The sequence below is a fragment of the Heterodontus francisci genome, chromosome 20 (assembly GCF_036365525.1).
Source record: "Heterodontus francisci isolate sHetFra1 chromosome 20, sHetFra1.hap1, whole genome shotgun sequence".
In the NCBI taxonomy this organism is placed as follows: Eukaryota; Metazoa; Chordata; class Chondrichthyes; order Heterodontiformes; family Heterodontidae; genus Heterodontus; species Heterodontus francisci.
Window position 1 is genome coordinate 79,259,219 of NC_090390.1, and position 144,179 is coordinate 79,403,397.

The 144,179-nt window shown below is 43.4% G+C and overlaps 1 protein-coding gene across 2 annotated transcripts; it reads right to left on the reverse strand.

The window, feature by feature from the left end:
- Nucleotides 1-365: 365 nt before the first annotated feature.
- Nucleotides 366-95,016, reverse strand: got1 (glutamic-oxaloacetic transaminase 1, soluble). Of its 2 annotated transcripts, none has more exons than XM_068053089.1 (9): nucleotides 94,728-95,016; nucleotides 66,478-66,659; nucleotides 62,758-62,881; nucleotides 61,029-61,141; nucleotides 58,020-58,124; nucleotides 46,403-46,553; nucleotides 33,839-34,004; nucleotides 30,302-30,444; nucleotides 366-1,126 (listed from the first exon to the last, which is right to left on the reverse strand). In XM_068053089.1, exons 1-9 carry the CDS (start codon nucleotides 94,846-94,848, stop codon nucleotides 981-983), a joined length of 1,251 nt encoding a protein of 416 aa, XP_067909190.1. In that variant the 5' UTR covers nucleotides 94,849-95,016; the 3' UTR covers nucleotides 366-980. The 2 variants fall into 2 exon arrangements, with proteins under 2 accessions (XP_067909190.1, XP_067909189.1); XM_068053088.1 differs by lacking the exon at nucleotides 94,728-95,016 and adding an exon at nucleotides 82,874-83,132.
- Between the last annotated feature and the right edge of the window lie 49,163 nt (nucleotides 95,017-144,179).

Consider the following 144,179-nt stretch of genomic DNA (forward strand, 5'->3'; position numbering starts at 1 on the left):
CTCAACAGTACTGAAAATCTAGCCTATGAAGTGGTGCAGAGAAAGGACCTTCTGCTTGGACATGTGGTGGTGGGAGGTTCCTTTCAGTATATTTACCCTACATACATGTACAAGGCAAGTTAGTGTCCAGTATTAAGCAGGGGTTCTGCAGATACTTTCACAGTTCACTAGCCCAGACTGTCTTAAGAGAATAAAAGCAAAATACTGCGGATGCTGGAAATCTGAAACAAAAACAAGAAATGCTGGAATCACTCAGCAGGTCTGGCAGCATCTGTGGAAAGAGAAGCAGAGTTAACGTTTCGGGTCAGCGACCCTTCTTCGGAGTTCCGAAGAAGGGTCGCTGACCCGAAACGTTAACTCTGCTTCTCTTTCCACAGATGCTGCCAGACCTGCTGAGTGATTCCAGCATTTCTTGTTTTTGTCTTAAGAGAATATCTGACAACATGTTTCAAGATGCATCAATCCAGCCCAGGGTTTACATTTGAAGTCTCCTCTGTCTGCCTGACCTCCAAGTGCCTTGTTACAGTTACAGAAACACAGGGACTTAATATAGATGACAAACAGGAAGAAAACAGTCATGGAAACCAGCTTTTTAAGTTCAGCTTCACAAGGCTTGGGAGTGGGGGTGTATGCAGCTATCAACTGTGGCTTCTATTAAAATTCACAGGCACCATTTGACGGATATTCATAAGCATGCTCATTTTTAAAATCGATTTTGAAGTATTCTGTGTGAAGATAAAATCAAAAAAGGTGGGCGGATATTGAACCAAGGAACAAAGCTCAATTAATGAGAGTTCCTGTGGTTACTTTATTACATAGCAATTTCAGGATTTCTCTTTGCCAACTGAACTTGTTAAAGTTGCAGGGGTTGGGAGAGGGCAGGAGAATCCACAACACCAAAGAAAATAACCCACTCCCACACATAATCACATCTACAATTTGTTTGCTTCAGTGGTCACAACATCATCAAGTGAGGGAGATTACTGGCACTGGCTGTTCATCACTGCTTCGTGAATGGATTCTGCCACGTAGTCCATGTTGCCAGTGGTCAGACCGCACATGTTGATGCGGCCGCTGGCCATGAGATAGATGTGTTTCTTCTTAATCAGATAATCAACCTGAGAAGCTGCAAAACAAAACAGAAAAAATACAGAAAGGGTCAGCATCTGCTTATTAGGGAGTTTGCCATCGGCTCACTCCTTGCCGATTCTTAAATTGGACATTGCTAGCAAATAGTCTAATAGAGTTTCAGAAATTAGCCGTTAACTTGGAGATACATAACCTTCCTAATAATCTTTAAGAAAGTCAGTTAGAAAGAATCTCAAATTGACTTCAGTTTAAATTTTCACATGAAGAATTTTCAAGAATGCCAAGGGAATATTTCCCCTCCCATTCTTCACTCAGTTATATCCTTGAGTCAGGAGATTATGGGGTTATGGCCCACCCCATGACTTGAGCACAAACACATCATTGTGGCAATGCAGAAGGTGACATTTTTTGCAATAAATGTTAGACCGAGGCCGCGGGGCAATATTTGAGGGCAGTGGGGGAAGGTATGGAGTTTTCAGCACAGTACCTCTAAGTGGATAACGCTTTCCTCTGCTCCACCCACAAGTTTTAAGAGAACCTCTGAAAGGTACTCTATCACAAGTTGATTAAGTGGCTTACGGCCCAGGCTCCTCTGGAATTGGAAAAGCCCAGGAAATGTAGGTGGCTGAAGCCTGTCCTTCAAAGGAATGTCAAGGTGCAGGACAATGCCTGTAGACACGGAGACAGTTACATGGCAGAAAGCAGGTACTTCCCCAATTCAGGGGAATAACGAGGTCTTGTAGCATAGGATTGATCATTTCTACCAAGATAAAGTAGCTAGGACAGAATGCAAAAAAAAGACAGGATTGAGAGAATAAAATCTCAGTTTAGTAAAACCACTTGAGTGCCAGTTCTTCTGCTTAAAGTTACAGCTTTGGTTAAAACTGTTTCAATTGGTTGAGGGGATGTTGGGAAAGGGTTGAAGGGCAAAGATTATGAAGGTTGGGGGTGAAAGGTCAGGACCGCCAAAAATCGATTTTCGGCGGGGGGTGGGAATAAATATATTGTTTGTTCATGGGGGCACTGGAGGAGGGGCTTTGATGTTTAATTAACTGCTGTTATTGATATAAAAGGTGATGTGTCCTTTAAAATTTGAAATAATCCGTCAGGGCTTGAAGCCCTTTGAAATGGTGCCAGGCGTAGTTGCCGGGGGGGGGGGGGGGGGGAGGAAGAGCTATTCCGCCTCCTCCATTTAAATGAGCCTCCACATGAAGTAGCGCGGGGGCTCAGTGACAGTGCATCCACACCTGAAGACCACCGACAGCACAGCGTGCCACCACAAATTGCGGCATGCTCATAAAACAAAAGTGATGAGATTGTCCAAACATTAATAGATGCTGGAGATTCAATTTCATTTGGGTTTAAGACCTCTGAAAATTCCTTGGAGAATGAGATAACACACACACACACACCACTAGATGGGGGCTTACACTTCAACGACTTACCAAGACGTCTGGTGTGATTATAGAATGCTCCAGCCCAGTGTGTTGTTGCACATTTATTTTCAATACTGGTACTGGCATGTTTTTCAAATATTTATTCATTTTAAAAAGAGGCCTAGTGAACGGAGAACTTTTGCTTTGAAACTTGCATTACTGAGGGATGTAATTAAATACTGCTGCAAGTTTACAAAAAGCACTTAGTTTCAAAAGGTGAAATCTTGTTAGAAAAGGTTCTCTCAATGATGCAAAAATTCTCAGTGGGATTGTCAGTCCAGCACCCTTTTTTATTCTAGACATTTCAGAGATTCATGAGTACTTTCACTATCTATGCAAGTTTTGGTAATGAGTTCAGGATCATGAATAAAAAAAATCATCTTTAAAATTTCCTTTGGCTGTTGGATCTATCCAGTAGCTCCACATGATCTTTCTCATGCCTTCAAAAAACAGCAGAGCACATCACATCTCGCTTCAGAATATCATGGAAATTTATTGAACAGGTGAACAAGCAAATAAACAGATATTTCCCATAGATATACTAAATGAGACACTGCAAATAAAAATCATAAATGCTCACAATTTCTATGTTAAATAATTTATGTAGTTATTCTTTTTTCTTAACCATACAAATGTGGGAGCTAAATGGCCTGATCCATTTCTCAAACTTTTTCACCGGCTCATTGATTTTATAAAAGTCTTAAGTACTTAACGAGAAGCATCAGCTAAATTCTAAAGTAATCACTGACTATAGATATAACTGTAGAAATCACAGTGTTGTTTGGAATGCTTTCTCTTGTTATCCAGTCTTGGAGACAACTGAAATAAATATTTGCAAAGTCTATATCTGGTTTGGCTGGTAACATGACTTTTAAATGCAGCTGTTTTTTAAAACTCCATTGGCATTATAACTGAATTAAAGGGATCACTACAAAGCTCAAACTAGACAAACATACTTGAGATTTTGTTAGAGTATAATAAATTAGACCAAACTTGATCACTGTCCGAATACAATTTCATGTCAGCCTTTCTCAGTGGGTGCACTCTGACCTCAGAGTTAGAAGGTCAAGCTCCACTGTTGGACTGGAGCACATAATATAGGCTGACACGTCAGTGAATACTGAGAGTGCACTCCCAAACTCAGTGTGCCTGTTCAAGTGTAACTCAAAATGCTATGGGTGCTATTCAAAGAGCGGGGGAATTTCTGCCCAGTATTTATTCCTCAATCGCTTATGTCCTTGATGTTTATGGGACCATGAATTGGCCACTATATTTGCGTAAGTAATAACAGTAGCTACACTTAAAATATAATTCATTGGTTGTGGAGATTGAGATTCAAAAGGTGCTATAGTTGGTGCAAATTTTTCCTACTTCAAGATGTCTCAATAGTTTATCTTTAAAGACAATAATTAAATATTCTCTGTCGCCTAAATCAGTCAGCAAGCACATTGGGTAAAATTGCCTTCTGCCTTATTGACCAAGGAGAGCACAGGTTTCAGCCCTGGTTGGTTAACCTCAAGATCCCCAGGCACAAGAGAAATGATTAAAAGGAATCAAAGGGGTTTCTCAGTAGCCCACACTGAATTTCATACCGTAAAATATGTGTGTGTACAAGAATATAGAGTAAACTCAGGACAGTTCCACAATATTACACATTTCTGGAGTGGGAAAACTCAGAAATAAAGTAAAAACTACTACACAGAGAAGTGTAGTCGGAATATACATCTGCTTTAGAGAATCCTGGAGTCTGTTTCTCAGGTATGCGGTAAGGATGAGGTCAACTGTTTAGTACAAAAATTCCATTGAGTAAGAAGTTGCTAACAACATTATATAAAAAAAGCATTTAACAAGAATGCAAGAGAGGCAGAAAGAGAAAAGAGAGCAAGAATGTAAGGAAGTATAGGTATAGTGAATGAGAGGAAAAATGAAAGAGCGAGAAACAAATAAGATGGCGGGGAGAGAGTGTCAATGAATGAGGGCCTGAGTGAGAATGAAACAGCGAAAGTGACAAAGTGGCAACCGCAAGGCTTTCCTTTCCTGATTATACTCCAGGTGACACACACTGCATATTGCATACAAATATTTGACTGAGACAGTTAAGGGCCCAGCTTTGAAACCCTCAGTCAAAATGCCTCACCACCTAGTGTTACAGGTGACCAATGGCCACTTGCTCAATGTAATGGAGGACGGCTGCGTTGGGGAACCGCAAGGCAATAGCTAAAGGCACCGGTTGGTTACTAGAAAACAGGTGGAACATGATTCAGAAAAGGTTAGTTTAACAAAAAAATCCTGGAATTCTGACATTCCACCCGTGTGAAGCAGTAGCCCTGATCACCGCAGTATCTGCTCATCAGAGGCAAGGCCACTGGCTTTCCATCACTAAGAAAAGCAATCATATGATCAGACACCCGCACCGCACCCTGACACTCCCCCACCCCTCCCAAAAAATGGAATAAAAATGGACTGCGTCTTATTGAGGTGTCACAAAGCTGTAGCCCCAGCCATCAGTCTTGGGAAGAGGGGCAGAGCACAGGAAGAGAGGGACACAAAAACATTAAAACCTGACGTCGTCTCGAGAAGGAGAGCATGGGAAAGAGAGAAAGAGACACGCACACACACACGCACAGTCAGCCCATGGCAACCCCATAGTAAGCAATGAAACTGCTAAAAGCAGCCTCCTGGAGGCCTCAATTACAAAAAGAAGAGAGGGTCTCCCGTGTCCTGTTTGAACAGATCTAACAGGTTTATTTTCGGGTTGCCAACAGTTGTATGAATGCTGTGCGTTGGGGAACAGGCACTGGCTCATCACCCACCCAGATATTAAAACAGCTCCATTCTCAGAGGTTCTCTTCCACAAAGCAGATGAGGGTCCTTGATTGGATTCTTTAACACGACTCTCAGATATCTGGGGTCTTTTCTAAATAGAAAGAGCCACCGCCTGGCAGCTGTCAAAAGACCCTGGTGGTATGTTATGTGTACATCTAATTGACTCCTTCAGGGCACCAAAACAGACGCTCTCAACAAACTCTCAAATTGCACAAGATCCTTTGCTAAGCCAAACAGTCTGCTTCCCATTAATATAAGTATGATGCAGTTTTTTCTCTTGGTTGTTTTTTCAAATATAAAGTTCTCAAGTCCTTTGTGAATTTGCAACTATCCAAAACACAACACAGGCAGTACAGCTGGATGGCATTACTGCTTTAAGTATTGTATGGTATAAAAAGACTTGCTAGACAAAGGGATGGCGCTCAATTAGTACAGTTGTTTTGTATTAAAAGGTCTGAAAGAGCGAAACCAAACTTAACAGGGACTATAGGAAACCCAATGTAGCTATGAATGATGTGTCCTCCACTGAATCCACCAACACCTCAGACTCACGACAGCTTTCAGTGAGAACACTTGGATTATCTTCTAAGTACTTTTTATTTAAAAAAAACTAAGGCAGAAAGCTTCCTAAGACATGATATATCATGATACTATAAAGGATGATTAATGGCTGCAGGCAGGTGAGATGGTGGAGGCAATACGTAAACTTAGAAGAAAACCTATATGGTCCCCAGAACATCTTCAGGAAGTCTCAAAGCATATCAAGTGCAATAAGTTACTTCTGAACTCTAGTCACTAACACAGCCAAATGTAGTAGCCAATTCATGCACAGTGAGATTCTGCAACCAGAAAATTAGATGAATGACACAATCAGTTTTTGGTGCTGTTAATTGAGGGAGGAATGTTGGCCAAGATACCAAGGGAACTCACTGCTCTGCCATGAATAGCGTCACAAGATTTGCAACCACCTCCTGAACCAGAAGGAAAAGGCTGAGAGGGATCCAATTTAATGTCTCAACTAAAAAGAAAATTCTCTACATAGCAGTGGGACATGAACAATTAACAGTCACTTGACAAAAATGAAGACAGGAAGGTTCAACTGGGAAATGAGAGCAAACCAATCTGTATCCAAGAACAGAACGTCAATGTTTAAGATACAACTGTTCAATGGGGAATGTTTGGAAAAGCATGCCTGGTTTTCATTCAGAGTAAATTCACCAATCCGGCAATTCTAATCAGCTCAATGGGAGGATTAGTTAGGAGCGGGGGGAAAATATTATAATAATGCAATCTCCAATGAGTGCGCATCTCCCAACTGGATTGGTATACCTACTGTTACGACCAGGTGAGAAAGGGGTCTAGAGTTCCCTCTCAGCCTTCACCTGGTCTTACCGTAACAAGGTTTAATTTTAAACACACCGTTTTTTTTTTTAGCTCCCCCTCAGTGAATCCTTTTTCACTAACTTCCAATTATAAGGCAAAGAAACTAGCCAAACAGCTTTTCTTCAGTTCAAAGAAAAAAGGTTGAAATTTATTAAACTTAAACTCGAATTGGGTTAAAGCCTACGGATACGCAATGTGCCCACGCTACCATACATTTGCAATACACACATGCAGATAGAGACAGAAAAGAGCGGAAGAAATAAAGTGGAAAAGTTTGAGTCTATATCTGAAGATGGTTTTGGTTACCGTTCTTCGAGCTCGCTGTAAAGTCTTTGATTGTAGGTAAGTCCTGCTTTTTGTTGGGGCCCGGTATTCTTCTTAAACTTTGTTCAATGTAAGAGACTTTTCTCTCGAAGTTCTTGTGTCCTCAGTGGGTCCAGAGGCTTGTGAGAAAGAGATGGGAGCAGACAGGAGAGATCCAGGAGCAAAGTCTTTTTTTTGTTCAAACTCTGTGGCTAGTTCAAAAAGAACCCCAGACCAGCCAGTTAGGCATGTGACCAGCTGTTTAACCAGACCTGGCTTTCGTGGATAGTATCACCTTAGCAGTCGCTGGAATGCTCTTCCTTACACCTTCAATGTCGGTGATCAAAATCCATTGTGGACTGAATGTGTCAGGGAATGGTCCTTTTGTCTCCACAAGCAGTGTGTTAGTATGTGAATAGTTTTTCCAGCCACAGCTGATCTGTTTAACACGTCAGTTCCTCGCTCCAGCAACAGTTTAAAATCAATATTCATATGACAAAATTAATATTAATATGTTCCGAAGAAGGGTCACTGACCCGAAACGTTAACTCTGCTTCTCTTTCCACAGATGCTGCCAGAACTGCTGAGTGGTTCCAGTATTTCTTGTTTTTATTTCAGATTTCCAGCATCTGCAGTATTTCACTTTTATTTATATTAATATGCCTCACTCTTGGCAGGTGGGGGCCGGAATGACACGATCCAAGTATTCTGGGCGAGGGCTGAGCATTCAGTCTGAAAGCTTACGCATGTTTTTTAAAAAAAAGTCTGCTTATATTCTTTCCCACTGCCGCAAAGCAGAGAAACTTTTAAATGGCATCACCCGCCAGCAGTTTGCTGGAGACAAGTGGCATCAGAGCTTGTGCACAGTGCTGCTGTCAAGCCAGTAAGTGAAATTCTCGAGTGCCGATAGAAATTGCACACCAGCCCTGGATGCCAATTTTGCCGCTTTAAAGTAGAACTATAGAAGTGTTACAGCACAGAAGGAGGCCATTCAGCCCATCGGGTCTGCGCCAGCTGAAATAAATTAGCTGCCCATTCTAATCCCACCTTCCAGCACCTGGTCCACAGCCTTGCAAGTTACAGCACTTCAGGTGCAGGTGCCTTTTAAGTGAGTTGAGTGTTTCTGCCTTCACCACCGATCCGGGCAGTGAGCTCCAGACATGCACCATCCTCTGGGTGAAAAAGTTTTTCCTCATGTCCCCTCCAATCCTTCGACCAATCACCTTAATTCTGTGCCCCCTGGTAATTGACCTCTCCGCTAAGGGAAACAGGTCCTTCCTGTCTACTCTATCTAGGCCCCTCAATTAAGTCACCCCTCAGCCACCTCTGTTCTAAGGAAAACAACCCTAGTCTATCCAATCTTTCCTCATAGCTGCAACTTTCAATCCCTGGCAACATCTTGTAAATCTCCTCTGTACTCTCTCCACAGCAATTATGTCCTTCCAGTAATCTGGTAACCAGAACTGTATGCAATACTCCAGTTGTTGCCTAAACAGCGTTTTTCAGTTCCATCATTACATCCCTGCTTTTGTATTCTATACCTCAGCCAATAAAGTAAAGCATTCCATATGCCTTCTTCACCACTTTATCTCCTTGTCCTGCCACCTTCAGGGGCCTATGGACATGCACGCCAAGGTCTCTCAGTTCCTCTACCCCTCTCAATATCCTCCCGTTTATTGTGTATTCCCTTGCTTTGCTTTGTTTGCCCTCCACAAATGCATTACCTCACACTTCTCCAGATTGAACTCCATTTGTCACTTTTCCGCCCACTCAGCCAAACCATTGCTATCATTCTGGAGTCTACAGCTATCCTCTTCACTATCAACTACACGGCCAATTTTTGTGTCATCTGCAAATTTCCCAATCATGCCTCCCACATTTAGTCTAAATCACTAATATATACCATAAACTAGCAAAGGACCCAACACTGAGCCCTATGGAGCGCCATTGGAAACCACTTTCCATTCGCAAAAACATCTGCTGACCATTACCCTTTTTTTCCTGTCAGTGAGCCGATTTTGGATCCAACTTGCCACATTCCCCTGTATGCCATGGGCTTTTATTTTTCTGACCAGTCTGTCACGTGGGACCTTGTCAAAAGCCTTACTAAAATTCATGTAGACAACATCCACTGCTCGACCCTCATCAATCCTCCTTGTTACTTACTCAAAAAATTCAATTAAGTTGGTAGGCAACTATCTTCCCTTAACAAATCCACGCTGACTATCCCTGATTAATCAGTGCCTTTCTAAGTGTCAGTTTATTCTATGTCGCAGAATTGATTTAAATAATTTGATCAGACCACAGAGGCGTTCAGACTGACCAGCCTATAATTATTTGGCCTATCCCTTGCACCCTTTTTAAACAATGGTATAACGTTCACAGACCTCCAATCCTCTGGTACCTCGCCTGTATCTAGTGAAGATTTGAAAATGCTTCTCTGACCATCTGCTATTTCCTCCCTAGCTTCCTTTAACAGCCTGGGATACAATCCATCCAGCCCTGGCAATTTATTCACTTTCAAAGATGTCAGACACTCTAGTACTTGCTCTCTCATTATGCTTATCGTATCTAATATTTCACACTCCTCTAACTATAATGTCTGCATCATCCCTCTCCTTTCTGAAGGCAGAGACAACGTACTTATCAAGAACCCTGCCGACATCTTCTGCATTCACGCATGTTACCATGTAGATCTCTGACAGGCCCTATCCTTTCCTTAAGTTATCTTCTTGCTCTTAATGTATTGATAACATATCTTTGGGTTTTCCTTGATTTTACCTGCCACTATGTTTTCATGTCCTCTCTTTGCTTTCCTAATTTCCTTTTTTAATTCACCCCTGCACTTTCTATACTCCTCTAGGCTTTCTAAAGTATTAGGTTTTTTTGTGACTCTAATAAGCTTTCTTTTTCTGCTTTATCTTACCCTGCATGCTTCTAACCAGGGGGCTCTAGATTTGGCAGTCCCACCCTTCTTCTTTGTGGGGATGTCTCTACACTGTGCCTGTAGAATCTCGCTTTTGAATGCCTCACACTGGTTTGCCACTTATTTTCCTTCAAGTAGCTGTATCCAGTCCACTTTTGCCAGATTATCTCTCAGCTTCATAAAATTTGCCTTCCCCAATTTAGAACTTTTACTCATGTTCTATCTTTGTCCTTTTCCATAACAATGTTAAACCTAACTGTATTATGGTCACTCTCTCCAAAATGGTCACCCACTGCTACTTCATCCACTTGCCCAGCTTCATTTCCCAAGACTAAATATAGAATTGCGCTTCCTCCTTTTGGGCTTGTTAGGCTAAAAAAGTTCTCTTGAATTCAGTAGCGTAGTGGTAATGTCACTGGACTGGTAATCCAGAGGCCCAGGCTAGTGCTCTGGGAAGACGGGTACGAATCCCACCGTGGCAGATGGTGAAATTTGAATTCAATTAATAAATCTGGAATTAAAAAACTAGTCTAATGGTGACCATGAAACCATTGTCGGTTGTTGTAAAAATCCATCTGGTTCACTAATGTCCTTTCGAGAAGGAAATCTGCCGTCCTTACCTGGTCTGGCCTACATGTGACTCCAGACCCACAGCCATGCGGTTGACTCTTAAATGCCCTCTGAAATGGCTTCGCAAGCCACTCAGTTCAAGGGCAATTAGGGATGGGCAAGAAATGCTGGATAAGCCAGCAATGCAAACATCCCACAAACAAATAAAAAAAAGTTCAAGAATTTTGTGCCCTCTGGGACCTCCATACAGTTTGTATCCCAATTGATATTTCTTTTCTTCTTTTGGGCCTCCTTATCTCGAGAGACAATGGATACGCGCCTGGAGGTGGTCAGTGATTATGGAGTGACCTCTCCATGGCGCATGCCTGGGCAAATTTATGGAGGTTGAGAGTTGCCCAGTCGTCAAAACCCCCCTCTCGGCCTTAGTGTAATTGAAATACCCTACTATTGTTTTCGCACTCAGAATTTGCCTATGCATTTGTTCTTCTATCTCCCTCTCACTATTTGGGGGTATATAGTACACTCCTAGTAGTGTGGCTGCCCCTTTTTTTTTTTATTTCTGAGCTCAATCCATATGGCCTCATTTGATGATTTATTTAGCATATCATCCCTCCTCACAACAGCAATTGATTCTTTAACCAATAAAGCTACACCCCCTCCTTTTTTATCCCGCTCTCTATATCCTGCCTGAAAACTCTATATCCAGGGATGTTGAGCTGCCATTTTTGCCCCTCTTTAAGCCAAGTTTCCGTTATAGCAATGATATCATGCTGCCATGTGTCTATCTGCCCTTAGCTTATCGGCTTTATTTGCTATACTCCTTGCATTTGAATAAATACTTTTTAACACTGCCAAATTCCTGTGCTGTACACTTTTTAACCTTTGCTTCTTCTGTCTTTCAGAGTCACTCACTAATTTTCTGCCTTCCATTCCCTGTTCTGAATTTGTCCTATCTGAAACTGCCCTCAGGTTCCTATCCCCCTGCCAATCTAGTTTAAACCATCCCCAACAGCAACTGCAAGGATACTCATCCTGGTCCTGTTCAGGTGTTGACTGCCCGGCTTGTACAGGTGCCACCTTCTCCAGAAATCTGAAGCTCTCCTTCCTGCACCATCTCTCCAGCTACACATTCATCCGGTGTATTCTCCTATTTCTATACTCACTGGTAAGTGGCCTTGGGAGTAATCCAGAAATTACTACCTTTGAGGTCCTGCTTGCTAATCTCTTTCCTAATTCCATAAACTCAGCCTGCAGGACCTCATCCCTTTTTCTACCTATATCGTTGGTACCAATGTGGACCATGACCTGAGGCTGTGCACCTTCACCCTCCAGAATGCTCTGCCACTTGGTGATATCCACGACCCTTGCACCGGGGAGGCAACATACCATCTTGGAATCACATCTGAGACCACAGAAATGCCTGTCTGTTCCTCTATAGAATCCCTACCACTACTGCTGTCAGAATACATTTGTCTTTTCGCTTCCCTCCCTACACAGCTGAGCCACCCATGGTGCTCTGGTCATGATTCTCACTGCACTCTCCAGAGGAACTCTCTCTCCCATCGGTACTCAGAACTGAATACTGGTTAGAAAGTGGGGACTCCTGCACTACCTGCCTTGTCCTTCTTGTCTGTCTGGCAGCCACCCAATCCCTCTCTGCTTGCGCTCTCTTAAGCTGCGGGGTGACCACCTCCTGAAATGTGCTATCCACATCTCTCTCATCCTCGCGAATGCACCTCAGTGACACCAACTGCTCCTCGAGTTCCAAGGTTCGGCGCTCGTGTTTTTGCATTTGCACTTTCTGCACATGCAGTTTTCCAGGACGTGGGTAGGGTCCTGGAGTCCCCACATGGCACAGGATGTGCATTTGACGGGTGTGAGCAGCCCTGCCATGCCTCAAAATTATTTATTTACTGCACTAAAATTGGAAGTTAAATAAACACCATAAAATTATTATAAATAGAACAAATGAGTAACCACCTACCGACTACTGGTATTTTAGCTTCTACTTAGTAGATAGACATAAACATCAGAGAAAAAGAAAAAATCAGCTTTGCTAGAGCTCAGAAACCAGCTTAAGCTAGTTACCTAATTAACTAGCTGCAGCTACTCAGAGAGCTTGCACACCCCTGTTTAAAGCTGTAAGAAAGTGAATAAAGTTGGAAACCAGGATTACTTGTTCCCAAACAAGTTTAACATAAAATCATGGAGGCTTTATTTTTGCAAGGCCAATTTAAAGTCAGGCTCTTCTAACAGTTTTTCTGTTAAATACTTTCCTACCCAATGCAACACAACATCACCCATGGAAACTGTGCTGTGAATTTGAATCCACAGACTTATTAGAGGATGCCAACAGATTATGGGAACACATTCAGCACCTCTGCTACCGTGAGTCTTTGATTTAAACTCAAGAATTCCAAACATTGGGACCTCTAAAGAGCTGTCTGCAAGAGTTCATCCTCTGCACCAGTGCCACTCACAAATTCTCTGAATATGTAGGAGCCCAAACCAATGTACAGCAGTTGGACAGATATTGAATATCCACACTTGGTTCACAAGTGGCAGGAAATGACCATCTCCAACAACAAAAGCCCAGCTATCCCCCTGGCCCCTTGACCTTCAATGGCACCACCACTGGCAAGTCTCACCATGACCTGCTGGGGGTGACTTTAAATTGGCCTTTCAAAAATAAAGCCTCCATGATTTTGTGTTCCATTTAAAGGGAAACTTGGTTTCGGAACAAGTAGTCCTGGTTTCCAACTTCATTCTTGTGTTGCTTTAAAAGTTGCAAGATTGGCATCCAGAGCTGGTGTGCAATTCCCATCAAGACTCTTGCGAAGAACATCACCTTCTGACTTGACAGCACCAATATGCATAAGCTCTGATGCTGCATGTCTCCACAAACTGCTGGCGAGTGACGCCAATTAAAATTTCTCTGCTTTGCAGCAGTGGGAAAGAATATAAAGCGACTGATCATCATTGAACTGGACAAGCCATATCAAGTTTGGCTGCAAGAACAGACAAAGTTTGGAAAATCTGGGAAAGGTGGCTCACCTCATCTCTCAAAGTCTCTCCACCATCTACTAGGCTTAAGTTAGGAGTAGGATGAAGTACTAGTAAGTAGCCAGGATGAGTGCAACAGCAACAGCATTCAAGCAGCTCAACACCATTGAGTACAGAACACTTCACTTGATTGATGCCTCCATTGGGACTCTATATCCAAATCTTCCACCACTGGTGTACTATGGCTGAAGTTTTTACACTATCTACAGAATGCACTGCAGCAACTCACCAAATGTACTCTGACAGCACCTCAAACTTTACTGTCAAGATGAACAAGAGCAGCAATACTACTGGAACACTATCAACTACAAGTTCCCTTCAATGTCACTTACCATCCCGACGGGCAAATTACAATTCTTGTCACAATCCTGGAATTCCCTACCCAATACCATTGAGAAGCCGCAATCACCATAAGGACTGCAGAAGTTCAAGGGAGAGGACCACCACCACTTTTTCAAGGCAACTAAATGCAGTCTCGTCAGCCTCACCCAAATCCTGAGGACTAAAACAAAAAGTGCTCCTGAAAAAAAAATGGACTGGTGGGATGTTCAGGAATTCATCTCAAACACATGGTGTCAACCACTGGCCAATCAGCATGAAAAACTGTGCAGACTACCTGTTCAGGGAACAGGTAGAATTGCAGAACATGATCTATTATCACTGGCGTGGGACTGCTGCGTGAGTGGTGGGTAAGACAGAAAACACCAGCCACAACAGCACTTAAGCTCTGCTATCTACAGTAGTGTCCAAACCACTACACAGAACATTACATAGATATACTGGCTTTTTGAGCGAGTGGAAAGAAGAGGGAATATTCGTTCTCCATAGTACTATCTGTTGATAGCAGATGCGCAGATGTCCATACCATCTACGCTGCTTCTTCCTCCAGGTTAAATAAGAATGAATAGTAAGGCTCTTTGACAAAGTTTTTAAAAAAAAACATTCTCCACGCCCAATGCCCCAGTGCTCAATATGCCGACACACTCAACACTACACCGCGATGACAGGAGTCAGGACACTTGCTCTTCTCTCTCCCAAAGACATTATGCTGCCTTCAAAAAGTGATTAGTCCATCACATTTTAACAACTGACAAACACTAGTCACTATACTTCCTTTGGGTGGATGATGTAAGTCACAAGAAGAGGTCAAACAGCAACACAAAAATGCCTACATTTTTTGATGCAAGTGGGAGGGTAGGATATCTCTGCTGTGACTGGACTTCCACCAGCCTTGACCTCCGGAAAATTTCGAATAAACAGACCATGAAACATGATTCAGGTGGATTTCCCAGTCTCTGCTGCTGAGTCTTGCCAGAACTATGGCAGAAGTCAGAAGGCCACAGAGACCTGGTAGTGCTAGCGACTTCAGAGCTGTTGGTACAAACAAAATTTACTTTCTTTTGGGCCCATGAGTGGCAATCCTCGGAAGCCATATCACAGAGCCTTGCCGCTGGTACCATCCTTCATACCATCATTCCTCCCTCTGACAATCTTTAACTGCTGGATGCCAAGGCTTAACAGGTGGCTGTGACATTTGGTGTTGGACCAGAACAAAGGTCGTATTTCTGTAATTTCAACATTGAGGGTACCCACCATTGTGTTGTGTGGCATTACCACAGTGCTAAATGGAATAGATTTCGAACAGATCTAGCAATGCAAAGCTGGGCATCCATGAGGTGCTGTGAGCCTTCAGCAGCAGCAGAACTGTATTCAACCATAATCTGTAACCTCATGGCCCAGCACATCCCCTACTGTACCATTACCATCAAGCCAGGGGACCAATCTTGGTTCAATGAAAAGTGCAGGAGGGCATGCCAGGAGCAGCACCAGGCATACCTAAAAATGAGGTGTCTGCCTGGTGAAGCTACAACACGGGACTACTTGCATACCAGTGAAAGCAGCATGCAATAGACTGGGCTAAGCGATCCCACAACCAACAGATCAGATCTAGGTTCTGCAGTCCTGCATGGTGGAGGACAATTAAACAATGCTCAGGAGGGGGAGGCTCCACAAATATCCCCATCCTCAAAGATGGGGGAGCCCAGCACATCAGTGCAAAAGACAAGGCTGAAGCACTTGAAACAATTTTCAAAGTGCCGAGTGGATGATCCATCTCGGCCTCCCCGAGGTCCCCAGTATTACAGATGCCAGTCTTCAGCCAATCCAATTCACTCTACATGATAACAAGAAACAGCTGAAGGCCCTAGATACTGCAAAGGCTATGGGCCCTGACAGGATTCCGGCAACAGTACTGAAGACTTGTGCTCCAGAACTAGCTGCGCCCCTAGCCAAGCTGTTCCAGTACAGCTACAACACTGGGATGTGGAAACTTGCCCTGGTATGTCCTGTGCACAAAAACTAGGACAAATCCAACCTGGCCAATTACTGCCCGATCAGTACTCTCCCGATCATCAGCAAAGTGATGGAAGGTGTCGTCGACAGTGCTATCAAGCGACACTTGCTCAGCAACAGCTCACTGATGCTCAGTTTGGGTTCTGCCAGGGCCCCTCAGCTCCTGACCTCATTACAGCCTTGGTCCAAACATGGACAAAAGAGCTCAACTCCAGGAGGTGAGGGGAGAGTGACTACCCTTGACATCAAGGAAGCATTTGACCAAGTATGGCATCAAGAAGACCAAGCAAAACTGAAGCCAATGGGAATCAGGGGAAAACTCTCCATTGGCTGGAGTCATACCTAGCACAAAAGGAAGATGGTTGTGGTTGTTGGAGGTCAATCATCTCAGTTCAAGGACATCGCTGCAGGAGTTCCTCAGGGTAGTGTCCTAGGCCCAACCATATTCAGTTGCTTCATCAATGACCTTCCTTCAATCATAAGGTCAGAAGTGGAGATGTTCGCTGATGATTGCACAATGTTCAGCACCATTCGCGACTCCTCAAATACTGAAGCAGCCCATGTCCAGATGCAGCAAGATCTGGATAACAGGCTGACAAGTGGCAAGTAACATTAGTGCCAAATAATGATCATCTCAAACAAGAGAGAATCTAACCATCTCCCCTTGACATTCAATGACATTACGATCGCTGAATCCCCCACTAACATCCTGAGAGTCACCATTGCCTAGAAACTGAACTGGACCAGCCACATAAATGATGTGGCTACAAGAGCTACTCAGAGTCTGGGAATTCTGTGGTGAGTAACTCACCTTCCGTCTCCCCAAAGCCTGTCCACCATCAACAAGGCACAAGTCAGGAGTGTGATGGAATATTCTCCACTTGCCTGGATGGGTGCAGCTCCAACAACACTCAAGAAGCTTAACACCATCCAGGACAAAGCAGCCAACTTGACTGGCACTCCATCCATCCACCACCTTCAACACTCCCTTCATCACCGACGCACAGTGGCAGCAGTGTACACCATATGCAAGATATGACCATACGAATTAGGAGAAGTAGGCCATTCAGCCCGTCAAGCCTCCTCCGCTATTTAATAAAGGTCATAGCTGATCTGTTTCTGTCTCTAATTCCACAATCCCATCTACCCTGATAAACCTTTATTTCCTTGCCGAACAAGAATCTATCTACCTTCGCCTTAAAAATATTCAATGACCCCGCTTCCACCACCTTTTGAGTTGAGAATTCCAAAGTCGCACAACCCTCAGAGAAAAAAATTTCTCCTCATCTCTGTCCTAAAAGGGTGACCCCTAATTTTCAAACAGTGCCCCCTAGTTCTGGACTTACCCACAAGAGGAAACATCCCCTCCACATTCACCCTGTCAAGACCTTTCAAGATCTTATATACTTCAATCAAGTCTCCCCTCATTCTTCTAAACTCCAGTGAAAACAAGCCTAGTCTGTCCAACCTTTCCTCAGAAGACAACCCACTCATACCAGGTATCAATCTAGTAAACCTCCTCTGAACCACCTCCAATGCATTCACATCCTTTCTTAAATAAAAAACACAGTATTCGAGATGTGGTCTCACTAATGCATAACATCCTTACTTATATTTTCAATTCCTCTCGTAATAAAGGATAGCATTCCATTAGCCTTCTTTATTACTTGCTGTACTTGCATACTAACCTTTTGTGACCTATGCACTGGAACACCTAGATCCCTCTGCACCTCAGAATTCTGCAGTCATTTCCCATTTAAGAAATATTCTGCTTTTATATTCTTCCTGCCAAAGTGAACAACATCACATTCTCCCACATTATACTCCATTTGCCCACTCACTCGACCTATCTATACCGGTCTGCAACTTCCTTATGTCCTCCTCACAATATACTTTCCTACTTATCTTTGTGTCACCTGCAAATTTAGCTACCATGCCATCGCTTCCCTCATCCAAGTGAATTGTAAAAAGTTGAGGCCCCAGCACAGACCTCTGCGAGACTCCACTCATCACATCCTGCCAATCTGAAAAGGACCCAATTATGCATACTTTGTTTTCTGCCAGCCAGCCAATCTTCTATCCATGCTAATATGTTACATCCTACACCATGTGCTCTTACATTGCGCAATAACCTTTTATGTGGTACCTTGTCAAATGCCTTCTGGAAATCCAAGCACAGTACGTCAATGGGCTCCCCTTTATCCACAGCACGTTATTCCTTCAAAGAACTCCAATAAATTGGTTAAACATGATTTCCCTTTCACACAACGATGCTGACTTTAACCTTGAGCTTTTCTAAGTGCCCAGCTATAGCCTCCTTGATGATAAATTCTAACACCTTCCCCACAACAGACATCAAGCTAACTGCCCTATATTTACCGGTTTTCTGCCTCCCCCCTCTTCTTGAATAGAGGGGTTATATTTGCTACTTTCCAGTCTGATGGAATCTTTCCAGAATCTAGCGAATTTTGAAAAATTAACCACTTCTTTTAAGACACTAGGATGAAGCCCATCAGGACCTGGAGACTTGTCAGCCCGCAGCTCCATCAGATTGGCCAGTAATACTTCCTTGATGATTGTAATTTCACCAAGTTACTCTCTTCCTTCCACCTCCTGATTTAGATATGATTGGAATGATTTTGTATCCTCTCTAGTGAAGACAGAAGCAAAATATTTGTTCATTTCATCCGCCATTTCCTTATTATCTACTATGAACTCCCCATTCTCACTCTATAGAGGACCAACACTCACTTTACTTACTCTTTTCCTTTTTAAATACCTGTAGAAACTCTTGCTATCCATTTTTACATTTCTAGCTAGCTTACTCTCATATTCTAATTTTTTTCTGCTGATTAACCTTTTAGTCATTCTCTGCCGTTCTTGATATTCTGACCAATCATCTGATCTGCCACTCATCTTTGCACACTTATATGCTTTTTCCTTAATTTTGATGCTTAGTTTAACTTCTTTAGTTAACCACGGATTGTGGGTCCTCCCCTTAGAAGTTTTCTTTATAATAGGAATATATTTATTCTGAGTATTCTGAAATATCCCCTTAAATGTCTGCCACTGCTTCTTTCTTGATCTATCTCCTAGCCTAGTAACCCAGTTCACCTCAGCTAGCTCAGCTGTCATGCCCACATAGTTGCCCTTATTTAAGTTTAAAACACTAGTGCACTGCAGCAACTCACCACGGCTCCTTCGACAGCACCTTCAAAGCCTGTTACCTCTACCACCTAAAAGGACAAGGGCAGCAGATGCATGAGAATGCCACCACCTGCACGTTCACTTCCAAGGCACAAACCATCCCGACTTGGAACTATAGCACCGTTCCTTCACTGTCGCTGGGTCAAGATCCTGGAACTTCCTTCCCAACAGTGCTATTGGTGTACCTACACTCCAAAGACGACAGGTTCAAGAAGGCAGCTCACCACCACCTTCTCAAGGGCAATTGGGGATGGGCAATAAATGTTGTCCTAGCCAGCGACACCCACATCCCACGAACGAATGAAAAAAAAACATAATTTGCATCACTAGAGATGCTCAGATATCATCCAGGTCACAAGGGGATCAGGAACTTAAGACATTTTAAAAAATTCTTTCATGAAATGTAGGCATCGTTGCTAATCCCTAATTGCCCTTGAACTGAGTGGCTTGCTAGGCTATTTCAGAGGGCAGTTATGAGTCAACCACATTGCCTTTGGTCTGTAGTCCCATGTAGGCCACACCAGGCAAGGGCAGGAGATTTCCTTCCCCAAAGGACATTAGGGAACCAGAAGGGTTTTTACAACAATCAATGATAATTTCATGGCACTATTACTGTTACTAGTTTTCAATTCCAGATTTTTATTCATTAACTGAATTTAAATTCCACCAGCTGCCATGGTGGGATTTGAACCAGTGTTTCCAGGACATGAGCCTGGGCCTCTAGATTACTAGTCCAGTGACATTACCATCTCCCCTTCAAGTCCTTAGACTTGGTTATGACCTGGATGATTTCTGAGTGACGCTAGTAGCTGCAGTGAAGCCCATTGGCACAAGTTTAGACATTTCAACAAGTATCATCTCTGCTTTAGCTTCACTGATGCACTTCCTATTTACCACAAGGGAAGGGGTAGGAACATGGTGAAGTGTGTCCATGAACAAATTACCATATGTACTCACCCACAATGATCAGAGCCCGGATGATAAGTCTCAAAGAAATTTCACCTACCCCACCCCAATGTGGCAACTCCTGAAACAGAGTAAAATTGAAAATGCCCTGTAAGAGCTATTCTAGGCGATAGAAAGATTTTGTTGAGAAAAAGAGAGAGTGCAGAAAAGGTTCAGGAGAATTAAGTTCCTCATTCCTGGAACTAGTTATGTAGATAGATTGGGGAAATTGCGACTGTTTGCTTCGGAGAAAAGGTCGAGAGGAGATTTGATAAAGATTTTCAAAATTATGAGGGGTCTGGACAGGGCAGATAGGGAAAAACTGTTCCCATCGGTGGAGGGAGCGAGAATAAGAGGACACAGATTTAAGGTAATTGGCAAAAGAAACAATGGCGACATGAGGAAAAACTTTTTCAGGTAGCAAGTGGTTAGGATCTGGAATGCAGTGCCTGAGTGTGTGGTGGAGGCAGGTTCAATCAAGGCATTCAAAGAGGGAATTGGATTGTTATCTGAAAAAGAATGTGCAGGGCTACAGAAAAAAGGCTAGAGAGTGGCACTAGGTAAATTGCTCTTTGGAGAGCCAGTGCAGACATGACAGGCCAAATGGCCTCCTCCTTCTGTGCTGTAACAACTTTGAGATTGTGAAATTTTGCATGCTTTGGGCGAAATATCTAGAGAGAGCTCAGTTGCTCAGAGACTCCTGCAAGACAGATGCTTTGGCAACAACATTATGGAAGGTCTTTGTAGGAACTCTTTTGGCTGCCCAGAGCTTTCAACACAATTAGACTGACAATAAACAGAGACGACCCTGGGCACATTTTGTAATGGTTTGTGCAAACACTGCAGCTGCCGGCAATAAATGTTGCAATGAAAATCTGCAAAAATTTCCAAGCTATTTGCCAGGTGCATTAAAGAAGAATGGATTGCTCTCCATATCTGTCACATGAATTGGGAACAGCTGAAGATCGCAGAGTCTAAACTAAAGCAGGCACTTGGCACTCACTGCGATCTCAAGCACCACATACTGGACGATGCCGGTGCCGCTTCCTTTACAACCCGCCTACAGCAAACTCCCTAAGCAGACCTAGGAGCGCTGCTCCTCACTAATTCCCAGAGTTAAATTTTCAATATTTGGTACCATGAAAAGTCTAGAAGGTTTTTTTTTTTAAGGTGTCCAAAAGAAAAACCCAATTATAAAGTTGCAAATTTGAAAGTAAAAATATAGGCTGAAGTAAGCACTTTCATGAGCTCAGGATGTCCCAAAGCACTTTACAAGCAACAAAATAGTTTGGAAGTATAGCGTTACTTTACAAAAAAATAAGCAATCTTGTATGTGTTAAGGACTTTTTTGAATTATGGACACTGATTCATCTGGAATCTTGGAGATGGCTGAACTTTGTGGGGTTTTTTTTTTTATAAAAGAAGTTACCAGAAGGTCCAGGATTTGGCTAGTAAAAAAAGTCTTACTGGAAGGCACCTGTCTATGAATAATCACCCAGTAGGGGTTGTTTTTGACTTGGGGTGATGTCTACAAAGAAGTGATGAGCTAAGATTTATAGATGTCAGGGGACCAGACTTCTGGATGATTTTAGTTTCAGTTTGAACTGTTGCAACAGTTAGTTGAAGATCAGCTCAACTCTCTCCTTGAAAAGAAACAGCGTATTTCCAATGTGTCAGATTCCCATTTCCTCCAGTATTTGAAGAAATCCTTGCATATCGAATATGTGGGGACTAAGACCTTGTTGCTGCAATCCTGCTGCAAGACCTATTTGGATCCTCTGTAGCTGTATTGCTTGGAAAACTTACCCAAACTGATCTTCAATATCGCCTGTACTAGGAAATGCTAGTGACGGCGGGCTATATGCACTTGGGACGCCAAACCAAAACAAAGGACATCTTTCCATATCTTCTTTTCAGCCTAAGTGTTTTCCGCCCCCTTTTTTCACCTGTGCTTTAAACAGATATCCCTTTCATTTCCCTGGTTTTGTGTGTGTGTGTATATATATATATATATATATATATATATATATATATATAGTGTGTGTGTGAGAGAGAATGAACGAGAGTGCGAGAGCGAGCGAGACTAGGATAAATCAGGAGCTTTAATATTTCAACTTGTGTGTATGTTTTACTTCATTATTGGTTAAGACTTGATTAATAAACAATAAAATTATCAGTTTATCAAAGAAACCTGGTTGGTGCGTTTATTCTGGGATTAAAAAAAAAGTATATGATCGACTGTATCTGTAAATGGGAAACTTTAAATATATGTTGTGACCTGTGGAGAAGTGGTACTGAATTAGCAGTGCAGTCCTCCTACCTCAGTCATAACCATAGTCTCTAAAGTAATGTAGAAAACACGGCAGTCAATTTGCACACAGCAAGGTCCTACAAACAGCTGTGTGAAAAAGACCAGATCATCTGTTTTAGTGATGTTGGTTGAGGTATAAACACTGGCTAGAAGAACACTGGGGAAAACTTCAATGTTCTTCTTCAAAATAGTATCTTGGAATCTTTTATGTCCACTTGAGATAATGCCTCATCTGAAACACCTTACATCCAACAGTGCTGCTCTCCCTCACTACTACACTGGAGCATCAAGCTAGATTTTGTGCTCTTCTGAACCTTAAAAACCAGCCTCTTTCACCTCCGAATGTCTTTTTCTTTGGCTCGATGACAATTTTGTCTGATTACACTCCTTGGGACATTTTGCTATATTAAAGGTGTTATATAAAGCCAAGTTGTTGTTCTGGGACTTGAATTCACAACCTCTAACTCAGAAGCGAGAGTGCTACCTGTTATATGTTGGTTCTGTATGCTGCCACTGTTTAAGTATAGCCAGAGATTCTTGGTATGTAGTAATTAAACATTAATCTTTATTGCATAATAACTATGTACATTCCACTCTAGCCTGCGAGACTCCTTTAACAGCCACATTGTATCTGTTTGAGTCTCTCCCACATGATATCTTACATCACCATGGTAGGATGTATTCTTTACATTCCCTCATGATTAATCCTTTCAGATCCTTGTGGAGAAGTGGTACTGAATTAGCAGTGCAGTCCTCCTACCTCAGTCATAACCATAGTCTCTAAAGTAATGTAGACATCTCCCAAAGTCTTTATCCAAATATATATTTACATACACTTTTAAAAATGTACATACTACCCCATCTCCCCCCACGTTTCCGACTTCACAGATTCAATTGGTCAGGAGGCTTCACAAATCTCCCTGATCTTATCAGATGTGGAAGATTGGTAGTCTTTCTCTGATCGCTTATGTCCTGACTTGGACAGCCTTCACAGCAGCCTGTAGTATTCAGTGCTTTCTGAATTTCCAGTTCAACACCTGATTCATTTTATTGCATGACCGATTGATGTCTTTGCTGTAAAGAAATAAGATTCCTTCTATTTCTTCTTACAGTACCTTGAATTCTTAGTCAGTAAGATCACTGTTAATTCCCCCCGTCGTGGAGAATTACTTCTTCTGTACTTTGGTCTCGTACCCATACCTTTTGCCCTTCTGACAACTTTGGTTGGTTTCTGGTATGGTATCTCCTGTTATAATTAATTATAGGCTTGTTTCTTTCTATAAGACTTTTCTTTATCTTGTACTCTCTGGTAATCCTTGCTTTGTAACCCTGGAAGTAATTTCTTGGAAGTTGCGTTCGGAGTTTTCCTCCCATTAAGAGTGCGGATGGTGTTAATCCGCATAATGTTTAATACGTCAGAAATGCTAATTGGAAATCTTGATTTTTCTTCAACATAGCTTTAATAGTTCTGACTGTTCACTCAGTTTCTTCATTAGATTGTGGATACCTAGAAGAATTTGTCAGATAAATAAATCCACTTTTTTTCGCAAAATGCATGAAGTCATCGTTTGCAAACTGTGGTCCATTATCGGATACTATCTGATCAGGTACACCATGTGTTGCAAAAACTTGTAAAACTCTGATGACTGCTTCTTGTTGTTGTGTTCATCAGTTTAACTTTGATCCATCTCGAGAAGTAATCGACTGCAATCAGATAGGATCTTCCAAAGAAGAATAAATCCATCGCCAACCGTTCCCACGGTCTAGTTGGGAATTAGGTTCTCTCTGATTCTGTGAACTGCACATACATCACAATTCAAAATAAGTTCTTCGATATCCTTCAAGATTCTTGGCCACCACACAGATGCCAGAGCCTGTGCTCAACATTTAGATATGCCCATATGACCTTGGTGTATTTTCTTCAAGATATCTACTCTGGGCGACTGAGTGAGGAATCACCAGTCTTTCGTCATATACCAATAAATCATCCACCATGGTAAAGTGCCTTCTGTATTTGAAGAAGATTTTCATCTTCTGACCCTAGGGACTCTCTTGTGGCCAACTTGCTCGCAATTCTGGCAGACATAGATGCATTCTTCATCTTGCAACTGCACCTGATGAATTTTTGGCAGTCTATTTGAACTTGCTGGCCATTGTGATGCAGTAACTTGCGAAAATGACTCAATTTTGTTAATTAAGTTAACATCCTGTTGAGTAGGATGGTCGACCATCGCTAAAACAGTGCACCTGCTGTCATTTGTTGCTTGCTCTGTACGTATACGGCTTTGTAGGTGAAGCGCATGAGCTTCAACCGAAATCTCAGGACGCCTGGTGGCATTCTAGCGAGCTCCATTTAGTTGAGTAAGGAAACTAGGGGTTTGTGGATCTGTCTCAATGGTAACCTTTAAGACAATGTAGTTTGAAAGCTTCTCACAAGCCCAAGTGACTGCGAGAGCTTCCTTCTCTATCTCACCTCAGTGTCAGATAGTGCTTGTGACGAATAAACAGGCCTCCAACTTCCATCGGGCTGTTCTTGAAAAAAAGGACTGCCCCCATCCCTGTGGATGAGATGTTAGCTATGATTGTAGTTGTAGGTGAAGGGTTATAATGGTCCAAAACATTCCGCGAAATCAGCACCTCCTTGATCCGTTGGAATGGTTGTTTCTGATGTGCATCCGAACACCATGCTTGAGCTTTCCTCAGCAGTTATTGCAAAAGTTTGATAACTTGGGCTAAATTAGGTTGGAATTTTGCCTACTGACTGATCATACCAAGGAACTGGTAGAGATAAGAACAAAGAACAGTACAGCACAGGAACAAGCCATTCGGCCCTCCAAGCCTGCGCCGATCTTGATGCCTATCTAAACTAAAACCTTCTGCACTTCCGGGGACCGTATCCCTCTATTCCCATCCTATTCATGTATTTGTCAAGATGCCTCTTAAACTGTCAAGATGCCTCTCAAAAGATCATGGACAGTAGAAGAAAGTGGAAATTCACTAATGGCTCTCGTCTTTTGCAGGTTTGCCATTGTACAGCTACTACTGACAATGTCCTAAAAAACTAATGGACATTTTTGAAAACTCGCACTTCGCATTGAGTGTTACGCCTTCGTCCTGCAGATAATTCAAAACCGCTCTAACCCTTAGGCTACATTCTTCAATGGACTCGCGTGAATTAGGATGTCGTCCATATGGCATATTACACCTCCAAGGCCCTGTAGAATATTCAGCATAGTTCTCTGGAATATTTCCAGTGATACCAAATGGAAGACAGTTAAAACAAAATCTTCCAAAGACAGTATTGAAGGTCATCAATTACCTTGACGTCTTGTCTAATGGAACTTGCCAAAAGCCACTATTCACGCCAAGCTTTGTGAAGACAGTGCTTCTGGATAACTTTGCCAAACTTTCGTCCAATGAGGATATTGGATGGGCTTCTCATGCCACAGCCTTATTAAGTTAAGTCTACACAAATGCGAAGAACACCGTTTGGTTCAGGAACTGAAACCATGCCTGAAACCAATTTTTAGGCTCAGTAACTGGAGAAATGACTCCCATCCTGGTCAGGTCGTCTAGTTGATGTTGGACTTTCTTCATTAATGGGAATCTACCTAGGTGTGAAGAGACAAGGTGGTTTTGCATCTTTTTGCAAAGTAATACTATATTCGGTCTTCAGTCTCCCTGGACTGGTGAACAATTTCAGGAATTCCTCTTGAAAATGACTTCTGCATTCTTTCTCTAGAAGATGAAGGTCAATACAAGCTCTTCTACGTAAGAGTGAGATCTCCTGATTTCTTCTGACAGTGTTTCTAATATCTGCTTTTCCTTGTACTGAACTGCTGCTTGCAACTTGCCCTTTACTTCAGGTTCAACCCCTCCTGGGCCATGTAACAGTTTCCATTGGTTGCAGAAAGGGTGTGAAAAGGCACGGCTCTTTGTCTGATAAGAATGTTACACTTGCTCCAGTATTGAGTTTGAAATTAGTGATATGTCTGTTGACAAATATGTCTGCTGACCAAAATGCTTGATTCGGATCACTGATCTTGCCAAGAAAATGTTTTGATTGGTCTGCAGCAGGAGGTTGTTTAACTTTGCTAACCTCTCTGTTCTTAAGTGCTTTTCCTTTACAGCTGGAGGTAGTCGAGATTTTATTTTGGCACATCTTACTGAAATACCCTATTTTTCTACAATAAAAGCATTCTGCTCTATTAACAGGACATTGTTCGCACTTTGGGTACTTTTGGCATCACATCACTAGCAGGGTTTACTAGCGTCTTTTGTTTCCCTCTGCACCCACCACCACCATCACCGTGTATCTTTTTTCCTAGAGCCTCTTTTTTAGCCCTCTGGTGAAGGAACTAAACTATTGCAAGAGGTTTCCTGAACCAAGGTCTTTCTTCACCTCGCAGGATAGATCTGTTGTTCTTCCTATCCTCAGCTTGCCTCACTAACTGAATAGATTTGTCCAGGGTGAGGTCTTCTTTAGACTGTAAAATGTCTGATATGGAATCATCCGCAACACCCACAACAATACGATTTCTTATCAATTCATCTTTAAGGTCTCCATATTCACATCCCTTTGCAAGTCTGTAAAGATCATTGATAAAAGGATCGATGTTTCGCCCGATTTCTGGACGCTTTGGTTGAATTTTGCTCATTCTAAAATCTTATTATTACACAAGTTGAAGTAGGATTCACATGCTTTTAAAACTTCGTCAAATTTGGCAGATGATATGATAGCAAGACATTATCGAAACATCAGCTATGATATCAATTTAATATAACGCATTCACTTGCTCGGCTTCTGACTTGATGTCTAACTTAGAAGCTATTCTATATCTGACAGAACTTTTCCTCTATAATACAGTTTTGAATCTGATTGTGTCCCTCTTGACTTTTGAAACTCTCCAGCATTCCGGATTTTTAATCCATGCTGCTTTATTTTGTAGATTTTATTTATTTATTTTTTTTAAAAAGTGCTTCCCTTTAAGAAACTATTTTTTTTCCGGCTAGCTTGCTTTAATGGCGCATAGCAGGCGCTTTCAAGCGTCCCCTATTATTTTTCATAGGCTGTTTTAGAGTTTTTCCCCTTTGCTTGAGCAGGTTACTTTGTTTATTCAGCTTGCCTAATGGAGTTGACACAGCTGTTTCAGAGTTCCCTGCTGTTTTAAAAGCCTGTTCTAGGATTTTCCACTTTCTTTGAGAGCTAAAGGTTATTTACTTTTCTTCTTCCAGCTTGGCTGTGTTAATGGAGTCTCCCTGCTATGTTAAGGGGTTTGCCGTACTTTTCAGCAGTTCGCATGCTTTTCGGGGGGTTTCCCTCTCTTCGCTCTTGTGTTCAGCCCCATTGATGGATTGGGTTTTCCCCATTTTTTTTCCCTAGCTTGATGCCTTCAGAAAATTACTTTAAGGTCTTCAAAGGCTTTTTTATTTTACTGTGATTCCTCGACTGTCGGCACTATGGCTCATCTGATCAACTGATTTGCAGGCAGCTATGCTTCCATTCTGTGGAGCTTCTCTCAGCCTCTTAGGGGCTGTAGTTTATTTTATCTTTTCGACTAGTTGCTTTAAATTTTCTCTTCAGGCTGAAGGATGGTAGCTGTTTCAAATTTTTTCTTCTGCGTGTAAGACCCTCTGTTGATCACATCCCACCAATGTTCACCATGTTATATGTTGGTTCTGTATGTTGCCACCATATTAGTACAGCCAAAGATATTCTTGGTCTGTAGTAATTAAACTTTATCACATTCTAACTATGTACACTCCACACTAGCCTGTGACCCCTTCAACAGCTATGATGTATCTGAGTCCCTCCCACATGATCTCTTCCATCATTATGGTTGGAAGTGTTCTTTATATTCCCTCAATATTTACCCTTTCAAACCCTTACACTACACTATCTTTTGAGCCAAGCCAAACGCCATGTTCTATTTTCTTCTGGTTGAGCCTTCCCCTGTATGCCATTTTCCAGGCTGTAGCTCATTTGACTGACAATACTACACTTTGATTTCTTAAAGGGTGGTGGGAGTTGGTGGTCCGAGAAAAGAGACCTCGCAAAATGATAAGCACGAGGTCAGTATTGATCTAGATCGTACTTGCTTGTGACTCTGGTGACTGCTTTGGGCAGGACTAAAGTTACAATGTTGAATGTTGGAGATTGTTGAATTATTTCTGAAATTCAGAAGCTTGGCATTGCCTAATTAATTCCTGGGTAAGTCTCATCTATTGTTTTCAACACTGGTGGTGTCCTGCACCACGGGCTTCGACCTTCACTTAGTTTATTCAAAAATATTATAAAGTATTCACAGCACTGAAGTGGCCCACCAGGTCCATGCGAGCCTCCTCCCGACCCTTTATCTAACCCCATCAACATAGCCTTCTATTCCTGGCACCTTCATGTTTATCTATGTTCCCTTAAATGCATTTTTCAGCAAATTCTACATTCTAACCACTCTCATCAGAACACAGGAACAAGAGGAGGTCATTCAATGAGATCATGGCTGATCTGTGACCTAACTCCATGTACCCACATTTGCCCCATATCCCTTAATACCTTTGGTTAACAAAAATCTATCAATCTGAGATTTAAAGTTAACAATTGACCTAGCATCAATAGCTATTTGTGGAAAACAGTTCCAAACTTTACCACCCTTTCTGGATAGAAGCATTTCCTAATTTCAGTCCTGAAAGGTCTGGCTCTAATTTTTAGACCATGCCCCCAGTCCTAGATCCCTAATCAGTGCAAATAGTTTCTCCCTTTCTACTATATCAATTCCTCTCAATATTTTGAAAACTTCTATCAAATCACCCTTTAACCTTCTAAATTCTGAACTTCCTGAATTCCCTATTAGATTTATTAGTGACGATCTTGTATTTATTTATGGCTCCTAGTTCTGGTCTTGCCTGCATAATCGACATTATCTGCTCGAAACATAAGGTTGGGTTTATATCAAATACAAATGTGTCATCACCAGTAGCTGGGTCAGTCCATGGAAGACTTAACTAAGTCAAATGAAGACTCCATGTACAGAGCCAAATATTTCTACCTCACTCAAACATTTGAGAGTCATAATGTAACCAATACATTCAGTAGATCAAACCACGTGCTTTTTTTGGAAAATGCCTTAAAAATTGGAATTTTATACATGTGCGTTGAGAAGGTTGTAGATTTCTCCAAAAAGTAGCAACTCCACAAGAAATATGTATTCTTTGCTACTGTAGATCAACAAAGTTGCATGATTCTAGACCAGATATTTGAGATAATCAAAATAGTTGACACAATGACATCTCCTTTAACAAAAGTAAAATACTGCAGATACTGGAAATCTGAAATAAAAACAGAAAAGTGCTAGAAATACTCAGCAGGTCAGACAGCATCTGTTGAGAGAGAAGCAGCGTTAACGTTTCAGGTCTGTGACCTTTCATCAGAAACATACACTTTACTGCCTATTTACAGCTGTGAAATTAGTTTGGTCTCCTCAATGCACCCCGATGGATAAACCTACATATTAAACTGTCTGAAACTGAGGACACAGAAGGACATTGTGTAAGGATTGGGCAACGCAGTTCTGCTTTTGTCTTCTTTAGTATTCATGCCATTCTTGACCCGCGTGTGTTAGCAAATTCAAAGTTGGTCATTACTCTGCCTGTTAGTTTTATCCTCCCATTTTAAACTTCTTCCTTATTTTCACTTAAGCTGCAGTACAATTACCAGCGCATTTAAACTCTGCTGAGCTGAATCCTTGACAAGTGCTGTCTATTAATTCCTACAACTTCACAAAAGAAAAACAAACGCAGACACATTTTCAATGACTAACAGTGTCTATGACCTCGGGACCCTCCCTGATCAGGCAACAGGACAGGCAGGTTTCCATTAATCTATATACATACAGTCAAGTCCTGTGAAGCTGAACATTCCAATCTGCTGGGTGATGTGGTCCCACGTGCCAGGCGTCCCCAGTTTCTGCAGCTTCTCCTTCAGCTGTGCTCTCATCTGCAAGACACGGTCAGCCATGGTCTTTACGTTACCCTTCCTAGAGGGGGTAAAAATATTAAAAATTAGTACACTACAGTGGATCAGTGGGCAACTGTGCTGCCTAGTGTGATAATGAGCTCAGAAAGTTCCAGGTTTGATCTCGGATCTATGCTGAGCAGACTGGGCCGATTTCAACAGGGGCAGATAGAAGTGCTAGAATTGACCTTGGTTTTCCTGGGTTAGAAGGCCTCTGCTCCACTGGATTGTTAGTTGCTCCTTTCTTGATGCAACTGTTAGAGCCTTTGTTTTTGGAGGAAATTTCAAACTATTAATGAACAAGCTGAAACAAACACGTCCAGCTGGTGCACTTCCAGTGAACTGCATCAGTTAGTGTTAACATGAATTCTGCACCAGGTGGTACGTACCTGTAAGAAAGATCATTTCACAATCTCCAAAGCTGGTAACAAGCTTGGTAACAGGATCCAAGCACTACTAGTCTCCCCAACGTTGCTAATGTACCTGTGGCATGCACAACATTTGCAGCAATAATGAAGCTAGGAAAACAACAGTTTTGAAGTCAGGAAGCTCCTGTATGTGCAGTGGTGGAGCAAGGACAGGAAAATAACGACAGTACGCAAAGTAATGACAATTAAGTCAAGAATGTATTACAGGATATGCCTCAGAGGGTCATTTTAATATTAATACAAAGGACCTGGCAGGAAATCAGAGATAATAACAAAATGAAAAATAAAGTATGGCACAAATATACAACCATAAATGAGTAGAGGATGATATATTAAAGAAACACCTGGTAGAAATCTGCATTGCTGTAGAAGAAATTAAGCAAAGCTGTTGCACTGGCACTGATAAATGCTAATCAGAATGCAGTATGTAAGGCATCACAATTAAAAACACAAGGGCTCCGTGCAATACAGCACACATCATAATAGGAGGGGGAGAAAAATTGGTGCCGGTGTGGATAGGTCTAACCACCCTTGTGCCTCGACTTTCGCACTATCTTTAAAAGGTCAAACTTGCTCTCAATCGGGGAGTACAAAACGGCACAGCTAGATCCTTCCCACAGATGAAAGATCAGATATTATGCAAAAGAACTAATCATAGAGCTTATTGGCATGCAGCTTAGAAGGGGCAAGTTCTTCCCAGGTTGAGCACCATGCTCATGGTATGCACTGTAAACATTCCAATTCTGGCCTCGTGCACGCCCAATTTTTCATCTTTCAACCATGACAGCCTTCGGTTGCCCAGGATCCAAGCACTACAATTCCCTCTCTAAACAGCTCTGCCACTCTACCTTTCACTGTTACTTTAAGAGGCTCCTTAAAACCTACCTCTTTGATCAAGCTTTTGGCCACCTGTCCTAATATCTTCTTACATGGCTTGGTGTCAAATTTTGTTTGATAATGCATGCGAAGCCCCTTGGGATGTTTTACTACATTAAACGGCGCTATTTAAAAGGAAGTTGTTGGTTATTAAAGGCTGTGATGTTAAAGATTCATTTTATACTAGTCAATCTCCTATGGCCTTGTAGTGGAGTCAAAATCAACTGCAGTCTTCAGCTGCAGTAGAGTTCGAAGATCGGGGCTAATTGGACAAGAGCATGCAAATGTAATGCAGTCACTGTTTTGAAGTCATAAATTGAGTCCTTCTTGTTATATAATCCTTTGCTTTAATTATTTGTAGTTAAATTGCAAAATGAATACATAGTTATGGGGATCGAGCTGGGGAGTGGGACTGACTGCATAGCTCTGTGGAAAGCCAACATGGACTTGATGAGCTGAATGGCCCTCTTCTGTGCCATAAATGACTCTGACTCAATTTGGGATGCAGAGAAGTAGAATTAATTGGTTTCAGTTCTCTGCAATTCAGGTTGAGAAGCTGGGAATTACAAATGATGCACCACTATATCACCCACTGATGGGTGGGTGCAAGTACAGCATGACAGGTGTACAGATAGCTTCCATTATAAAGGTGAACAAAGGAATTTATTATGGAAGATCAATTATCACACTGCTATGAGACCTTGCTGTGCACAAATTGACTGCTGTGTTTTCCTACGTTAAAATAGTGACTACACTTCAAAAGCACCCAAGTGCTTTGGGATGTCCTGAGGATATGAAAGGTATTATATAAATACAGCATTAACAATTTGGACTTGGGAATAGGAGGTATAATTTAAAAATTTGCAGATGACATCAAATTTGGGAGGTTTGTAGTTAATACTGAGGAAGAATGCAACAAATTACAAGACATTAAAGTTATAGAATGGGCATGCAATTGTCAAATAAATTTCAATACAGGCAACCGTGAGGGTTGCATTTTGGTAGGAAGAATACGGAGGCCAAATACTGTTTACATAAGAAGTTTAAACTGAGTAGGGGAACAAAGGGATCTTGGGGTACAGATACACTAATCAGCAACGCAGGTTGATAAGGCCCTTAAAAAGCAAACCAAGCACTGAAAAGCAGAGAAGTTATGTTAAATTTGTATCAAACATTCACCATACCATACTTAAGAGTAATGTGGATAGTTCTGCTCTCCATATTATAAGAAGGAAATAAAGATACTGGAGAAGGTGCAAAAATGATTTACAAGGGTACTAGAACTGAAAGGAGATGCCCATCAGTAAAAGGTTGAGCAGACTGGGGCCCTTTTCTGTAGAAATGAGATAGCTGATAGTGATCTAAGTGTATGCACGGGGTTGAGAGGGTAGTCGTAGAAATGTTTCCACATGGGAAAGTCCAAAACTGGAGGTCACAAGCATAAATCCAAAGGAAAATTCAGGCAAAACGTCTTTACTCGAAGAGTGGTAAGCATGTGGAACATATGACCACAAGGAGCATTTGACGTGAATAGCATAGATGGATGCATCAAAGGGATGCTAGATAAGCACACGAGGGAGAAAGGAACAGAAGGACATGCTGATGGGTTTCGGTCAAAAGGGGTGGGAGGCGGCTCATGTGGAGTATTAACACTGGCATAGACCAGTTGGGCCAAATGGCCTGTTTCTATGCTGCAGAAATTCAGTTGAAGCTGGATCAACTAAGACTATGAAAGCATTGAAAATATCTGCCAGAGTGCTAACCCACGAGGGTCGAACTGTTTTCTCAATATGCCTCTTTACCACACAGTACTAAAAAGGAATATATGTACGAAGAGATGGGTTAGAACTCACAGGGTTCATTTGGGTATACAAGGTTCATTTTTTAAAAAAAAAGAGCATTTTATTTTCCACTTTGCTCACCACTCCTAACTCTTGCACCACTCCATTACTCCTGTCAGTCAGCAACAAGTTAAAAGTCTTGAAAATAATTTTAGGCTTAAAAGTTAATTTTTAAAAACTGTGGGTGCATTTTTGTTTTGCTTAGTAAGGATTAAGCATCACTAATGCAAAGTGTATCTTTAAAACATTTCTCCAATCAACAATCTCTCACCATTCAGCAAAGAGCTGTGGGTTATTGAACGTCTTGGCTACAATACGAGCCCCATGAGCGGGTGAATTTGACCATATAGTACGGGCTACCTTCTCCATTTGAGAACGAATCCTGTTCACGTTGTCATTGTCCTTAGCCACAATACACAGATTCCCAACACGTTCATCTAAAAACAAGGGGCGAGGAAAAAGAAAAGAAATGAATCATTGTGTTAACAGTGAACTACAAGTTTCGAAGATCCAAGGCAAATTTACCTGGAATTAAAATGATCATGTCTCCAGAAGCTTTTCTTTGACTGCAACTCATCATTTCTCCAGCCCATTACAAAATACACAGCACCACAGCAAAACACCAAGCACGGACAATGATGTTCCAAGATTTAGGTTGGTGCAAAGCCAGTGCTAATTGTCTGATATAGTGCGTTGGCTTTGAGCGGCCTCAATAGAACTATGAGGTTGCAGAATGAAGTAAAGTTTCCTATTGAGCAGATATTTTAAATCCAAGACTCGTTTTGCTTCATTCATTTTACACAAAAAAATTGAGATTGCATAGGTATCAACTCAGGACATCCACTATACATTTTATTCAATATACTGGCTCCAAGTGATACAGTTGTATTTGTAGCATGAATAATTGTAACAACGGATGTTTAAATGGCACCTTTAATAAGTAGATAAAAGGTCCCAATGCACTTCAGAAGCATGGAAAAAAACAGACCCCAAGGTAAAGGAAAGATTAGATGGGTAAAGGAAAGATCAGATGAATAAACAAAAGGTTGGTCAAAAGGGTGAACTTTCGGAGGGTAAAAACATAGAAACTTTACAGCACAGAAAGAGGCCATTTCAGCCCATCTTGGCTGCGCAGCCGAAAAAACTAGCCACCCAATCTAATCCTACCTACCAGCACCTGGTCCATAGCCTTGCAGGTTACAGCACTTCAGGTCCAGGTACCTTTTAAATGAGCTGAGGGTTTCTGCCCCCACCAAATCGATCCGGGCAGTGAATTCCAGACACTCACCACCCTCTGGGTGAAAAAAAGTGTTTCCTCATGTCCCCTCTAATCCTTCTACCAATCACCTTAAATTTGTGCCCCTTGGTAATTGACCTCTCCGCTAGAGGAAACAGTTCCCTCCTGTCTACTCTACCTATGCCACTCATAATTTGGTATACCTCAATTAAGTCACCCATCAGCCTCCTCTGTTCTAAGGAAAACAACCCTGGCCTATCCAATCTTTCCTCATTGCTGCAATTTTCAAGCCCTGGCAAAATTCTTGTAAATCTCCTCTGTACTCTCTCCACAGTAATTATGTCCTTCCTGTAATGTGGTGACCAGAACTGTACACAATACTCCAGCTGTGGCCTAACCAGCGTTTTATACAGTTCCAGCATTACATCGGCCAATAAAGGAAAGCATTCTGTATGCCTTCTTCGCCCCTTTATCTCCCTGTCCTGACACCTTCAGGGACCTGTGGACATGCACTCCAAGGTCTCTCATTTCCTCTAACCCTCAATATCCTCCCGTTTATTGTGTATTCCCTTACTTTGTTGGCCCTCCACAAATGCATTACCTCACACTCCTCCAGACTGAATTCCATTTGTCACATTTCCACCAACTCAACCAAACCACTGATATCATTCTGAAGTCTGCAGTTACCCTGTTCGCTATCAACTACACGGCCAATTTTTGTGTCATCTGCAAATTTCCCAATCAGGCCTCCCACATTTAGGTCCAAATCATTAATATATACCACAAACAGCAAGGGACCCAACAGTGAGCCCTGTAGAACGCCAGTAGAAACAGCTTTCCATCAGCAAAAACATCCATCGACCATTACCCTTTATTTCCTGTCAGTGAGCCAGTTTTAGATCCAACTTGCCACAGTCCTCTGTATTCCATAGGCTTTTACTTTTCTGACCAGTCTACCATGTGGGACCTTGCCAAGTGCCTTACTAAAATCCATGTAGACAACATCCACGGCACTACCCTCATCAATCCTCTGTTACCTCCTCAAAAAATTAAATCAAGTTTGTAAGACACGACCTTCCTTCAACAAATCCATACTGACTATCCCTGATTAATCAGCACCTTTCTAAGTGACAGTTTATCCTACATTTCAGAATGGATTCTAATAATTTGCCCACCACCGAGGTCAAACTGAACGGTCTATAATTATTTGACCTATCCCTCGTACCCTTTTTTAACAATGGTACAACATTCGCAGACCTCCAATCCTCTGGTACCTCGCCTGTATCTAGTCAGGATTTGAAGATGATCCTCAGAGCATCCGCTATTTCATCCCTGGCTTCCTTAACAGCCTGGGATACAATCCATCCGGCTCTGGTCATTTATCTACCTTCAAGGACGTCAGACCCTCCAGTACTTGCTCTCTCATTATGCTTCTCATATCTAATATTTCACACTCCTCTAACTATAATGTCTGCATCATCCCTCTCCTTTCTGAAGACCGAGACAAAGAACCATTAAGAACCCTGCCCACATCTTCTGCATCCATGCTTAAGTTACCTTGTAGATCTGAGATAGATCCTACCCTTTCCTTAGTTATCCTCTTGCTCTTAAGATATTGATAGAACATCTTTGGGTTTTCCTTGATTTTACCAGCCAGTATTTTTTCATGTCCTCTCTTTGCTTTCCTATATTTCCTTTTTACTTTACCCCTGCACTTTCTATACTCCTCTAGGCTTTCTAAAGTATTAAGTTTTTTGTGACTGTCATAACTAGGGGGCTCTGGATTTGGTAGTACCATCTTTTTTCTTTGTGGGGAGATGTCTACACTGTGCTCGTAGAATCTCGCTTTTGAATGCCTCCCACTGGTTTGCCACTTATTTTCCTTCAAGTAGCTGTATCCAGGCCACTTTTGCCAGATTATCTCTCAGCTTCATAAAATTTGCCTTCCCTAATTTAGAACTTTTACTCCTGTTCTATCTTTGTCCTTTTCCATAACAATGTTAAACCTAACTGCATGCTAACTCTCTCCAAAATGGTCACCCACTACTACTTCATCCACTTGCATAGCTTCATTTCCCAAGACCAAATATAGAATTGCACCCCCTCTCGTTGGGCTTGTTACCTGATGGCTATAAAAGTTCTCTTGAATGCAGTTCAAGAATTTTGTGCCCTTCACACTGTTTGCATCCCAGTTGATATTAAGGTAGTTGAAATCCCCAACTATTATTGCCCTATCGTTTTTGCATTCAGAACTTTGCCTACATATTTGTTCTTCTATCTCCCTCTCACTATTTGGGGGTCTATAGTACACTCCTAGTAGTGTATCTGCCCCTTTATTTTTGAGCTCAACCCATATAGCCACATTTGATCATTCATTTAGCATAGCATCCCTTTCACAGCTGCAATTGATTCTTTAGCCAATAATGCTGCAGCCCTCCTTTTTTATACCCCTCTGAAACATCTATATCCAAGGATGTTGAGCTGCCATTTTTGCCCCACTTTAAGTCAAGTTTCCGTTATAGCAATATCATGCAACTCGGTGCCTATCTGTGCCCAAGGTCTTGAAGGACAGCAAAGCAGAAGGAACTCTAGAGAATAAGAACAAAGTGGCTGAAGGCATGCCTGCTGATGCTGGACAAAGGATTCTGGAGTCAGAAGAATGGAGTGTTTGAGGGTGGGAGGAACATACGTACAGATGAGGAGGTTACAGTGTTAAGGGGGGCTGCGGCCACGAAGGAATTTAAACACGATGAGAATTTTAAATCTGAGGTTGGTGGACAGGAAACCAATGTAGGAAGCTGAAGAGAAGGGTAGAGGGCAGTGTGCTGACGGGCAAGCAAGATGGTGCAGAATAGCATAACTGGCTGCAGAATTTTGAATGCGCTGATGGATTCCAACCAGGAGAATATTATAGTAACTGAGTCTGGAAGTCAGAAAAGGGCTTGGAAGAAAACTACTCCAGCCAGATTAAAAGGAAAAGCAAACTGTGAATGCTGAACTCTTGGTCTTTGGATGCAATGCTAATCTTTCCAAGAATATAAAAAAATCCACACCAAGAAAAGGTGGACCCCATTTAGTCCACTCCATTGAAATACTATGTATGATTATTTGATTATGAACTACTCCATCCCACAGAACCTGATGATCCCTAGAAATTGTTTTCCTCAACCTCTCATGGAAAAAAATAAATAATTTGGTGGTGTTAAATATTTTTTACAACCCTCAATTACCCTTTGCAATGAAAATCCAGCTCCCTTAAAAAGACATCATTTGACCCCCAAATGACTCCCTTCTCTTTCAGATCCTGGCTGACCCATTTATTGTAGTTCCAGTTCCTTTGTTTTCTATTCAATTGAACATTTTGGCACAACCTTGTTCTCAAAATTCATTCTTTTTTAAAAAAAACCAAAACAAGACAGTTTGCAAGCAAGAGGTCTGTTCATTGCAGCTGATACGATAGTAATAATACCTTTTGTGATAGAAGACAATATTTCAGATTCAGTTGGATAAGAAGAGAATATATTAAGTTTAGCAACTCCCTAAAGATCTACAATGCAAGTTACGGTCTACCTTAGAAACTTTCTCAGGTACAGCGGTACTGGGAACTCTCCCAAGTGGTCTGAGCATCTTGCATTTAGGGGTATGACTGTACCACTCAATATTTATCTATACCATTGCATAGCCAAGGGGTGTACCAGGACCCCCTTTCGACCTGAATTTGACAGGAACAGGAGTAGGCCATTCAGCTCCTTCAGTCTGTTCCACCATTCAACTAGATCTTGGGTGATCCGTATTTTAACTCTATTTATCTGCCTTAGTCAAGAATATTAAGGGCTACGTAGCTAACAAAATTCTACCAACCTCAGTTTTGAAATTTTTAATAGACCTAGCTTCAACATCTTTTAAAGTGGGGGTGGGGGGGGGGGGGGGGGGGGGAGAGAAAATAGTCCCAGAGTTCTACTATGCTTTGTGCAAAGAACTGCTTCCTAATATCACCTCGAACGGCCTAGTTCTAATATTAAGGTTATGCCCCCTTGTTCTGGACTGTGCCACCAGAGGACATTGTTCCTCTCTAGCTACGTTATCCACACCTTTAATCATTTCAATTAGATCACCTTTAATCTTCTAAAATCAAGGGAATACAAGCCTAGTCTATGTAACCTACCCTCAATTTCAATTTTAGATAGTGTTGCGTGCACATGTCCTCCTCCAATTGTTCAAAACTAGACCGATCCAGTTAGTGAGACGAGGTCCGATACCAATTCATAAGATGCTTCGCTTCACGCTCAATAAGGGAACGCAGATTCTACTTAACATATATTCTACTTAATTAGTTCAATCTCACCCCTCTCTTCAAAAACATGGGAAAGAAAATTAAACCATGCACCCTGTGCCTTTCATGGGCTGACTTGCTTAGTTTTGGCATTTTCTTTCAAATGACTCCTAAATTGACCATCTACGTTTTATAGCTTCTAGCCCCAGGGTTGTGTGTCACAATCTTTCTCTCAAAATTTGTCTGCCACGAAAGTCCCCTTTGTGGACTGTGAAACTGAATTACTCCTTGTAGTGATTCACCAGTAGACCAGTCTATAGAACTCGTTCTTATCCGCTCCCTTGGCATGTGATTTAAAAGAGGACATAGAACCATACAAAGTTTATGGCAGAGAAAGAGGCCACTTGAACCATTGCCGGCCAAAACAAACAAGCCACACAGCCTGATCTCACTTTCCAGCATTTGGTCCTTAGCCTTGCAGGTCACGGCATTTCAGGTGCACATCCAGGCATCTTTTAAATGAGACGATGCTTTCTGCCACTACCACCCTTTCAGACAGCAAGTTCCAGACCCCCACCACCCACTGGGTGAAAAAAATATTTCCTTATCTCCCCTCTAATCCTTCCACCAATCACTTTAAATCTATGCCCCCTAGTCACTAACGTCTCTGCTAAGGTAAATAGGCCCTTTCCATCCACTCTATCCAGGCCCCTCACAATTTTGTACAATTCAAACAAGTCTCCCCTCAGCCTCCTCTGTTCCAAGGACAGCAACCCCAGCCTAGCCAATCTTTCCTCATAACTGCAATTTTCCAGTCCTGGCATCATCCTCGTAAATCTCATCTGTACCCTGTCTAGGTCAATTACATCCTTTCTGCAATGAAGAAACCAGAACTGCACACAGTACTCAAGTTGTGGCCTAACCAATGATTTATATAGTTCTAGCATAACCTCCTTGCTCTTATATTCTATGCCTCAGCTGATAAAGGAAAGGATTCCATATGCCATCTTAACCACTTTATAGATCAGTCCTGCTACCATTCAGGGATCTGTGCACATTCACTCCAAAATCCCTCAATCCTCTACATTGCTCAGTATCCTCCCATTTATTACGTATTCCTTTACCTTGTTTGACCTCCCCAAATGCATGATCTCACATTTCTTTGGGTTAAATTCCACTGGCCACATTTCTGCCCACCTGACCAGTCCATTGCTATCTTCCAGCAGTCTACAGTTTCCTTCCTCACTATCAATCACACGGCCAGTTTCTGTGTCGTCTACAAACTTCTTGATGATTTCCCCCTACATTTACATCCAAATCGTTAATATATACCACAAAGAGCAGGAGACCTAGTAATGGGCCCTGTGGAATCCCACTGGAAACAGCCTTCCAGTCGCAAAAACACCCATCAACAATTACCCTTTATTTCCTGTCACTGAGCCAATTTTGTATCCAGCTTGCTACATTCCCCTGGATCCCATGGGCTTTTATTTTTTTTAACCAGTCTGCCATGTGGAACCTTGTCAAAAGCCTCGCTAAAATCCATGTAGACTACATCAACTGCACTACCCTCATCTATCTTCCTTGTTACTTCAAAAATTTCAATCAAGTTAGACACGACATTCCCTTGACAAATCCATGCTGACTATCCTTGATTAATCTGTGCTTTTCGAAGTGACAGTTTACCCTATCTCTCAGAATTGATTCCAATAATTTGCCCACTACCGAGGTTAGTCTAACTGGCCTGTAGTTATTTGGTCTATCCCTCACTCCCTTTTTGAACAAAGCTACAATGTTAGCAGACCTCCAATCCTCTGGCACCATACCTGTACCCAGTGAGGACTGGAAAATGATGGTCAGACCTTCTGCTATTTCCTCCCAGGTTTCTTTGAACAGACTGGGATACATTTATCCACTTTCAAGAATGATAATCCCCTTAATATTTTCTCTCTCCCTATGTTTGTCACATCCAATACTTCACACTCCTCCTCCTTAACTACAATATCTGCATCGTCCCCCTCCTTTGTGAAGGCAGACACAAAGTATTCATTAAGAACCATACCCACATCTTCTGCCTCCACACATCTTTTGTTATTCTCAAGATGACTGGGGGCCATCCTGGTTAATGGTCCTGGGATGAGGCAAAAAACCCCAACTGCATCAGTTGTGAATTCCGTAAACTGTCCCATCTGATCTCAACATCCATACTCAATCCTGACGGTCACTCGTTTTAGAAAACTGGCTGTTTTATAAAAACAGAACCCTTAAATATAATCAATCCAACAATCTTTCTTGTAAAGAAATTAATAAAAAATTCTAAAATGTGACAGTCGATTAAAAAATTCAGGAAACATTGGCACTCCAAGTATAAGTACACGTTCAAATCACAAATATATTCACTCACAGGCTGAGGCCAATCACAGCTATTTCACACTGGTGAAGGTACATTTCTACATTGACTTGCGCTGGAAATTTACAAGAATCCAGCAATCTACAAACTTTCCTTACCATTAGCAATTAAATCCCAATTGATCCAACTGTGCCTGTTTATGGCATTAGACCATGTCACATAGTATAACTCCTTGTTATAAAACAGCATACCATCCAACTTAAGTCTCATACCTCAAGGTTTGTTGGGTTGACTCAATGCTAAGCGTTTTATTTTATGGATTTCATAATTTTTAAGCTGCAGCCAAAATTCCTACTGAGCTACATCTGATCAAGTATGTAGTGCAGCTTTGGAATGACAAGCAGATGTAAAATTGCACTGATTGTTCAAAAGAAAGAATAAAAGAACAAGAACAGCTGGCCCTATTGAGAGCACACACATTTCCTGAAGCATACATTACCATCCAACTGCAGACAAGAGAGGGCAATAACTTCCAACTGCATATTTAGATTGTCCCCAATGGTGGTATTAAATGTCATTTCCGATTAAAAGGTTTACAGGTTGGCCTGACCAATATCTCACCCTTAACTAATACACCAAAAACAAACTAACTGGTCATTCATCTCATTGCTGTTTGTGGGATTGACTCTTCACAAAAAATGGCTGCCACACATTCTCTCTTAGGGCGAACAAAAATGCAATGAAGAGCTATATAAAATACAATTCTTCCGTTCCCTTTTGTATTGCAAATTTGAAAAACTCAAAACACGTAACCGCCCACCACCCCCTCCCCATACGCTAAGAGCATTCAGTTTTCATCAAAAAAAAAGACCATGCTCTATTGGCTTGTTCAAATTGCTCAAAGCAGCAATAAACTATTCAGACCAAGCCACTGCCATCCTGACCTGGAACAATATCACTGTTCCTTCATTGTCACTGGGTCAAAGTCCTGGAACTATCTCTCTAACAACACTGTAGGTGTACTTACACTACAAGGACTGCAGCAGTTCAAGGCGGCGGGTGGCTCACCACCACCTCTCAAGGGCAATTAGGGATGGGCAACAAATGCTGGTCTTGTCAGTGATGCTCACATCCCTTGAACGAATAAAAACAAACACCAGGAACTTCCCACAATAGATTCCTGGGCTCATGCTGAGATAGCGGATCTAAGCTTATAGCGCTGGTACAAAGCTTTATTGACTAGGCCAAAGTCAGAGTTCGCCAATTCACTCTGGGTTAGGAATCAGAGTGGGATGGGGAAGCACGCAATGTTATCAGAAGTATAATTTCAATGCTACATGACTGGAGCTCGTCCAAAACGCTGCTGCCCATATTCTAACCTGTACCATTTCCCGTTCACCCCTTTGCTTGCTGATCTTCACTGGCTCTTGGTTAAGGAATGCCTCGATTTTAAAATTCTCATCCTTATTTTCAAACCTCCCCATGCCTCGCCCCTCCTTATCTCTATAATCTCCTCCAGCCCAGAACCCTCCAAGATATCAGTTCTCATCTAATTCAAGGCTTTTAAGCATCCCAGATTTTAACTGGTGGCTGTAACTTCAGTTGCCAAGGTCCAAAGCTCGGAAATTCCCTCCCGAAACCACTCTACCTCTCTTTCCACCTTTAAGACACGCTTTAAAACCTACCTTTTTGACCACACTTTAGGTCACCTGTCCTAATACCTCCTTTCGTGGCTCGGTGTCAAATTTTACTTTATTACGCACCTGTGAAGTACCTTGGGACCTTTTATTATGTTAAAGCCACATTATAATGACAAGTTATTGTTGTATATAGATTGCAGTGAAGGGTTAAGCCCTCTGCACAGCAATGCTTTGGGTAAAAATCCATGGAATTTAAAGGGTGCTTTCCACAAAGTGATATAAAAGGCCAAATGACAGTTTCTAACTTTTTGTGAAGGAGGATCATAGTCTAACAGATCAGCAATATCAGACTTTTTAAACGTACAAAATTTAGTGCTTATGTGAAGAATCCATTTTCAATACTGCACCCATCCATTCCTAATGAACTTATTCTATGAACTGATAAATTTTAAAAATTTATTGCAAAAATATTACATTTTTTGAAGCTGTGAATTTCAACGTTTACCAAACTCAGTTTGACCAAAGGTTTTTTCATTGGAGAGGACTGCCTGACTGAAACTATTAAATCGTTCAGTATAGTTTTTAAGTCATTTTCAGGGATTTTAAATCAGGTTACTCACAGGTGGAGAACTGAGACACCCTTATTTAAAATACTTATTTTTCCTGCTGAATCCATTTTCAGATGTATTAGCAAAACTGCAACAGGCTCCTCTCAAATACATCAACGAACATTGAGGGCAAAGAAGCAATAATTATGTTCTATTATGCTGCCTGATTGTACTGGTCCATGGAAAATTTTATGCTTGCGATTATCCAAATTAATTTCAGCAGAAAATTGAAGCCTAATCTAACTAGCATAATTTAAAGTGAATTTTGGGCACAAGTTCTCGATTGCTCCCAAAGCAGAAACTCTACCCCGTAGTGCACGATTCTCAGTACGTAATCAGAGCAAAGTAAAATGTTTCTTAAAATAAGTGCAGCCTGATGCACAATTACAGAATCTGTTTGGAAAAAAGATTCCAGGATTTAAAAAAAAAAATACAAACCAGTTGCTTATTCAGGACCCAATGGAACAAAATCAAAACGCAAGGGTTTTTTTGAGCATCACATGCCCCTGAGCAAAAGCTTTGATCTACTTTAGGAAACCAAAACAGGTACAAATTATTACATATCTATAATGTTACACACCATGCTGCACGTACACTCACTGCCTGCCATCTTATGGATTTCTAGAAACACTGCACTGACAGGCTGTTGAAGATTATCCACAGAATTAGACAGTGCATAGGAGGCCATTCACCCACCATGCCTGTGCCAGCTCCAATTAATCCCACTCCGCTGCACTCTCCCAATATCCTTGCAAATTTTCCTCTTCAAGTATTTATCCAGTTCTCTTTTTCAAGTTATTATTGAACAGCTTCTATTAAAACCCTTCAATTTTCAACATATATTAAATCGCCCCTTCACCTTTCTGCTCAAAAGAACAACAATCCCAGTTTCACATGTTTTGCTATATAGTTGAAGTCCTTCATCTCTGGTACCATTCTAGAAAATCTCCTATTGTTACACGGACACCCGTCACTAGGAAGAGAAGCGAGATTTTAAAAAAGCCAAAGGAACTTTTCTGACGAACAGAATTTCACTGCATCCAGTCCCTCAAGGAGTCCTTGGGCCTCCCCAGCCTTGGCCTTGCCACCCTTTGGGTGCTGGCAAAGGCTGCAGGAGCTCTTCTCAATGGCAACTTCATGCCGAGGACAGTTCCTTTGGGTCCCCGGTGACCTGAGGCTCCCAAACAGACTTCCTGTCCATCAGCAAGCCCTGAAGTCACTCCTGTTTCGGGCAGCAGGCTGTCCTGGATTATTTACATGAGGCTTGGAAATTAAAATGGTCCAAGCCTCACACAGATCCCTGCCCCAGTGCAAGATGGATTCCCTCCTGCCCTGAATCTGCCCCCAGTTAATATTGAGGCCTATGTTTCTGCTGTAGAATTCTGCTGCATGTATACATGACACTAATAGCTTGAATTATGAAATAATGAACTGATTTGAAGTAATCATAACCCATTACAATTTTCTTTTTAAAGGGCCAGTGATACTTTGTTCAAGTCATTATAAAAGCATTCCTAAATACCTGAATGTTCAAATGCCTACCAACTCAGACATTTCTTCCCCATCATCCCTCTCCTGACAGGAGCTCAAGTGTCAGTTTCTAAACAAGTCACAGGACCTGAAGTGAAGGACAGATAGCAACATTGCATTTCTATGGCATTATTTCTTCAAGCTTTTTTTTTTATTCGTTTGCGGTATGTGAGCATCGCCGAGAAGCCCAGCATTTATTTCCCATTGAGCAGCCTTCTTGAACTGCTGCAGTCCTTGTGGTGTAGGTACACCCAAAGTGCCGTTAGGGAGGTTATGCCGTCTAGAGGTTTGTTTAGAAACTGACACTTGAGCTCCTGTCAGGAGAGGGATGATGGGGAAGAAATGTCTGAGTTGGTAGGCATTTGAACATTCAGGTATTTAGGAATGCTTTTATAATGACTATGATTTTTCTTAAAGAGATAGAGTGTGCAAAGGAAGAAAGGGAGAGAAGGAAAGTAGTCATAATAAAGGCAATGACGACCTCCAACAAGAGAGAATCTAACATTCTTGAGATCTGTGTGCTTGACAGTCACTAATATCCGGGAACAAGCTGCTGTTTGCAGATCAACCACAGCACTACTTTGCATAATTGTGTGTAGCACAGAAACCAGTACACTCAGAATCTCTGTTTCACCATACTACAGAACAAAGCCATTTGATGATTTAAACCAATCTTCACCGTTACTCTCAGTACAGTTCCCTGGAGCATTTCATGTGACCGACACAAAAAAAACTGGTCCAAATCACAAGACGTGCAGTAAGAACTAACTCCCATAAAAGCAGCTCAGTACGTTTAAGAAAGTGAGTGCGAAGCCTATGAACCCAAGCAGTTATCGAAAGCAGGCCCAAATTTGCAATAATTCCATACACCCACAGCTTAAATTACAAGCGTGTGTCCTGCTACATTTGGTGTAGCTTTTTGTTTTCACATGTAGTAAGCTATTATTCTGGATTGTTCTAGAGCTGTCAACTCATTTGGAGCTGTGTCAGCTTTTATTAGTTTTCGGTGTCAGAATGATTGCATTTATATTTAGACCCAATTTATTCTTTATCTATGCAAGGACAGAAGAATGGATTTGTAGACTTGGGATTATACAGGATATTAGGAGATATTATTGCTACTTTGTCACTTTTCTTCCTTCAGTTAAGTGCTCGGCTCCTTAACGTTCTAAAAGTTAGAAGGAAACTATTACTTACTGTATAGTCCAAAATTCTTCGAAAAGGACTGTGCACAGAAGAGCTCGAAATTCTGGCTCACAAAGTAACGAACGGCCCAGGCATCTTTATCCAAGTCTCCGGATGCAAAGCCCTGATAGGCAGCATCAAAGAAAGGGAAAAGGGACCTTCTCTGCAAATGGACAGAAGGTACAGGCGTAAGGATACAATACAGAAACAAAGTGAAAAAATGCAAGCGATTACTTCTGGCTCACGGTTAAAGTTCACTCCTCCAGACTTCCCAGCACTTTCAACAAGTTCACCTATGCATTTAGTTTTTACTTCATTCCTACACAGTTTTGAAGGGACAACAATTGCAAATCGAGTCTGCAATGGACAACTCACTCAGAAATGTTGGTTAGATGATGCCAGCACTGTGCACTGGTGGTAGTCAAAGCACACATCAGACCACCAGTTCACAAGAGTTTAGTACAGATGGTGCCGGGAGAGGTTATCCAACATGTACAGCTGTTACTCAGGGATGTTATCAATTTTTTTGCCAAGCAGAGGTTTGAATTTGGAACAGCTCTGGTGTATTATGCCATTATTTTGAATCTGATACTGGAAGAACAGGATGTTCAACAATACCTGCTGTATGAACAACCTACACATGCTGCTCCCTACAAGGTTTCCAGCACAAACAAAATGAAACCAGAAACTGGAATCTGCGGAGTTTAGACAACAAACTGTCAGCACCCCTCTGAACTTAACCACAATTTCAGGAATTAGCGCAAGCACAGATTAATACAGGAATCCTGAAGTTGCGGTCTGTCATTTAATGTTCCATCACAAGCTGAGTATGGATTCCCCACCATTCCACCCACCCACCCTGCACTCCCCCCACACCCACAACTCCCAACTCCCAAGCCAGCAGTCAGCGAAATCAATTGATCTGGCTAGAGCTTCCCCATTTCCGCTCTCATATTGTTGTTAGAAATGCAGTAAAAAGGTAAGCCTTGTTCAAAGTGGTGTAACTGGGTTTTAAAATAATGATCGGTGTAATAACTATTGCCGAACAACTAATATGGCCCTCAAAAAAGAATTTTATATTTTGGGTTTGCATTATTCTTAATTACTAGATTTAAAAAATATTTTAAATAATTTTTTTTTTTAAAGTTTGTTCATGATATTTCAGCTTGTACCTTATCCCCATGTATATGTTCCAATCTTTATTTTGTTCCGATCAAAATTTTTACAAAGTGATTTGTTTATTAATGCTTTTCATTGCTGGTTGGCTGTCTGTGAGAATTCTTCAATTTAATAGGCTGCTTCGACAGCTTGACCGCCACAGTTTGACACTGGGAATCCCCATTAAACTACGCCACATTCAATTACACGCCAAGAGAGTTAAACCTCTCGTCTCAGAAATTGATAGATCTCTGTGCAGCTTTCAAGGTCAGCAGCAAGTACCCTGGATTCACCACTGACTGCAAAATCTGGGCCAATATTTAGAAAGATTCAGACTAACATTTTTTCTTATTCATTCAAGGGATGTGGGCGTTGCTGGCCAGGCCAGCATTTATTGCCCATCCCTAATTGCCCTTGAGAAGGTGGTGGTGAGTTGCCTTCTTGAACTGCTGCAGTCCATGTGGGATAGGTACACCCACAGTGCTGTTAGGAAGGGAGCTCCAGGATTGTGACCCAGCGACAGTGAAGGAACGGCAATACAGTTCCAAGTCAGGATGGTGTGTGACTTGGAGGGAACTTGCAGGTGGTGGTGTTCCCATGCATTTAGTGGTAGAGGTCGCGGGTTTGGAAGGTGCTGTTTGAGGAGCCTTGGTGCATTGCTGCAGTGCATCTTGTAGATGGTACACACTGCTGCCACTGTGCATCAGTGGTGGAGAGAGTGAACGTTTGTAGATTGGGTGCCAATCAAGCGGGCTGCTTTGTCCTGGATGGTGTTGAGCTTCTTGAGTGCTGTTGGAGCTGCACCCATCCAGGCAAGTGGAGAGTATTCCATCACACTCCTTACTTGTGCCTTGTAGATGGTGGACAGGCTTTGGGGCGTCAGGTGGTGAGTCACTCGCCGTAGGATTCCTAGCCTCTGACCTGCTCTTGTAGCCACGGTATTTATATGGCTACTCCAGTTCAGTTTCTGGTCAATGGTAGCCCATAGGATGTTGATAGTGGGGGATTCAGCAATGGTAATGCCATTGAATGTCATGGGGAGATGGTTAGATTCTCTCTTGTTGGAGATGGTCATTGCCTGGCACTTGTGTTGCACGAATGTTACTTGCCACTTATCAGCCCAAGCCTGGATATTGTCCAGGTCTTGCTGCATTTCTGCATGGACTGCTTCAGTATTTGAGGAGTCACGAATGGTGAACATTGTGCAATCATCAGTGACCATCCCCACTTCTGACCTTATGATTGAAGGAAGGTCATTTATGAATCAGCTGAAGATGGTTGGGCCTCGGACATTACCCTGAGGAACTCCTGCAGTGATGTCCTGGAGCTCAGATGATTGACCTCCAACAACCACAACCAGCTTCCTTTGCACTAGGTATGACTCGAGCCAGTGGAGGGATTTCCCCGATTCCCACTGACTCCAGTTTTGCCAGCGCTCCTTGATGCCATATCCAGTCAAATGCTGCCTTGATGTCAAGGGCAGTCACTCTCACCTCACCTCTCGAGTTCAGCTCTTTTGTCAAAGTTCGAACCAAGGTTGTAATGACGTCAGGAGCTGAGCACCCTGGCGGAACCCAAACTGAGCGTCACTAAGCAGGTTATTACTAAGCAAGTGCCACTTAATGGCACTGTTGATGATACCTTCTATCACTTTACTGATGATTGAGAGTAGGCTGATGAGGCAGTAATTGGCCGGGTTGGACTTGTCCTGCCTTTTGTGTACAGGACATACCTGAGCAATTTTCCACATTGCAGGGTTGATGCCAGTGTTGTAGCTGTACTAGAAAGCTTGGCAAGGCGCGTTGCAAGTTCTGGAGCACAGGTCTTCAGTACTATTGCTGGAATATTGTCAGGGCCCATAGCCTTTGCAGTATCCAGTGCCTTGTCATTTCTTGATATCACGCGGAGTGAACCGAAATGGATCATCAACTCGGCACTTCTGGCTGAAGACTGTTGCAAATGCCTCAGCCTTATCTTTCGCACTGGTGTGCTGGGCTCCCCCATCATTGAGGATGGGGATATTTGTGGAGCCACCTCCTCCAGTTCATTGTTTAATTGTCCACCACCATTCACGGCTGGATGTGGCAGGACTGCAGAGCTTAAATCTGATCCGTTGCTTACGGGATCGCTTAGCTCTGTCTATCGCATGCTGCTTCGGCAGTTTGGCACGCAGATAGTCCTGTGTTGTAGCTTCACCAGGCTGACACCTCATTTTGAGGCATGCCTGGTGCTGCTCCTGGCATGCCCTCCTACACTCTTCATTGAACGAGGGTTGGTCTCCTAGCTTGATGGTAATGGTGGTGTGGGGGATATGCCGGGCCATGAGGTTACAGATTGTGGCCGAGTACAATTCTGCTGCTGCTGATGGCCCACAGCGCCTCAAGAACAAAAGAAGAACAGTCCAGCACAGGAACAGGCCATTCGGCCCTCCAAGCCTGCGCCGATCTTGATGCCTGCCTAAACTAACACCTTCTGCACTTCCGGGGCCCATATCCCTCTATTCCCTTCCTATTCATATATTTGTCAAGATGCCTCTTAAACGTCGCTATCGTATCTGCTTCCACCACCTCCCCTGGCAGCAAGTTCCAGGCACTCACCACCCTCTGTGTAAAAAACTTGCCTCGCACATCCTCTCTAAACTTTGCCCCTCGCACCTTAAACTTATGTCCCCTAGTAACTGACTCTTCCACCCTGGGAAAAAGCTTCTGACTATCCACTCTGTCCATGCCACTCATAACTTTGTAAACCTCTATCATGTCGCCCCTCCACCTCCGTCGTTCCAGTGAAAACAATCTGAGTTTTTCCAACCTCTCCTCATAGCTAATGCCCTCCAGACCAGGCAACATCCTGGTAAGCCTCCTCTGTACCCTCTCCAAAGCCTCCACGTCCGTCTGGTAGTGTGGAGACCAGAATTGCACGCAACATTCTAAGTGTGGCCTAACTAAGGTTCTGTACAGCTGCAACATGACTTGCCAATTTTTATACTCTATGCCCCGACCGATTAAGGCAAGCATGCCGTATGCCTTCTTGACTACCTTATCCACCTGCATTGCCACTTTCAGTGAGCTGTGGACCTGTACGCCCAGATCTCTCTGCCGGTCAATACTCCTAAGGGTTCTGCCATTTACTGTATACCTCCCACCTGCATTAGACCTTCCAAAATGCATTACCTCACATTTGTCCGGATTAAACTCCATCTGCCATTTCTCCGCCCAAGTCTCCAACCGATCTATATCCTGCTGTATCCTCTGACAATCCTCATCACTATCCACAAATCCACCAACCATTGTGTCGTCCGCAAACTTACTAATCAGACCAGCTACATTTTCCTCCAAATCATTTATATATACTACAAACAGCAAAGGTCCCAGCACTGATCCCTGCAGAACACCACTAGTCACATCCCTCCATTCAGAAAAACACCCATCCACTGTTACCCTCTGTCTTCTGTGACTGAGCCAGTTCTGTATCCATCTTGCCAGCTCACCTCTGATCCCGTGTGACTTCACCTTTTGCACCAGTCTGCCATGCGGGACCTTGTCAAAGGCTTTACTGAAGTCCATATAGACAACATCCACTGCCCTTCCCTCATCAATCATCTTCGGCACTTCCTCAAAAAACTCAATCAAATTAGTAAGACACGACCTCCCCTTCACAAAACCATGCTGTCTCTCGTTAATGTTTGTTTGTTTCCAAATGGGAGTAAATCCTGTCCCGAAGAATCCTCTCTAATAGTTTCCCTACCACTGACGTAAGGCTCACCGGCCTATAATTTCCTGGATTATCCTTGATACCCTTCTTAAACAAAGGAATAACAATGGCTATTCTCCAGTCCTCTGGGACCTCACCTGTAGCCAATGAGGATGCAAAGATTTCTGTCAAGGCCCCAGCAATTTCTTCCCTTGCCTCCCTCAGTATTCAGGGGTAGATCCCATCAGGCCCTGGGGACTTATCTACGTTAATGCTTTGCAAGACACCCAACACCTCCTCCTTTTTGATAATGAGATGACTGAGAGTATCTGCACTCCCTTCCCTAGGCTCATCATCCACCAAGTCTTTCTCCTCGGTGGATACTGATGCAAAGTACTCATTTAACACCTCACCCATTTCCTCTGGCTCCACGCATAGATTCCCATCTCTGTCCTTGAGTGGGCCAATCCTTTCCCTGGTTACCCTCTTGCTCTTTATATATGTATAAAAAGCCTTGGGATTTTCCTTAATCCTGTTTGCCAATGACTTTTCATGACCCCTTTTAGCCCTCCTAACTCCTTGCTTAAGTTCCTTCCTACTGTCTTTATACTCCTCAAGTGCTTCATCTGTTCCTACCCTTCCAGCCCTTACAAATGCTTCCTTTTTCTTTTTGACTAGGCTCACAATATCCCGCGTTATCCAAGCGCCTCATGGATGTCCAGTTTTGCACTGCTAGATTTGTTCGAAATCTATCCCATTTAGCACGGTGGTAGTGCCACACAACACGATGGAGGATATCCTCAATGTGAAGGCGGGACTTCGTCTCCACAACGACTGTGCGGTGGTCACTCCTACCAATACTGTCATGGATAGATGCATCTGCGGCCAGCAGATTGGCGAGGACGAGGTCAAGTATGTTTTTCCCTCTTGTTGGTTCCCTCACCACCTGCCACATACCCAGTCTAGCAGCTATGTCCTTTAGGACTCGGCCAGCTCGGTCAGTAGTGGTGCTACCGAGCCGCTCTTGGTGATGGACATTGAAGTCCCCCACCCAGAGTACATTCTCTGCCCTTGCCACCCTCAGTGCTTCCTCTAAGTGCTGTTCAACATGGAGGAGTACTGACTCATCAGCTGAGGGAGGGCGGTAGGTGGTAATCATCAGGAGGTTTCCTTGTCCATGTTTGATCTGATGCCATGAGACTTCATGGGGTCCAGAGTCGATGTTGAGGACTCCCAAGGCAACTCCCTCCCTACTGTAGACTACTGTGCCGCCACCTCTGGTGGGTCTGTCCTGCCGGTGGGACAGGACATACCCGGAGATGGTGATGGCAGTGTCTGGGACATTGTCTGTGAATATGAGTATGTCAGGCTGTCGCTGGACTAGTCTGTGGGACAGCTCTCCCAACTTTGGCACAAGCCCCCAGATGTTAGTAAGGAGGACTTTGCAGGGTCGACAGGGCTGGGTTTGCCGTTGTAATTTCTGGTGCCTAGGTCGACGTCAGGCGGTCCGTCCGGTTTCATTCTTTTTTATTGACTTTGTAGCGGTTAGATACAACTGAGTGGCTTGCTAGGCCATTTCAGAGGGCATGCAAGAGTCAACCACATTGCTGTGGGTCTGGAGTCACATGCAGGCCAGACCAGGTAAGGACAGCAGATTTCCTTCCTTAAAGGACATTAGTGAACCAGATGGGCTATTACAACAATTGACAATGGTTTCATGGCCATCATTAGACTAGCTTTTTAATTCCAGACTTATTAATTGAATTCAAATTCCACCTTCTGCTGTGGTGGGATTTGAACCCATGTCCTCAGAGCAATACCCTGGGTCTCTGGGTTACTAGTCCAGTGACAATACCACTAAGCCACCACCTCCTAAGTCTGCCAAGTCCAATTTAGTTCAGCATCAGCAATCCTTCAATGCTAACTAGGTTTTACATCTCCATGTCTGTCACTTTAAGGTCAGCTTCTTGGCATTTGAAAATCACCCAATGATCTCCAGACTCCAGCTGATCTAGAAGCAGTGTCTCAATGTGAAAAAAAAGATAAAACTACCTGCCTATCTTGCAAGGGACATCATTCTTCAAACTACACACATTCTCCACGCAATCTAACAGTCTAACCTGCCTTCAATAGCTGTTGGGAAACCATATACTGACCACTCAAGTATAGTTAAGTGATATCACATGAGGTCTCCTATTACTGTTTCATATTAAGCCCTAGGACCTCTACCATTGTACCATTTACCCATTTTAAAGTAAGCACAAAATTAGCAATTTAACATTGGCCCAGATTTTGCCGTTCAACTTGTGTACAGTTGCCCAGACACTTTTCACAGGCTTGTAAGCAAAGATTTCTAGTTTGAGCGTCTGATCCAGTGCAGTGCCCTCTACAGTGATCTGTGCTGTCAGTGAGCAAGCCAAGCAGCAGGGAGGCTCTTCAACTGATCAGATTGAGGAATCTTCATTGAGACAGGAAAGCAAGAAATATAAACTACATTTAAATCATTTACGAGAAATGAATTAAAAATGGAGACATAATCATAGTACTAAGGGAGAGGCAACAGAAAAATGAAAAAACTATTTATTTTTAAAAATCTGACAATTTTCTTCTGTGGGAGTGAGACTCCACACATGTAAGGTGATTTTTTTCAAGACCGGAGAGGTAGTTCAGCAATAATTACTACTTATTAAGCCATTCAAAAACTCAAGTTATTCCTGATTGCATAAACCAAAGGCCGGCTACCTGACCCGAACCAGACGGGACCCAATGTGTCGGGTACACTCTGTCACAACCTCAGGTAAGTGGCTCCAATGTTAATGTACTTTTTGGACTTGAAAGGTGGTTTTGTTAGTTATTTTAAGCTTGTGCAGATAAGCAACAAAGTGAAAAACAGAAGGTAGGTTAACTGATGGTCGGGTCGGGTCAGGTTGGGCGTGGGAAAAAAAAAATGGAAGGACTCGGGCAGGGTCGTATGTAGTTTTGTCGGGTTTCATTAGCAGACCTGAGCCGGCCTTTAGCACAAACCTTAACTGTTTCATCTGGCCTTAGTGCGCTTATAGTGGGTAACAATTTAAGTCTGTGCCATTACAGTGTCCTCTGTGCTGTTTCCATCAGCAAAGGCTGCAATAGCACAGCCTGTGGAGAAGTGTATACCAACAGCAACTTCCGGAGTTCTGTTATTAAATGCCTTTGTGTGGACACAAGAAGCACCCATCATTTTTACCCTGGAATATCGAAAACTGCTGACAGCCTCACTGTGTTCCCTACAGCAAAATCCAGGCCATTAATCTCTGCAAAAAATATATATCCTGCAGACATGTGGGTAATGCAGGACTGAAATCAGGAAGGCACCCTACAAAGTAATAATCCTTCAACTTCACTTCTCATCCACCATACACTGCAGAAGCATACCAAAGTGGTACAGATTTAGGAAGGGGCAACGACACTAGTCGTTAAGACTGCTCTGCCAAAAGCATCGGCATGCTGCAGTTAGATTTAGCCAGTAAAGTTCTTCAAGTTCAGCGTTTCCTACATTATAACAGTGACTACATTTCAAATGTACTTCATTGACTGTAATGTGCTTTGGGACATCCTGAGGTTCTATATAAATAGAAGTCCCTTTCTTTCACTCATGTACAAGGCTTGCTCGATACAACAGTGGATGATCACTAAAACATGAAGCAGGCAAGGAGTGCGTGGTAGGGTACCAACGGATTGGAAAACCGCTAATGTGACACCTACTCAAGAGAGGAGGGAGACATGATGTAGGAAACTATAGACCAGTTAGCTTAACATCTGTCATTGGGAAAATGCTCGAGTCCATTATTAAGAAATAGCAGGACATTTAGAAAAACATAATGCCATCAAACAGAGTCAACATGGTTTTATGAAAGGGAAATCATGTTTGACAAATTTGTTAGAGTTCTTTGAGGATATAACAAGCCGAGTGGATAAAGGGGAACCGGTAGATGTAGCGTATTTGGATTTTCAGAAGGCATTCGATAAAGTGCCACATAAAAAGTTATTGCACAAAATAAAGAGCTCAGGGTATTGGGGGTAATGTGTTGGCATAGATTGAGGATTGGCTAACACACAGAAGGCAAAAAGTTGGGGATAATGGGTCTTTTTCAGGTTGGAAAGCTGTAACTGGTGGGGTGCCGTAAGGATCGGTCCTAGGGCCTCAACTGTTTACATATTAATGACTTGGAGGAAGGGACAGAGTGTAATGTATCCAAATTTTCTGATGATACAAAAATAGATGGGAAGGCATGTTGCGAAGAGGACACAAAGAATCTGCAAAGGGATATAGATAGGTTAAGTGAGTGGGCAAAAACTTGGCAGATGGAGTTCAATGTGGGAAAGTGTGAGGTCATTCACTTTGGTAGAAAGAATAAAAAGGCAGATTATTTAGATGGAGAAAGACTACAAAATACTGCAATACAGATGGATCTGGGTGTTCTTGTACATGAAACACAAAAAGTTAGCATGCAGGTGCAGCAAGTAATTAAGGTGAAGGGTAGGACCAACAAATCCAGGGAACCCTGGATGTCAAGGGATATAGAGGATTGGATCAGTAAAAAAAAAAAAGAGGCTTACGGCAGATTCAGAGGGCTGAAAACAGTGGAGGCACTAGAAGAGTATAGAAAGTGTAGGGGGTACTCAAAAAAGTAATTAGGAGAGCGAAGAGGGGACATGAAAAAACACTTTAGAACAAGATAACAGAAAATCCTCAGGTGTTTTAGAAGTATATTAAGGGAAAGAGGATAACCAGGGAAAGAGTAGGGCCCATTAGGGACCAAAGTGACAATGTGTGTGTGGAGCCGGAGGACATAGGTGAGGTTTTAAATGATTACTTTTCATCTGTGTTCATTATGGAGAAAGACGATGTAGGTGTAGAGGGGGATTGAGATATACTTGAACATATTAACTTGAACTAGCCCCCAGTCTGTTTGGCATCTTCTTCTCCATGCTCCGGACCTTTGCCTTCCCTGCAGATACAGAAGGCGTCAACTTGCACACTAGGTCAGATGGAAAGCTCTACAATCTATCAAGGCTGAAAGCGAAGACAACAAACACATCACATCCTGATCAGAGAACTCCGCTGTGCTGATGATGCTGCACTCGTTGCTCACACAGAAACTCGGCTACAAAGACTCAGACTATCTGTCCCATGCCTGGAACTTGTTCCCCTCAACTATAAGCATCAAGAAAACCGTGGTCATGGGACAAAGTGTTGCATCTCCACCCCGATCACACTAAACACCCTGCCACCCCCCCCACCCACTGGTAGCGGTTAGCAAATTCTGCTACCTTGGGTCCATGGTGACAGACAATCTGTCCCTTGATGCGGAGCTCGATACACACATAGGGAAAGGAGCTACAACCTTCGGCTAAGACGTGAAACGCGCATGGGATAACACCAAGCTGACCCACAGGACCAAGCTGATGGTTTATCAGGCCTGTGTTCTCAAGCACCTTGCTGTATGGCTGTGAAACATGGGCGACTTACAGTTGCCAGGAAAAGCAGCTCAATAATTTCCATCTTCGCTGTTTGCAGCACATTGTCGGCCTATCCTGGCAGGAAAAAAAAAAATCACTAATGTGGCAGTCCTCCCAAAGGCACAGCTCCCAAATGCACTGGCATTAATCAAACAGAGATGGTTTCCGTGGATCAGACACATCTGCAGGATGGAAGACAGTTGCATATCCAAAGAGATGAGTTAGCCGGGGCCAGTGGAAAGTCCATAGCTCTACTTCAAGGATGCTTGCAAGCATGACATGAGGCCCCAAATGTTGACTATTGCACCTGGGAATCACGAGCTGGCAAAAGAGGGAAATGGAAACACATCCTGTGGACTGGTGTGCATTACCACGACTACCAGTTGCTACAGCAGCTTGGCAACAGGTGCCAACATCAAAAACAACAACTCTCAGCGTCACCTGGCAGCTTCACGTGCAGCACTTGTGGCAGAACCTGACTCTCAAGGAGTGGCCTTCACAACCATCAGCAAAAGGTGCACCAAGGGAAGACACCCCATCTGAATGGATTATTTGCTGCATGTCCATCATCTTTCATAGATGGAAAGATGCCAACCAACTTCAAAAGTTATCATTGGCCGTAAAGTCCTTTGGGGTGTTCTGAGGTTATGAAAGGCGAATAGGACAATGGAGCAACCTGTCAATCAGAACCCAACTAAGAGACCTAACACTGAACAGCAAATGTCACACAAAAGCTTCAGTCTACACTTTTGGTACCAGACCAATAACTAACAATCATACTGAGATTTTGTACATCGCATGATGATGATGATGATGCTGCAAGAAATCATGCTTGAATTAAATTCAGTTCAACTGAATGATGTCAGACTGGAAACCACCTGACAAAACTTACATATTTGTAAATCGAGCATTACTCCTACACAAGCGTAATTGTGAAATATTTACCATAACCTTCAGAAATGCAAATCAAGGGTATTACAGTAAAAAGTTCACAGCTATCCATTGTAAGTTTCAGGCAGTATAGGATTGTTTTTGACCATTTTGTATTTCCTGTTATGATTTTACAAACATACAGGCTAATTTGGGTATGACACATTGAAGATAAAACTCTATTCAAGTTAGCTTAGATCTAATTAAATTTAAAGGGTTAAAGCCACTGAACTCAAAACTCCCCATGTTAACGTAAAAAGCACAGGACAGAAAAGATATCCAAGTGAATGGTAATAGCACCCAGTTTACTTTACCAGTCACTAACAGACTTTAAAAATGCCTCTTGCTGTACCTTCATGACTTCAGCAATCTTCTGCCATTCCTCTGGACTTGGGTCTGTACCAGTTGGATTGTGTGCACATGCATGCAGCAGAAAAATGGAAAATTCTGGAGCTTTCTAGTGGAGAGAGGAAAAGCAACCCTTAAAATTGGTGTTATGCATACACAAGCATGAGGATGGACAGTTAATTCAGGTTAGCCACTCTACTAATTGCTGTGCCAACTACAACACTCAATTTACCACACCTCTTCATTCCCAATCCCCAAAGTTCTAAGCTTTCCTGATAATGCACCAGCCTCAAGGCACCCAATCTCCAGCCCACAATCACCCGTAAAACAAAGCTTGGTCTTTGCAAAATATTTGAAACCAAGACCCCGTCCACCCTCTCAGATGGATGTAAAAGATCCCACGGCACTTGCCGAAGAGCAGGGGAGATCTCCAGGCCAATATTTATCTCTCAACCAACTACTAAAACAGATAATCTAGTCATTTAGTGTCATTGTGGCACAGGAGGCCAGCATTCGGCCCATCAAGTCCATGCTGGCTCTCCACGGAGCAATCCAGTCAGCCCCATTCCCCCTGCTCTATCCCCGTAACCCTGCAAGTTTATTTCCCTCAATTGCCCATCCAATTTCCTTCATTTTCACTACTTCCACCACCCTTGTAGGCAGCGAGTTCCAGGTCATTATCAGTTCTTCCTCACATGCCCCACATCTCTAGCCTGAAACCTTATATCTGTGTCCCCTAGTCCTTGTATCAACTAGTGGGAACATCTTTTCTTTGTCTACCTTATCTAAGCCTGTCCTAATCTTTTACATCTCTATTAAATTGCCCCTCAAACTCCTTTGCTCCAAGGAGAACAATCTCAGCTTCTCCAACCTAACCTTGCAGGTAAAATCTCTCATCCCAGAACCATTCTGGTAAATCTCCTCTGCATCCTCTCAAGGACCCTCACTTCCTTCCTAAAGTGCAGTGACCAGAACTGGACATAATACTCTAGTTGTGTCCCAACACAAGCTTTATAAAAGTTCAGCATAACTTCCCTGCTTTTGTACTCAATTTATGAAGCCCAATATTCCATTTGCTTTGCTAATTATTCTCTCAATATGTCCAACCGCCTTCAAAAATCTATGCACCTGAACCCTCAGGTCCCTCAGTCCATGCGCACTCTTTAGAACTGTGCCATTAAGTTTCTACTGCGTCTCCCTATCCCTTCCACTAAAACGCATCACCTCACACTTCTCTGTATTAAAATTCCATCTGCCACTTATCTATCCATTCTGCTAGCCTATCAAAATCCCGCTGCAGTTGATTATATCATCCTGTTTGCCACCCCTCTTAGGTTTGGTATCATTGGTAAACTTTGAAATATTACTCTATTGCAATATCAAAATCATTTTTATATAAAATCAAAAAAAAAAGCAGTGGCCCCAGCACCGGCACCATCCTCCAGTCTGAAAAACAGCCATTTATTTCATAGCTATTTGTAGGAACTTGATGAATGCAAATTGGCTGCAGAATTGCCTAAATTGTAACAGTGACTAAACTTCAAAAGTATTTAATTGGCCATAAAGTGCTTTGAGATGTTCGAAGGTCATGAACGGCACTATTTAAATGCAAGTTTCATTTATGCCCAAACTACGTACCTATGCAGCCCACAAGGACAAAACGCTTGTTCACCCTCACTTGAAACTATCTCCAAGGTCTAGATGTAGCTACAGCTGTCACCACTGGCACAGCTGTTGCCAACTGCTAACTGTGGGAAAATCCTGCCGACTGAGCTCATGTAAAACACAATGCTTTTGAGTGATGTGCCATAACAATGTTACTGTTCAGAAGAAGCTGCAGCATACATTAGTCTGTAATATATTGCCAATTCTCAGCTTTCCAAGTCTGTGAACAAAAGGGTCCTTAGAAATTCCACCATTCCAAGCAGATCAGAGTGTGCCATTCACATTAAAAACCTGACTCTCTTTCTCATCGCCTGCTATATAGAAGTTGAAGTTATTTTTCTGATTTACTTCTACCAGTTCCTGGTGGCGACTCATACTAAGATACAGCTCCACAGTACGATTTTATCCAGTACTTCATTCAAATGACCACATATCATACTTGGACATGGCTCAATCATTGACCAACTGAGCCTAAACTTACATGAGGAGCAGCCAGTATTGCTTTAAAATGTCCTTTCAATAATGGGAAATCCAAAACTTGCACAATGCTCAATTGTAACTTTACCACTGCTACAAATGTTGCACTTGGCTCTTGTACTCTATGGCCCCGCTTAAAAAACCTAGAATGCGACTGGCATGTTTATGGCTTTAGCTACTAGTACTCTATCCACACTCACTTTCAAGAAGGTAAATATTTAAGACTCTTACTATTTATCCTCTACTTCAGTATCTTTCCGTTCAAGTCTTTCGTAACCTGCCTCACAGTTTGACAAAGTTCCTTTTGTGCCCCCAGGAAATCGCAATATTGCGATCTCCATTATTTCGCCATTATTCATAAAAATAAAATATTTACTGAACACTCATCTCTGCCATACCATCATCCTGCACAACTAGATTTTCTCCTTCATCCCAAGTGATCCTAACTGTTCCCTGGCTATATTTTTTAACATTCCTCTAAAAGCTACAATTCATTTTATACTATCTGCTAGCTCTTTTCAAATCCCCCTTTCAAACCTCCCCCTTCAACTCCCCAATACACTTTCTAGGTTTCTCATTTTCTTTATTATTGTTCAGCCTAGGTTTATCACGTGTGTTCCCTTTTAAGCTTATTTTAATCTCTCCATTCATCCACAGTACAAGGAGGGCACGAAAAGAACAGCAGTTTTATACAGAAAAATGTCCTGAGAAGGATGCAATCACACCCAGGACAGTGGGCAGACGTACCCGGGCTGCCTTCACTAGATGTTGTCCCATAAACCTAGCACTTGAAAGAGCAAAATAGTCAAATGTTTCACTGAGAAAATTTTGGATAAATGACTAAAATAAAAAGTGCATTTACAAAGCATACCTCCATATCCTCCAAAAGTCCTTGTAGATGGAGGCCACGCTTGACTGGGTCCCAGTAACGATAGCTGCGGATGTCAGTGAACCCTGCAGCACCAAACACTCCATTGTGGTTTGCTACGAACAAAACATTAACACTATAATTAAGCACTGGTATTCAAACCGACGTGAAGGTGTTGAAGGACAATTTCTCCATGAAGGAGAATAGTGGGTGTTGCCATCTAGTATGTAAAGTCCTTGCTTTGGTTTTCCTGGCCCTTGCTCCCATTTTACTTGCTTGGTTTTGTATCCTTTATCAGTTTCTTTCCGCTATAAACAGAGGATCACCTTCTAGCTAATGAGGCAAAGTTTAACCCACGCTACTTAGGAAATGTGAAATTGCTTCATTAGCACTGTTCCAAAAGGGTTTTCTCTCAATGAGCAGGGTAAGGAACTCTTCTCAATCTGTAACAATTAATAACCATTCTATGGAGACAGTGCTTCGGAATGTGTTTTAACACACAATGTCAATTCTGAACTGATCAATTGCTTGATGAATAGATGTAGTAAGGGGTTACGCTGCCTGACTAGTTACCCAGAGGTTGTAGTTTCTACCATAATCTGGTCATGTTGCACCAGAGAAAGTGACGACTGCAAAAGCTACTGGATTGTTCTAAAAACCTCAACTGGTTTACCTTCCACACCAGTCTCATCTGGCCCACTAGTAGATGCAGTCCCACACGACTTGGTTACTTCTTATTGCCCTCCGAAGTTAGAAAAAAAAAACAAATCACTGCATGCCAGGCTCATAGGGCAATTAGAAAGGCATAAATGTCGTATTGCCAGTACGCCAAGAATTTAAAAACTATGAAGGGGTGAAACAACAAGCATGTTAGGACGTGGGAGTGCCTGACAGTTGAGGAGAGGCACTACCGCATTTGTAGCATTTAATTCAAAAAGGCAACCTCAAAACAAGGATTACAAGAATATCTCAGAGTAAATTAGTAAGAGTTTAATCCAAAGCTTAATTTGACAAACAGTAGGAGATGAAGTGTAATCTACTGAATTGCAAATATAATCCTAATTATTAAAGAATGCTTTATTTTCTTAGCTCTTACTGTTTCAAAGCATATCTTGGCAGCATGAAACAGGAGAGCAGATATTTTGCTCAGATTTCCCACTATAATGATAGGGATCCTCATTTATAATACCTGGAATCAAGAGGCAATTCTGGAGAATAGACTTAAATCTCACTGACAAAGACCTTTCAATTAGGCTACACATTGGTCTGGAAAACATAATAAAGGATTTAGAGCTCAGAATTGTTAGAATCCATTTATCATAACCTAACTGATTGTCACATTATATATAATATCGAGATAGAGAACATCCCAGGATGTATGTTGGTACAATAATTGCTGGTGAAGCAAATGAACACTGAACTCATAGAATACAGGTACCACTGAAAGGTGAATATCCTTTTACCTCCAGTTCCTTCCCTGTTGCTTAATGACAAAGATGACGCTAAATTCAAAGTCATGAGTCATGCAGGAACAAAGGAAATCAATACTCAAGATCCTGCTAACTTTGAGTGGACAGCGCCACTCCTTCTCAGCTGACTGCAAAATCCGCATCAATGCCACGTCAGCCTTTTAGTTCAAATCTCCAGTTCAATTCATGGTCGCCAGCAGAAAGCAAATTATTGCATTACATTCCACAAAACCACTCAAAATTTTAAAAAGGCATGCATGTACCCCATGTAGGTGCAGAAACATATAACGGTGTGGATGTGTTGTTAGTTCCATTGTACCAAAGGCGCAGAAAATCAGCACCAAGACGAAGAGCACCAGTTCCTCCTAGACACTGCACGCCACCTACCTGTCATAGGAAAATCACAGATCAATCTCAGATACAAAATAAACAGTAAAAAAGGCTGCGTTTCCTGACAACACAACCACTCGGTGGCGCAGTACTTGCACATGTGCAAATGCAGCCTCATGCACTGAAATCCCACTGTCTGTGACGTCAAAAGTAGTTGCCAGTAGTAAAGATGGCACTGCTCAATTTATCACAGAAACAAAAGCAACTCAAATGGCCACAGTGGCTGTGAACACTACCTCCATTCCATCCCCAACAGTACCCCGCTCCCTCCTGCCATCGCACTCCTGCTCGCCGCGTCACCACTTTGCCGCTGTGGCCACTCGTTCCCCACTTCACCACCCCCCACACACCTTTGGGCCCTTGCTCCCAGACTCATCACTTCCTCCCCTTTGCTCCCTCCCACTCACAGTCTCCCTCTCCCCCCCCCACCCCGCTTCCCCCATGTGGGGAAGAAAGATGGCGATCTCGGGAGGGAGCAGGGAGCAGAGGATAGGAAGTGGCGAGGCCGCAAGCGAGTGGTCCAAAGATAGGTTGGGGGGTTGGGTGGGTGAAACAGGGAGCAAGCGGCCGAAGTGGGGGGGGGGGGGGGGGGCGGAGGCGGTGGCAGTGGCGAGGCCAGGAGCGAGTGGCTGAGGGAGGAGAAGTGGCAAGGCAGGGAGCGAGTAGACGTTGCAGCATGCAATGACATTGTCATGCATATGTGCGGATTAGTCCTGGCAAGCCGGGTGCTCAAGCAGACGGCGCAGGCGCAGCACCAAACTGACAGCAAGAGTCCGTTCTGCACATGTGCGAAGCTAGGAGCGCTCTGATGACGCCGGCGCTAGGCTGCGTTGTCAGGAGTCACTTTGAAAATAAAACACTAGGTATACGTAGAGAGACTTCATCATGTTGCTGTTTGAAACAAATAGGGAAGCTTTTTTTTAAGACTTACTACAAACCACTATTAGCACAAGTGTCTGTCTATATTTTCCTTCTGCAAAGCAATTAATTAAGCACATTAAGACATTAGCATTCAAACTCAACCTCAAAATCTCAATACACAATAGCAACTTTATGTACCAATGTGCACAGTACTTGGTTAAGTACAGTACAGTGGTTAAATTACTGGACTAGTAATCCAGAAGAATGGACCAATAATGTGGAGAGATGAATTCAAATCCTACCATGGCAGCTGGGAAATTTAAAGTTAATTAAATAATTCTGGAATTAAAAATTCAGAATTAATATCAGTAATGGTGACCATGAAACCACAGGATTGTTGTAAAAACCCATCTGGTTCACCAACATCCTTGCCCAGTCTGGCCCACAGGTGACTTCTGAAACTCTTTCATGGGATATGGGCATCACTGGCAAGGCCATTTCAGAGGGCAGTTAAGAGTCAACCACATTGCTGTGGGTCTGGAGTCAGGCGTAGGCCAGACCAGGTAGACAGATTTCCTTCCCTAAAGGACATTAGTGAACCAGATGGGTTTTCATGACACTCATGATAGTAACAATGCCATGAAACTGAGACTATTTTTCAATTCCAGACTCCAGCCTGTTACGACTAGGTGAGAGAGGGGTCTGGAATCCTCTCAGCTTTTTCTGCCTTGAACACAACAGGGTTTAGTTTTTAAAACACCGTATTTTTCGCTTCCCCTCAGTGAATCCTTGTTCACTGCTCTCCAATTGCAATGGCAAAGAAATCAAGCAGACAGGTTTTCTTAGATTTAAACAAGAAAGGTGTAAGTTTATTAATCTTAAAACTCTAATTCGATTAAGAATACTAAAAATAAGTGACGTGACCACGTGAGATGCATACACGATGAACACATATGCAGAGAGAGACAGAAAAGGAGAAAGAATCAAAGGGGAAAGGTTTGAAGCAACAGCTGGAGTGCATTTACTGGCTTTTGAATTTGATGTAAAGTCTTTGGTTGCAGTTAAATCTTGCCATCTCGTTGGGGCCCAGTACACAATTTCAAACTTGTTTTGATGGTTTTCTGTCTTCTTGAAATCCAGTTGCAGTCTCTGCTTTTCATGAGAGGGGCCTTCCTTTTCTGTTGTCTTCAAATTGCAGTCTGTTCCTTTCTGTGTGGCACAATTCAAACAACGCCCAGGTTGGCAAGCAGGTTAGTCATGTGACTAGCTCCTTAGTTGGAACAGTCTTTCCTGCGAGGTTTGTGAATTCCTTCAAGCTCAGCAGACACACTCAGTGGGGGGGGGGGGGGGGGATGGAATGCTGGCTCTTACACATTCAATGTCTCTTGATCACTATTGTCAAAAATCCATCTGGCTAATTGAATCACGGAAGCGCTCCCATTGCCTTCTTCAGGCAACTATCTTTTAGAAAACAAATGTGCAGCCACGGTCTCAGCCATTGTTGTGGTCTTCAAATTGTAGTCTGACCTCAAATTGTTATATGAACACAATTCAAACCAACCTGGGCCAGCAGGTCAGTCACGTGACTAGCTTTTTTTTTTAAACAACAACCTGACCGGCAGGGTTTTGTGGATTCTTTCAATCTTAGTAGACATCCTCAGTAGGAGGCTGGAATGCTGGCTTTCACACAGTTAATGTCTTGTGATCAAAATCCATTTGGTTAATTGAATCAGGGAGCATTTCCATTGCCTTCTCCAGACAACTGTCTCTTAGAATGCAAATGTTTCCAGCCACTGCCTTGTTAGAATGCAGGTGCAGCCATGTTTTCAGTCCAGTGGGAGTTTAAGATTAATGTTCCATATGATGAAATTAAGATGCCTCATTCCTGGCAGGTGTGATTTTCATCACAAGACCCGTAGCAATGTGCCAGCGATGCCACATCCCACGAACGGAAATAAAAACAATTATAAACAGCTTACCTGGGGCAGGCATACGAAAACTGTAGAATAGATGTAATGTCATGCATGCCCTTAAATTGAAGGCACATTTTAAATGGGGTCTTGTTCAAATGAAAATGTAAATCATTAACCACCTTTGGAGAGGGCAATGAAGTTAGGGATGGTTTCGTAGAACCCCATACACCATCAGAAACATTTCAAATAGTCACCTCCCAGCTAGTGTGTCTTTTTGTAGATGTTTTTGTTTACAACTTTGAAATCGGATTATCCAACTGGGTATGTTTGTTCTCCCTCAATCTTTCAATGCCATGTCAAAATCGTATTGGTGCTTTTTTCCCCCTACATTTGCTAAATTTAGGTAAATTTTGAGTATTACTATAAAGCAGATTTGCTGCTTTTGGCCAAAGTTCAGAACAGTAATAGAACAGTGAGGTCTTATTCAATGATGCCATACCCTAGCACTGTTATCCGAACAGTGTAAAATCTATTACCAGTGGGGCAGAAAGTCAACATCAATGCAAAGAGTAGCAGTTCCACCTAAATAATTCATGAGTTCTGCAGGACAGATATAACCCTGTGCATGTCCATTAATTCAAGACACATATGAAACTCAATCGTATTTAACTGTGTCCCCAAACAGGCCTATTAAATTAATCACGGTTATAATTTTACTGATGGATGATAGAACCACTTGCACCACATCTCAAATATTTCAATAAATATGCAACTTCCCAGTGCGTTTAAAAGTTCAGATCAACAAACTAGGAGACTCACCCTGTTTTCCACAACGGCAGGGCTGTCCTTTCCGAGAATTAGTTCGCAAGCTCCCTTGGTGTATTCTGGAAGGCCCAGAATGGGCAGGTATTCATGATTAAGACTGGTGTCATTAGCAATCTGTAGTTCCACCTTCTTCACTACAGGCAAGACCCAGGGTTCACCTTCATTGGTACGATAAGCTGCAATGGGCAAGCAGGAGGAAAGGAGCAAGTAAATGAACAATCTTATTATGCAGCACGGCTAAAGGACTTTACGGCATTAACACAATGCAACTGCTTGTGGTACATGCCAAACAAATCAAGGTATTTTTTAAAAGGAGCTTGATTAAAAGGAATGCTTAAAGATGTAAATTAATAACATATCTATCTTGTGAACGGGGTTAATGTTTAGAGTCACAGAGTTATACAGCACAGAAACAGACCCTTCGGCCCATCGTGTCCATCAAGCAACTATCTATTCTAATCCCATTTTCCAGCACTTGGCCCATAGCCTTGTATGCTATGGCATTTCAAGTGCTCATCTAAATTCTTCTTAAATGTTGTGAAGGTTCCTGCCTCTACCACCCCTTCAGGCAGTGTGTTCCAGATCCCAACCACCCTATGGGTGAAAATTTTATTCCTCAAATCCCCTCTAAACCTCCTGCCCCTTACCTCAAATCTATGCCCCCTGGTTATTGACACCTCTGCTAAGGGAAAATGTTTCTTCCTGTCTACGCCCCTCAATTTGGTATACCTCAATCATGTCCCCCTTCAGCCTTCTCTGCTCTAAGGAAAACAACCCTAGCCTATCCAGTCTCTCTTCAAAGCTGAAATGCTCCAGCCCAGGCAACATCTTGGTGAATCTCCTCTGCACCCTCTCCAGTGCAATCACATCCTTCCTATAGAGTGGCGACCAGAACTGTACACAGTACTCCAGCTGTACACAGTACTCCACAGTACTGTGGCCTAACCAGCATTTTATACAGCTCCATCATAACCTCCCTGCCTCTTATATTCTATGCCTTGGCTAATAAAGGCAAGTATCCCATATGCCTTCCTAACCACCTTATCTACCTGTTCTGCTGCCTTCAGTGATCTATGGACAAGTACACCAAGGGCCCTCTGTACTTCCTAGGGCCCTACCATCCATTGTATATTCCCTTGCCTTGTTAGTCCTCCCAAAATGCATCACCTCACACTTCTCAGGATTAAATCCCATTTGCCACTGCTCTGCCCATCTTATCAGCCCATCTATATCGTTCTGTAATCTAAGGCTTTCCTCCTCACTATTTACGACACCAATTTCCGTGTCATCTGCGAACTTACTGATCATACCTCCTCCATACGTCTAAATCATTAATGCACACTACAAACAGCAAGTGCCCCAGCACCTATCCCTGCATACATCACTGGTCACTGGCTTCCAATTGCAAAAGCAACTCTCGACCATCACCCTCTGCCTCCTGCCACTAAGCCAATTTTGGATCTAATTGGCCAAATTGCCTTGGATCCCATGGACTCTTACCTTCTTGACCAATCTCCCACGCGGGACCTTACTGAAGTCCATGTAGACTTTCACACCTGTTGCAATCTGAGCATAATGTAACTTTTGATAAAAGGCTGAGCTATGAGGCTGTATGTCAAGAGACAGTAAACAATAAAATCAAGGAACTCCCTTTAAAAAAAAAAATTACAAAAGTAGAATTTGGCATTTTAGAAACTTTTCACAACCAATTAAAACTCTAAATAACACTTGCGCAGGAGTGTGTAGTTATACTGAACAAGTTTTGGGAATTTCAGAGATTTGCAGTTCTCAGTAAAACAGTGGAACCACAGCTCCTTCCTGTATGGGCTGTGATAGTAGTATGTGCATCATAAATAGGAACGGCACCAAGATTTAAACATTGGTCATCTAGATAATTAGTGCGTATGATCTCAGCAGTTAATAAAAGACTGCATAGCTCCCAAATAGGTAATTGCACACCATGTGATTTAGTCCAATAAAACAGGAAGGTCTCAGTTTGATCTCCTGCTGTTCTGAGCCAGTTACCCGAGAGAATTGGCTTTGATTGCAATTCTCACTCATTCTGTCGGATCCCAATTTAAGAACTGTCACTCGGTTGATGCAATTAACCCACATGGACACGTACCCTTGTGTAGGTCTGCATCTTCAAAAGGAGGGAATAAAAACAAAATAATGATCCCCTATTGCAAGTCTTGAATAAGTGAAAATTAGCACTTTTTGGCTGTGATAGGAAACTGATTGCAGATGAATTATCTGTATACAAAAGGAAATCAATTTTAATATTTTGAACGAGTAAATTGCCCACAGTCAGCTGATGAATTTAACAAAAAAGATGGGGAATGGAATACAAGAGACTTCAGAAACACTCTCTGTAGAGCCACCCAATGGCAAAGCCTTCAATCACATTTTGACAGCAGACAGAGATATGGGGAGGTGATGGCATAGTGGTAATGTCACTAGACTAGTAACCCAGAGACCCAGGCTACTGCTCTGGGGACATGGGTTCAAATCCCACCACGGCAAATGGTGAAATTTGAATTCAATTAATCTGTGAATTAAAAAGCTAATGGTGACCATGAAACCATTGTCGATTGTTGTAAAAACCTATTTGGTTCACTAATGTCCTTTAGCATGACCAAAAATAAGAGTTACGGACAGATCTTACATAAGATTGATACAAGATCATCAGTCACAGACTGTTGCTCTCTCCACAGATGCTGCCAGACCTGCTGAGGATTTCCAGCTTCTGCAGTATTTTGCTTTTACAATTCTCTGATATGGGCCACCACAAACCTGCACTGCCACCGAGTGGTTTTGTGCTGGAATTGCAACCTGATGCTCAAAGTCAGAATATGACTTTCCACTGCATGACAGATATTTAATACTGCAGGGGTCAATCACCACATCACCTACAGGTATTTCAGAAAAATGTTGACAACTTGTAAAAAGAGTTTTTCCCCACTGATATGATTTTTCAAGGCATTCTATGACCAAATGTCACAATACACTCAGTATTTTAAAGATAGAATTTTAATAAAGCAGTGCAAATAGTAACCATTATGTTGGGCTTAAGTTACTTGTACCTAATCCAAACAGACAAACGTTGTGGAGTAGCATGGTTTATTTAACGCTAATAAGAGTCACCATCAGAAGTTCGTACTCTATTTATAATGATAGAGCTGCTTCAAGTAGGAGTTGGAGAATTAGCATAGACAGCCAGAGTTGCAAAATCCTCCTCTTTTTAAAGTTGTGAACCAGATTTCATGGTACTAGATCACCAGATCAACTTATTGGCCATGTTTTTGCTAGTCCATCCTAGGAAATTACATAGTTGCCAGGAGGGGTAGGGGCAACGAAAAACTCCAGCCATCATGATTGTGGGGAAGACTTGATGGATGAGCTCGTCTTTGCACACCCATCAAATTTGAACGTTTGTATGCTCCAGATAACCGAGAACTGGGGTGTTTAGGGGAGAGAGGAAAATGAGCTATGGATGACTTTGGGTTCTGTTACCCCACAAAATTGCTGTGTATTACTACAGCACTGTTATCCTGTAATAGCACAAAGTAATTTAAATCATTTCATGCTAATGTTATAGCACAATTCTACCCTAAATCTTTGCAAGCACTACCTCCTGAAAAATTCACATGCTGCAATTACTGAAATTATCTTACTAGTTTTACCAGTTTGATTTTATTTTAATCGAGTAAAGGAAGATTATTGTAGACTAAACCCATGTACTCACTGACGTACATTGGTTACCAGTCCAGCCGCCCATCAATTGTAAATTCAATTCTGACCTCATGCACATCCCCGATTTTCTTCACTTCACTATTGCCGGCCATGCCTTCAGCTGCCTAAGCCCCAAGCTCTGAAAACCCTCCATAAACCTCTCTACTGTTCTAACCAAGCGTATGGTAATTTGTCCCACTATCTCCTTATGTGTCAATTTTTGTTGATTAGATTCCTGTGAAGCAGCACGGGACATTTTACTAGTGCTATATAAATGCAAAAGGGTGTTGTAGTAAACAGGAATGGCTTGATTTTGATGTCAGAATATTAAGCCTTAAATGCCAAAGAAAAATAACTACGACAGCAATTCATTGCATGCGGCACAAGACACGCTTGTCGCATGGTGAGAGGATAGGGCAGTGAGGCTTGTGCTGATGTTATCAATGTGTATAGACTGGTCTTTTGAGAAGCAAAATGATAATGACCAAATAATCAGTTTTTTGAATGTTTCTTATAGTTCTATCGAAGGTATCAAATGTAACACTGCTTTTCAAGAAAGGAGGGAAGAGAGAAAACAGGGAACTACAGCCCAGTTAGACAGACATCCGTTATAGGGAAACTGCTAGAATCTATTAACCAAAGGAAATGCAACAACAGGTTGCAAGGAAATGGTAACATACTTAGACAATCATAATATGATTAGAGTCAGCATGGTTTTATGAAAGGGAAATAGTGTTTGAAAAATCTATTAGTTTTTTTGAGGTTGTAACTAGCAGGATAGATAAGAAAACCACAGGATATAGTATATTTAGATTATAAAAATCCATTCGATATGGTGCTATACAAAAAGTTGTTATACTTGATCAGGGCTCATGGGGTGGGGGGGGGGTGGTAATACATTAGCATGGATAGAGGAGACAGTAGGAATAAACAGGTCATTTGCAGGTTGGCAGATTTTTTACCAGTGGGGTTCTGCAAGGATCAGTATTGGGGCATCAGCAGTACTGATCCTTTGCAAGCCACTTAAGACCAAGATGAGGAGAAATTTCTGAGAGGTTTGTGAATTTTTGGAATTCTCTGTCCCACAGGGCTGTGGAAACTCAGTCATTGAGTATGTTTAAAGCAGAGAGTGGCAGATTTCTAAATACCAATGACATAAAGGGATATGGGGATAGTGAGAGAAAAAGGCATTGAAGTGGATGATCACCCATGATCGTATTGAATGGTGGGAAGGCTCGATGGGCTGAATGACCCTCTCCTGTTCCTGGGTTCCTAAATTCACCTGGCACCATTGTCATGGTCCTGTAGTTTTTTTTCCGGGAATATGCAGTTCGCCTTCCCCCTTATTTTGAAATTGTGTCCCCTGGTTCTAGACTCCCCAACTAGGAGAAACATCTCAGCTGCATCTACCCGGTCTATCCCTTTAATTATTTTGTAGGTTTCACTGAGATCACCTCTCATTCTTCGAAACTCTAGAGAATACAGGCTCAGTTTCCCCAATCTCTCTTCATAGGACAGTCCCGCTATCCCGGGAACAAGTCTGGTGAACCTTCGTTGCACTCCCTCTATGGCAATAATATCCTTCCTAAGGTAAGGGGACCAAAACTACACACAGTACTCCAGGTGCGGTCTAACCAAGGTTCCATACAATTGAAGCAAGACTTCACTACTCCTGTACTCAATTTCTCTTGTGATAAAGGCTAACATACCATTAGCCTATTTGCTTTCTGTCCCTGCATATTAGCTTTCAGTGACTGACTGACGAGGACACCCAGGTCCCTTTGTACATCTACACTTTCTAATCTCTTACCATTTAAGAAATACTCTGCACATCTATTCCTCCTGCCAAAATAGATAACTTCAACATTTTTCCACATTATATTCCATCTGGCACGTTCTTGCCCACTCACTAAGTCCGTCCAGATCCCCTTGAAGCCACTTTGCATCTTCTTCCTCACAACACATTCTCAACTAGTTTTGTGCCATCTGCAAACTTGGAAATATTACCTTTGGTCCCCACATTCAAATCATTGATATATATTGTGAACAGCTGAGTTCCAACTACTGATCTTTGCAGTACTCCACTAGTCACAGCCTGCCAATGTGAGAATGACCCGTTTATTCCTACTCTGTTTTCTGCCTGTTAACCAATCCTTTATCCATGCCAGTATCACGTTAACTTTGCTTCTCTCTCCACAGATGCTGCCAGACCTGCTGAGTATTTCCAGCACTTTCTTTTGTTTCAGATTTCCAGCATCTGCAGTATTTTGCTTTTATTTTAATAATCCACAGGTCTCGATTTACAATCCAGAGAACAAGTTCAAATCCCACGACGGCATTTGGAGAATTTCAATTCAGTGTTTATTTTCAAAAAGCTGGAAATAAAAAAATCCTGACACTAGTGGCCCATGAAGCCACCATATTGTCATTAATGTCCTTTGGGGAAGGAAATCTGCTGTCCTGACCTGATCTGGCTTATATGTGACTCCAGTCCTATGCTAAAATGGCAGACTCTAACTGCCCTCTGACATTGCATTGTAAACCACTCAGTTGCATCACCTTCTTTAGTTCATGTATTCTACAAGCTCTCACACCTACTGTATCCTATTGCTCACGAATCCTGAACCTGCCTTCATACATTTCACCTCTCTGGGCGAATGGTTCCATTTTGACTTTTGAGTTACAACCTATGCTGGCAGCAAGGAGCAGGGGTCACAAACATGGAGGGTGGGGGTCCTGGTGCAGCTGCAATCCAGATTGTGTGGGGATCCAGGACAATAATCCTCCAGAGCCAAGATAAATAACTCAAACACATACATTTGCCAGGTCTCTTCACTTCAGTTCCATCACCCATGGAACTGGTCAGAGTTTGCACAGTGCAGGTCCTGACCTGTTCCAACCGAGAATGGCAATGGGGAACCTAGTTATATCAATGGACCCCAGTTTCCATATTTAAAGGAGCCTATCACCTGAAACCAGCAGGCATTCTGAACATCTGGTGGTAGGCCCCTTTTTTTTTAAAAAAAAAAAGGGGCAGCAGTCGCATCACCAGTGTTAACAAGGTGGTAAGATTACTGACCCCATTTTGAGGCTGTTATTGCCCGTTACCTGCAGGTGAAGGTAGTCAAAATAAACACCTAATGTCTGCATTCAGACCCTCATTTCACAGGTACGATAAATTCAGTTACTCTGCTAGTTGTCATGCCTCTTAATCACCAGATTAGCTCCCAAATTATAACATAAGAACTAGGAGCAGGAGTAGGCAATTCAGCCTCTCGAGGCTGCTCCGCCATTCAGTGCAATCATGGCTGATCTCAACTCCACTTTCCTGCCCGCTCTCCATAACCCTTCATCCCATTACTAATTAAAAATCTGTCTATCTCCTCCTTAAATTTACTCAATGTCCCGGCATCCACCGCACTCTGGGGTAGTGAATTCCACAGACTCACGACCCTTTGAGAGAAGTAGTTTCTCCTCATTTCTGTTTTAAATCTGCTATCCCTTATCCTAAAACTATGACCTCTCATTCTAGATTGCCCCACCAGAGGAAACAACCTCTCTACGTCTACTTTGTCATCTTATATAATTCAATTAGATCTCCTCTCATTCTTCAAAACTCTAATACAGGCCTAAACTGCTCAATCTCTCTTCATAAGACAAACCCCTCATCTCTGGAATCAATCTAGTGAACCTCCTCTGAACTGCCTCCAATGCAAAACTATACGCAATACTCCAGGTGCAGTCTCACTAATGCCTTGTACAGTTGCAGCAACACTTCCCTACTTTTATACTCTATTACTTTAGTAATAAATGCCAAAATTCCATTTGCCTTCCTTATTACCTGCTGTACCTGCATACTAGTTTTCTGCAATTCAGGCACGAGCACACCCAGATCCCTCTCCACCGAAGCACTCAAGTTTCTCTCCATTTAGATAATAATTTGCCTTTCTATTCTTCTGACCAAAATGGATAACCTCTCACTTATCCACGTTAAACTCCATCTGCCAAATTTTGGCCCATTCACCTAACCTATCCATATCCATTTGTAAATTTATTTCTTCATTGCAACTTATTATCCCACCCATTTTAGTGTCATTCGCAAATTTGGCTATAGTACCTTCTGTCCCTGCATCCAAGTCATTAATATAGATTGTAAATAGTTGGGGCCCCGAGGACTGAACCCTGTGGCACCCCACTAGTTACATCTTGCCAACCAGAAAAGGACCCATTTATCCCGACTCTCTGTTTCCTGTTGGTTAGCCAAGCTAATAATTTGCCCCCAACTCCATCTAATCTTACCTTGTGTGCGGCATCTTATCAAATGTCTTCTGGAAGTCCGGATATACATCTACAGGATCCCCATTATCCACTTCACTTGTTACATCTTCGAAGAACTCTAGCAAATAGTCAAACACGGTTTACCCTTCATAAAACCATGCTGACTCTGATGGATTGCGTTTTGACTTTCTAAATGTCCTATAATACTTCCTTAATAATGGATTCTAACAATTTCCCAATGACAGATGTTAAATTAACCAGTCTATAGTTTCCTACTTTCTGCCTCCCTCCCTTTTTGAATAAGGGCGTTATATTAGCATTTTTCCAATCCACTGGAACCTTACCCGCATCCAGGGAATTTTGGAATATTATAATCAATGGATCCACTATCTCCGCTGCCACTTCCTTTAAGACCCTAGGATGGAGGCCATCAGGTCTTGGGGACTTGTCTGCCTTCAATCCCAATAGTTTGCTCAGTACTTTTTCCCTAGTGATGATGATTGCTCCAAGTTCCTCCCTTTCAATAATCTCTGCATTACCTGTTACTCTTGGGATAGTACTAGTGTCCTCCACTGTGAAAACTGAGGCAAAATACTGATTTAGTGTCTCCACCATTTCTGTGTTCCCTACTATTAACTCCCCAGTCTCATCCTCCAAGAGACCAACATTCACTTTAGCTACTCTCTTCCCTTTTATATACTTATAGAAGCTTTTGCTATCAGTTTTATATCTTGCACTAGTTTTCTTTCATAATTTACCTTTGCTCTTTTTATAACTTTTTAGTAACCCTTTGTTGATCTTTAAAATTTTCCCAATCTTCCAGCCTGCCACTGGCCTTTGCAATATGGTATGCCTTAGTTTTTGTCTTTATGTTATCCTTAACTTCCTTGCTTAGCCATGGATGTTTCCCCCACTCTTGCAATCTTTCTTCCTCTCTGGAATATATTTCAGTTGGGAGGAATTGAATATCTCCTTAAACATCTGCCACAGCTCATCAACTATAACTAGCAATTAAAGCCAGCTTCTCAAAGAGGGCACAATTGTCACTTTGTATTGGGTCAACTGCACTCTGCTATCATGACTTGCATTCAGCGAGTAAGTTCTATGGAAGGAAATTAAAAACCCACTAGAACATTGACAACTAAAATCAAAAGTGGCAGAACAAAACATGCCAGTCATCCTTTACCAACTGAATATCACCAGTAGAGACACATGGGCCGAATTGATGCTTGGGTAGAAGAAAGGATTTTACTTAGATCTCCAATTGCTGAAATGGAAGCCAACCAACTTCTGTACTAAAGGAAAACAGAAAAAGATTTTAATGCAGCATTTGCTGCTGAACTTAGGTGCCCCGGTGCCAATGGCAATAGGAATTATTACCATTCAGAAATGCTTGCTTCATAGACTTGTAACATTTAACCACTCTTTTATTGAATTAATCCTAGTCAGGGGCTATCAGTATTGACTCATGCCCCTGTAATACTTCAGATATTGCTTCAAGTTAAACTATTGCTTAAGGACAAGGGGGGCTTACATACAAAGGCAGGGGAGAGGAGACAGCGCAGTGGCAATGTCATTGACCTGGCAATCCAGAGGTCCAGGCTTCAATTAATTAATTTAAAAAGCTAGTCTCAGTAATAAATCTGGAATTAAAACTAGTGTAATGATGACACGAAACCATTGTTGATTGTCGTAAAAAGCCAACTGGTTCACGAATGTCCTTTAGGTGAAGGAAATCTGCTGTCCTTACCTGGTCTGGCCTACATGCGACTCCAGACCCACAGCAATGTAGCTGACTCTTAAAAATGCCCTCTGAAAATAGCCTACCAAGCCACTCCGTCAGGAGAGGCTATGGCATAGTAGTATTGTCACTGGACTAGTAATCCAGAGACCCAGGGGACATAGATTCAAATCCCACCACAGTAGAAGGTGGAATCTGAATTCAATTAATAAATCTGGAATTAAAAGCTAGTCTAATGATGGCTGTGAAACCATTGTTGATTGTTGTAAAAGCCCATCCGGTTCACTAATGTCCTTTAGGGAAAGAAATCCACTGCCCTTTTTCCCTGGTCTGGCCTACATGTGACTCCAGACCCACAGCAATGTGGTTGACTCTGAAATGCCTTCTGAAATGGCCTAGCAAGCCAATCAGTTGTATCTAACTGCTACGATGTCAATAAAGAATGAAACTGGACAGACTACCCGGCATTGACCTAGGCACCGGAAACAACAACGACAAACCCAGCCCTGTCGACCCTGCAAAGTCCTCCTTACTAACATCTGGGGTCTTGTGACAAAGTTGGAAGAGCTGTCCCATAGACTAGTCAAGCATAGTCATACTCACGGAATCATACCTTACTGACAACGTCCCAGACACCGCCATCACCATCCCCGGGTACGTCTTGTCCCACTGACAGGACAGACCCAGCAGAGGCAGCAGCACAGTGGTATACAGTCGGGAGGGAGTTGCCCCCGGAGTCCTCAACCTCAACTCTAGACCCCATGAAGTCTCATAGAATCAGGTCAAACATGGGCAAGGAAACTTCCTGCTGATTACCACCTACTGTCCCCCCTCAGCTGATGAACCGGTACTCCATGTTGAACAGCACTTGGAGGAAGCACTGAGGGTGGCAAGGGTGCTGAATGCACTCTGGGTGGGGAACTTCAATGTCAATCACCAAGAGTGGCTCGGTAGCACCACTGCAGGCAGAGTCCTAAAGAACATAGCTGCTAGACTGGGTATGCGGCAGGTAGTGACGGAACCAGCAAGAGGGAAAAACATACTCGACTTTGTCCTCACCAATCTGCCTGCCGCGGGTGAATCTGTCTATGAGAGTATTGGTAGGAGTGACCACTGCACAGTCCTTGTGGAAACGAAGTCCCGCCTTCACATTGAGGATACCATCCATCGTGTTGTGTGGCACTACCACCATGCTAAATGGGATAGATTTCGAACAGATCTAGCAATGCAAAACTGGGCATCCATGAGGCGCTGTGGGCCATCAGCAGCAACAGAACTGTACTCAACCACAATCTGTAACCTCATGGTACGGCATATCCCCCACCTACCATTACTATCAAACTGGGAGACCAACCTGGTTCAAGGAAGAGTGTAGGAGGGCGTGCCTGGAGCAGCACCAGGCATATCTCAAAATGGAGGCGTCAACCTGGTGAAGCTACAACACAGGACTACTTGAATATCAAACTGCATAAGCAGCATGCGATAGAGCTAAGCGATCCCATAAGCAATGGATCTGATCTAAGTTCTGCAGTCTTGCCATATCCAGCCGTGAATGGTGGTGGACAATTAAACAACTAACTGGAGGAGGTGGCTCCACAAATAGCCTCATTCTCAATGATGGGGGAGCCCAGCACATCAGTGCAAGAGATAAGGCTGAAGCGTTTGCAACAATCTTCAGCCAGAAGTGCCGAATTGATGATCCACCTCGGCCTCCTCCTGAAGTCCCCAGCAACACATGCCAGACTTCAGCCAATTCGATTCACTCCGCGGGATATCAAGAAATGACTGAGGGCACTGGATACTGCAAAGGCTATGGGCCCTCACAATATTCTGGCAATAGTACTGAAGACCTGTGCCGCACCCCTAGCCAAGCTGTTCCAGTACAGCTACAACACTGGCATCTACCCAGCAATGTGGCAAATTGCGCAGGTATGTCCTGTACACAAAAAGGAGGACAAATCCAACTCGGCCAATTACCACACTATCAGTGTACTCTCAATCAACAGTATAGTGATAGAAGGTGTGCTCGACAGTGTTGTCAAGCATTTGCTTAGCAATAACCTGCTCACTGACACTCAGTTTGGGTGCCGCCAGGGCCACTCAACACCTGACCTCATTACTGCCTTGGATCAAACATGCACAAAAGAAATGAACTCAAGAGTGACTGCCCCTTGACATCAAGGCAGCATTTGACCGAGTATGAAATCAAGGAGCCCTAACAAAACTGGAGTCAACAAGCATCAGGAAGAAAACTCGCTGCTAGTGGGAGTCATACCTAGTGCAGAGGAAGATGGTTGTGGTTGTTGGAGGTCAATCATGTCAGTTCCAGGACATCACTGCAGGAGTTCCTCAGGGCAGTGTCCAAGGCCCAACCATCATCAGCTGCTTCATCAATGACCTTCCTTCAATCATAAGATCGGAAGTAGGGATGTTCGCTTAAGATTGTACAATGTTCAAACCATTCTTGACTCATCAGATACTGAAGCAGCTCATGTTCATATGCAACAAGACCTGGACAATATTCAGGCTTGGACTGATAAGCGGCAAGTAAAATTTGCGCCACACAAGTGACGGGCAATGACTAACCCAAAACAACAGAGAATCTAACCATCTACCCTTGACATTCAATGGCACTACGATCGCTGAATCCCCCACTATCAACATCCTGGGTGACAGAAACTGAACTGGAGTAGCCATATAAATACCGTGGCTACAAGAGCAGGTCAGAGGCTAGAAATCCTGCATCAAGTAACTCACCTCCTGACTCCCCAAAGCCCGTCCGCTATCTACAAGGCACAAGTCAGAGGTCTGCTGGAATACTCTCCACTTGCCTGGACGGGTGCAGCTCCAACAACACTCAAGAAGCTCGACACCATCCAGGACAAAACAGCCTGCTTGATTGGCACCCCATCCACCATCGTCAACATTCACTCCCTTCACCACCGACGCAGAGTGGCAGCAGTGTGTACCATCTACAAGATGCACTGCAACAACACATCAAGGCTCCTTAGACGGAACCTTCCAAACCTGTGACCTCTACCATGTAGGAGGACAAGGGCAGCAAATGCATGGGAACACCACTACCTGCAGGTTCACCTCCAAGCCACACACCATCCTGACATGGAACTATATCGCCGTTCACTCACTGTTGCTGGGTTAAAATACCAGAACTCCCTTCCACTGTGGTGTACCTGGGGTACACCGGGGTGTACGTACCCCAAACGGACTGCAGCAGTTCAAGGCGGCGGCTCACCACCACAGGGCAATTAGGGATGGACAATAAATGCTGTCCTAGCCAGTGACGTCCACAGCCCATGAACTAATTTTTTTTTTAAAGTAATGGTGCCATGAACCTATCGATTGTCGTAAAAACCCAGCTGGCTCACTATTGTCCTTTACCTGGTCTGACCTAAATGCGATTCCAGACTCACAGCCATGTGGTCAACTCTTAACTGTCCTCTGAAATGACCTAGCAACCCACTCAGTTGTCAAGGGCAAGGAATCGACAACAAATGCTGGCCTTACCAGCGATGCCCACATCCCATGAAAGAATAAAAAAAAAAATCAAGGTCAACATTAAAAAGGCAGAAACTACTTCTGTAGAAGGGTGATAAAGATGAACTAAATAGCATCCCACCCATCCCTACTTATCACTGTAACCTAAACTCAGGTGGTGTCAAGTCTGCCTTTTGATTCTGACCATTAGCATGCTAAACTCCCAATATACTGAGAATCCTGGGTTTGAGTTTCCTTGCTAATTAACAAGAACTAACTTAACTACTATGAGTGACTAATTTTAAATTAGAGTTTTCACTAGCTGTGCAATGATTATGCTTATACTGAACTGCATTTTTTAAACCCTGCTTGTGATATGCCCTTGTTACAAGTGGCTGAGAGGTGACATTGTGGGAAACTGTGGCTTGGGTCTTCACTGAAAAAATGTTTTATTGACCCCAATTTTTTTTTTTTAAAACAGACCAAATGTTCAAAAATCAAACTTCAGCTTGCAAACTGTGGAAACAGACAGCCTTTGTGTGAGAGACTCAAAAGATAGCACCTTGTTAGAATTCCAGAGAACCAGATAAAGGGTCATTGAAAACAATAGTGCCTTGAATCCCAGAGAAGATAGCAGGGTACCAAGGCCAATCCCATGTTTTTCTTGATTTGGCCAGGCACTAGCATTGAGATGTCAACATAATAAGGATCAGACAGTAGAAAAAACAGATGGCATCAGGAATCATGAATCAGTGACCTGGCTTGGGCAGCCACATGGATACGTAACATGATTTGCAACTGGACAGCTCAAATCAGAGCAAGGCAACACTTGGGTTAAAAATCGGTCTCCATAGGTTTTGCTGGATTACCTGAGCACGCAAGGTGTAGAAACATTTGGCCTGAAGCTTGGGACCATCCTGCAGATGAACTCCTGCGGAAGAACAGGCTGGTGTAGGGACCACACGTCACACAGATGGACGACGGTGCCTGGGGCATTGGGTGTAGTCATGTGGCGATCATGCTGCTACCCAGAATGCGACAGTAATGCTGTTGCGCTTTGATATTACTGCACAGACATTAGCATGGGTCAAGTCTTGCTTACAGTGAATAAAATATAACCACCGTCACCAATATGGATATAATTTTGAATCATTTCGGAACTTGGGATGAAGGTGTCAACTGGCTCAGTTCCAGTAAATTCTAACACTGCATCAGGCAGCCCAGCAATGTGGTTTCTGCACATACCTTTACTGGACGTCCGTGAAGGTCAGTGGCCAGAATAACGAGACATGGTTGAGGCAGACACTAACCACACTCATGCAAACCTTTACAGCATCCTGTCAAATCCACCCACTGTTCAAATGGCTCAGCATTATGGGGACCAGCACATGTTACAACACAGCCTTCATTGGAATAAAGAGGATATGAAACTGGCATATTCCGTAAAGTGATTAGTCATATTTACAGTTCACTCGAAATTCTATAATCAGATTGAGAACAGATACTGCACAGAAGGTGGCACATTAACAGGCAGATCGGGATCCCTCGACAGCCCCAGTCACAAACAAGTCCGTGTGGTAACTGTTTAGTGACTTCTATTTTTGAGAAATTGCCTGTTATGCAAACTCACCTTTAATTACTTTTGCTTGTTCTGATAAAACCTACAACGCTAATTAATTGTGGATCGTCTTTGCCATCAGCAGCTATCATGGAAAAATTCAAGGTCAGCGCACTTGGAGACATTGATCACATGGATGTCAATACCCAATTGTGGAAAAACACCGCAAGGGTGTACCTCCAGCGCAAGAACTACAACAGTTAGGATGGTGAACCTACACCACCTTCAAGGGCAATTAGGGATGGACAATAAATGTTGGCCTTGTCAGAGGCCCACATTCTGAGAATTAATTTTATAAAAAGTTTGGAGTAACACTTCATAAGAATCAAGAGAACTATTCAGAATAAGCACTGTTGCTTATTCTGGTGTTATTGGCACCAAGATTCTAGTTGAGCAGAATTAGTTTAAGTACAATTTTCTTACACGCTGACCCAACAGACAACTTTTAATCTATTACTTAAAATTGCTCCTATCCTGAGCACCACGAGCCTCGCAAACGTCGAATGCGGTCTCCAGACACAGCCAAAAACTGGAAGGACAAAATCTACACTTAGAATGCTTAATGGGTGTTCTGAGCTCAAGTGATGCACTGAACCATGCCCCCATACCCAGGATTCAGGGATTTCGGAGGTCCAACACTATTCACCCTCCCACCCCCACAGGATTCAGGGGTCCCTAACTATACGATCCAAAGGAGAATTGAGATAGCCAAGACCAGCTTTGTCAGCATGAAGGACTTGTTATCAAAAAAAGTGACCCTGAATCTTAGCAAAAGAATGCTGAGGTGCTACATTTTGTCATCTATGTTATATGCTTCAGAGACATGGACAACAAATAAAGAGACTATTATTCCGCATACCATATGATGGAAAGACTAAATGAGGAAGTGCTGAAAATGGCTGGAGAAAAACAGGAAATTAGTGCCTAACATCTAGGAGAGAAAGATACAATACTTCAGTCAAATCATTAGAGCAGAAGGTAGACAGAGACAATTAATGGAAGGAAAGATCGATGGAAAACATAGGAGAGGGAAGCAAAGAAGAAAATGGATGATGGATATAATGGACTGGATGCAGTTGACCTATACAGAATGTGTAAGGACAGCACAGGACAGGCAGAGGTGAAGATCCATGACAGTCAATCTTCAGGGAAGATGATAACACCAACAAAAGACCAAAACGAACCACACTATCCCCTCACCCAAGGTTCAGGCATCAGTAATTGTTCTTCCACCTCAGGGTTCAGATGTTCGCAACTGTCCCCAGGGTTCCCTACCCTTCCCCCATTCCAGACTCTTGTCACCCCACACCCTACCTGCCGCCCATCCCTCTCCCCAACACTAGGGTTCAGGGGTCACAAACTGAGCTATATAGTGTCGGCTTGCAGAGACTGCAAAGAGGATCAGCCTCAGCTACAAACAGGAGGGACCAGACCCGTACCCCTTCCCCACCAACTGCGCCTCTGGACCGGGCCCCGCGGGTCTGTGAGCCCGGGAATCGAGCTCTCGCTCGCGGATCCATCCTTACCTCCGACTCCCAGGTTCACCTTCTTGGGGTCAGAGTCTGCCTTGAAGTCGGCCGTCAGTTTGAAGACTGCCACGGGCGACGCCAGCGGCACGGCAGCGAAGAGTGAAGAGGCGCACGCCATGGCCCCGGGGATAAGCAGAGGGTCCGCCCGCCGACAAGAGGCCAAGCTCCGGAGAAGCAGAGAACGAACAACCGCCACTAGCGCGAGGTGACCTTCAGCCCCCTCAACCCAGCCTGATACCAACCATTGTGATATCATTGATCGACACCCCGTTCCGCCACTGAGCGCGTGGGATCCCACCCAACCTCTCGTGCGATTGGTTGCGAACACCATAGAAGGCGTGGTTTTGTCTCCACTAAAGTTAGGTTGTACTTTAACAACCCCGCGCTGGACGCCGGTTATTGCCTTCTGAATGACTGATTGCAGCATAGGAAGCCATTCGGTCTGTCCTGTCTGTGCTGACTCTCTGAAAGAACAATTTGACCTAGTACCAGTCCCCCGCCTTCTCCCCATTTATCCTGCATATTCTTCCTTTTCAGATAACAATCCAATTCCCTCTTTTTTTCTTTCATGGGATTTGGGCGTCCCTGGCTAAGGCCAGCATTTATTGCCCATCCTTAAATTCCCTGGAGAAGGTGGTGGTGAGCTGCCATCTTGAACTGCTACAGTGTTTAGGTACCCAAAGTGCAGTTAGGAAGGGATTTCCAGGATTTTGATCCAGCTACGGTGAAAGAACGGCGATATAGTTTCAAGTCAGGATGATGTGTGGCTTGGATGGGAACTTGCAGGTGGTGGTGTTCCCATGCATCTGCTCCCCTCGTCCTTCTAGGTGGTAGAGGTTGAGTGTTTGGAAGGTGCAGAAGGAACCTTGGGCGAGTTGCTGCAGTGCATCTTGTAGATGGTATACACTGCTGCCAGGGTGCGTCGTTGGTGAAGGGAGTGAATGTTGAAGGTGGTGGATAAGGTGCAGATCAATCAGACTGCTTTGTCCTTTATCGTGTCGAGCTTGAGTGTTGTTGGAGCTGCACTCATGTAGGCAAATAGAGAGTAGTCCATCACACTCCTGATTTGTCCTTTGTAGATGGTGGACAGACTTTGGGGAGTCAGGAGGCGAGTTACTCGCTGCAGAATCTCAAGCCTATTACCCACTCTTGTAGCCACAGTACTTATATGGCTGGTCCAGTTCAGTTTCTGGTCAATGGTAACTCCCAGGATATTGATAGTGGGGGAAAATCAGCAATGGTAATGTCATTGAATGTCAAGGCGAGATGGTTGGATTCTCTCTTGTTGGAGATGGACATTGCCTGGCACTTGTATGGCACAGATGTAACCTGCCACTTATCAGCCCAAGCCTGAATGTTGTCAGGTCTTGTTGCATATGGTGTAACGACCGAGGCTGGAGGACTGCACTGTCTTTCTCGATTTCTACTTTTCCACGAGTCACAACATATATTTAAATGTTTTAACCAGTTACCAATACGGCCAATTATATACTTAATATATTTTAGTTTTAGAATGAAATCTGCCAACCAGGTTTTTTTTTAATAAACAACAAAAATTAAATTATAAAATAAGACTTATTCAATAAAGATGCAAAGCTTAGTAACACAGGTTGAAATAATGAAAGTTTCCTTCAAAGTAACCCAACATACACCAGTTTAACACCAGTTAAAGAAAAAAATTAAGTTTTCTCTGCAGAGATTCACTTCACAAAAAAAAAATGCCTTGGCCAAATACCTGTTAATTCATGAAGGAAAGTATATGATATGGAATATTCCAAGCTAATCCTTTGGTCTGGCGTCCAGGTACATGGAGACAGCGGTCAGTGGGTTCTTTTTGGAGCAGTTCTCTTCAGGCGACATCAAGGATTAGTCTGGCAGGCTTTTCACGAGAAATGTGGCATCAGTTTCTCTATTTCTCACACTGGATTCTCAGGGTTTCTCAAAGACGTGGCTCAAGATGGACTAGGTGCTTCTCTCAGCAGGCTGCAATCCTAACTGACATTCAGAAGAGTCCACACCCCAAATGAACCAAAACAATATCTAAAACGAAACCAACTCTTGACCACCATAAACCTTTACATGTCACTTCTCCGTAAACAACTCCCATAGTCAACAAGGTTGCTGTTGTTTACTTAGCTCAAGACATGTGACGTCCAGTAAGTGATTTTAAACAAAGTCCCAAGTCCTTCCAGTGACTTTTTTTTTTAAAAGTCCAGCATTTCCTCAGGTATTTCCACAAACATTTACACACAAGTCCTCAAAAAAATATTTAAAAATGGAAGCACCTTCATAACGCCTCCATCCTTGGAGGAATGAAACACCATTTTTAAATGCATCTCATTACAAAGTGTGGACAAAAAAAACAGAATATGAAAAAAATATTAAAACACATTTACACACATTCTCATTCACTCGTTACCTGCAACTAATACGGTTATGCCCTGGACCATCTTTGTACTCAGATAACTCAAAGCAAGGTTAACTTCTAGACAAAGCAACAGCCTTTAAGTGATAGGGGCTGCAATAGTCCATCAAAAGTCTGGCATTTCAGTTTTGCGAATTTTTCCATAAAGATTAGTGGGTTGTGATCAGTATATACCAGTGTCTTTCTGTATGTTTCTAAAATGTTTAAGAGCTAGTAGTAAGCCCAGGGTTTCTATTTCCACCATGGAGTATCTCTTTTGGTCTCAATTTAGCTTTTTGGAAAAGTATCCCACTGGCCTTTCTATGCCCGATTCATCATCTTGTCACAGGACTGCACCTATCCCTAGGTCACTAGCATCAATTGCTACCTTGAAGGGCTTAGTGAAATTTGGGGCAGTCAATGCTGGTCCGTTGATCAAAATTGCTTTCAGCCTTTCAAAAGATTCTTGGTACCCTCCTGACCACAATACCTTGGCTTTCTCTTTTTGTAGCAAATCCATCAGTAGAGCAGCTTAAAGTGCTGAAATTTGGTACAAACTTGCGGTAGAAACCACACATCCCAAAAACCTCATGATTTATCGTGTAGTCTTAGAGGCAGGGAACTCCACCAATGCTTGTACGTTTGCTGTTCTTGGCAACAGTTGTCCTTAACCTATTATATGCCCTAGGTAGGTTACCCACACTTTTGCAAATTCACTTTTGGCAAGGTTTATCACCAAATCAGCTGACTGTAATCTTGTAAACTGAGCTTTTAGTTGTTCCAAGTGGTCCTTCCAAGTATCACTGTATACCACATCATCAAGGTAAACCACAAAGTTCAGAACACTGGCTACCACTTGGTTTATTAGTCTCTGGGAAAGTTGCTGGGGCATTTTTGTTTGGCGCGAGTAGCATCACTCGGCATTGGAAAAGACCGTCTGGTGTGACAAAGACCAATATTTCTTTAGCTCAGGGTGTTAAAGGAACCTGCCAGTATCCCTTTAACAAATCTATTTTGGTAAAAATGTGGCACTGCCCACTCTGTCAAAACAGTCTCCCAAATGAGGAATTGGGTAGGAGTCTGCCTTTGTTACTATATTAACCTTTCTGTAGTCTATGCAAAATCTAGGTGTACCGTAAGGCGTAGGCACCAACACCAGTGGGGAACTTCACCTGCTTTAGCTGGGTTTAATTAGGTAGTTTTCCAACATGCATTGGATTTCTGCTTTCACCTGGGCTTGTTTCTCTGGACTTAAGCAATAAGGATGCTGTTTTATAGGAGAGGATTCCCCTACATCCACATAATGTATGGCTAAGGTTGTACATCCTGGCTTATCCCTACAGACTCCTTTAAATGCTGTGAGTAGCCTTGTTAGGTCTTCTTGTTGTTCTGTATCTAAATATGAAAGCATAGTGTCTAATCTCCCTAACAATTCAGTATTAGCTAACCAAATAGGAAGAGGTTGAATTTGAGAATTGTCTAGGCCTCCTTCTACCTCATCCTCACTATCCCTTTCATCCTTCACTGTCATTACTACCTGATATACCTGTGCTTGCTTATCCTCCTCCTGGCAGTGATGTTGTTTCAACATATTGATGTGACACAGTGGATTCTTTTTCCAGCGATCTGGGGTGTCAATCAAATAATTAACTTTCCTAATCCTTCTGACTACTCTATATGGTAGACTGAACTGTGCTTTCAACAGTTCACCCTGTAAAGACAACACTAAAACATCATCCCCTGGTTGAAATGTTCGAGTTTTGGCATGCTTGGCTGCCCATTTCTTCATGATTGTTTGGGAAGCTTTTGGGTGTTCCTGAGCTACTTTGCAGGCTCTCATGAGCCACTCCCAGAACACAGATACATAAGCTAACCTGGAAGATTAGTCATTCTGTTCTAAAAACTTTTCTTTGATTAGTTTTAGAGGACCACTTACCTCATGGCCATAAACTAATTCAAAAGGACTAAAACCGGTAGACTGATGACAATCAAAAGAAACTCCAGCTTTTTGTCCCAATCATGGGGATATTCATGACAATATACCCTGGTCATCATTTTGAGGGTCTGATGGTACCGTCCTAAAGCTTTTTGTGTCTGTGGGTGGTATGCTGAAGACATTAACTGTGTTATATCCAGATTACTCTTAACTTCATGAAAAATTTTAAGACATAAAATTGGAACCTTGATCCAACTGGATCTCAATTGGTAATCCATAGAGTGAAGAACTGGGTTAACTTCTCTATCACTACTGTTACAAACAGGCGAGAAGGGGTCTAGGGGGTTCCCTCTCAGCCTTTGCCTGGTTTAACTGAAAAAGGGTTTAATTTTTAAACACCATGTTTTTAGCTTCCCCCTTAGTGAATGCCTTATTATTGGAGCAGTGAACGAAAGTTTATTAATCTTAAACTCTAATCTGGTTAACGATTATGAATATGCGACACGCCCACGTTAGCATGCATACGTGATAAACACAAGCAAATAGAAAGAGAAAAAGTAGAAGGAATAAAGGGGAAAAGTTTGAGGCAATATCTGGTAGTTACAGTCCTTTACGTTCAATGTGGAGTCTTTGGTTGCTGGTAAGTCTTGCAATTCATTGGGGTTCAGTTCACGCTGCAACTTGTTCCAATGTAGGAGTCTAATCTCTCGAGGTCTACGTGTCTTCCGTGGGTCCAGTGGCTTGGGGAGAAAGCTAGAGAGGGGAGACATCCAGGCGAGAGACTTGCTTGTTTCTGCTTCAGTTGCACACTACCTTCTGAATTCAAACTGTCTTGCGGCTACTTCACAAAACCTGGACCAGCCAGCCAGTTAGTCATGTGACCAGCTGATTTAACCAGTCCTGGCTCTGTGGATTGTATCATCTTAGCAGGGCCTGGAATGTGCTTCCTTACACCTTCAATGCCTGGTGATCAAAATCCATTTGGGGTTAATTGGAACAGGGAATAGTCCTTTGTCTCCACAAGCAGCATCTCTTATTATACAAATATCCTTCCAGCCCAGTGTCTGGTGATCTTCAAACAAGTCATTTCTTCACTCCAGCAACAGTTAAAATCAATGTTCATATGACAAAGTTAATATGCCTCATTCTTGGCAGGTGGGGGTCTGCATGACACTACCTCAGCGGAAATTGTTCTCAAGGGAATGGCCTCTGGGAACTGAGTATCCATATCCATAATAGTGAATATATATCGATGTCCCGCTTTTGTTTTCGGTAAAGGTACTGCACAGTCCACCAAGACCCTACTAAATGGTTCCCGAAAAACTGGTATGGGAATTAGAGGCGCCGGTTGCAGTTTTCCCACAATCTGGCACATATGACATGTTTTACAAAACTGCACCACGTCCTCAGAAAGACCTGGCCAGTAAAACTGTTGACTTATACTGAACATTTCCTTCGGATTATCCAAATCCCCAAAGAAAATTTCAGATAGCCTAATATCTGTCTGTTGTGCCAATTTGACCTCCAACAATGGAACATGTTTAGCCATTGCTTGGGTCACTACACATGAAGGTAAAAAATCCTGGAACCTTTTCCTGCAACTGCTCTATCTCCTTGACTTCACTTAAGTCTTTCCGTTAATGCTGGAGAAGCTACTAACTTCAGTCCGGCCAAATCATTCCCCAGGAGTAGGTCAACTCCATCTACAGACAAACAATGGACAACTCCTACAGTTACTGTTCCAGACATTAAGCCTTAAATGCTAAAAGACAAACAAACGGATACAGCAATTCATTGCATGTGGCACAACACACATTGCACGACGAGAGGATAGGGCAGTGAACTTGTGCTGATATTGACATCAATGTGAATAGACTGGTCTTTTGGGAAGCAAAGTGATAATGACCAGATAATCTGTTTTTTGAATTTTTTTTATGGTTGTTTCAAAGGTAGGAAATGTAACACTGCTTTTCAAGAAAGGAGGGGAAGAGAGAAAACAGGGAATACAGCCCAGTTAGACAGACATCCGTCATTGGGAAACTGCTAGAATCTATTACGACGGCAGTGGTAACAGGATACTTAGACAATCATAATATGATTAGGCAGAGTCAGCATGGTTATATGAAAGGGAAATAGTGTTTGAAAAATCTATTGGAGTTTTTTTGAGGTTGTAACTAGCAGGATAAGAAAACCGAAGAATATAGTATATTTGGATTCTCAAAATCTAATCTATATGATGTCACACAAAAGGTCATTACACTTTGACATACCTCAATATGAGGCGTCAACAACAGAGGACTACTTGCGTGCCAAACTGCGTAAGCAGCCTGCAACAGACAGAGCTAAGCGATCCCATAACCAACGGATCAGATCCAAGCTCTGCAGTCCTGCCACATCCAGCCGTGAATGGTGGCAAACAATTAAACAACTAACTGGAGGAGCCCAGCACATCAGTGCAAAAGATAAGGCTGAAGCATTTGCAACAATCTTCAGCCAGAAGTGCCAAGTTGATGATCCATTTCAGCCTCCTCCTGAAGTCCCCATCATCACAGATGCCAGACTTCAGCCATTTGATTCACTCCGCGGGATATCAAGAAACGAATGAAGGCACTGGATACTGCAAAGGCTATGGGCTCTGACAATATTACGGCAATAGTACTGAAGACCTGTGCTCCAGAACTTGCCGCGCCCCTAGCCAAGCTGTTCCAATACAGCTACAACACTAGCATCTACCCTGCAATGTGGAAAATTGCCCAGGTATGTCCTGTACACAAAAAGCAGGACAAGTGAAACCCGGCCAATTACCACCCCATCAGTCTACTCTCAATCATCAGTAAAGAGATGGAAGGTGTCATCAACAGTGCCATCTAGCCGGCACTTGCTTAGCAATAGCCTGCTCAGTGACGCTCAGTTTGAGTTCCCGCCAGGGTCACTCAGCTCCTGACCTCGTTACAGCCTTGGTTCAAACATGGACAAAAGAGCTGAACTCAAGAGGTGAGGTGAGAGTAACTGCCCTTGACATCAAGGCAGCATTTGACCAAGTATGGCATCAAGGAGCCCTGGCAAAACTGGAGTCAATGGGAATCAGGGGGAAAACTCTCTGCTGGTTGGAGTCATACCTAGCGCAAAAGATGGTGGTTGTGGTTGTTGGATGTTAACCATCTGAGCTCCAGGACATCACTGCAGGAGTTCCTCAGGGTAGTGTTCTAGACCCAACCATCCTCAGCTGCTTCATCAATGACCTTCCTTCAATCATAAGTTTAGAAATACCGTGTAGAAATACCACCAGACCAGGACAATATCCAGGCTTGGGCTGATAAGTGGCAAGTAACATTCATGCCAGGCAAAGACTATCTCAAACAAGAGAGAATCTAACCATCTCCCCTTGACATTCGATGCCATTACGATCGCTGAATTCCCCACTATCAACATCCTGGGGGTTACCATTGACCAGAAACTGAACTGGAGTAGCCATATAAATGCCATGGCTAGAAGAGCAGTTCAGAGGCTGGGGATTCTGCAGTGAGTAACTCATCTCATGTCTCCCCAAAGCCTGTCCACCATCTACAATGCACAAGTCAGGAGTGTGATGGAATACTCTCCACTTGCCTGGATGGGTGCAGCTCCAACAACACTCAAGAAGTTTGACACCATCCAGGACAAAGCAGCCTGCTTGATTGGCACCCCATCCACCACCTTCAACATTCACTCCCTTCATCACCGCGCACAGTGGCAGCAGTGCGTACCATCTACAAAATGCACTGCAGCAACGCACCAAGGCTCCTCAGACAGCACCTTCCAAACCCGCAACCTCTACCACCGAGAAGGACAAGAGCAGCAGATGCATGGGAACATCACCACCTGCAAGTTCCCCTCCAAGCCACAAACTATCCTGACTTGGAACTATATTGCCATTCTTTCACTGTTGCTGGGTCAAAATCCTAGAAATCCCTTCTTAACGGCACTGTGGGGGTACCCACTCCACACGGACTGCAATGGTTCAACAAGGTGGCTCACCGCCACTTTCTCAAGGGCAATTAGGGATGGGCAATAAATGCTGTCCTAGCCAGTGGCACCCACATCCCATGAATGAATAAAAAAAAAAATGAAAAAAGTTAGTCTCAGTAAGAGTGCCTTGAAACTATCATTGATTGTCGTTAAAAACCTATCTGGTTCACTAATGTCCTTTATCTTGTCTGGCCTACATGCGACTCCAGACCCACAGCCATGTGGTTGGCTCTTAACTGCCCTCTGAAATGAGCTAGTAAGCCACTCAGTTGTCAAGGGCAATTAGGAATCAGCAACAAATTGTCCCTGCCAGCGACGTCCATTTACCATAAAAAAAATTTAAACAGGCACCGCCAATATTAAGAGGCAACTAAGTGCTGCCATGGGGCAAACTGACGCCATTTGGTTTTCTATAGAAGGGTGAGAAAGATGGACTGAATAGCATCCCACCCATCCCTAACCTTATCACTGTAACCTAAACTCAGGTGGTGTCAGGTCTGCCTTTTGATTCTGACCATTGGCATGCTAAACTCCCAATATACTGAGAATCCTGGGTTTGAGTTTCCTTGCTAATTAACAAGAACTAACTTAACTACTATGAGTGACTAATTTTAAATTAGAATTTTCACTCGCTGTGCAATGATTATGCTTATACTGAACTGCATTTTTTAAACCCTGCTTGTGATATGCCCTTGTTACAAGTGGCTGAGAGGTGACATTGTGGGAAACTGTGGCTTGGGCCTTCACTGAAAAAATGTTTCACTGACCCCAAATTTTTAAACAGACCAAATGTTCAAAAGCCAACTTCAGCTTGCAAACTGTGGAAACAGACAGCCTTTGTGTGCGAGACTCAAAAGATAGCACCATGTTAGAATTCTAGAGAGCCAGATAAAGGGCCATAGAAAAATATCATGCCTGGTATTCCAGACAAGATAGCTGGGTACCAAGGCCACCACCATGTTTTTCTTGATTTAGCCAGGCTCTAGCATTGACATGTCAACATACTGATAAGAACAAGACAGTACAAAAAAACCGATGGAGTCAAGAATCACATGTCACTGACCTGGCCCAGGAAGGTACATGGGTACGTAACATAATTTGCAATTGGCAGCTCAAATCATAGCAAAGCAACACTTGGGTTAAATCGGTCTCCATAGGTTTTGCTGTGTAAAAAGAGCATAAGAAAGGATTAACTGAACACACAAGGTGTAGAAATATTTGGCCAGGGGCTTGGGACACTCCTGCAGATGAACGGGCTGGTGTAGGGACCACACGTCACACAGATGGATGACCGTGCCTGGGGCATTGAGTGTAGTCATGCAGAGATCATGCTGCTACCCAGAACATGACAGTAATGCTGTTGCGCTTTGATACTACTATTCAGATATTAGCATGCACAAGTCTTGTATAACCACCGTCACCAACATGGAAATCATTTTGAATCATTTCAGAAATTGGGATGAAATTGTGAATTGGCTCAGTTCCAGTAAATTCTAACACAGCATCAGACAGCCCAGCAATGTGGTTTCTGCACTGCTGGGTTACACTAACCTTTCCCTGATGCCAGGGAAGGTCAGTGGCCAGAACAAGATACAGTTGATGCAACCATGACAGCAACCTTCCAAATCCATCCACTATTCAAATGGCTCACCATTACGGGGGACCAGCGCATGTTACAACACAGCCTTCATTGGAATAAATAGGAAATGAAACTGGTATATCCCAAAGAGATTAGTCATAATATGTAAATTTATCAAGCATATTTACAGTTCACTCAAAATTCTATAGATTGAGAACAGATACAGCACAGAAGGTGGCACATTAACACTGAAAGGTAGACCTGGATCCCTCGACAGGCTCAGTCACAATGTGGCAACTGTTTAAGTTACTTTTGTTGTTGAGAAATTGCCTGTTATGCAAACTCACCTTTGATTACTTTTGCTTATTCAGATAAAATCTGTGACGTTAATTAATTGTGGATTGTCTCTGCCATCAGCAGCTATCATGGAAAAGTCAAGGTCAGCGCACTTGGAGTCAATGATCATATGAATGTCAATACCCAATTGTGGAAAAACACTGCACGTGTACCTCTGGCACCGCATGGGTGTACCTCCACTACAAGAGCTACAGCAGTTCAGATGGTGACCCTACACCACCTTCAAGGGCAATTTGCGATGGGCAATAAATGTTGGCCTTGTCAGAGGCCCACATCCTGAGAATGAATAAAAAAAGGTTTGGAGTAACACTTCATAAGGATCAAGAGAGCTTGTTCTAGTGTTGCTTATTCTGGTGTTATTGGCACCAATATCCTAGTTGAGCAGAATTAGCTAAGTACAATTTTCTTTAATGCTGTCCCAACAGACTACTTTTAACCTGTTTCTTAAAATTGCTCCCATCCAGAGCACCACGAGCCTCAGACAATTCGAATGCGCTCTCCAGACACAGCCGAAGACTGGAAGGACAAAATCTACACTTACAATGCTTGATGGGTGTTCTGAGCTCAAGTGATGCACTGAATCATGCCCCCGTCCCCAGGATTCAGGGGTTTGGGAGGTCCAGCACTATTCACCTTCCCACCCCCACCAGGTTCTGGGGTCCCTAACCATACGATCTAAAGGAGAATTGAGATAGCCAAGACCAGCTTTGTCAGAATGAAGGGCTTGTTAACATCAAAAAAGTGACCCTGAATCTTAGGAAAAGAATGCTGAGGTGCTACATTTTGTCATCTATGTTATATGCTTCAGAGACATAGACAACAAACGAACATACTATTGATAAGCTGAATGCATTCGAGATATGGACATATCAGTGGATGTTCCACATATCTTACAGACAGAAAGACTAATGAGGAAGTACTGGAAATGGCTGAAAGAAAAGAAGAAATTCGTGCATAACATTAAAAAGATACTTCAGTTACAATAATACATTAGAAGGTAGACAGAGACAATTAATGGAAAAAAAATCGATGGAAAACATAGGAGGGAAGCAGAGAAGAAATTGGCTGACAGATATCATGGACTGAATGCAGTTGATTTATGCAGAACGTGTAAGGACAGCACAGGACAGACAGATGTGAAGATCCATGACAGTCAATCTTCAAGGAAGAACATGACACCAACGAACAAACAAACGAACCACACTATCCCCTCACCCAAGGTTCAGGCATCAATAATTGTTCTTCCACCCCAGGGTTCAGATGTTCCCAACTGTCCCCAGGGTTCAGGGTTCAGGGTTCCCTACCCTCCCCCCACCCCCAAACCCTAACTGTCACCCCACACCAGGGACCCAGTATCTGCAACCCACCCCTCCCCGACCAACACCTAAGTTCAGGATCAGGTTTGTCGAGGCAGCAAACAGGAGGGACCGGAGCCCGACCCAGAGCCAAGACCCAGACCCAGACCCACCTACTACACCGCTGGACCGGTCCCCGCGGGTCAGCGGGACCGGACCCCGCGGGTCAGCGAGCCCGGGGAGCAAGCACTCGCCCGCGGACCCACCCTCACCTCCGAGTCCCAGGTCGACCTTCCTGGGGTGCGAGTCCGCCTTGAAGTCGGCCGTCAGTTTGAAGACCACCACGGGCGACGCCAGCGGCACGGCAGAGAAGAGTGAAGAGGCGCACGCCATGGCCCCGGGGATGAGCAGAGGGTCCACCCGCTGACAGAAGGCTAAGCTCCGAATAAGCAGAGAACGAACAAACCTTCCTCAACCCAGCCAACTATTGTGAAGTCAGGTTTCATCGACAGCCAGCTCGCCACTGACTGCGTGGGATCCCACCCAACCTCTCGCACGATTGTTTGCGAACGCTATAGAAGGCGGTGTTTCCCTGCGCTAAGATTAGGTTGCAGGTTATTACAAATTGTCCCCTGTACACCAAGGTGTAAAATACATCAAGAACAGCAAGGATCCTAACACTGACTCCTGGGCAACTCCACTAGGAACTTTCCTCCAGTCCCCAAAACATCCATTAACCACAGAATTGTTAAAGCGCACAAGGAGGCTATTCGGGCCATCGTGTCTGCACCCACTCTCCGAAAGAGCAATTCACCTGGTGCCATTCCCAGCCCTTCCCCCTATAACCCAGCATATTCTTCCTTTTCATATAACAGTTTAATTCCCTTTTGAATGCTTTAATTGAACCTGCCTCCACCACACTCAGGCAGTGCATTCCAGACTTTAACCACTTGCTGCCCACAAAAGATTTTCCTCATGTCACTTCTGCTTCTCGTACCCATTACTTTAAATCTGTGCCCTCTAGTCCACTACTCTCCGTCTCCTGTCACTCAGCCAATTTTGTATCCATGTTGCCACCGTCTCGTTCACTCCTTGGACTCTAACTTTGCTGACAAGCCTGTTATGTGGCACTTTCGCAAATGCCTTTTGGAAGTCCATGTACACCACATCAACAGCATTACCCTCATCAACCCTTTCTGTTGCCTCTTCAAAACCACAATTTTCCCTTAAGAAACCTGTGTTGACTGCCCTTAATTAATCTGCATTTGTCCAAGTGACGATTCATTTTGTCCGGAATTATCTTTTCTAGACATTCCCCACCACCGAGATTAAATTAACTAGCCTGTAGTTGCTGGACTTATCATTACACTGTTATGACCGAAACGGGAGGAGTGTACTGTTTATTCTAGTTCCACTCCTCCACGGGTTGGAACATATATTAAAAATTTCCCCCACTTACCAATACGGTCAATCATAGACTCTATATTTATTCCAGAATAAAACTACGGTCAATCATAAACTGATAATTTTGTTGTTTATTAAAGAAACCTGATTGGTGTGTTTTATTCCAGGATAAATATGGAGTCTATTATAAAGCAAGTCTTAACCAGTAATGAAATAAAGCATAAACACACAGGATTGAAATATTAAAGTTCCCTTTTTACCTTGGCCCCTTACACTCACACACACATACACCATCCCATCACGCTCGGGCTTCGTTCCCCACAATCCTTGCCCAGTTAGTAGCCCATCTAATAATAATCCAAATGCCTATTATTGTTAGCGGGAATGAATCTAGAAGAATCACTCGACACTCAGGTCTGCTCCAATGTCAAACAGTTTATTTAGTTACGCCAGCGGGGAGCAGGTCACTGGGCTGTCCAGATGCCTCTCCACTGAACAAAGGAAAATCATCCATACTTATACATTTTCAAACAGTTACTCAGCCCATCCCGGCCGGACATGGTCCAATCACAACGATTATCGATTATATACATTGATTATTAGAGCCAATAGAAGCGGTTACTAGGCACAAAGGGGCTGCATGACCGGCCCATACACAGATAGGGGATTACTCATGATGTTTTCCATACCCCCTTATCTTCACCTCATTACAATTGTTAGCACCTTTGTCAGCGTCTGCTTTTCATTTTAATTAGCCTTTTGTTTGAGTTACTAGGCATAGAGGGGCTGCATGACAGGCCCATTCACAGATAGGGGATTACTCATGATGTTTTCCATACCCCCTTATCTTCACCTTGTTACAGGCTAGCACCTTTGTCAGCATTCCACAAGGGCGTCTGCTTTTCATTTTAATTAGCCTTTTGTTTGAGATTGGATTACTCAGCTCCTGTGGAATGTGGTCAAGTTAACTGAGCCCCATGGTGCTTTGCAACCTCCTCACTGTTCACTAATATTATGTTACTGGTTACTCAAATAATATTTAAACATTATGATATTTACGGCAGGTGCCTCTGCGCTTGGGAATACCCTACAACACCAGTTAACCAGAAAAATAAAGGGATTTGTGTTTTAGAGCACTATTACAAAAAAAAGGACAAAAATACACTTGGGATAAATACTTGCTAATTCTTGAAGAAGAAAGAGAAGATATGGAAGATGTCCTTTGTTTTAGTTTGGTGTCCCAAATGCATATAGACAGCTCTCACAGGGATCTTCCTAAAAAGGTTCTTTTCAGGTGACGGTGAAGATCAGTTTGGGTAGGCTTCCAGGAAATGCGCAACAGAGGTTTCAGACACAGGCCTTAAAGGTGGACTACAGCCACAGTTTCAGTCTGCTTCTTACATTTGCTTTTCAGTTCCTTGAGAGATGGAAAACTAGCAGGCTTGCCAAACTGCTGGAACTGAGTTGGGGTAGTTTGTTCTTCTTGGCAAGTTTTCTCCAAATGTCTTTTTTCAAACCATTGTTCATCCCCAACTGTCTTTTGTAACAATTTAAAGTGAAACCAAAAACATTCCAGAAGTCAAACCTCCTGACCCCAATATATCTTGACCTGAAACTTCTTTGTACACATCTCCCCAAGTCAAAAACTATTATTTGTTTATTTTCAAAGCCAGACCTTGAAGTGGCCCTGGTAAAAACACATCCATGGAGTTTTTTCAGTTTTCCCAAAAATAAACCAATGTCCAGCTCTAAAATATGTGAGTCCTCAAAAAAACCATAAAAATATAGAAGCACTTGTAACAACACCCTTTTTTGAACAAGGGTGTTACATTTGCAATTATCCAGTCCTCTAGCACCACCCTTGAATCTAAGGAAGATTAGAAAATTATGGCCAGCATCTACACAATTTCAACTCTCACTTCCCTCAGGATCCTTGGATGCACCTCATCTGGTCCTGGTGCCTTATCAACTTTAAATAGAGACAGCCTTTCCAATACCTCCTCCTTATTAATTTTAAGCCCTTCAAGTGTCTGAACTACCTCCTCTTTCACCATGACCTGCACAGCATCTTCTTTCTTGGTAAAGACAGATGTAAAGTATTCATTTAATATCTCAACCCTGCCTCCTGCCTCCATGTGTAAATCCCTTTTTGGTGCCTAATTAGCCCCACTCCTCCTTTTACTACCCTTTTATTATTAATATTCTTAGAGAAGACTTTTGGAATCCCTTTTATGTTAGCACTCAGTCTCTTCTCATACTCGCTCTTTGCTTCTCTTATTTGCTTTTTCAATTCCCTTCTGAATCTTTTATATTCAGCCTGGCTCTCGGTTGTATTATCCATCTGACATCTGTCATAAGCACACTTTTTCTTCTTCATCTTCATCCATATCTCTTTTGTCAGCCAGGGAGCTCTGGATTTATATGCCCTACCTTTCCCCTTCATGGGAATATACCTTGATTGTGCCCGAACTATCTCTTCTTTAAAGCTAGCTCATTGTTCAGTTACAGTTTTGCCTGCCAACCTTTGATTCCAATTTATTTGTGTCAGATACATTCTTATCCCATTGAAGTTGGTTTTCCCCCGGTTAATTATTCTTACTGGATTGTTCTTTGTCCTGTTCCATAATCACCCTAAACCTTATGATACAATGATCACTGTCCCCTACAGGCACTTGATCCACTTGGCCCACCTCATTTCCAAGCCTAGCAGTGCCTCCTTTCTCATTGGACTGGAAACATACTGATGTAGAAAATTCTCCTGAACACACTCTAGGAACTCTTGTTCCTCACTGCCCTTTACACTACTACTATCTCAGTCTATATTCAGATAATTAAAGTGCCCCATTATAACTGCTCTAAAATTCTTGCACCTCTCTGTAATTTGCTTGAAATTTGTTCCGCTACATTTTTCCCACTAGTTGGTGGCTATAGAATACACCAAGCAATGTAATTACACCTTTTTTGTTCCTTAGCTCTAGCCAAATAGATTCTGTCCTTGATCCCTTTAGGATATCCTCTCTCTCCAGCAATGCAATGTGCTCCTTAATCAACAATGCCACCCCTCCCCCTTTTCTTGCTTTCCTATCTTTCCTGAACACCTTGTATCCAGGGATATTTAAAACCCAGTCCTGCCCTTCTTTGAACCAGGTTGCCGTTATAGCCACATCATATTTCCACATGGCTAACTGCGCCTGCAACTCGCCAATCTTATTTACCACACTCTGCACATTCACATCAATGCATAGTAAGCCTAATTTAGACTTTATTACTTTCCCCCTTACTCTTACCCCACCTAATAACTTACTATATCCTACTGTCATGCAGACCCCCACCTGCCAAGAATCAGGCATATTAATTTTGTCATATGAACATTGATTTAAAACTGTTGCTGAAGTGGGGAAGCAACTTGTTAAACAGATCAGCTGTGGCTGCAAAAAACATTTACATACTAACAGACAGTGCTTATGGAGACAAAGGACCATTCCCTGACATGTTCAACCCACAATTGACTTTGATCACCAGACATGGAAGTGAGGAAGTTCACATTCCAGACTTCATTGAAAAGACCGCAGAGTGCTGGGAGAGGCTTCATTGAAAAGACCGCAGAGTGCTGGGAGAGGCTTCATTGAAAAGACCGCAGAGTGCTGGGAGAGGCTTCATTGAAAAGAGCGCAGAGTGCAGGGAGAGGCTTCATTGAAAAGAGCGCAGAGTGCAGGGAGAGGCTTCATTGAAAAGAACACAGAGTGTGGGGAGAGGCTTCATTGAACAGAGCACAGAGAGCGGGGAGAGTCTTCATTGAAGAAAGCGGGCAGAGGCTTCAATGAAAAGACCGCAGGGAGTGGGAGAGGCTTCATTGAGAAGAGCGCAGAGTGCAGGGAGAGGCTTCCTTGAAAAGAGCGCGGAGAGCGGTACAGGCTTCATTGAAAAGAGCTTGGAGAGTGGAAGAGACTTCATTGAAAAGAGCGCAGAGAGCGGGGAGAGGCTTCATTGAAAAGAGTGTCTATCCTCTATCCTATCCTCGAGCCTAACCAGTAGCCTATCCACTGGTCTATCCTCTAGTCTATCCTCCAGCCTATCCAGTAGCCTATCCAGTAGCCTATCCACTAGCCTATCCTCTAGCCTATCCAGTAGCCTATCCAGTAGTCTATCCTCTAGCCTATCCAGTAGCCTATCCACTAGCCTATCCAGTGGCCTATCCTCTAGTCTATCCTCTAGCCTATCCAGTAGCCAATCCACTAGCCAATCCAGTAGCCTATCCAGTAGTCTATCCTCTAGCCTATCCAGTGGCCTATCCAGTAGTCTATGCTCTAGCCTATGCAGTAGCCAATCCACTAGCCAATCCAGTAGCCTATCCAGTAGTCTATCCTCTAGCCTATCCAGTGGCCTATCCAGTAGTCTATGCTCTAGCCTATGCAGTAGCCTATCCAGTAGTATATCCTCTAGCCTATCCAGTAGCCTATCCACTAGCCTATCCAGTGGCCGATCCTCTAGTCTATCCTCTAGCCTATCCAGTAGCCTATCCAGTAGCCTATCCACTAGCCTATCCAGTGGCCTATCCTCTAGTCTATCCTCTAGCCTATCCAGTAGCCTATCCAGTAGCCTATCCACTAGCCTATCCGGTAGCCTATCCACTAGCCTATCCAGTAGCCTATCCAGTAGCCTATCCACTAGCCTATCCACTAGCCTATCCAGTGGCCTATCCAGTAGTCTATCCTCTAGCATATCCAGTAGCCTATCCTCTAGCCTATCCAGTAGCCTATCCAGTGGCCTATCCTCTAGTCTATCCAGTAGTCTATCCTCTAGCCTATCCAGTGGCCTATCCTCTGGCTTATCCAGTAGTCTATCCTCTAGCCTATCCTCTGGCTTATCCAGTAGTCTATCCTCTAGCCTATCCAGTGGCCTATCCTCTAGCCTATCCAGTAGTCTATCCAGTAGTCTATCCTCTAGTCTATCCTCTATCCTATCCTCTAGCCTATCCAATAGTCTATCCAGTAGTCTATCCTCTATCCTATCCTCTATCCTATCCAGTAGCCTATCCAGTAGTCTATCCAGTAGTCTATCCTCTAGACTATCCTCTAGCCTATCCTCTAGCCTATCCAGTAGCCTATCCAGTAGTCTATCCAGTAGTCTATCCTCTAGACTATCCTCTAGCCTATCCTCTATCCTATCCAGTAGCCTATCCAGTAGTCTATCCAGTAGTCTATCCTCTAGTCTATCCTCTAGCCTATCCTCTATCCTATCCAGTAGCCTATCCAGTAGTCTATCCTCTAGCCTATCCAATAGTCTATCCAGTAGTCTAACCTCTAGTCTATCCTCTATCCTATCCTCTAGCCTATCCAGTAGTCTATCCAGTAGTCTATCCTCTAGTCTATCCTCTATCCTATCCTCTAGCCTATCCAATAGTCTATCCAGTAGTCTAACCTCTAGTCTATCCTCTAGCCTATCCTCTATCCTATCCAGTAGCCTATCCAGTAGTCTATCCAGTAGTCTATCCTCTAGCCTATCCTCTATCCTATCCAGTAGCCTATCCAGTAGTCTATCCTCTAGCCTATCCAGTAGTCTATCCAGTAGTCTATCCTCTAGTCTATCCTCTAGCCTATCCTCTAGCCTATCCAGTAGTCTATCCAGTAGTCTATCCTCTAGCCTATCCTCTAGCCTATCCTCTAGCCTATCCAGTAGTCTATCCAGTAGTCTATCCTCTAGTCTATCCTCTAGCCTATCCTCTAGCCTATCCAGTAGTCTATCCAGTAGTCTATCCTCTAGCCTATCCAGTAGTCTATCCAGTAGTCTATCCTCTAGCCTTTCCAGTAGCCTATCCTCTAGCCTATCCAGTAGTCTATCCTCTAGCCTATCCTCTAGCCTATCCAGTAGCCTATCCTCTAGCCTATCCTCTAGCCTATCCAGTAGTCTATCCAGTAGTCTATCCTCTAGCCTATCTTCTAGCCTATTCAGTAGCCTATCCTCTAGCCTATCCAGTAGCCTATCCTCTAGCCTATCCAGTAGCCTATCCTCTAGCCTATCCAGTAGTCTATCCTCTAGCCTATCCAGTAGTCTATCCAGTAGTCTATCCTCTAGCCTATCCTCTAGCCTATCCTCTAGCCTATCCAGTAGTCTATCCAGTAGTCTATCCTCTAGCCTATCTTCTAGCCTATTCAGTAGCCTATCCTCTAGCCTATCCAGTAGCCTATCCTCTAGCCTATCCAGTAGTCTATCCAGTAGTCTATCCCCTAGCCTATCTTCTAGCCTATTCAGTAGCCTATCCTCTAGCCTATCCAGTAGTCTATCCAGTAGTCTATCCTCTAGCCTATCTTCTAGCCTATTCAGTAGCCTATCCTCTAGCCTATCCAGTAGTCTATCCAGTAGTCTATCCTCTAGCCTATCTTCTAGCCTATTCAGTAGCCTATCCTCTAGCCTATCCAGTAGTCTATCCAGTAGTCTATCCTCTAGCCTATCTAGTAGTCTATCCAGTAGTCTATCCTCTAGCCTATCTTCTAGCCTATTCAGTAGCCTATCCTCTAGCCTATCCAGTAGTCTATCCAGTAGTCTATCCTCTAGCCTATCTTCTAGCCTATTCAGTAGCCTATCCTCTAGCCTATCCAGTAGTCTATCCAGTGGCCTATCCTCTAGCCTATCCAGTAGTCTATCCTCTAGCCTATCCAGTAGCCTATCCTCTAGCCTATCCAGTAGCCTATCCTCTAGCCTATCCTCTAGCCTATCCAGTAGCCTATCCAGTAGCCTATCCTCTAGCCTATCCAGTAGTCTATCCAGTAGCCTATCCTCTAGCCTATCCAGTAGCCTATCCTCTAGCCTATCCTCTAGCCTATCCAGTGGCCTATCCTCTAGCCTATCCAGTAGTCTATCCTTTAGCCTATCCTCTAGCCTATCCAGTAGCCTATCCAGTAGTCTATCCTCTAGCCTGTCCAGTAGCCTATCCAGTAGTCTATCCTCTAGCCTATCCAGTAGTCTATCCTCTAGCCTGTCCAGTAGCCTATCCAGTAGAATATCCTCTAGCCTATGCAGTAGCCTATCCAGTAGTCTATCCTCTAGCCTGTCCAGTAGCCTATCCAGTAGAATATCCTCTAGCCTATCCAGTAGCCTATCCAGTAGTCTATCCTCTAGCCTATCCAGTAGTCTATCCTTTAGCCTATCCTCTAGCCTATCCAGTAGTCTATCCTCTAGCCTGTCCAGTAGCCTATCCAGTAGAATATCCTCTAGGTCAGTGGAATGAGCCCTTCAAAGAAAATCAAGTGTGGTGTCACAGGCAAGCAGATAGGTGATTGTTTGGGGAAGAAGCTAGCTGTTTGGTGAGTATCTGGCAAGTGATTAAGGTCTATTCTAACCCAAACATTTAAAATAGTAAAGGAACTAGTGGTAAGCTTAATAAAATATAAGTAGTTAATGAAACACATTCAGGATGGCAGGACAGATGATGTATGACGGCTGCAGCATGTGGGAGCTCCTGAATGCCAGTGTGATCCAGGGCAAACACGTCTGCAGTAAGTGGCTGCAGCTCGAAGAGCTTCTGCTCACAGTCATTGAACTGGAGCCCGAGCTGCAGACACTGCGACACATCCAGGAGGGGGAAAGTTACCTGGACACTTTGTACCAGGAGGCGGTCACACCCCTTAGGATAGGGTCTTCTGATTTGGTCAGTGGTTAGGGACAGGAGAGTATGGCTGCAGCTGAGGCAGGTAAGGGGACCCGGAGGACAGGAGTGCAGGAGCCTCAGCCTTTGCGATTGTCCAACAGGACTGCAGCGGTTCAAGAAGGCAGCTCATCACCATCTTCTCAAGGGCAATTAGGGATGGGCAATAAATGCTGGCCTAGCCAGCGATGCCCACATCCCATGAATGAATAAAATAATAATAAAAAAAGATTTGAGGTTCTTTCAGCTTGTTTGGATGAGAGTGGGGGCTGCAGGGTGGATGAGCAACCTGCCCATGGCACCATGGTACAGGAAGCCATTCAAGTGGAGGGAGAAAAAAAGAATATAGTGGTAGTAGGGGACAGTATAATGAGGGGGATTGACACTGTTCTCTGCAGCAAAGAGCGAGAGTCCAGACGGCTGAGTTGCCTCCCAGGTTCCATGGTTCGGGACATCTGCTCAGGGCTGGAGAGGAACTTACAATGGGAGGGGGAGGATCCAGTCATTGTGGTCCTGTACCAATGACATAGGAGGATAAGGATAGAGGTTCTGCATAGTCAGTATGAGGAACTAGGCACCAAATTAAGAAACAGAACCTCAAAGGTAATAATCTCTGGATTATTGCAAATTGGCATAGGGCAACTAAAATTAGAGAAATTAATGCATGGCTCAAAGTCTGCTGTGGTAGATGTGGGTTCCGGTTCATGGGGCACTGGCACCAGTACTAGGTAAAGTGGTAGCTGTACTGTTGGGACGGTGTACATCTGAACCATACTGGGGCCGGTATTCCAGCAAGCAGCACAACTAGGGAACTGGAGAGGATTTTAAACTGAATGGTGGGAGCAAGGGATCAAATTTAGGAAGATATGGTAAATCAAGGAACATACGAATTAGGAGCAGCAGTAGGCCACTCGGCCCTTCGAGCCTGCTCCGCCATTCAATAAGTTCGTGGCTGAACTGATTACTCCACATTTACACCTACCCCCAATAACCTTCCACCCCCTTGCTTATCAAGAATCTATCTACTTCTGCCGTAAAATATTCAAAGACTCTGCTTCCACTGCCTTTTGAGGAAGAGAATTCCAAAGAATCACAACCCTCTGAGAAAAAAATTTCTCCTTATCTCTGTCTTAAATGAGCGACCCCTTATTTTTAAACAGTGACCCCTGGTTCTAGATTCTCCCACAAGGGGAAACATCCTTTCCACATTCACCCTGTCAAGACCCCTCAGGATCTTATATGTTTCAATCAAGTCGCCTCTTACTCTTCTAAATTCCAGCAGATACAAGCCTAGCCTGTCCAATCTTTCCTCATAAGACAGCCTGCCCATTCCAGGTATCAGTCTAGTAAACCTTCTCTGTACTGCCTCCAACGCATTTACATCCTTCCTTAAATAAGGAGACCAGTACTGTACACAGTACTCCAGATATGGTCTCACCAATGCCCTGTATAGCTGAAGCATAACCTCCTTACTTTTGTATTCAATTCCGCTCGCGATAAACAATAACATTCTATTAGCTTTCCTAATTACGTGCTGTACCTGCATACTAACCTTTTGTGATTCATGCACAAGGACACCCAGATCCTTCTGCATCTCAGAGCTCTGCAATCTCTCACCATTTAGATAACATGCTTCTTTTTTATTCTTCCTGCCAAAAGTGGACAATTTTATACTTTCCCACATTACGGTCCATTTACCAGGTCTTTTCCCACTCACTTAAACTATCTATATCCCTTTGTAGCCTCCTTATGTCCTCTTCATAAGTTACTTTCCAACTTATCTTTATGTCATTAGCAAATTTGGCAACCATACCTTCAGTCACTTCATTTAAGTCATTTATGTAAATTGTAAAAAGTTGAGGCCCTAGCATAGATCCCTGTGGCACACCACTGGTAAAAAAATTAAAAGCTCATGATGTACGGGGTAACATATTGGCATGGATAGAAGATTGGTTAGCTAACAGGAAACAGAGAGTATGCATGAATGGGTCATTTTCTGGTTGGCAAGATGTAATGAGTGGTGTGCCACAGGGATTTGTGCTGGGGCCTCAACTTTTTATTTACAATTTATATAAATGACTTAGATGAAGGGACCGAAGGTACGGTTGCCAAATTTGCTGATGACACAAAGATAGTTAGGTAAGTAGGTTGTGAAGAGGACATAAGGAGGCTTCAAAGGGATATAGATAGGTTAAGTGAGTGGGCAAAAATCTGGCAGATGGAATATCATGCGGGAAAATGCGAAGTAGTCCATTTTGACAGCAAGAATAACAAAGAAGCATATTATCTAAATGGTGAGAGATTGCGGAGATCTGAGACGCAGAAGGATCTAGGTGTCCTTGTGCATGAATCACAAAAGGTTAGTATGCAGGTACAGCATGTAATAAGGAAATCTAATAGAATGTTATCGTTTATGGCGAGCGGAATTGAATGCAAAAGTAGGGAGGTTATGCTTCAGCTATACAGGGCATTGGTGAGACCACATCTGGAGTATTGTGTACAGTACTGGTCTCCTTATTTAAGGAAGGATGTAAATGCGTTGGAATCAGTTCAAAGAAGGTTTACTAGACTAATACCTAGAATGGGTGGGCTGTCTTATGAGGAAAGATTGGACAGGCTAGGCTTGTATCTGCTGGAATTTAGAAGAGTAAGCGGCGACTTGATTGAAACATATAAGACCCTGAGGGGTCTTGACAGGGTGGATGTGGAAAGGATGTTTCCCTTTGTGGGAGAATCTAGAACGAGGGGTTGCTGTTTAAAAATAAGGGATTGCCCATTTAAGACAGAGATGAGGAGACATTTTTACTCTTAGAGGATCATGAGTCTTTGGAATTCTCTTCCTCAAAAGGCAATGGAAGCAGAGTCTTTGAATATGTTTAAGGCAGAGGTAGATAGATTCTTGATAAGCAAGGGGGTAAAAGGATATCGGGGGTAGGTGGTAATGTGGAGTAATCAGTTCAGCCATGACCTTATTGAATGGCGGAGCAGGCTCAAAGGTCCGAGTGACCTACTCCTGCTCCTAATTCATATGTTCGTATGTTCTTAGGACTGCTAAGATGGCCGAATCTACAAACAGACACGGTGAAACCAGCTAGTCACATGACCAACCTACTGGGCAACCTGAGTTTTTTTTAAATTGTTAAATAGCTTGAGAGAGAAAGACTGTTTACTCCTGGACTGAGATCTCTCTCTTGTCTGCTTCCATTTCTTTCTCACAAGCCCCTGGACCCACTGAGGACACGTGAACCCCAAGAGAGAAAGGTCTCCTACATCGAACAAGGTTTAAGAAGAATACTGGCACTCAATGAAAAGCAAGACCTACCAATAATCAAGGACTCTATAGCGAGCTTGAAGAACAGGCCTGATAATCTACATCCCAGAGTACTTAAGGAAGTGGCCCTAGAAATAGTAGATGCATTGGTGGTCATCTTCCAAGGTTCTATAGACTCTGGAACAGTTCCGACAGATTGGAGGGTAGCTAATGTATCCCCACTATTTAAATAGGGAGGTAGAGAGAAAACAGGGAATTATAGACCAGTCAGCCTGATGTCAGTAGTGGGGAAAATTCTAGAGTCCATTATCAAAGATTTTATAGCAGAGCACTTAGAGAACAGTGGTAGAATCGGGCAGAGTCAGCATGGATTTACGAAAGGGAAATCATGCTTGACAAATCTACTAGAATTCTTTGAGGATGTTACTAGTAGAGTTGCTGAGGGGGAACCAGTGGATGTGGTTTGTTTGGACTTTCAGAAGGCTTTCGACAAAGTCCCACATAAGTGGTTAGCATGTAAAATTAAAGCATTTGGGATTGGGGGTAGTGTATTGCATAGCATACAAGGCTATGGGCCAAGTGCTTGAAATGCTGGAAAATGGGATTAGAATAGTTAGGTGCTTGATAGCCGGCACAGACACGATGGGCTGAAGGGCCTATTTCTGTGCTGTATAACTCTATGACTCTATTGCGATGGATAGAAAATTGGTTGGCAGACAGGAAACAAAGAGTAGGAATATATGGGTCTTTTTACGAATGGCAGGCAGTGACTAGTGGGGTACCGCACGGATTGGTGCTAGGACCCCAGCTATTCACAATATAGATGAATGATTTAGATGAGGGAACTAAATGTAATATCTCCAGATTTGCAGATGACACAAAACTGGGTGGGAGGGTGAGTTGTGAGGAGGATGCAGAGAGGCTTCAGGGTGATTTGGACAAGTTGAGTGAGTGGGCTAATGCATGGCAGATGCAGTATAATGTGGATAAATGTGAGGTTATCCACTTTGGTAGCAAAAACAGGAATGCAGATTATTATCTGAACAGCTATAAACTGAGAGAGGGGAATATGCAACGAGACCTGGGTGTTCTCGTACACCAATCGCTGAAGGTAAGCGTGTAGGTGCAACAAGCGGTAAAAGGGGCAAATGGTATGTTGGCCTTCATAGTGAGAGGATTCGAGTACAGGAGCAGGGATGTCTTGCTGCAATTATACAGGGCCTTGGTGAGGCCACACCTGGAATATTGTGTGCAGTTTTGGTCTCCTTATCTGAGGAAGGATGTTCTTGTTATTGAGGGAGTGCAGTGAAGGTTTACCAGACTGATTCTTGGGATGGCGGGACTGATGTATGAGGAGAGATTGAGTCGGTTAGGATTATATTCGCTGGAGTTCAGGTGGGATCTCATAGAAACCTATAAAATTCTAACAGGACTTGACAGGGTAGATGCAGGAAGGATGTTCCCAATGGTGGGGAGTCCAGAACCAGGGGTCATAGTCTAAGGATATGGGGTAAACCTTTCAGGACTGAGATGAGGAGAAATTTCTTCACCCAGAGAGTGGTGAGCCTGTGGAATTCGCTACCACAGTTGAGGCCAAAACATTGTGTGTTTTCAAGAAGGAGTTAGAATAGCTCTTGGGGCGAAAGGGATCAAAGGGTAGGGGGGGAAAGTGGGAACAGGTTACTGAGTTGGATGATCAGCCATGATCTTAATGAATGGTGGAGCAGGCTCGAAGGGCCGAATGGCCTACTCCTGCTCCTATTTTCTATGTTTCAATGTAACCAAAACCATCTTTAGATATTGCCTCAAACTTTTCCACTTTATTTCTTCTGCTCTTTTCTGTCTCTATCTGCATGTCTGTACCGCATATGCATGCTCGCATGGGCGTGTTGCGTATCTGTAGGCATTAACCGAATTAGAGGTTAAGTTTAATAAAGTTCAACCTTTCTTCTTTAAACCTAAGAATACATGTTTGGCTGGTTGCTTTGCCTTACAATTGGAAAGCAGTGAACAAGGATTCTCTAAGGGGGAGCTAAAAAAAAGGTGTGTTGAAAAATAAAACCCTGTTATGGTAAAGACCAGGTGAAGGCTGTGAGGGAAACCTAGACCCATTTCTCACCTGGTCTTAACACTACTCTAGTGCTATCTATCCCTCCCAGTATTCTGCGCACCTTGGTATTCTTCTCTGATATTTCCTCCTGGATCCCACACCCCTGCCAAGTTAGTTTAAACCCTCCCCAGTAGCATTAGCAAATCGCCCTGCAAGGAAATTGGTTCTGGCTCTGTCCCAGGAATCTAAAGCCCTCCCTCCTGCACCATCGTTCCAGCCAGGCATTCATCTGCTTTATCCTCCTATTTCTATATTACTTGCGCGTGATACTGGGAGTAATCCGGAGATTACTACTTTTGCTAATTTCCAACCTAAATCCCCTAACTGTGACTACAAGACAATATTCCTCTTTCTGTCTATGTTGTTGGTACTGATGTGGACCATGACTGCTGGCTGTTCACCCTCCCCCCTCAGGGTTCTCTGCAGCCATTCAGTGACATCCGTAACCTTGGCATCAGGGAGGCAACATAACATCCTAGATTCATTTCTGTGGCCACAGAAATTCCTGTCTGTTGCCCTAACTATCGATTCTCCGATCACTATTGCCCTTCCGGTCTTCTTTGTGCCCCCTGTACAGCTGAGCTAACTGTGGTGCAGTGGACTTGGCTCTGGCTGCACTCCCCAGATGAGCCATCACTTTCATCAGTATTCAGAACTGAATACTCTTTGGACAGTGAGATGCACTCAGAAGACTCCTGAACTACCAGCCCGTTTCTTTGTGACTGTCTGGTGGTCACGCATTCCCGCTCTCCCTGTATACTCTTAAACTGCGGGGTGACCACATCCATAAATGTGCTATCCACAAAGCTCTCAACCTCACAGATGCGCCGCAGCAATGCCAACTGCTGCTCCAGCTCTGAAACCAGCTCGAGCTGCTGCAACTGATGACACCTCCTGCACGTATGATCATCCAGGATACAGGAAGCATCCTGGGGCTCCCACATAGCACAGGATGTGCACTCAAGAGGTTGGAGTTGCCGTGCCATTCCTCTAGCTAGTAAATAATAAACCTTACTGCATAAAAAAAAGAAAGATTCACCAGCTACTCACTTTCCTTCTGTTGACATCACTTAAATATAGGGAAATTAACTGAATGTTTTACTTAACTTTTTTTTAAAAACAAAATTGAAATTTTTAATTTCCCAGCTCCTTAGACTAACTCCCTAACTTTGGAAAAAGGGAAACAAAACTACAGTACTCACCAGCCAATCAACACATGGCGTTCCTGTGATGGCACAGTTTGATATTTTTTCTCTCTTTATAAACTCAAGCAACAAAGAACAAAGAACAAAGAACAGTACAGCACAGGAACAGGCCATTCGGCCCTCCAAGCCTGCGCCGATCTTGATGACTGCCTAAACTAAAACCTTCTGCACTTCTGGGGACCGTATCCCTCTATTCCCATCCTATTCATGTATTTGTCAAGATGCCTCTTAAACGTCTCTATGGTACCTGCTTCCACCACCTCCCCTGGCAACAGGTTCCAGGCACTCACCACCCTCTGTGTAAAGAACTTGCCTCACATATCCCCTCTAAACTTTGCCCCTCTCACCTTAAACCTATGTCCCCTAGTAACTGACTCTTCCACCCTGGGAAAAAGCTTCTGACTATTCACTCTGTCCATGCTGCTTATAATTTTGTAAACCTCTATTATGTCGCCCCTCCACCTCTGTCGTTCCAGTGAAAACAATCCGAGTTTATCCAACCTCTCCTCATAGCTAATGCCCTCCAGACCAGGCAACATCTTCTGTACCCTCTCCAAAGCCTCCACGTCCTTCTGGTAGTGTGGCGACCAGAATTGCGCGCAATATTCTAAGTGTGGCCTAACTACAGCTGCAGCATGACTTGCCTATTTTTATACTCTATGTTCGACCGAAGAAGGCAAGTGTGCCATATGCCTTCTTGACATCCTTATCCACCTGCGTTGCCACTTTCAGTGACCTGTGGACCTGTACGCCCAGATCTCTCTGCCTGTCAGTACTCCTAAGGGTTCTGCCATTTACTGTATACTTCCCACCTGCATTAGACCTTCCAAAATGCATTACCTCACATTTGTCCGGATTAATCTCCATCTGCCATTTCTCCGCTCAAGTCTCCAACCGATCTATATCCTGCTGTATCCTCTGACAATCCTCATCACTGCCCGCAACTCCACCAACCTTTGTGTCGTCCGCAAACTTACTAATCAGACCAGCTACATTTTCCTTCAAATCATTTATATATAATACAAGCAGCAAAGGTCCCAGCACTGATCCCTGCAGAACACCACTAGTCACATCCCTCCATTCAGAAAAGCACCCTTCCACTGCTACCCTCTGTCTTCTGTGACCGAGCCAGTTCTGTAGCCATCTTGCCAGCTCCCCTCTGATCCCATGTGACTTCACCTTTTGTATCAGTCTGCCATGAGGCACCTTGTCAAAGGCTTTACTGAAGTCCATATAGATAACATCCACTGCCCTTCCTTCATCAATCACCTTTGTCACTTCCTCAAAAAACTCAATCAAATTAGTGAGACACGACTTCCCCTTCACAAAACCATGCTGCCTCTCGCTAATAAGTCCATTTGTTTCCAAATGGGAGTAAATCTTATCCCGAAGAATCCTCTCTAATAATTTCCCTACCACTGACATAAGGCTCACCGGCCTATAATTTCCTGGATTATCCTTGCTACCCTTCTTAAACAAAGGAACAACATTGGCTATTCTCCAGTCCTCTGGGACCCCACCTGTAGCCAATGAGGATGCAAAGATTTCTGTCAAGGCCCCAGCAATTTCTTCCCTTGCCTCCCTCAGTATTCTGGAGTAGATCCCATCAGGCCCTGGGGACTGATCTACCTTAATGCTTTGCAAGACACCCAACACCTCCTCCTTTTTGATAATGAGATGACTGGGACTATCTACACTCCCTTCCCTAGATTCATCATCCACCAAGTCCTTCTCCTTGGTGAATACTGATGCAAAGTACTCATTTAGTACCTTGCCCATTTCCTCTGGCTCCACACATAGATTCCCTTCTCTGTCCTTGAGTGGGCCAACCCTTTCCCTGGTTACCCTCTTGCTCTTTATATACGTATAAAAAGCCTTGGGATTTTCCTTAATCCTGTTTGCCAATGACTTCTCATAACCCCTTTTAGCCCTCCTGACTCCTTGCTTAAGTTCCTTCCTACTATCTTTATATTCCTCAAGGGATTCGTCTGTTCCTAGCCTTCCAGCCCTTACGAATGATTCCTTTTTCTTTCTGACGAGGCTCACAATATCCTGCGTTATCCAAGGTTCCCGAAACTTGCCAAACTTATCCTTCTTCCTCACAGGAACATGCTGGTCCTGGATTCTAATCAACTGACGTTTGAAAGACTCCCACATGTCAGATGTTGATTTACCCTCAAACAGCTGCCCCCAATCTAAATTCTTCAGTTCCTGCCTAATATTGTTATAATTAGCCTTCCCCCAATTTAGCACCTTCACCCAAGGACTACTCTTATCCTTATCCACAAGTACCTTAAAGCTTATGGAATTATGGTCACTGTCCCCGAAATGCTCCCCTACTGAAACTTGGACCACCTGGCCGGGCTCATTCCCCAATACCAGGTCCAGTACGGCCCCATCCCGAGTTGGACTATTTACGTATTGTTTCAAGAAGCCCTCCTGGATGCTCCTTACAAATTCTGCCCCATCCAAGCCCCTAGCACTAAGTGAGTCCCAGTCAATATAGGGGAAGTTAAAATCACCCACCACTACAACCCTGTTACCTTTACATCTTTCCAAAATCTGTCTACATATCTGCTGCTCTACCTCCCACTGGCTGTTGGGAGGCCTGTAGTAAACCCCCAAAATCGTGACTGCACCCTTCCTATTCCTGAGCTCCACCCATATTGCCTCGCTGCATGACCCCTCCGAGGTGTCCTCCCGCAGTACAGCTGTGATATTCTCCTTAACCAGTAATGCAACTTCCCCACCCCTTTTACATCCCCCTCTATCCCGCCTGAAGCTTCTAAATCCTGGAACATTTAGTTGCCAATCCTGTCCTTCCCTCAACCAAGTCTCTGTAGTAGCAACAACATCATAGTTCCAAGTACTAATCCAAGCTCTAAGTTCATCTGCCTTACCTGTTATACTTCTTGCATTGAAACAAATGCACTTCAGACCACCAGTCCGGCTGTGCTCTGCAACATCTCCCTGCCTGCTCTTCCTCTTAGTCTTACTGGCCTTATTTACTAGTTCCCCCTCAGTTATTTCACTTGCTGTCCTACTGCTCTGGTTCCCCCCTCCTGCCACACTAGTTTAAACCCTCCCGAGTGACGCTAGAAAACCTCGCAGCCAGGATATTTGTGCTCCTCCAGTTTAGATGCAACCCATCCTTCTTGTACAGGTCCCATCTGTCCCTGAAGAGATCCCAATGGTCCAGATATCTGAAACCCTCCCTTCTACACCAGCTGTTCAGCCACGTGTTTAGCTGCACTATCTTCCAATTTCTAGCCTCACTGGCACGTGGAACAGGGAGTAATCCCGAGATTACAACCCCAGAGGTCCTGTCTTTTAACTTTCTACCTAACTCCCTAAACTCCCCCTGCAGGACCTCGTCACTCTTCCTGCCAATGTCATTGGTACCGATGTGTACCACAACCTCTGGCTGTTCACCCTCCCCCTTCAGAATGCCCCCTGTCCGTTCAGAGACATCCTTGACCCTGGCACCAGGGAGGCAACATACCATCCTGGATTCTCTTTCACGTCCACAGAAGTGCCTATCTGTGCCCCTGACTATAGAGTCCCCTACAACAAATGCTCTTCTGCGCTTTGTCCCTCCCTGCTGAACAACAGTGCCAGCCGTGGTGCCACTGCTCTGGCTGCTACTGTTTTCCCCTGATAGGCCATCCCCCCCTGTTCCACTCCAGCTGCCGAGTCTCTCCTCAGGTACGTGATAGAACCCAAGCCTGGGCCTCAATTTATCCTCCCGCCAGCGCTCCTGATTCCTTCTAGGTCCACTGCAGCTGCTGAATCTCTCCTCAGGTATGTGATAGATCCCAAGCCTGGGCCTCAATTCATCCTCCCGCCAGCGGTCCCGATTCCTCCAGGTCCGCTCCAGCTGCCAAGACCGCCCTCAGATAAGTCCTGGGCTCCCAACAACAATTTGTTTCCTCTGGTGATCACAACAACAACCTGCTTTCTCTGGTGGCCACAACAACAATGGCAGATGAAATTTAATGCAGAGAATTGTGAAGTGATTCATTTTGGTAGGAAGAATGCAGAGAGACAGTATACATTAAAGGGTGCAATTCTAAAGGGGGTGCAGGAGCAGAGGGCTCGGAGGGTACATGTGCACAAATCATTGAAGGTGGCACAGCACGTTGAGAAAGGGAGAATAAGACATATGGGATTCTGTGCTTTATAAGTCGGGCATAGAGTCCAAAAGCAAGGAAATTATGATATACCGGGATAAACCACTGGTTCAGCCTCAACTGGAGTATTGTGTCCAGTTCTGGGCACCACGCTTGAGGAAAGATGTGAAGGCATTAGACAGAGTGCAGAAAAGATTCACGAGAATGGTTCCAGGGATGAGGAACTTCAGTTATGTGGAGAAGCTGGGGCTGTTCTCCTTGGAGAAGATTAAGGGGAGATTTGATAGAGGTGTTCAAAATCATGAGCTGTCTTGTCAGTGTAGATAGGGAGAAGCTGTTCCCATTGACAGATGGGTTGAGAACAAGAGGACACTGATTTAAGGCGATTGACAAAGGAAGCAATGGCAACATGAAGAAATACATTTTTATGTAGTGAGTGGTTAGGATCTAGAATGCACTGCCTGAGAGTGTGGTGGAGGCAGGTTCAACCGTGACTTTCAAATAAGAATTGGACAATTTCTGATGAGAAAAATTTTGCGGGGCTGGGCGAAAAGGCAAGGGAGTGGGACTAGGTGAGTAGCTCTTGCAGAGAGCTGGCACAGACACGACAGGCCGAATGTCCTCCTTCTGTGTTGTAACCATTCTATGATTCTAACAACTTGCCATCCCTAGTGCTCCCAACAACAACACCTTGCATTTGCATAGCAACCTTTTGAAAACAGACGTACCAAGTCTCGCCAGTTGATTACAGGAGAAGCAATTTCTCAATCAAACTCAGCCTCACTCGCGACCTTGCAGGAGGGCTGTGAAACCTAGGGATTGTTCTTCTGCTGTGGAAATAAAACTCACTTCACCCTAGACATGGACCTGTTTTCTATTTTTACTCTCTTTTCTTCCCTTTCCAAGAACAATGCAGCAACTGCGCTGCTGACACATTTATAGCAAATTTATTGGTTATTGTTTCTTACATTACAACAGTGACTTCACTTCAAGAGCACTTCATTGTCTGTAAAGTGCTTTGAGGTGTCTGGTGAAAGGTGTAATATAAATGCATGACTTTTTAGGTTACACCGTGCATCAGCAGAAGGAGAACAGGATTATCAGTCGCACCGCCACGAGTTCCCTCTTTTCCGGTAAAGTAGCAATAGCTACATACAGACCACCCCCTTCATTCACCAACAGAGGGGAGGGAGGGTGTGAAGGGGAGGGTAAATGAGCCGCATGCCACCGAATCCTGTGCACTTTGCACATTACCGAGTCACGTGCACACGCTGCGTGCCCTGTGCTCTTGCCCATGTGATCTGTGCACGATGGGGCAGGAGTGGGAAAAAGGACCCTTGCAAGGTCAGAGGTCAGTGGTGTCGTGGCACAGCTGCTGAAACCACAAAGTAGAACATCTGTGCAAAAATAGGCCGAGAGCTTCTAGTTTGTAGTGGAAATAGTTTCTGCACCACAGAAATATTTTCATTAGCTGGGAAGCACTTTGAAACATAGACATAGAAACATAGAAAATAGGAGCAGGAGCAGGCCATTCGGCCCTTCGAGCCTGCTCCGCCATTCATTATGATCATGGCTGATCATCCAACTCAGTAGCCTGTTCCAGCTTTCGCCCCATATCCTTTGATCCCTTTAGACCCAAGAGCTATATCTAACTCCTTTTTGAAAACATACAATGTTTTGGCCTCAACTGCTTTCTGTGGTAGCGAATTCCACAGGCTCACCACTCTCTGGGTGAAGAGATTTCTCCTCATTTCAGTCCTGAAAGGTTTACCCCGTATCCTTAGACTATGAGCCCTGGTTCTGGACTCCCCCACCATCGGGAACATCCTTCCTGCATCTACCCTGTCAACTCCTGTTAGAATTTTATAGGTTTCTATGAGATCCCCCCTCACTCTTCTGAACTCCAGCGAATATAATCCTAACTGACTCAATCTCTCCTCATACGTCAGTCCCGCCATCCCAGGAATCAGTCTGGTAAACCTTCGCTGCACTCCCTCTATAGCAAGAACATCCTTCCTCAGATAAGGAGACCAAAACTGCACACATTATTCCAGGTGTGGCCTCACCAAGGCCCTGTATAATTGCAGCAAGACATCCCTGCTCCTGTATTTGAATCCTCTCACTATGAAGGCCAACATACCATTTACCTTATTTACCACCTGTTGCACCTGCATGCTTACCTTCAGTGACTGGTGTACGAGAACACCCAGGTCTCGCTGCATGTTCCCTTCTCTCAGTTTACAGCTGTTCAGGTAATAATCTGCCTTCCTGATTTTGTTACCAAAGTGGATAACCTCACATTTATCCACATTATACTGCATCTGCCATGCATTAGCCCACTCACTCAACTTGTCCAAATCACCCTGAAGCCTCTCTGCATCCTCCTCGCAACTCACCCTCCCACCCAGTTTTGTGTCATCTACAAATTTGGAGATTTTACATTTAGTTCCCTCATCTAAATCATTAATGTATATTGTGAATAGCTGGGCTCCTAGCACCAATCCCTGCAGTACCCCACTAGTCACTGCCTGCCATTCAGAAAAAGACCCATTTATCCCTACTCTTTGTTTCCTGTCCACCAACCAATTTTCTATCCATCGCAATTCACTAACCCCAATCCCATGCACTTTAGTTTTACACGCAAATCTTCTGTGAGACTTTGTCGAAAGCCTTCTGGAAGTCCAAATAAACCACATCCACTGGCTCCCCCTCATCAACTCTACTAGTTACATCCTCGAAGAATTCTAGTAGATTTGTCAAGCATGATTTCCCATTTGTAAATCCATGCTGACTCTGCCCGATTCTACCACTGTTCTCTAAGTGCTCTGTTATAAAATCTTTGATAATAGACTCTAGAATTTTTCCCACTACCGACATCAGGCTGACTGGTCTATAATTCCCTGCTTTCTCTCTACCTCCCTTTTTAAAGTGGGGTTACATTAGCTACCCTCCAATCTGTAGGAACTGTTCCAGAGTCTATAGAAGCTTGGAAGATGACCACCAATGCATCCACTATTTCTAGGGCCACTTCCTTAAGTACTCTGGGATGCATACTATCAGGCCTTGGGGACTTATTGGCCTTTAATCCCATCAATTTCCCCAACACCATTTCTCTACTAATACTGATTTCTTTCAGTTCCTCTCTCTCACTACACCCTGTGTTCCCCAACATTTCTGGTATGATATTTGTGTCCTCCTTTGTGAAGACAGAACCAAAGTATGCATTTAGTTGGTCAGCCATTTCTTTATTCCCCAAAATAAATTCCCCTGTTTCTGACTGTAAGTGACCTACATTTGTCTTCACCAATCTTTTTCTCTTCACATACCTATAGAAACGTTTACAGTCAGTTTTTATTTCCCCGCAAGCTTACTCTCGTACTCTATTTTCCCCTTCTTAATCAATCCCTTGGTCCTCCTTTGCCGAATTCTAAACTGCTCCCAATCCTCAGGTCTGTTGTTTATTCTGGCAAATTAATATGCCTCTTTCTGCTATCTCTAATTTCCCTTGTAAGCCATGGTTTGACTACCTTTCCCATTTTACTTTTGCGCCAGACAGGGTTAAACAATTATTGCAGTTCATCCATGCGCTCTTTGAATGTTTGCCATTGCCTATCCACTGTCATCCCTTTAAGTAACGTTTCCCAATCTTGATGAAGAATTCTATCATATTATGGTCGCTCGTCCCCAAGGGGTCTCTTACCACTAGATTGTCAATTATTCCTCTCTCATTACACAATACCCAGTCTAGGATGGCCTGTTCTCTAGTTGGTTCCTCAGCGTATTGGTCCAGAAAACCATCCCGTATACACTCCAAGAATTCCTTCTCTGCGGTATTGTGACTAATTTGATTTGCTTTGGGACATCTTAAGGACATGATAAAAGGATATACATGAATGCAAAGTCTTTCTATTAAGGTAAGGTATAAACACATAGCAAGAGGCTATTTGGCCCACTGTACCAGTTTCTCATACAAGCCAATACAGTTTATCTGATCATAGGTTGGCTTTATACATTTGAACCAAATTGTGAAAGAAAATACATCAAAACTAAAATCAAAGTCGAGACTATCATACCTCAGAATTTACGTCATTCAACCCTGGTCAGTGGCTTTCCATAAAGGGCGTCCCATCCCCAACAATACCAGGTCACTGATATTTTTCTAATATGTGTTAGATTACATAATATAGAAGGACAGAAGGAGACCATTCGGCCCATTGCATCTGTGTCGGCTCTTTGAAAGAGCTATCCAATCAGTCACATTCTCTTGCTCCACAAATTCTCCCCAACTTTTTGGAAGTTATTATTGCAACTGCTACACCACACCCTCCCCAACCCCTCCCCCTCCCCCCCGCCCCTTTCAAAGATTATATCCCCAGATCATAAAAATTCACTGCATCAAAAGATTTTCCTCACCTCCTCTCTAATTCTTTTGCTAATAACCTTGAATCTGTGTCCTCAGGTCACTGACCCCCTTCCACCACTGGAAACAGTTTCTCCTTATTTACTTTATCAAAGCCCTTTGTGATTTTGAACACCTCTATCAAATCTCCCCTTAACCTTCTCTTCTCTAAGGTGAACAATCCAATTCTTGAATCTAATAGGATTACCTGGTTTTATGGAATAGATGGATGACGATTGTTCTACTCCTCAAGGGTAGATGAAGGTCATTTTATTGCCGCATTTGAAGTTTCTTGACCAGACAAACACACTGCCTAATGTTGCAATCATGGCCCAAATTAAATAAGCCTTTCCTATTTCATAAGCAGCTTGAAAATATAAGACGTATCTCCTTTAAATCTGCTTTTTCTCAATGAATACAAGTTCTGTCCTGCGAGTCTATCTTCATAACAGTGATCCTGAAAGCCCAGAATCGCCTTTACTTTTCCAAATCCATTAACCTCCTTCTCAAGGTTCTACCCAACATTTAACACAATGCAGCAAATGTGGCCTCACCAATGATCTACAGAGAACTGTAGCTCAACCTCGATTGTGCAATCAAATACCTCAAGTTGCACCACAGCAATTTATTAAACAGCTTCACAAGGATTGTATATATTTAGCTAATGATAAGCAATCAGGTCAAAATTCATTTTCTTTAGCTAAGAGCTTCTTGTGTCAATATACAGCAACAAATAAAAGGATAATATGCCAATTTTTCCAGTCCGGAAACACACCGGTGGACACTGCACACACCCTCTCCGGGGTCAGAGACTGGGAATTCTGCGGCGAGTAACTCACCTCCTGACTTCCCAAAGCCTGTCCACCATCTACAAGGCACAAGTCAGGAGTGTGATGGAATACTCTCCACTTGCCTGGATGGGTGCAGCTCCAACAACACTCAAGAAGCTCAACACCATCCAGGACAAAGAGGCCCGCTTGATCGGCACCCCATCCACCACCTTAAACATTTACTCCCTCCACCACAAGTGCACAGTGGCAGCAGCATGTACCATCTACAAGATGCACTGCAGCAACTCACCAAGGCTCCTTCAACAGTACCTTCCGAACCGGTGACATTTTCCACCTAGAAGGACAAGGGCAGCAGAGGCATGGGAACACCACCACTTGCAAGTTCCCCTCCAAGTCCTGACTTGGAACTATATCGCCATTCCTTCACCTTGCTGGGTCAAAATCCTGGAACTCCCTTCCTAGCAGCACTGTGGGTGTACCTACACCACTGCAGTGGTTCAAGAAGGCAGCTCACCACCACCTTCTCAAGGGCAATTAGGGATGGGCAATAAATGCTGGCCTTGCCAGTGATGCTCAAATTCCATGAACAAATACAAAAAAAGGGCACATTTTCACACCTTATAATCAATGCAAAGCAGACCATCTAAGGTTGCACTGTAAACACAGTTAAAATTATATGTTTCCTATCACTAAAATAGAGAATGTGATTTACACATGGATTTAATTTATAGGCAGGCCCCAGCTAAAAGCTTTCAGGAGAGTGTGGGTCAGTTTAGGAATTGTACTAGATTGTTCTTTCATATTACATGCTGTAGCCACTGTTAATATTTTGGATCAGTAACTGTAACAAGCACATTGAACTAGATAGCACATATAGCAAAGCCAGTGATGAGCTATGTTCAGCCTCCTGTACAGACAGGTAGGCACACATTTTCCATTATATGTTGCTTTAGGTGAGAAAAAAAAGCTTGTACCATGCTGGTCTATAATCTACCACTAGGTGGTGCAGAAGAGCAACATCAATTGACTGGCCAATTAATATCCCCTCCAATAGAAAGACTTGCATTTATGTAGCACCTTTCACAACTTCAGGACTTCGAAAGAACTTTACAGCCAATTAAATACTTTTATTGAAGCGTAGTCACTGTTGTAATGTGGCAGCCAGTTTACGCACAGCAAGCTCCCACAAACAGCAATGAAATAATGACCAGATAATCTGTTTCTCAATTCAGTCAAAACCCAGCACCTCTTCTGACAGAGATTGGAACTGACCATTTGGGTAACATTGATCATAAAGCTTCGCCAATTTTCCTACATTACAACAGTAACTACGTTTTGTTATGGAAGTGATTCTGTTTATTTGTTAAAACATTTTTTAAGCAATTCATAATCAAACTGAATCAATGTTGGACCAGTTTTTTTTTCAAGTGTTCACTAAAAGAACTAGTTTGGCAACAATGTTTACTGGTTGTCACATGACTCAAGTTAAGAATAGAACAAAAAACTTGGTAACAGGGGAAGATGTGGGAGAGAAGTCAGTCATGCACCCTGACAGGACAAGCCCAGGAGCAGCTGTGCACCTGAGAGGGCAGAAAAACTCACAGGCTTTTGGTTGTAGTGTCAGTGTGTTTTACCTTCTGGCTGATAAAGTTAGCCTGCTGCTGAAGAAGTGAAGGAAGGAGAGAAGACCACACCCAGCTCCCTTTCCAGCATCTCTAAAAAGACCCTGAGAAATCCATTGTGTCAATTCATCTTATCTCCTGTCTTTGAGGAAAAGCCTGCTAGACTAGTTTGCAACGGCGCCTGAAAAGAACTGTTCTAAAAGATCTCAGTGACCAATCTACGTGTACTGGGATGTTAGACTGTATGCCAGTTTTGGAACACAATATATCTCATTTGCTGTTTTCTTCAGGAATGAGCTAGTAAACAGCCCAAGTGTTTTTTTTTGTCTGTAACAGAGCTTTGAACCAAAATCCCTTTTTATTTTTCCAGTTAACTGGTATATATACGTGTGTGTATGTGTGTGTGAGTGTGAGGGGTTAAGGTAAAAAGGGGACCTTAAAATTTCAATCTGTGTGTTTATGCTTTACTTCATTACTAGTTAAGACTTGTTTTATTATAAACTGATAATTTTGTTGTTTATTAAAGAAACCTGGTTAGTGTATTCTATTCTGGGAAAAATAAGAGTATTAGATTGACCCTTTCGGTAAATGGGAGAATTTAAAATATATGTTGTGACTTGTGGAGAAGTGGGACTAGAATAAACAGTGCACTCCTCCCGCCTCAATCGCAACAGTTTCAAAAGTACTTCATTGGCTGTAAAGTGTTTGGGGATGTCCTGTAGCCATGAATGATACTATATAAATGCAAATCTTTATTTCTTTTCAATTGGACAGGCGTATAGGGGCAGTTCTACTCCCTCTCACAAATCCCTCAAATCCCTTTACTTATTGTGTGAGGTACAGATTGCTTCTCCAGTATCACTGTTTTGCAGAGGCATATTCTGAGCAGCTCTGACAGATACCAAATCACCTGTTCTACTCACAATGCTGCCTGGTTAGAGGATACTTATGGAAATCCTTCTCATTTGAATGGACCCTCACCTTGGCAACTGTCTTTAGCGGAACCAGACCATTCGCAACATTGGTGCCCAATTTGAGCCGAGATGAGCTTTCTACCACATATCCATTCCATTACCAAGACTGCCTACTTCCACCTCCGTAACAGAGCCTGTCTCCACCTCTACCTCAGCTCATCTGCTGCTGAAACCCTCATCCATGCCATTGTTACCTCTAGATTCGACCATTCCAATGCTCTCCTGGCTGGTCCCCCACATGCTACCCTCTGTAAACTTGAGGTCATCCAAAACTCTGCTGCCTGTGTCCTCAATCGCACCAAATCCTGTTCACCCATCACCAACGTGCTCGCTGACATACATTGGCTCTCAGTCTGTCAATGCCTCAATTTTAAAATTCTCTTTCTTGTTTTCAAATCCCTTGCTTCTTCCTATCTCTGTAACCTCCTCAAACCTTCAGGATTTCAGCGCTCTGTCAATTCTGGCCTCTAGAGCATCCTTGATTTTAATCGCTCCACAATGCCTTCAGCTACCTAAACCCTAAGCTCTGGAAATTCCTTGCTAAGCCTCTCCACTCACTACCTCTCTCTCTCTCTTCCTTTATGATGCTCCTTACAACCTATCTTTTGATGAAGCTTTTGGTCACCTGTCCTAATATCTCCTTATATAATAATAATAATAATAAAAACAAGAAATGCTGGAACCACTCAGCAGGTCTGGCAGCATCTGTGGAAAGAGAATCAGAGTTAGTTTCGGGTCAGTGACCCTTCCGAAGAAGTTAACTTTAACTCTGCTTCTCTTTCCACAGATGCTGCCAGACCTGCTGAGTGGTTCCAGCATTTCTTGTTTTTATTTCAGATTTCCAGCATCCGCAGTATTTTGCTTTTATACTAATATCTCCTTGTGTGGTTTGGTGTCAAAATTTTGTTTGTTAATGCTCCTGTGAAGTGCCTTATTAAAGGCGCTACGTAAAGGCAACTTGTTGTTGTACATTTGCAGCCGTTGATGAAATTTATTATCTGGATTCCGCGCTTCTGAAAATTGTCTGATACCACAATGCACAAGGTGACCGGAGGAGGGCCAGGGGAACTGGGACAAAGGCAACACTGACAATGATCTACTTTAATCCCACAGAGGCACCTTGAAGCCTTGGCATACTGCACCATAGCAGGGCAGGAGACTGAGCCATGCTGTGACCCTCTATGTGGTCAATTGCCAACCTTAGGTGTGGAGTGAGGAACGGCCTAGCTTTCCCCAGAAGGAGCAGAGTTAGGTTCTCTGTGGTGACTGGCTTCAGGACAACAATGGCAGAAGCAAGTCTCGCATGCATCATCTTGACTGGAATGCAAGAAGAGAGAACCAGAGGAAAGAAATATTTGCCTTTCCACAGTGCTTTATCAGAAACATCCAAATGGCTTCACCTGCAATGAATTCATTCAGAGTCACAGATGTCCCCAAATGATACCAGGGCTCAGAGGGTGAGGTTATGAGGACAGGTTGCATAAACTTGGCTTGTATTCCCTTGAGTATTGAAGTACCTGCCAAAGGTTACCAAAAAAGGTCGTGTGGCAATGTAAATGCACAGTTTCCAAGAAGATGCGAGTGATAATAAATCCTCTGCCCTATCAACCGTGTCACTTTACGGCAAAGTTAGTGAGGCTGTGATCCTTGATATGGAGACTGGCTAGATAGGAGCATGAGTCAGAGAAAGGAGATAAAAGATAGGGCTGCAAAATTATAGGTTTGATTCTCTGACCGATTGACCTGCCTATTGAGGCTCCACTTTAGGACCACATCCTTAGTGACTTTGCCCTTCAGGGTATAACGGGATATAGGCATTGCTGGCCAGGCCCATCCCTAATTGCCCTTGAGAAGGTGGTAGTGAGCTGCCTTCTTGAACCGCTGCAGTCCATGTGGGGTAGGTACACCCACAGTGCTGTTAGGAAGGGAGTTCCAGGATTTTGACCCAGCGACAGTGAAGGAACGGCGATATAGTTCCAAGTCAGGATGGTGTGAGACTTGGAGTGGAACTTGCAGGAGGTGGCGTTCCCATGCATTTGCTGCCCTTGTCCTTCTTGGTGGAAGATGTTGTGGGTTTGGAAGGTGCTGTCTATGGAGCCTTGGTGAGTTGCTGCAGAGCATCTTGTAGATGGTAGACATTGCTCCCACTGTATGTCAGTGGTGGAGGGAGTGAATGTTGGAGGTTGTGGATGGGGTGCCGATCAAGTGGGCTGCTTTGTCCTGGATGGTGTCGAGCTTCTTGAGTGTTGTTGGAGCTGCACCCATCCAGGCAAAAGTGCAGAGTATTCCATCACACTCCTGACTTGTGCCTTGTAGATGCTGGACGGGCTTTGGGGAGTCAGGAGGTGAGTTACTCGACACAGGATTCCTAGCCTCTGACCTGCTCTTGTAGCCACGGTATTTATATGGCTACTCCAGTTCAGTTTCTAGTCAATGGTAACCCCCAGATGTTGATAGTGAGGGATTCAGCAATGGTAATGCCATTGAATGTCAAGGGGAGTTGCTTAGATTCTCTCTTGTTGAAGATGGTCATTGGCTGACACTTATGTCTTCATTTTTTTTCTTTGGTCTCCTTGTCTCCAGAGACAATGGGTAAGCGCCTGGAGGTGGTCAGTGATTTGTGGAGCAGCGCCTGGAGTGGCTATAAAGGCCAATACTAGAATGACAGACTCTTCCACAGGCGCTGCAGATAAAATTGGTTGACGGGGCTTATGTGGGGAGAATGTTATTTGCCAATTACCAGCCTAAGCCTGAATGTTGTCCAGGTCTTGCTGCATGTGGGTATGAACTGCTTCAAATTCACAGGAGTTGAAAAGGTACTGGGCAGTGTGGAACCATCAGCAAACATCACCACTTCTGACCTTATGATGGGGGGAAGGTCATTGATGAAGCAGCTGAAGATGGTTGGGCCATGGACGCTACCTTGAGGAACTCCTGCAGCGATGTCCTGGGCTGAGACAATTAGCCTCCAACAATCACAACCATCTTCCTTTGTGCTAGGTATGACTCCAACCAGTGGAAAGTTTTCCCCCTGATTCCCATTGACTCCAGTTTTACTAGGGCTCCTTGGATGCCATAATCGGTCAAATGCTGCTTTGAAGTCAGGGGCAGTCACTCTTACTTCCCCTCTGTAATTCAACTTTTGTCCATGTTTGGAGCAAGGCTGTATTGAGGTCAAGAGTCGAGTGGTCCTGGTGGAACCCAAAATGAGCATCAGTGTGCAAGTTATTGCTGAATAAGTGCCGCTTGTTAGCACCGTCAATGACCCCTTCCAGCACTTTGCTGATGATCGAGAGTAGACTGATCGGGCGGTAATTGGCTAGAATGGATTTGTCCTGCTTTTTGTGGACAGGACATACCTGGGCAATTGTCGGGTAGATGCCAGTGTTGTAGCTGTACTGGAATTTGGCTAGGGGTGCGGCTAGTTCTGGAGCACAAATTTTCTGGACTACAGCCAGGATGTTGTCATGACCCATCGTCTTGGCTGTATCCAGTGCCTTCAGGGGTTTCTTGATATCACGTGGACTGAATCAAATTGACTGAAGACAGGCATCTGTGATGCTGGGGAGCTCATGCAAGCCACTAAAGTCCCCCTGCAAGTAATATCCATCTTGAACACAAGCTGGCAGTGCAGTCCACCAAATGGACAGGAACCTCTCTCCACTGAAGCATGCAATTGCCACGTGGGATAATCAGTTGTTTGAAGTTTCAAATCCTTGCACCGCAGCCAGAAAGAAAATATACTTTAAATCCCTAGACAATTGGTGAAGGTAAAAAAAAAGGGAACTGCAAAAGCTCCTAAATCTCCTAAACCTCTGTGACAATTTCAAATGGAAGACCACTCAATATACTGACTCCCCAACAGGGGAAATAAGCTGTCCTTATTCAGCCAGTAAGAACCCTTCATGACTTTAAAAACTGCGATTAAATCTCCTCTTACGCCTCCTCTGAGACAATACGGAGAAAATAACTGCACTCCAATAATTTGAAAAAAAACCTGCTCACAGTTGTGATAAAATCTGTCCTGTCCAACACTGGCACGATTTTGTACAACATATGTATAATATTTCTTTCCTTACTTTTCCAATATTAAGAGGTTGGCGGGGGTGGGGGAGTGGGGGGGAGGGGGGATGGGGTGCAGTAATTCCGTGACTTGCAGCAAGCATATCTCATTTGTGGCTGAGGCAAAAGGTTCTAGCACCCCTCCAGAGACTTGAGCACTCCAGTAAAGTACTGAGTGAGTGCCGCACTGTCAGAGGTGCTGTCCTTTTGGATGAGATGTTAAACAGAAGCCCCATTTGCTCTCTGATGTGGATGCAAAAGATCCTGCGGCACTATTTCGAAGAAGAGTGAGGGAATTTTCCCCAGTGTCCTGCCCAACATTTATCCCTCAATCAACCCTTTAACAGATGATTCGGCCGTTTATGTCATTGCTCTGTGTTGGACCTTGTGCGCAAATTGGTTGCCAACTTTCTAAAGTACGTCATTGGCTGTAAGACGCTTTGAGACGCTCTGAGGTTGTGACAGGCGCTATAGAAATGCAAGACTTACTTTTTTTGATTGGGAAATCCAGGAGAAGAGTCAAGGGCACCACTGACACTATAAAAAGCAAGAGAGGGATGATGAGATAGATCAAAGAGTGATGGATAGGTGAGGTCAAGCTTGGGCTTTAAAATGTGTAAATCAGAATTTTCTAATGTATTTGTTCTTGTGGGCTGCTTAATTGAGTGCCAAGGAGCCTTGGGAGTGAGATATAAGGATTAGATCCGTAGTTACATTAACGCAAGCAAGTCACTAGTAACAGATCTTACTGATCTGAGGTAGGATTTATCCAGCAATGGAAAAATAGCGTGGGCTGGAAATGGGACAAAGTTCAGACAACCTTCTTCCACAGATTATAGAACAATATGGACACTGAAGTGGGTTAGTAAGGGATTAGTACTGACTTGAAACGTTAACTGTTTCTCCACAGAAGTTGCCTAATCTGCTGAGTATTTCCAGCATTTTCTGTTTTTATGCCAGATTTCCAGCATCTGCAGTATTTTGTTTTTGTATTAGTAATGGCATCCCGGGTTAGAGAAGGGGACAGTATAGCAAGTCTTGTTTTCAATACAGGAGAATAGAAAGACTTGCATTTCTCTAGCGTCTTTCACGACCACCAGATGTCTCAAAGCGCTTTACAGCCAATGAAGTACTTGTGAAGTGTAGTCACTGTTGTAACGTAGAAAATGCAGCAGCCAATTTGCACACAGAAAATCCCCACAACAAAACTAATCTGTTTTTGTGATGTTAGTTGAGGGATCAATATCAGCGAGGACATCAGAGATAGCTCCCCTGCTCTTCTTCGAAATAGTGCCATGGGATCATTTACACCCACCCAAGCAGGCAGATGGGACCTCAGTTCAACATCTCAGACGAAAGATAGCAGGAGTGTCAGCCTTGATCTTTCTGCTTAAGTGGGACTTAAAGCCACAAGCTTGTGGTTCACCAAGATAGAGCACGAGCAACTGAGCCACAGCTGACACCTGGGAAAGAGTGTGCAGGAATTGAGGAGGAACAAATCACGAGCAGTGACTAAAGAACAGCAACACCTTGGACATATGTATCGCATGTAACATGGAAAAATAAAATCCCATGGAGTTTCAGGGAGGTGAAATTAGGTAAAAATGGACACAAAGCCAAAGGAGATATTAAGAGAAATGAACTAAAAACTTGGACTAAGATGTGGGTTTTAAGGTGTGTCTTACAGGAGGTGGGGGTGGAGAGGGGGGTGGGGGGAGGGTGAGGTCCTGGGCAGCTGAAGTCACAGACAGCAATAATGAGATGGAGGCAGTGGATGGCGGTGGGGATGCACATGAGGTCAGAGTGAGTGGAATGCCGAGTTCTGGGGACAGCGGGTAGGGGTGGAGGAGCTTACAGAGATGAGGAGGGGGCGAGACCATGGAGGGTTTTATACTTGAGGCATTGCTATACTAGGGGTGAGGTTTGATGGGTGAATGGGGACTTAGTGCAGGATAGGGTACGGGCAGTAGACGATCTGAAGTTTATGGAGGATGGAGGATATGAGGTCGGGCAGGAGACTATTGCATTAGTTGAGTCTATAAAGGCATGGATGAGGGTTTCAGAATCAGAGGTGCTGAGGCAGGTGTTACGAAAGTGCTTCTATATTTTTTGTTAAGTGTATGTTTTTGATGACTTATATTTAAATTGTGGAAATGAATTTATTGGAAGGCTGAAGATTTCACAGAAACTGGACTTTACTTTGTTGTTGACAGTTCATTGAAAGGACACAGAGATGTTTTAAAACAATATTGCTGGAAGTCATGTGCTTTAAGCAATAAACAACAGAAACCCAGTGACCTGGGGAAGATGGTTATAGAGAAGTGACAGGTCAAGATTTATGGGGGCCATTACGAGGCTTGACTCCTGAGATATTGTTTTTGGTTTCACTTTGTACAGTGTGTTGGGGTGTGAACTGATTTGAAGACCATTGGAGAAAACCAGCCAAGAGAGCAGCCACCATCAGCTCACCCTCTTCCATCTCTTTGAGAACTTCCTGAGAATCAAGTGTAAGAAATAGAGAAACGGATGCTGCGTTTCTCCTGAAAAGCCTGCCAAACTGATCCTCAACATTGCCTGAAAAGAATTACATACGAACATGCGAATTAGGAGCAGGAGTAGGTCACTCGGCCCTTCCATTGCTCTAGAAAGATCCCAATGACAGCCATCTATGCATATTTGGGTTGCCAGACCAAAAAGAGACAATGGACATCTTTCTATATCTTATCTTCTGTCTTCAAGAATTAGCAAGTATTTGGCTAAAGTATTCTTTTTTGTCTTTTTTTGTAACAGACTTCTGCAGAGAGAATTTCTCTACTTTTTCAGTGGCGGGGGGAGGAATTTAAAAAGGGAACTTTCATAATTCAATCTGTGTGTTAATGCTTTGCTTCATTACTGGATAAGTCTTGTTTGATAATAAACTGATAATTTTGTTGTTTATTAAAGAAACCTGGTTGGTGTATTTTATTCTGAGATAAAGAGTAGAGTATATGATTGACCACATCGGTAACAGGGTAAACATTTAAAAAAAATATATGTTGTGACCTGTGGAGAAGTGGATCTAGAAAAGACAGTGCACCCCTCCTGCCTCGGTCGTAACTCAGGGCAATGTAACGGAGGAAAGGAAGCCCTCATGGGAAGGCCTGGTCACATAATTCCCGTCGAGCCCCTAAAAAAGACATCAAAATATCCTTTCCTGAACTTTGAACCACTTCCCAAAAATTCCCATTTAATTTGTAGGGAGGGGGAGGGGAAATAACTTGGCCAGAGTACCCTCATCAGTTCCCCATTCCTCCCCCACACACTAATGATTCTAATGCTCCAGTGCCGCCCACTCCCCTTTTAGTGTCTTTGTATAAACGGAACATTCCGGAAGAGAAGAAAAAGATGGAAAATTCTAATCTCACAATATTCTTGGACATGAGGCAAAAATGCCAAAGAGTTTCCCAAAGAACTGAGGTCAAGAGTTAAATCTTGAAGCATCACAGATGGTGAGAAGCAATGTGTGCACACTTTGTAATCATGTATTATATACAGAATGTGACACAGTTTTACACAAAACGTTGCCTGTGTTTGCCAACAGTGAATCAGCCAAGTTGAGGCTCATGCAAATGCACCCACCCCTCCCCACCCCCCCTCCACTCCTGCCCCAATCTTCATGTAACCCAGGAATATATTGAAGAACGTCAGCAGAACAATTCAGTTGTACTGAAATGCAACCTTCTCCATTATTGTAGGTTTCGACTCATTGTTACCGTACTGGTCCAAAGGCATTGGTCACTATCTGGTAGCTTTGTCCGTGGGCCTGGACCAGGAAACCAACCTGCGGCCCTCAGGTGACATACCTCTCTAGGGTAAATAAAAGCAGAAAGTGCTGGAAATACTCAGCAGGTCAGGCAGCATCTATGGAGAGACCTGCTCTAGAGGTAGCTTTTTTCTTTCGTTCATAGGATATGAGCTTCGCTGGCAAGGACAACATTTAGTGGCCATTCCTAATTACCCTTGAGAAGGTGGCGGTGAGCTGCTGCCCTCCCACGTGGTGTAGGTATGTCCACAGTGCTATTAGACAGCAGCTTGATACAACTGAGTGGCTTGCTAGGCCGTTTCAGAGGGCAGTTAAGAGTCAACCACATTGCTGTGGATCTGGAGTCACATGTAGGCCAGACTGGGTAAGGATGGCAGATTCCCTTCCCTAACGGACATTAGTGAATCAGATGGGTTTTTACAACAATCTGGTGGTTTTTCATGGTCACCAGTACAGATACTAGCTTTTTATTTCAGATTTATTTAATTAATTGAATTTAAATTCCCCCAGCTGTCATGGGATTTGAACTAATGCATCTGGATCATTAGTCCAAGTCTCTGGATTACTAGTTCAGTAATATAACTACTATACTATCATAGTGAGAGATGATCTACTCTCGAATCGTGGCTATTCAGTCTGCAAAGCCTCGGTAACTCAGTCCTGTTCACGCATATAAATCTCTTATATACCCCTGCCCCGTCCTCACCCCCAACCCTGTAACCTCCTTCTGCCTTATAACCCACTGGGAACTCAGGGCACCTCCAACTCCAGCCGCTTGTGAATCCCCAGTTCTTATCATTCTACCATTGGTAGCTGTGTCTTCATCTGAATAACCCTAAATTCTGGAATTCCCTCCCCAAACCCCTCTGAATCTCTTCCTTTAAGACGCTCCTTGATGCCTACCACTTTGAACAAGCTATTGGTCAACTGTCCAAATAATTTTTTATTTGGTTTGGTGTCAAATTTTAAGCACGTAAGAACATAAGAAATAGGAGCATGAGTAGGCCATTTGACCCATCGAGACTGCCCTGCCATTAATAAGATCACGGCTGATCTTCTACCTGTTTTGATTCTTTCACGGGATGTGAGCGTCGCTGGCTACGCCAGCATTTATTGCCCATCCCTAATTACCCTTGAGAAGGTGGTGGTGAGCTGCCTTCTTGAACTGCTGCAGTCCATGTGCTGTTAGGGAGAGAGTTCCAGGATTTTGACCCAGTGACAGTGAAGGAACGGTGATGTAGTTCCAAGTCAGGATGATGTGTGGATTGGAGGGGAACTTGCAGGTGGTGGTGTTCCTATGCGTCTGCTGCCCTTATCCTTCTAGATGGTAGAGGTCGCGGGTTTGGAAGGTGCTGTTGAAGGAGCCTTGATGAGATGCTAGAATGCATCTTTGTAGATGGTACACACTGCTGCCACTGTGCATCACTGTGCCTCAACTCCACTTTCCAGCACTATTCCCATATCCCTTTATTCCCTCAGTGTCCAAAACTCTATCATCCTCAGTCTTGAATATATTCTACATCTATGCGTCCACAACTCTCTGGGGTAGAAAATTCCAAAGATAACTTGGCAGTTGTCGGTTGTATCATTGATTTCCAATGACTCTCGTACATATCCTTCAGGATTCGGACTGTTAGGATATTTGCACTAGTTCTGGTGTCAATCTTAACCCTGGGTGTATGTTTGCCAGTTTTCTTTGGGCACATGATGTTAATAGTGGCGAAAGCTTCCAGTTGTTTGACTTCAAGACCATGATGTGTCAGGTTCACAATGTGGAACACCCGCTCGTCTTCTGTCTGAGAATTGCTTCTCTCTGAGCCTTGTCACAGGTCTGTTTCGCTGCAGACTTTGTGTATTGGCTTGTGTTTGCACAGGTCTCTGACACTTTCCTTGCTGCTGTCGTCCTGCTGCTGCACCTGTCTTCTGTTTGCTTGTGTCCCACTGTGACTGCATCTTTGGAGCCAGATTTCTTGCATAGGTGGACCCAGTGTCCTTTTACACTGCATGCCTTGCACATATCTTGAAATGCAGGACAGCTTTGCAGTGAGTGGGACAAACCACACTTACCACGCAGCTTGCTTGCTCTGTTCAACCTGGTTATGGTGCTGATACTGTTGGCTGCACCTAGTGTTTACAGATGCTGTTGTCCAGCTACAATGGCTTTGTATTTCCTGCCATCTTCTAGAAGCGCATCAATGCTGTGACCTTTCTTTTTCCCCAAGGGTTTTTTTCTGAAATGCTTCAATGGGTTTTGATACAATCACCAGCTCCATTAGTCGCAGGATCTTTCTGGTCCTCTTTAGATAAGCCAGAGGTGTTGATTCTGTGTAATCCCACATTTCCAAGTGCTATCAATATTTTCACAGCCTGTTTTTCTGGTTCTACAATTACTTGGTCTGTGAAGCATAACTGCTTTCTTTGTTTGGAAAGTTGGAACTCAAATTGGATATCCAAGGCCTTCCAGTACATGCTGGGAAATTTTGTATCCATCTTCCTGCTGTTCTTTTGCTTAAAACGTGCTTTAAGACTTGTTCTGTGATTTTGCCCGGTTTCCCCTTTAAGAAATTCTTTGTTATTTAGACTAGCTGCTTGGATTGAGAGGAGTAGATGTTTGACAACTCTGTGTGTTTATCTTGCTTGCAACACTTAAGCCTGTCTGTTTACACAGCTGTTCAATAGACAGTTCAATTGTTTTCTTTAGCAGTTTTTTTTGGCAGCATTTGAGCTGGTCTGTTTACACAGCTTTCACTAGGCAGTCCAATTGCTTTTTTTAAAGAGTTTGTTTATGTTGTTCACACTCGAATCGATTAATGGCATTGTTATAGCTGTGGCTGCGAATTAACTCTTCTTCATGCTCTAATGATTTATTGAGTTTTTTAAAAACATTGGCTGCATGGATAAGGCTCTGCAGTGATTGGGGTTTTCCATGCTTTTTGCAATCGGGTGCCTCCGGTAATGGCGCTGACCTCAAGCAGCCCGGGAGGAGAGTTGGGTCTTCCCCGTTTTTTTCTCAGAGTCTTTAGAAAAGATCAATCTTTTAAGCACTTATTTATTTTTATTTAGAGACACAGCACTGAAACAGGCCCTTCGGCCCACCGAGTCTGTACTGACCAACAACCACCCATTTATACTAATCCTACATTAACCCCATATTCCCTACCACATCCTCACCATTTTCCTGCCACCTACCTACACTAGGGGCAATTTACAATGGCCAATTTACCTATCAGCCTGCAAGTCTTTGGCTCTGGGAGCAAACCGGAGCACGAAACAGGGAGAACTTGCAACCTCCGCACAGGCAGTACCTAGAACTGAACCCGGGTCACTGGAGCTGTGCTAACCACTGCGCCACTGTGCTGCCCTAAGCTTCAAAGCTTGTTTTTACTTAAACTAGTATCTCTCGACCGTTGGTACAATGATTCACCCAATTTACTTGCAGCCTGTCATTCTGTACTCTGTCTTCTACAGCTGGAGGTAAGTTCTCTTTTCTGTCCACTGTTTGAGCCAGTATTTCTCCTGAATCTTCTCTCTAGTGGCTGTAGGACTGGTCATTTTCGAGCTGTTTTACCCGTGGTCTTCAACTTAGACTTAGTCTTTTCACCACAGCTGCCACCATGTAATGGGTTCTTTATGTTGTCTGATGCAACATAAATGAGAAGCGTGGAGTCCAATTCGTTGAAGATCTCAAACAGGTTTATTACAGCTAAACTACTACGTACAGTACAGAGCTAACTATTTACAGAACCTCCCTCTAGGTGTTAGAGTTGCAGAGTGACTCTGGCTTCGAGTAACATGATTGCATCCTGGTACTTAGCTCATTAGCATACTAAAATCTTAAAGGGATATCACTCTTAAAGGCAATCGTACAACAGTTTAGTTTAGCGATACAGCACTGAAACAGGCCCTTCGGCCCACCGAGTCTGTGCCGACCATCAACCACCCATTTATACTAATCCTACACTAATCCCATATTCCTACCACATCCCCACCTGTCCCTATATTTCCCTACCACCTACCTCTACTAGGGGCAATTTATAATGGCCAATTTACCTACCAACCTGCAAGTCTTTTGGCTGGAAACCGGAGCACCCAGAGAAAACCCACGCAGACACAGGGAGAACTTGCAAACTCCACACAGGCAGTACCCAGAATTGAACCCGGGACGCTGGAGTTGTGAGGCTGCGGTGCTAACCACTGCGCCACTGTGCCGTCCCAGTGTTCCCATGTGTCTGCTGCCCTTGTCCTTCTAAGTGGTAGAGGTCACGGGTTTGGAAGGTGCTGTTGAAGGAGCCTTGGTGAGATGCTGGAATGCATCTTGTAGATAGTGCACACTGCTGCCACTGTGCATCACTGAGCCTCAACTCCACTTCCCCCCACCCTCCAGCCCCACATCCCTTGATTCCCTCAGTGTCCAAAAATCTATCAATTTCAGTCTTGAATATACTCTACGTCTGTGTGTCCACAACTCTCTGGGGTAGAAAATTCCAAAGATTCGCTACTCTGGGTGATTAAAAATAAAGAAATATATGTCAGCAAGCACCAGAAATCACAATCATGAGATTCACACGAGAAACGTAGACATCTTTGTTTTCTCAAAATAATCACACTTTCCAAATGACTGAACTAGCAGAATGAGAACAGGGAGACAGTCCTACTGTGAACAGCAGATACATACCAAACATAATTTTATGTGCGATTTATTTTCTAATTCACTACATTAGAAGTTATAGCTTACAGTATCTGAGATCTTACCCCCAACCCCCTCATTCAAAAGTCAAAAATGTCTTCGAACCAGAGGTCAATGCATCTGGTAATGGCAGCACTGATATGACCTCTAGATATTTCCTACATTCACTAGCTGTGAGAATATTCTATATATAGGGTCAAAGAAGCTATAGTCCTCCCCCTGAGGCTATCACTGCTGTCTGAATGGCATGTCACCTATGCCAGTATTGGTCTCCCAGCCTCTTGTGTCTCTCAACTTGTCAGCGCTGTTAAACTGATAGACACTGGAAAAAGGAAGCCAGTCTGGGCACATGTTCTGTGAAACGTCAGGGCCGGGAAAAGTTGATAGTGCTGTCGCAACTTGGATTACAAAAGCAGATTTGACCCTCGAGTCTCTTATCGCTTGGGCAGCACAGTGGCGCAGTGGTTAGCACTGCAGCCTCACAGCTCCAGGGACCCGGGTTCAATTCCGGGTACTGCCTGTGTGGAGTTTGCAAGTTCTCCCTGTGTCTGCGTGGGTTTCCTCCGGGAGTTCCGGTTTCCTCCCACATGCCAAAGACTTGCAGGTTGACAGGTAAATTGGCCATTATAAATTGCCCCTAGTATAGGTAGGTGGTAGGGAAATATAGGGACAGGTGGGGATGTGGTAGGAACATGGAATTAGTGTAGGATTAGTATAAATGGGTGGTTGATGGTCGGCACAGACTCGGTGGGCCGAAGGGCCTGTTTCAGTGCTGTATCTCTAAACTAAAAGAAATATTTAATAATCCAATGATTTTGTGTTCCTGGAAATGGCGGGGTGGGGGGGGGTGGGAGGAGGGGTTACCAGTCCTGCTCACTGACCAGGGACCTTAATGCCCATTTATAACCAAATGCCTCCATCACCACCCAATAACGAACACAACAGGACACTGAATCACTCTGAATCAGAGAATTTAATGCACAGAAGGCCATTCTGCCCCTATTAGAATCCTCCCCCCCTAACCATCTATACTCCACTGGAAAACAAAGCACAATTCCAGAGCTAGGGGCCTAGGCAATGGGGTACGGGCGCCAAAGGTGGAACAATGTAAACTGGGATGCTCAAGAGGACAGAATTGGAGGAGCACCAAAGTCTTGGAGGGTTGTAGGGCTGGAAGTGGGTAGAGGCCACCGAGGGATTTGAAAACAAGGACGAGAATTATAAAATTGAGTGTTGCAGGACTGGGAGCCAAGGTAGGTCAGTGAACACAGGGGTGATGGGTGAATGGGACCTCACGCTGACCCAGGTGATCTGTGGCTGCTACCTTCTGGCAGTCAGCTAGAACATAAATATGAACATCCGAATTAGGGGCAGGTGTAGGCCACTCGACCCTTCGAGCCTGGTCCGCCATTCAATAAGTTCATGGCTGAACTGATTACTCCACATTTTCACCTACCCCCGATAACCTTCCACCTCCTTGCTTATTAAGAATCTATCTACCTCTGCCTTAAAAATATTCAAAGCCTCGGCTTTTTTGGAAGAGCATTCCAAAGACTCACGACCCTCTGAGACATAAATTTCTCCTCATCTCTGTCTTAAATGGGCGATCCCTTATTTCTAAATTCCAGCGGATACAAGCCTATCCTGTCCAATCTTTCCTCGTAAGACAGCCTGCCCATTCCAGGTATTAGTCGAGTAAACCTTCTCTGTACTGCCTCCAATGCATTTATATCCTTCCTTAAATAAGGAGACGAGTACTGTACATAATACTCCAGATGTGGTCTCACCAATGCCCTGTACAGCTGAAGCATAACCTCCCTACTTTTGTATTCAATTCTCCTCGCGATAAATGATAACATTCTATTAGCTTTCCTAATTACGTGCTGTACCTGCATACTAACCTTTTTAACCTTTTGCGATGCATGCACTAGGACACCCAGATCCCTCTGCATCTCAGAGCTCTGCAATCTCTCACCATTTAGATAATATGCTTCCTTTTTATTCTTCCTGCCAAAGTGAACAATTTAACACTTTCTCACATTGTACACCATTTGCCAGGTCTTTGCCCACTCACAACCTATCTATATCCCTTTGTAGACCCCTTATGTCCTCTTCACAAGTTACTTTCCTACCTACCTTAGTGTCATACATTGATCATGACCTGAGGACAGGTTTTCACAATGATGCAAGGAGCATCCACCATACACACATGTACAAAAATTGCAAGACAGGGAAAGACCAGCCAGTCCATCAATTCTGCACCACCAGAAAAGATCCAGCAACTGGGAATGAACCTTTTTTAAATTTGATCATTGGGTGTGGGTGTTGCTGGCTAGGCCAGCATTTATTGCCCATCCTTAATTGCCCTTGAGAAGGTGGTGGTGAGCTGCCTTCTTGAACCGCTGCAGTCCATGTGGGGTAGGTATATGCAGGGTAGGTAGCAATGTCCACAGAAACTCACTATTGCCACTGTCACTAGAATGCACCCCTCATTCTGACCATGATGGATCTCATGGAACTGGGAGCATCAGCACATTACAGAACCCCTACCACTCATTTCAGCTATGTAAACAGAACATAAATCACCACAAAATCACACCAAAGATAAGCAACTCATTCCTTGTTACATTGAGGCAAACAAATTGAGCACAAAATCTTAAACAAGCCATTTTTATTTGAAAGATATATGAGAACTATTTCATATATCAATTATATGCTAATATGGTAATTTATACTTACAGTCTTAATGTCACTCTCTTTATTAAACACATTCACATCTGGGCCTACTGAAATACTGCAAACTGTATGTCAACACAAAAAGGCATTTAGCTCTGTATATACTTAGCAACTCAAATAAAGCACTGTCTGCGGAATCGTTGTAAATACTTATTGCGTGTGGTGAAAAAGCCAAACTGCATGTAGCCTTGAGAAGATTTTCAGCATGTGGTATGACTCTTGGCCTCTGCTTCATGTTGTCAAAGCCACATGTTTAGCATCAGCAGGAAGGACAGAATGAGCAACATTGAAGTAATGCACACACACACACACACACACACACACACACACACACACACACACACACACACACACACACACACACACACACACACACACACTCAGGAGTGGCTTGTGTTCAGTAACAAGAGTGTGCTACAGTGGAGGAATTGTGATAAGTAGGGCAACAGGGCACATGGCATGGCATATGGCTAAAGACTGGTGTTCTTGGAATGGGACCAAACTGAGAAAAGAACACATGGAAAGCCAACGTAACTCATTGTATGTTAAAGCATTTCAAGACAGTTCTGAGAGAAGTGATGTGGGCACAGCACAAATGGAAGCCTTCCTTTCACATGGCATTTTATGGATTTTTGCAGAAAGCAACAGATATTTACCTATTATCCCTTTCATCGTGCTTTTTTGCTGTGGGAAAGTGAAAATTCTTCTTCTTAAATAGGGTGAAATTTAAGGCAATGCTTGAATGAGAGTTTGATTTCTCAGTCTTAATCCTGTCTAGTTCTGTGCTAGACCACTGAAAAGCTCTGAAATGCTCGGGGCCAGAGGAATCTGGACAGCTGTGAATTCCGCAAAGATGACCTCAGCGCTCACCTTGAATTGAATTGGGTGCCTGATGCAAGGGTTGGTGTTAAGTTTTCAGTGAAGGATTATGCTCTTAATCTCATTTGAAAAACTCCAGTGCCACTGTGCACAATGCAGAGAACCGTCAATAACATCACTGCAGTTGCAGGGCTTCTGACCTTTCAAAACTTTAAATGCTAAAACAGTCACAAACTTTGAGAGATATTCACCGCCAAGCTTCCAGCTCCAGTCAACAACTTGTCCTATCTTACAAACCCTTTACTGCCTCAGGTGTGTGAAACAGGATGAAACTCGCACTGAACATCATGCTGTCTTCTGTATTTGTGGATTAAAAGCTCATGTCACTTTGGAGGAAAGGGTTTAGAGAAGAAAATTGCTGATGGTAGGAAATTGCTTTTTATTTATCTTCCCTCTTGGTTAATTTTGTTTTTGTCAAGGTGATGAAAAGAACAACAACTTGCATTTGGGCCAAGTCTGTCCCTTCACAGAATATCCTTTATTAGACAGATTTCTTTCAGAAAATAACATCTTGGGGATGCAATATACTTTTTTTTATTCATTCATGGGATGTGGGCGTCGCTGGCCAGGCCAGCATTTATTGCCCATTCCTAATTGCCCTTGAGAAGGTGGTAGTGAGCTGCCTTCTTGAATCGCTGCAGTCCATGTGGGGCAGGTACACCCACAGTGCTGTAAGGAAGGAATTCCAGGATTTTGACCCAGCGACAGTGAAGGAACGGCGATATAGTTCCAAGTCAGGATGGTGTGTGACTTGGAGGGGAACTTGCAGGTCGTGGTGTTCCCATGCATTTGCTTCCCCTGTCCTTCTAGTTGGTAGAGGTCACGGGTTTGGAAGGTGCTGTCTAAGGAGCCTTGGTGCATTGCTGCAGTGCATCTTATAGATGGTACACACTGCTGCCACTGTGCGTCGGTGGTGGAGGGAGTGAATGTTTGTAGATGGGGTGCCAATCAAGCGGGCTGCTTTGTCCTGGATGGTGTCGAACTTCTTGAGTGTTGTTGGAGCTGCACCCATCCAGGCAAGTGGAGAGTATTACATCACACTCCTGACTTGTGCCTTGTAGATGGTGCAAAGACTTTGGGGAGTCAGGAGGTGAGTTACTTGCTGCAGGATTCCTAGCCTCTGACCTGCTCTTGTAGCCATGGTATTTATATGGCTACTCCAGTTTAGTTTCTGGTCAATGGTAGCCCCTAGGATGTTGATAGTGGGGGATTCAGCAATGGTAATGCCATTCAATGTCAAGGGGAGATGGTTAGATTCTCTCTTGTTGGAGATGGTCATTGTGTCGCACTTGTGTGGCACGAATGTTACGCCACTTATCAGCCCAAGCCTGGCTATTGTCTAAATCTTGCTGCATTTCTACATGGACTGCTTCAGTATCTGAGGAGTCACGAATGGTGCTGAACATTTTGCAATCATCAGCGAACATCCCCACTTCTGACCTTATGATTGAAGGAAGGTCATTGATGAAGCAGCTGAAAATGTTTGGGCCTAGGACACTACCCTGAGTATATGAGTAATCTGAGCCGTGATGTGGTGAATACAGCGATACTTAGAAGGAACAGGTAAATTTGGAATGAGTTCCGATGAAGGGCAGAATTTGGCAGATGGTGTTCACTGTGGGAAAGTGTGAGGTAATACACTTTGGTAAGAAGAATAAAAAGGCAGATTATTATTTAGACGGAGAAAGACTACAAAATACTGCAGTACAGAGGGATCTGGGTGTTCTTGTACATGAAACACAAAAGGTTAGCAGCGGGTGCAGCAAGTAATTAAGAAGGCAAATGGAATTTTGGCCTTTATTGCTAGGGGGTTAGAGTTCAAAAATAGGGAAGTCCTGTTACAACTGTACAGGATTTTGGTGAGGCCTCACCTGGAGTACTGTGTACAGTTTTGGTCCCCGTATTTAAAGAAGGATATACTAGCATTGGAGGCAGTTCAGAAAAGGTTCACTAGGCTGATTCCTGGGATGAAGGGGCTGTCTTATCAAGAATGAATAAACAGGTTAGACCTTTATTCATTGGAGTTTAGAAGAATGAGAGGTGATCTTATTGAAACATATAAGATTTTAAGGGGGCTTGACAGGGTAGATGTTGAGAATATGTTTCTACTAGTGGGGGAATCTCGAACTAGGGGACATAATTACAGAATAAGGGGGCACTCATTTAAAACTGAGATGCAAAGGAATTTCTTCTCACAGAGGGTATGAATCTCTGGAATTCTCTACCTCAGAGAGTTGTAAAGGCTCGGTCACTAAATGTATTTCAGGAGGAGGTAGATAGATTTTTGAAATCTTGGGGAGTCGAGGGTCATGCGGAGCAGGCCCGAAAGAGGAGTTGAGGACTGGGACAGATCAGCCATGATCGTATTGAATGGCGGGGCAGGCTTGAGGGGCTGAATGGCCTACTCCTGCTCCTATTTTTTATGTTATGTTATTTTTCCAAGGCCCTGCTTTTCCTTTTCCAGTCTTCTTCTGCTGAAGTCCAATAAATGCTCCAATTACAGTGAGTTTCCCTGTGAACTGGCAGATATTATTCAGCTATTTTCAGTTCCACATAAGTATTGTGTATCGTTAGAAGAAAACAAATTAGGTAGAAATATTTTTCATAACAAATTTCAACAAGAGCAATTAACAGGAGTCAATATTAAAAACGCACTGTAATACTAGAAAATTAAAACAAAAGCCTTGACCCTGATCACTGCGACATCAATCTTGGAGCTTCCCTTAGACCCATACATTGAGGGAAAAATATTGGCTAGGACACCAGGGCAAACTCCCTTGCTCTTCTTTGAAATAGTGCCATGGGATCTTTCACATCCACCTGAGTGAGCAGACAAGGCCCAGGTTTATCACCTCACCCAACAGTATAGCACTCCCCTGTCAACCTTGATTTTTTATACTTAAGTCATGAAGTGGGACCTGAACCAACAACCTTCTCACTGAGAGTGAGAATGTTACCAGCTGAACCACAGATGGCATCTAAAGCAATAACAATTCATACTAGGCTTCACTTAAATCCACTTTTACATCTGAATGAAGCTATTGCTTCTTTTTAATGAGACCACATCCAGCGTGAGTGCCCAAAATCCCTATATGCATGGCTGATCGGAAAATGCAAGCATCAAGCACTTCATGGCAGACTGGTACAAAAGGTGAAGTCACACAGGATCAGAGGTGAGCTGGCAAGATGGATACAGAACTGGCTCTGTCATAGAAGACAGAGGGTAGCAGTGGAAGGGTGCTTTTCTGGATGGAGGGATGTGACTAGTGGTGTTCCGCAGGGATCAGTGCTGGGACCTTTGCTGTTTGTAGTATATATAAATGATTTGGAGGAAAATGTAGCTGGTCTGATTAGTAAGTTTGCGGACGACACAAAGGTTGGTGGAGTTGCGGGCAGTGATGAGGATTGTCAGAGGATACAGCAGGATATAGATCGGTTGGAGACTTGGGCGGAGAAATGGCAGATGGAGTTTAATCCGGGCAAATGTGTGGTAATGCATTTTGGAAGGTCTAATGCAGGTGGGAAGTATACAGTAAATGGCAGAACCCTTAGGAGTATTGACAGGCAGAGAGATCTGGGCGTACAGGTCCACAGGTCACTGAAAGTGGCAACGCAGGTGGATAAGGTAGTCAAAAAGGCATACGGCATGCTTGCCTTCATCGGTTGGGGCATAGAGTATAAAAATAGGCAAGTCATGCTACAGCTGTACAGAACTTTAGTTAGGCCACACTTAGAATATTGCGTGCAATTCTGGTCGCCACACTACCAGAAGGACGTGGAGGCTTTGGAGAGGGTACAGAAGAGGTTTACCAGGATGTTTCCTGGTCTGGAGGGCATTAGCTATGAGGAGAGGTTGGATAAACTCGGATTGTTTTCACTGGAACGACAGAGGTGGAGGGGTGACATGATAGAGGTTTACAAAGTTATGAGTGGCATGGACAGAGTGGATAGTCAGAAGCTTTTTCCCAGGGTGGAAGAGTCAGTTACTAGGGGACATAGGTTTAAGGTGAGAGGGGCAAAGTTTAGAGGGGATGTGCGAGGCTAGTTCTTTACACAGAGGGTGGTGACTGCCTGGAACATGCTGCCGGGGGAGATGGTGGAAGCAGGTACGATAATGACGTTTAAGAGGCATCTTGACAAATACATGAATAGGATGGGAATAGAGGGATACGGTCCCCGGAAGTGCAGAAGTTTAGTTTAAGCAGTCATCAAGATCGGCGCAGGCTTGGAGGGCCGAATGGCTTGTTCCTGTGCTGTACTGTTCTTTGTTCTTTGTTCTTTGTTCTTTGTTCTTTGTTCCAGGTCAGACAGGGCATACTTCACACAATCACAGAATCGTTACAGTGCAGAAGGAGGCTATTCGGCCCATCGTGTCTGCACTGGCTCTCTGAAAGAGCAATTCCCTCAATTCCATTTCCCCCGCCTTCTCCCCATAACCCTACACATTCTTCCTTTTCATATAACAGTCTAATTCCCTTTTGAATGCTTCAATTGAACCTGCCTCCACCACGTTCTCAGGCAGCGCATTCCAGACCTTAATCACTTGCTGCGTGAAAAAGTTTTTCCTCGTGTCACTTTTGCTTCTCTTACCAAATACTTTAAATTTGTGCCCTCTCATTCTCAATTCTTTCATGAGTGGGAACAGTTTCTCGCTATCTACTCTGTCCAGACCCCTCATGATTTTGAAATTCCTCATCCCTGGAACCATTCTCATGAATTTTTTCTGCACTCTCTCTAATGCCCTCACATCGTTCCTAAAGTGCGGCACCCAGAACTGGATGCAATACTCCAGCTGAGGCCGAATTAGTGTCTTCTACAAGTTCAACATAACTTCCTTGCTCTTGTACTCTATGCCCCTATTAATAAACCCCAGGAGACTGGATGCTTTATTAACCACTCTCTCAACCTGTCCTGCTACCTTCAATGACTTATGTACATATACACCCAGTCCCTCTGCTCCTGCACCCCCTTTCGAATTGTACCCTTTAATCTATATTGTCTCTCCATGTTCTTCCTACCAAAATGAATCATTTCACCTTTCTCTGCATTGAACTTCATCTGCCACCTGTCTGCCCATTCCACCAACTTGCCTATGTCCTTTTGAAGTTCTACACTATCTTCCTCACAATTCACAATGCTTCCAAGTTTCGCATCATCTGCAAGGTCTAGGTCATTAATATATATCAGCAAAAGCAAGGGTCCCAACACTGACCCCTGGGGAACTCCACTACAAACCTTCCTCCAGCCCAAAAAACATCCATTAACTACTCCTCTTTGTTTCCTGTCAATCAGCCAATTCTGTATCCATGTTGCTACCATCCCTTTTATTCCATGAGCTACAAGTTTGCCCACAAGGTTGTTGTGTGGCACTGAATCAAATACGTTTTGGAGGTTCATGTACACCACATCAACAGCATTGGCCTCATCAACCCTCTCTGTTACTTCCTCAAAAAACTCCAGCAAGTTAGTTAAACATGATTTTCCCTTAAGAATTCCATGCTGGCTTTCCTTAATTAACTCACATTTGTCCATGTGACTATTGATTTTGTCCAGAATTATTTTTTCTAGAAGTTTTCCCACCACCGAAGTTAAACTGACTAGTCTGTAATTGCTGGGCTTACCTTTACACCCTTTTTTGAACAAGGATGTAACGTTTGCAATTCTCCAGTCCTCAGGCACCATCCCAGAGTCTAAGGAAGACTGAAAAATTATGGCCAGTGCCTCTACAATTTCCACCCTCACTTCCCTTACTATCCTTGGATGCATCTCATCTAGTCCTGGTGCTTTATCCACTTTAGGTTCAGACAGCCTATCTAATACTTCCTCTTTATCAGTTTTAAACCCCTTCAGTGTCTGACTTACCTCCTCTTTCAACATTGCAAGGGTTGCATCCTCTTCCTTGGTAAAGACAGAGGCAAAGTATTCATTTAAGATCTCAGCTCCATGTGTAAATCCCCTTTCTGGTCCCTAAATCAGCCCCACTCCTCCTTTTATCACTCTTTACTAT

What these genes read in the sequence shown, in the direction of transcription:
- got1 (XM_068053088.1), bottom strand. Translation starts at nt 83,132, where the DNA reads ATGATATCACAATGGTTGGTATCAGGCTGGGTTGAGGGGGCTGAAGGT. An exon ending in GGTGAACCTGGGAGTCGGAG is followed by an intron (nt 66,660 to 82,873) that starts GTAAGGATGGAT and finishes TGCCCATTGCAG; the next exon opens with CTTATCGTACCAATGAAGGT. An exon ending in AGATTGCTGAAGTCATGAAG is followed by an intron (nt 46,554 to 58,019) that starts GTACAGCAAGAG and finishes GTCCATTTGCAG; the next exon opens with AGAAGGTCCCTTTTCCCTTT.